Source organism: Nelumbo nucifera, chromosome 6, assembly GCF_055504915.1.
Source record: "Nelumbo nucifera cultivar China Antique chromosome 6, China Antique-T2T, whole genome shotgun sequence".
Classification (NCBI taxonomy): Eukaryota; Viridiplantae; Streptophyta; class Magnoliopsida; order Proteales; family Nelumbonaceae; genus Nelumbo; species Nelumbo nucifera.
Genome location: NC_142654.1, coordinates 52,460,299 through 52,582,674, shown reverse-complemented (window position 1 = coordinate 52,582,674; position 122,376 = coordinate 52,460,299). Strand labels below are relative to the sequence as shown.

Below are 122,376 nucleotides of genomic sequence, written 5' to 3'. Positions count from 1 at the left end.
GGATTGGTATGTTTTTATTTTACAAGTGGTATCAGAGCCATATATTATGTTGGGTTATTAGGATTATCTTTTTTTTTAGAAACGAATTATTTGTGATTGCGTCTCGATTGAGGTAGCACAGTCGTTCGGCTGTGTGTGCTTGCCGAACAGCCATGAAGCAAGGCTGTTTTGACCAAAACAAAAAAAACAAAAAACGCATTATAATGATTCAATGCGGTTTCAGTACAACAAAAAAAAAAGGGGGGGGGAAACGCATCACCGACTCGATGCATCTCTAGAACCAAAAAAAAAAATGCATTAGTGATTCAATCCGTCTACAAAACCGACCAAAAAAAAAATTCTTTTGGGGTCGTGATTTGCATGCACGTAATCAATTTGTATGCGTCAGTTATTTATTTATTTATTTTTTGCATGGGAGTAACCTTGAACTATTTTGACTTTGTCATGCATGCGATGCTAAGTTTTTTTTTTTCTTTTTTCCTTTTTTATTTATACAGTTTTTTGGATGGATACACTTTTTCAAATTAAGTTGATTGAAGCAGCATGTTACCAAAGTAGCCTCTGCAGTGTAAAATTAATTTGATTTGAAATATAAAGATTTTGTGTGTTCATTGTCTATGCGGACATTGGTCGGCCCAAAGGAAGGTTGATGTTTGGCCAGGCAGTGAACACACATGCGATGATAAATATTGATATTGTAAATTTATTATCCATGTGAATAGTAGTCGGTCCAAAGAAAGGCTATTGTTTGACAGGATTTATTATCAATGTTTAATTGTTGCGTTGAGAGTACCATTTACAATTGATATTTCTGTGCAAACACTAAATGTCAAGTTGTGCTGGGTATCTTGCTTTTGTAATTTATATTATTGATTATATGTTGTTTTTATTCTCTATTCAGTTTCAACAACTGCAAATAATGTTTCTACTCAAATCAGTGCCATTCCCATGCTGAATGGTACAAACTTTAAGGTCTGGAAAGAGAATGTGGAAATCATTCTCGGCTGCATGGATTTAGACCTTGCGTTAAGGACGGAGTGACCCATCCCAGCTGAGTCTGATGATTATGAAATGTTCCATACCGGAAGCGTTTCGGGGCTCTATTTCTGAGAGCAATAATGCTAAGGAATCCCTTGTGGCAATACAACAATATTTTGCCAAAAATGAGAAAGCGGAAACTAGCAACCTTTTAGCTACTCTAATTTCTATGAGGTACAAGGGAAAAGGAAATATAAGGGAGTACATACTGGAGATGTCGAATCTTGCTGGTAAACTAAAGGTACTAAAGTTATGGATAAATGATGATTTGCTCATGCATTTAGTTCTCATTTCTCTTCCTGCACAATTCAGTCAATTTAAGGTGAGTTATAATACTCAAAAGGATAAATGGACTCTTAATGAGCTCATTTATCAATGTGTGCAAGAAGAAGAAAGGATCAAGAGAGAAAAGACGGAAAGTGCTCACTTAGCATCAACCTCTCAGAATAATAAAAAGAAGAGGACTAAGGATACTGCAAATGGAACACCCACGCAGAAAAAGACGAAGAAGCAAGGTGATGGATTCCCCTATTTTTTCTGCAAGAAAGGAGGACACATGAAGAAAGAGTGTTCCAAATACGCCGCCTGGCATGTAAAGAAGGGTATGTCTCTCACTTTAGTTTGTTCTGAGGCTAATTTAGCTTCTGTACCTATAGACACTTGGTGGATAGATTCTTGCACTACTATTCACATAAGTGTGTCTATGCAGGGTTGCATCTGGAGCCGACCGCGCCAACTGATGCTGGAAGATTCATCTATATAGATGATGGCAATAAAGTTTCTGTGGAAGCTGTAGGACATTTTAGATTAATTTTAAAAACTGGTTGTTATTTGAATTTAGTTTAGACGTTTGTAGCTCCGTCATTTAAACGAAACTTAATTTCTATTTTTAATTTGGACAAATGTGGTTACTTTTGTGGTTTTGGAAATAATAGAGTTAGTATTTCTCTAAATTCAAATGTTATTGGTACCGGTATTTTAATTGGTCATCTTTATATGTTAGAAACTATTGCTTCCCATAATGAAATTCTGCATGCAAGTACTAAAGGTGCAAAGCGTAAATTAACTGAGAATTCTGCTTCCTTATTGCATAAGTGCTTAGGCCACATCTCTAAACAGAGAATTCAGAGGCTTGTGTCGGACGGAATTATTCCCTTGATTTAATGGACTTCCAAGTCTGTATTGAGTGTATTAAGGGAAAATTAACGAACACAAAGAAAATAGGTGTCAATAGATGTATGGAAGTCTTAGAACTGATACATACGGACATTTGTGGGCCATTCCCTACGCCTGCATGGAATGGCCAGCAGTACTTCATTACGTTCATAGATGACTATTCACGGTATAGGTACCTATATTGATAAGTGAGAAGTCTCAGTCCCTAGACGTTTTCAAGTCTTATAAAGCTGAAGTTGAACTTCAACTTGGTAAGAAAATTAAAGCCATCAAATCTGACCCTGGCGGGGAATACTATGGCAGATATAATGGATCAAGAGAGCAACGTCCAGGACCCTTTGCTAACTTTCTAAAGGAATGCGGTATCGTCCCACAGTACACTATGTCGGGTACACCCAGCATGAATGGTGTTGCTAAAAGACGAAACAGGACACTTAAGGACATGGTAAGAAGCATGATTAGTCATTCTTCTTTACCTGAATCACTTTGGGGAGAAGCATTAAAAACTGCAGTGTATATCCTTAACAGAGTACTCAGCAAATCAGTAACTAAAACCCCATATGAGTTGTGGACTGGGAAAAGGCCTAGCATAAGGCACCTACACATTTGGGGATGTCCAGCTGAAGCGAGGCCTTATAGGCCCAACGAAAGGAAATTGGACTCTAGGACAGTTAGCTGTTACTTTGTTGGATACGCAGAACGTTCTCGAGGATTCAAGACAACAATGAAGTTCCTCCCATAGAGCAAACTCAACAACCTCAAGAAGTGCCATTGAGGAGATTCAACAAACAAAGGAGAAGTGCGATTCCAGATGATTATATCGTGTTCCTCCTGGAGCAAGAAGACTATGTAGGCTTAGTGGAAGATGATCCAATCAACCTTCGCGAAGCTCTTCGAAGCTCTAACTCTCAACACTGGATCAATGCCATGCTAGAAGAAATGAAATCCATGAAAAACAATGACGTTTGGGATCTTGTCGAGTTGCTTGAAGGTTTGAAAGCCATTGGTTGCAAATAGATATTCAAAACCAAAAGGGATTCAAAAGGCAATATCGAAAGATATAAGGCTCATCTAGTCGCCAAAGGTTTCACTCAAAGGGAAGGCATTGATTATGACCTTTTCTCTGGTTTCTTCGAAGGACTCCTTTAGGACAATAATGGCACTTGTAGCTCATTTTGATTTAGAGCTACATCAGATGGATGTAAAGACAACGTTTCTCAATGGAGACATTGATGAAACGATTTATACGGTTCAGCCAAAAAATTTTGAATCCAATGGAGACATTAATGAAACGATTTATATGGTTCAGCCAGAAAATTTTGAATCCAAAGATTCAAAATCTATGGTCTGCAAATTAAAGAAATCCATCTATGATCTCAAACAGGATTCTCGTCGATAGTATCACAAATTTGATCAAGTGATTACCTCATATGGTTTTGAGGTAAATGTGGTTGATGATTGTGTATACCACAAGTTCAGTGGGAGCAGGTTTATCTTCCTGGTACTATATGTCGATGACATACTGCTGGCGAGTAACGATATAGGCTTGCTGCACGAAACCAAGAAATTTCTCATTAAAAATTTTGAGATGAAAGATCTTGGGGACACCTCTTTTGTGCTAGGCATACAAATACTACGAGATCGCTCTCAAGGCATTCTTGGATTATCGCAAAAGGGCTATACCAAAAAGGTGCTAAGCAGATTCGGCATGAAAAGTTGTTCACCAGGTGATACGCCTATAGCTAAAGGAGACAAGTTCAGTCTCAATCAGTGCCCCAAAACAGACCTTGAAATAATGGAGATGCAAAAGGTTTCCTATGCCTCGGCAATAGGAAGTCTGATGTATGCACAAATTTGTACCCGTCCCGATATAGCATTTATAATGGGACTGTTGGGCAGATATTTGAGTAACCCAAGACTGGATCATTGGAAAGCAGCCAAACAGGTCATGCGGTATTTACGAAGAACAAAGGACTTCATGTTAATCTACAGGAAATCAGACAGTTTGGAGATCATTGGGTATTCTGATTCTGATTTTGCGGGATGCCAAGACAGCAAACGATCCACTTCGGGCTATGTTTTCATGTTAGCTGGAAGAGCTATATCTTGGAAAAGTGCCAAACAGACGCTCATAGCCCCTTCAACTATGGCAGTAGAGTTCATAGCATGCTTTGAGGCATCCAATCATGGGATTTGGCTACGTAACTTTGTCACGGGGCTGCGAGTGGTTAATGGCATTGAAAGGCCATTAAAGTTATTGTGTGACAATAAATCTGCAGTTCTGTATTCCAACAACAACAGAAGCTCTGTGAAGTCGAAACATATTGATATCAAGTTTCTATCTGTTAAGGAGAGAGTTCAGAGTGGTTAGATTTGCATAGAGCATATAGGGACAAACTCCATGATAGCAGATCCGTTGACTAAGGGATTGCCACCAAAGGTCTTTCATGAGCACACTGCTCGTATGGGTATAGGCATGTTTTATGATATCTTGATTTAGTGGGAGTTTTCTTTTCTTTTACTTTTGGATGTTCTATGAATTAAAGCATGTTTTGCATGTCTACATTTTACACATAATAAAGTTTATGACTCTTTCCATCATCTACATCTCTGAATATGTTTGTGAATTTTGATCGATCTCTCTAAAGAATAAAGTAGAACCAGTTGGAAATAGGCATGTTTTGAGATCACATTGCATGTAATTTCCATGCCACTCATCCATACTTGATCTATGTCATTGAATGCATTGATATGGTGAGCATGAAAGGTTTAGTCACGCTTGTATGTGACAAAAGCCGTCATGGTCTCATATTAGTACAAGAGATGGACCAGATTGAAACTAAGGAGAAGTCTAAAAAATTAGCATAAAAAGTGTACACATAAGAAATTCTTTCAATATAATTGTTTTAGATCTCATATGTAGCCCAAGTGAGAGATTGTTAGGTTTTAATCTCTGTTAAGTGGGCTTACATATTCAGTGAAACAATTGCATTGATGGGCTATTTTGTAAGTGGGCTAAATCAAGTGATTCATTTATGCAAAGCCTGTAGACTTCAACAAGAAGGTATGGGGCTTAATGAGTGGATACCACATTTTGGCCCATATAGGCTTAATGGGATCCTGTTAGGTCAAAACATAAAAGCTCCTAGGTTATGGTTCCCAATATGTTAAATCATCCAGCCGCCCTCCTTGCTCTACCCCATTAGAGTCAAAGAGCTGAGAAGGAATGATTTAACTGAGGAAAACCACACCTATCGACCAAGCATTCGTTCATCACTCATTCCGCAAGGGTTCAAGTGCTGCGATGGATACAAGTATTTATATTCAAACCTCCTTGATAACTACAGCATGATATATTTGGGGTGCAACGTGGCTTCTTGTTCTTCGTATATTGTTTGGTATTGGTATGTTTCTACAAGAGTATGATTCTACAAGTTTAGGATTGGTATGTTTTTATTTTACAAATACAACGATCTAACCATAAACATACCCTTTTTTGTTCGACTTCCATTCTGGCTTTGAAAACATGCTGGAAATATGTCTATACAATATAGAAAGAGCCAAAAAGTTGGGTTTAACTTTGCATATGTATATTACAACTTGAATATCAATGCTTTGAGTGTTATTGTGGGTAGGGATGGCAATCTATATCTCCTTGGTGGATATCCACCCCTACCCACCCCGATAAAAAGGACTTTTGTTTTTGAAGGACGAATTTGGGAGTTCCGTTGGACGGGTTTCGGGATCTATAATATATAAAGTTATGGGTAGGGTTCAGTATTAGGTTAACATATGAATTTTATGTATTATGTGTTAAATTTAATAATTTTTAATTTGAATTTTATGTAAAGGATAATTGATTGTTTATGCATTTTTTACATGTCTTAATCAAATAATTGAAAATTTTACTATTTGTTCATATTATTTTACTTATTTAATACGTATATATAACAAGAAATAATAAGAAATTAAATGCATGTTCTAAAACCAAACCGTACGCCTAGGGGTTTCAATTGGACTGGATTTGGTCCAATCCAGTCCAGTCCAATGTGAGTCCATTACAAATGGACCTGGTCCAATCCAAATGAATATTTAGGACCGGTCCAGAGACTGTTCAATCTGTTCAAATTCCTGTTAATTTAGATTGGTTTCAACTCAAACCTGGTCCATTGACAATTATATTCTTATCTTCTATCAATGGATCAGATATTGGCTCAATCCAATATAAATTTATTATGGATGGACCAGGTCCAATCCAATATGTCATATTGGTCTGTCCAGTCTGTCCAAATTCAATATGTTTTATTGGTCTGTCCAATCCAATCAAATGGATTTTGATTTGGACGGATTCCAACACAAAACCGGTCCATTAACACCCTTACGTGCGCCCTACCTTTAAATGCAGGAAGGATAGGATTGATGAGGGTTTTACATTTTCATATACAGAGGGGTTTGAATTCTTAAAATCCAACCTCTTACGAATTTTGTGATAGGTATAGGCTGAGAGGTATAGAGAGGCAAGTGGAACTTAGAATTTCCCAAACCCTACTCGAACCCGCCCAATTGTCATCCCTAGTTACGGAATCAACAAATACCCAAATCAACACATGTTTTGCTTGCATGTTATTACAACTTAGAATAAGTACCAACTACTTTAGAGGGACAAAGAGCAAGTTCAAAACATTGTTTGCATAGCTTATATTCTGACCGTACATGTGTGCGTGTAAGTAGTGCTTAAAACCGTTTACCTATGATGTGTTTTTATAAACCAAAGAAAGAAGGAAAGAGGGGAAAAAAGAACCTTGACGTTTCTTTATATCTGAGTTGGTAGGCTATAGTCCTTGGCCAACAAATGGCTTGCCAAGTGGGCCCAGTAGAAAAGGATGGGGCCCGGTGCCGTGAAACGTGTGTCAAATTTAAACCAAATGCCAAAACATTTATATGTGCTAAAATTAGGAGAGCAACTTGGACGGGCCCAGCCTGAGACCGAAATGGCCCAGCCCAAAATGGCCCAACCCAAAAAGTTGGGTTTTTCTATTTTTGGGGCCGTTTCTAGGCCTAGCCCTTAGGTAGTCTGGGCCCAATCCAAGCCCAGTTCAACTATACAAATTTATACATATATATATATATATATATATAAATGTACATATATGTAAATTTTGTAAACATAATACATATATATACTATATATAACAGTGTGAATGCAATGTGAAACTTTTTCGAGCTAAAATTACTCTCTATTTCTTTGTATGAGATGGTATAAAAGTCATTTCATTATACTTGTTATTAGACCTGTTCATGGGCTAGGTAGCCTGACGCTACCTGGCCCGGCCCCTAGATGGGCTTGAACATGATTTTTAGCCTGGCTTGATTATTTTTTGGGTCAGACTCAAAATTTGTCAAAAAAGCCTAGCATGAGCCTGGTCCGAGCCCGACTTTTTATAATTTCTAAACCCTAAATCCCTAACCCGACTAATCCTTTCCCAGTTTCCCTCTTTGCATCAATCTAACTTCTCATTCTAACTCTAGAGTCTCAGATCTCACTCTTAGAGGCGAATTCAGACACCGACAAACTCATGCACCGGTGCCACCAACGAACTAGGTCCTCTCTCTCTCTCTCTCTCTCTCTCTCTCTCTCTCTCTCTCTCTCGCTCTTTGTTAGTTTTGGTCTGTTAGTTTTAGTTCTGTTCTCCAAACAGATTTGAATAAAGTTTTAGTTTTCACTCTCAAAGTCTCAATTCTCACTCTCAAAGGCGAACTCAAGCACCGACGCCACCAATGAACTAGGTCCTCTCTCTCTCCGGTGGTGACCAGGTCCTCTCTCTCTCTCGTTATCTTCCTCTCTCTTTCTCTCATTATCTTCCTCTCTCTCTTAGTTTTTGTTCTATTAGTTTTAGTTTTGTTCTCTCTCTGTTAGTTTTTGTTAGGTCAGACTTTGGGCTCGGGCCTGTTAGTTGGGTTGGGCTTGGGCTCGGACCTAAAAAAATTCAATTAATGCAATGTAAAAGCCCAGCTCGAGCTCGGCCCAGCCCGGCCCATGAACAGGTCTGATTGTTATACCAACTTTAATGGGTACTATAATGGCCATATTTATGTATTTAATCCATCTCGAATTGTAAGGATTGAAAATGTAACTTCAATTATTACTTTCCACATCATTTAATTCACTCTCATTAAGTCTTAAACTTAAAGTATTAAATCCCATTTTCTCTTATTAAATCCTATATTTTTTATTTATTTTCACTATTAAATGCTACTAATTAGACCTATGTCAATATTTTTAATAGTATAAACCCATATATTTTAAAAATGACAAAAAAACCATTCTTTCTCCAAGTGGTGGCTAAGCAATTCAACCATCCGAATATGATCAACCTATGAAGTCATAGTTACGTAATAAAATTTTTTAAAATTAAAACGAATATAGAAATTTACAGAAATGCAATGTAAAACCAACTTTAATGGCTACTATAATGGCCATATTTGTGTATTTAATCCATCTCTATTTGTAAGGGCTGAAAATGTAACTTCAATTATTACTTTCTACCTCATTTATTCCCCTCTCATTAAGTCTTATACTTAAGGTATTAAATTTAATTTTCTCTTATTAAATCCTTTTTTTTAAGTTATTTTCACTAATAAATGCTACTAATTAGATCTGTTCATATTTTTAACAATATAAACCCATATATATTAAAAATGACTTAAAAACCAAAACCATTCTTTATCCAAGTGGTGGCTAATAAAAAAAAATGTAGTTAGGTAATCAATTCATCATCATCTAGCTCAAATCGGGTTCAAATGCAAAAGTGTTGCATCTATTCTCAAAGACCACCGATCAGATTTTTATTCTCTTTATGTTAGTTTTCTGGGCAGCAGTATTTATAATAACGCTAGCTCAGTTGTCTGTATAGCGACGGTTATAATGACCGCGGGCTCTAAACCGTTGGCTTAGAGCATTATTTTTAGTAAAATAAAATAAAACATCAAAAAAAATATATTTATCATATATATCAAATATTAGAAAAAAAGAAAGCAAGCTTCTGTCTTGCCTTTAGATGGAGAACAAGAGAAATTGACAAACCCACGTACCTGTTCCAGATCAGCAGTTGAGACTGGTGGAGTAGTGGATTTATTTGTGGTTGCCTAGTGACATACAACGGAGAAGAATTAAAACGGTAAGAAAATAGAGTTTAGGGCTTCATGCAATGCATTGAATCACTCCAACCAAGTTGGGCAACAATATTGGATGGTCCCCATCCACAATATAAAAAGTGAGTGAAGAAATTAAGTCATAGATTTATAGTCCTGGTCCACGAGATATTGTGGACGGGACCATCTACAACCAACCAAATGACATAATCTCTCATGCACTGATCAAAATGGTCCCATCCAGGAGCTGACCATAAAAACAAACACCAACTAAAACCAAGGGAAAAAAGGTGAGAATTGAGACAGTAGTAGCCTAGTAGGTGTGACCCGTGGTCTCTAACTGTTATTTGTATTTTGCTTGAAACTTCTTAGACTCTGTTTGCAAGAAGTACAAATACAAATATGCAGAGTGCAAATACATACAAAATAATACAAAATATAAAGTTTTGCATTCTATATATTTGTATTTATAATTCTATATATTTTTATTTTCTTATAATCATTTTAAAGAAAAATACCTTCGACTTCTACATCATATTTGCATCAAATATTGTGACATCTGAACCAGATCAGATCTTGGCACTACAAGAAAAATGGTCAAAGAGGACCGTCGTCTTTGACCTAAAGACCGCCGCCTTAGACAGAAAAGACCCCTAAACCTCTGTCGGCCTAGGTCAAGACCACCGGCTTAAACAGAAAAGACCGCCTTTGGGGATCGGTCTGACGCGGTTCAATCATTCCTAAACCGGTGGTATGTCAGAACCGCCGGCTCAGATTTAATAAAGGTGGTGGTCTGGACCACCAGCTTAGATATATTTGGACCACCACCTTAGGTTCGTCGAAATGTTGCTTCTGCTTTTAGGCGGCAGTCTAGACCGCAACTTAGATATCTTTGGACCGCTGCCTTAAGTCCGTTGAAATGTTACTTCCGCTTTTAGGCAGCGGTCTGAACCGCCGGCTTAGATATCTTTGGACCGCCGCTTTAGGTCCGTCAAAATGTTGCTTTCGCTTTTAGGTGGCAATCTGAACCGCCAGCTTAAATCGCTTTTATGTCTAACGCGGCGGTTGCATGACCATTGGCTTTGTTTTTTTTTTTAATTTTATATTATTTACATCAATTTAATTTCAACATTTTGTTTGTACCTGTTTAATATAAATCTCATGGCAGATAATGCATAAAAATCAATTTAAATGAAAAATTACAAATTAAAAATAAAAAATTATTAAAATTTTTAATTATTATAATATCCAAAACAAATTGCTTAAATACAACATCCAATTTACATAAAAAAGTACAAGGCATTTAAAAAAAAAACTTCTTGAATAATGTAACACATCTTCCAATGCAAATCCTCTCCATGACCCCGGTTATGTCTTCAGTACAAGGCATTTGCAGGAAAAAACTTCTGTCTTCAGTGTTCTTGGACAATCTAAATTCTTAGCACTGAGTCCTATGTCACTTTATACTTAATGTTCATCTCCTTCTCAATTTAACTCCAACTGAACCTGAGAAAAGAGAAACTAGATATCACTTATAAATAAGTCATTGAAGCTTATTTTAAGCTTACAAAATGCTGAAAGTTGAATCTTGACGAAGTAATTAAAATTTAAACAAGACGGGTTGTTTCCTTTTGATGTTTCATGACCAAGGGACCATGCAGGTGGGATTAGGAAGATAGGTTTTTGTTACTTCATGAGGAAAATAAATCATCAGCAGAACACTTTCAAGCAAATTGGCTGAAACATATTGTTACAAAATGAGGCAGAAAATACAATTCCAATTCCAGCCCAGCAATCCAAATGCAACATAACAGTTTGTTGATGGAATACATACACCAACACTAGCTAACCAAGCAAAATACACAAGGTCCCGGATATGATCTTACCATTCCTGACCCAATCAGATATGTCTTCTCAATTTGCTTCATATCTACTCGTCCAGTCAAGTAGAGATACTTGTTCAGAAGGTCCCCATGCCTGTTCTCTTCTGCAGTCCAAGCTCTTGTCCACACTGCCCAAGAAGTAAGACTTGCACTTGTTTCATCGCGAACACCATCTAGGGTATTAAGCATTGTTTGGTAAGTAGGAAGGGCTTCTTCTGTAATCATATCTCCAACCAAGACAACAAAGTAGTCATCAGGAATCTCCTTTGATCGCTCCCTCAATTCCTTGACTTGCTCATAGAATCCCTCAGAGGCAGGATCTGGAAGAAAATCCTGTGGTTGCCAAGACTTCTCAACAGGTTAGAGAAATGTCTTTCCATTGAAAATATTAAGAAAAATTAAGACAAAAAACACTTAAGAAAGAATAAGCACCTAAACAAGGTTGTGCACATAAGATCTGAAGAGGTGTCATGATGCATGGCAGACATGTGAGGCGTCCTGCAGATTACATAACCCATAATGTAACAAGTTCTTTTCTGTCATAAAAACAACAAATGTAGCATAGGAGAAAAACAATAAAACCTGAGGGAAACTGAAGGTTCTACATGGATAATGAAACAAAATTGTACTAGCTTCGTGTTCAGAAGAGTGTTCAAAATATAACTATGCATATTCTATCACAGTACTTGTGCTGCCCAAGCAAAGTATCCTCCAGCTAGCTCTTAGCATCCTGTTGACCTCAAGAAGTAAAATTCCATCTTCACATCAAACAGGAAAAACAGGAAGCATGATCAGCACCAAAATGAAAAGATATGCCAATCAAGCATTCAACAGATCACTCTAATTAGTTTTCAGGTTAAGTCAGTGCCATTTGCGGCCATTAGTTATTGTTCCATTCTTGTGAGATCCAAACCCTCCAATTAAATAGCATTTTTTTTTTTGCCAATTGCCATGTGAGAAGGCTATTAGGCTAGCAATGACAGTCACAGATTTAATATAATTAAGCCTTTATTAATTATAATAAAAAGTACTTTTCCAACCTATCTGAACTTGCTAGAATGAGGTTTCTATCAAAATGCTTCTTCAGAATCAGCAATTCAATTTTACATGCATAACATCTGAAACATAAGGTTGTGTTTGGTTGTAGTGCAATTTTAATGCATGAGAGTGCAAATGAAAAGAATGCAAATTCTGGTTTAATTTTATATTGGGTTTTGATGAGGGGTGATTTGGCCCGACCTAATAAGTAAAGGACATGTGGACGTGGCCTGCCAGCCAAACAACAAATCAGCATGTGGTGCCACATCAGTAGATCACGGGACCTCGGGTGCTCGGTCACTTCGGAGTCGGAGCACCTCGGTACCCACGAACTTCTCAAGATCACGCTGCATAACTGTAGGCCTTATCCTTGCCCCACCCGCATCGGAGGGAAACGATAAGCCTCATTAACTGGTATGTTATCCTCCTTTCGAAGCGGAATGGATCCCTACGTCACAGGCCGAGGATTCTAGGAGTGTTTTGCGAGACCCACGGCAACCCAGCTATATAAAGGCATCAACCCCCAAGACTCAGGTACGCGCGATTACTTGCTCACTAGCCTGCTTGCATTCAAACTTTCAGCTCACAACCAGAGTACAATACTAACTAAAGCATCGGAGTGACCTTGCCGGTTAGCCACCCCGGGTTCTCTGATCCTTTGTCTTGCAGCTTGGTCCAGCTCGCTCTGCAACTAGTGTCCAGGTGATCTTCCAGCTAGGAACTTCTAGATCACACACCATCAATTGGCACTATCTGTGGGAAACCGATCGAAAGGTCAACCTTACACCTCATCCATCACCTTACTTTCTCTCAATGGCATCTTCAAGCAATACCGGCAAGGGCATCGACTTGAGCATCACTGGGGGCAGGACCACCCAGCATCACTCCCTCAAGGCCCTTCAGTGACTATCAGGCAGTTCACCATCCCCTCATTGCCTCAGGAGTCCCTACCGTGTCAATGCAGCAAACGAGTCAACAGATAAATGTTCCACTGCCCCAGGTAAACACCACTTTCTCAGAACCCTCAGTGATTCCTCCTAGGGCCGGGCATCACCAGTTCGATGATTTAGTTCAGAGTGTTAGATCCATGAAAATTCAGATGCAGCAGATGCATCAGTTCCAACAGTACTACTTCTATCAGCAGTTTCCACCACTGCAACTGAACCAGCAACCAGGCCAGTACCATAATCAAATCCAGAACCAGCAACCTCATCTGAGTGTTCACCGATCCCCCCATCGGAGTGAAAGAAACTCATAGGTTCCGGTCCCTCCTAGGGGCCAGACCCCACCTCAGGGTAGGACCGATAGCTAGCACACCCCCCCCCCCCCCCGAGTTTCTCAAAGGGGGAACCTCAAAGATAGGCCTGAGTTCAGCCAGCATGAAAGGAGCAGTCAGCAACAACACTCACAGCCAGAGAATCGCGAGTCATGGCTCGAAGATCGCCTACATGGGGCCTGAGGTGCAGGCTCGAGGCAAGACCCCTTGGTGCCCCGCAACAGCCAGCACCGGTCTCGCAACCAGGAAGAAGCAGGAGGAAAGAACCTAGATCCACCTCGCAACAGTGTTTGGGAGTGGGAGCGAACCAGAATCGAAGTACCCAATAAGATAGAAGTCAATAGCACCAATGTAGAGCCAGCAAAGAAGCAACAATGGCGACATCATAAGACTCACCGATCTTCCACTAGGAACAGCCCGCCAGCAAGGAGCAACCGCATGCTAGAATGAAGCAGGAAAAGGGAGGAAGTGAGCATGGTAGCTGCACAACCGGCTCTTGCCTTGTTGAGTCGGCCCTCCCCCTGTCACCCAAGCTACTAGCAACCCCGATGTTGAAGGATTTCAAGGTACCCCCATTGGAAAAGTACGACAGAAGTTTCGACCCCAACAACCATGTAGAGGCGTTTCAATCTCAAATGCATCTCGCTAGAGCAAACAAAGCGTGCATGTGTGTGGCTTTCTCCACCACTTTCAAAGGACTAGCTCGGACTTGGTACAAGAACATCGCTTCAGGCTCGATCAAAAGTTGGGCACAATTCGTGGATATGTTCACGGCCCACTTCATCACTAGTAAGAAGCGCCCGAAGTCACAAGAGAGCCTTATGAACGTGGTGCAGAGGGAAAACGGGTCAATTCAGAGCTACATCAAGCATTTCAATGAAACGTGCTTATAGATACCAGATATTGACCCAGTAGTGCGCCTCACCACAGCGTGGAAGAGAGTTACACAAAAGAAGTTCAAATGGTACATTGGAGTAAGTTGCCTAAAAAACAACACGAAATTCCTAGCATTGGTGGAAAGGTTCATCAGCACAAAAGAGGAGCCCGGCCAAAAACCGAAAAGCCAATAGGGCGAAAAGAGGAAAAGAGAAGAAGAAGAAGGAACAAGCAACGACAAGAACAAAAGAAAGAAGAGCAAATCACCGAGAAGAAACAAGTCACCTCGCTCGAGAAGTAAGTCCCCCTCTCGGAGTTACAGGTCAGGTTGGCGATCCAGGACCCCTCCTGTAGAAAGAACAAACTATACTCCCCTCAACGTGAAGCGAGGTGAAATCCTAATGGAAATAAAGGACTCCTCGTTCGTCAACTGGCCACTAAGGCTACGGAGAGACCCAACGACCAAGAACATGAACGTCTACTGTCATTTTCATCGGGACCATGGTCATAAAACAGAAAACTGTCGGAACCACCGCGACGAGATCAAAGAGCTCATTCGTCACGGGTACCTGAAGAAATACATCTTGCACAAGGAGAAAGAACAAAAGGACCAACAAGGAGACCACAAGAAAGACACTCCAGAGTCGAGCAGACAGAATGAGCAACCACCTTGGTAGCTACCTGAAGAGAGACTGATCCGTGAGGTAATCAACATGGTCACCAACGGATCCATTGTAGTGGGGTGTACCACAGCAGTGGGGAAGACCTCAGCCAGAGAACTGAAGCACAAAGCAGAAAACACACCGAAGTAACCTCGGGTGGAAGAGCCCATTTATTTCACCGAGGATGATGCGCGTGGGATATAGTATCCTCACGACGATGCTCTAGTCGTGAAGCTCGTCATAAATGATTTTGAAGTGAAGCGATCTTGGTGGACTCAGGCAGTTTGGCCGACATCCTATTCAAGGGGACCTTTGGCAAGCTACAACTGAAGCAGAGCGACTTGAAACCAGCAGACACACCCTTGGCTGGGTCACGATACCAGTAGAGGCAAGGACGTGGCCAAACATAATGCGGTTCGAGCATACATTCCTAGTGGTCACAACTTCGTCCCCCTACAACATGATCGTAGGTTGGCATACAGCATGTCTTACATGCAATAGTATCAGCATACTACTTGGCAATGAAGTTTCCGACAGATTACGGAGTAGGGGTTGTATGAGGCGATCAGCTCGAGTATCGCAAGTGCTACGTGGCTGCACTGAAAGGTAAGGCGAAGTTGGTAGATAAAGTTGAGCTAGAGCAACCAACAGACTACATCGAGGAGCGAGCTACCCTAATGGAGGAGACAGTCCATATATCGGTTTCCAAAACCGAGCCAACCAAGACACTCCAGATCGATGCTCTGATAAATGAACCACTCCAAACACAACTAGTAAGTTTTTTACTTAATAATTTAGATGTTTTTGCTTGTTCCATGACAGAAATGCCTTGCATTGACCCTAATGTGATTACTCACAAATTAAATGTAGACCATTTAGTTAGGCCAGTTAGACAAAGAAAATGCAACCTCACCCCAGAGCGGTGGAGAGTAGTCGATGAGGAAGTTGGGAAACTCCTCACCACAGACTTCATCAAGGAGGTCCATTACCCGAGCTGGGTGGCCAAACCTGTGCTAGTGAAGAAGGCCAAAGGAAAGTGGTGCATGTGCGTCGACTACACCGACCAGAATAGAGCCTACCCGAAGGACTGTTTCCCCCGTCCTAGAATAGACCACATGGTAGATGCAACCTCAGGGCACGAGTTACTGAGCTTTATGGACGCCTACTCTAGCTACAACCAGATTAAGATGGACATAACCGACAAGGACAAGACCGCTTTTGTAACTGAACTAGGGCTATACTGTTACAAAGTCATGCCCTTTGGCTTAAAAAACGCTTAAGCAACTTTCTAGCGACTTGTAAACAAAATTTTTGAACCATTGATCGGCAATAAAATTGAATATTATGTTGACGACATGGTCGTGAAGACCCAATACTCAAACTCTTTAGTTGACGATTTAAATTCTGTTTTTCAAATTCTGAGAAAATTCAACATGAAGCTTAACCTGAACAAGTGTGCCTTTAGGGTCACGTCAGGCAAATTCCTCGATTACATAGTGAACCGATGTTGCATCAAAGCCAACCCTAATAAAATTAAGGCCATAGTAGATATGAGACCGCCCCATAAGATAAAGGAGGTCCAAAGACTAATAGGTCCGGTAACTGCCCTAAACCGATTTATGTCTAAATCGACAGGTTGATGCCTACCTTTCTTTAAAGAAATAAAAATGAATGAATACTTTGTATGGACCGAAGACTGCCAGCTCACGTTTGATGAACTAAAAAAATACCTAAGTACCGCAACGGTTCTAACCCGACCTGAGGAAGGTGACGAACTGAAGTTGTACCTCTTCGCGAGTGACGAGGTGTTCAGCTTAATATTAATCAAAGAAGTAGACTGGGTCCAACGGCGTGTCTACTACGTAAGAGAAGTTTTGCAGGACGCGGAGACTAGGTATGCCGACATCGAAAAGTTAGCATACGCACTAGTGGTAGCAACTCAGAAACTACGTCCGTACTTACAAGCCCATACAATTGTCATCCTCACCAACAAACCTCTAAGGCACATCTTGCTTAAGCCTAAGGTGTCAAGTAGGTTGATGAAGTGGTCCATCAAGCTAAGCAAATACGATATCCGGTTCGAGCCACATCCAACAATCAAAGCCCAAGTCTTGGCAGACTTTGTAGCAGAATGTACGTTCAGCACACCGGCCCCTGGGCTGATTCAGCCCACTAATGTGTCAAAGGCATCAACCAGTGCGGCACTAGTGCCAATCAGGGTAAGATCGACTTGGGACGAGGATCCTTGGATCCTCCACATAGACGGCTCATCTAACCAGCAAGGAAGGGGTGCTGACTGATACTGTACAGCCCGAGTGAGGTGAAGTTAGAATATGCTCTCTGGTTCGAATTTGAGGTGTCGAACAATGAAGCGGAATATGAGGCACTGATTTCCCAGCTAAGTCTAGCGAAAGAAATGGGTGTAAAACACCTTGTTGCATGCAGCGACTCTCAGCTAGTAGTAAACCAAGTCAATGGCGACTATGAAGCTCGTGATTCAACCATGGCAGCTTACCTTGCCAAGGTCAGGGAAATCCTACCGTGCTTCCATTCATGATTCATCAGGCAGGTACCGAGTTCCGAGAACGCTGAGGCCGATGCCCTATCACAATTAGCAAGCACTACTGACAACACAATGCGGACTGTATACATAGAAGACCTGCATCGGCCTAGCATCCTCCAAGGGGCAGAAGAGGTCGTTCCCGTGTTGTAAGAAGAATCGAGCTGGATTGACCCGCTCGTTGATTATCTGCTCCATGGTACCCTACCAGAAGAACGCAATGCAGCTCGAAGGGTAGAGCGTCAGTCAGCTCGGTACATCCTTATCGACGGCGGCTATACAGGAGGTCCTTTACACTCCCCTACCTACGTTGCTTGCAACCTTCAAAAGTCAAATTAGTACTTCACAACATCCATGAAGGACTATGCGGAGGACACTTGGGGGCAGAGCTCTTGCCCAAAAAGCACTTAGACAGGGCTACTACTAGCCCACCATGAAGGCAGATGCACTCGAGCTCATCAAGAAATGCGACAAATGTCAGAGGCATGCCAACATCCTCCATCAACCTACTACCGATCTAAAGTACCTGACCAGCCTGTGGCCCTTTGCGCAATGGGGGATTGATATCCTCAGACCATTTTTGCTGGCAACTGGGCAGAGGAAATTCTTGGTCGTAGCGGTGGACTACTTCACAAAGTAGGTGGAGTCTAAGCCGTTGGTGAATATTACTACTTGGAACGTGCAGAACTTCTTCTGGAAGAACATTGTGTGTCATTTCGGACTACCCAAGGTACTAATCTCGGACAATGGAAAGTAGTTTGAAAACATCAAATTCCAAAATTATTATGCCGAAATGGAGATTCAGCAAAACTTCACTTTGGTGGCACACCCATAGGTGCACGGATAGGCCGAAGTGACGAACAGGGCTATCCTCCGCAGACTAAAAGCTCACTTAGCGTGAGATAAAGGGTTGTGGGTGGATGAGCTGCCCAACATCCTTTGGGCCTATAGGACGACCGTCAAGACTACAACCGGTGAAACCCCCTTCAACCTAATGTATGGAACGGAGGCTGTGATTCTAGTAGAAATCGAAGTACCAACGTTGCGGCTCGAAGCATACGATGAAGAAGCAAACAACGATGAGCTTGGAACCAACTTGGGCTTCATCAAAGAAGTACGTGACCTGGCCTATATCTGGACCGTGGCCTACCAATAGTAGGTACCTCGGTACTATAATGCTCGGGTCAGAAGGCGACAGTTTCGAGTTGGTGACCTGGTGCTCCGCAAGGTAATGGTACCTGAGCCCAGCGTGGGTAAGCTCGGACCGAACTGGGAGGGTCCATACCGGATGAAACGAGTGTTCGGAGAGGGCACATATGAGCTCGAGACTATGGAAGGGAAACAAGTACCTCGAGCTTGGAACGTTGACAACTTAAGGAGGTACTATCTATGAGCTCGCGACTCTAATACGACTAAAAAATTTTCTAAGTCCACAAGATCACCGAGTTGGTCAAAAGGACGTCGAGTTGGAGAGAGGACTGTGAGTCACTCCTAGAGACTAAAGGCTATGGTGTCAAGCTGAACTCGGCACAATATAAGTCTCAATCACCTCTTCGGCATGGGAAGATAAGTCCTAGTCATCTCTTCGGCATGGGTAGATAAGTCTTAGTCGCCTCCTCGGCATAGGCATGCTAAGACCTAGTCACCTCTTCGACATGGGCAACCTAAGACCTAGTCACTTCGGCATAGGCAACCTAAGACCTAGTCGCTTCAGCATAAGCAACCAAGAATCTAGTCGCTTCAGCATGGGCAAACAAGCTCGTGCACAGACATGTCGGGCATATACCCAACAATGTTTATTCACTTTAGCGTACATTCAGATCAGGTTATCCCTACTCGGACCTAGCTCATCAACTCGGTACTTCGGGAGTGATCCGTACTTAGAAAAATTGTTCACAACAAAGACTTTTGAAATTACTGCATTGTATTAATGAAAGAGAGTTCGAAGTACACACAAAAAAAAGGAAGAGTTACATCTACTCAACTAAGCTCGGAGGCTCGGGACATCAGATATGTACCAAGAAAAGAGGTAGATAAACATCGGCCAATATGGGGCTCCTCATCCCCAACAGTAACTCCAGAAGGCTGGTCGGTCTCCATACAATCCTCGACAGTAGCGTCTCTATCTCCCTTCTTCTTTGTTTCTTCATCAAGGAGGTCGTCGTCACTCTCCTCCTCAGAGTCTGGGTCCTTGACAGCTTCCCTGGACATCTCCTCGGTGACTCTGGACGTAGTGATAGTGCTGAGGTCGAGCTTGGGAAATTCACGTCGTGTCAGCCACCTACTGAGCTTGAAGCCCTTGCGATAGGCCATTGTGCCGGTCTCGATTAGTAATTTGCACTGCTCCTCCAAGGACTTATACTCCTCGATGGCCTGAACCTTGGCATCCTTGATCGCGTCATCGAAGATATCCAAGCGCTCCTTCATGAGCTCCTCGAGGTTCTCCTTCTCCCTCTGGAGAGCCTCCCTTTCCTCCTTGAGTTTATTCTTCTCCTTCCTCAGCAGCACAATCAACTCCTTCTGAGCTCACGCATCCTTCTATAGCTTATGAATTTCACCACGAGCTAAGTCCAGTTCACGCTGAATGCTCCTAGAGGTTTCTTCAGCCTATAGGGCCCGCTTCAAATGCACCTCAGATTGGCAAGATGGAAAGTGAATGGCAGAGTTCACCTACCAAGGAATAAACAAAATCTAAGTGCCAAGAAAGAGTGATAGAAAGCACCATCCAAGGATCAGATACGTACCACCATACAGTGACTAGCCGCTCTGGCCCCGAGCTGAGCCACTGGTAGATCGAGCCATTTCACAACCTCCTCGGTGAAGACCGCATCCTTACTCTTGAGGAGACCGAGTTTCGGGGTCAAAATGCTCCAATCCACATGGGACGCGTCATCCCCCAAAGGGGTGGCCGCCTAAGTGGACTGGGGCTCGGACACTAGAGCCTCCTCGGGTAGGTAAAGTGGAGAAGTCCTACCTTGGTCTTCCTCGACCAAGTCAATAACGAGAGGATGCTCGGGGACGGCGGTATCGACGTTGGATGTGGTGGCAGCCTTGTGGGGACGGGCCTTCTTGGAGGCCTTCATCTTCTTCTCCCTCTTCATGCTTTCGAAGAGCTTGGTAGTAGGGATATCAGCCATGGCTCCTACAAAAGGTAGCAAATAGATCAATTGCAAGATTAAGACAAGTTGCGGAAAAAAAAAATGAGTGCGTGCACCAAGATAGCAACCTACCAGGAGGACTCAGCCCAGCTTGTATGAGCTTTTCTTTGAACACGAAGTCTTTGAACATCAACCCGAGCTTCGTCCAAGATCAGACTTCCTCCTGTGTCTCTTTGTCCAACCTGATGCTAGGGTCCTAAATGACAGGCCTTCAGTAAGTTGGAAATGGCCACCCGCAATGTTACGAACCATGAAGTAGCGCTTCTTCCAGGCCGGGACTTTGTTGGGGAGGTTATGCAAAATTTTGTAACTAGGACGGAGAGACATGTAGTAGCTTTGCCTATGCTCCAGGAAAACACAGGCGGAGTTCTATTTTATGGAGCAGATCGAAGAAAAGATGTTGAGGGTCAAGGGCCATTTGTAGTCATGAAAAATGGAGATGATACTTACAATGTTGTGGATCGAGTTAGGGTGGAACTAATCTATGGCGATGTCAAAAAATTTGACGACCTCAATGATAAAGGGGTAAAGTGGGAAATGCACCCCAGCTATGAGCTGCTCCTCGAACACCACGATCTCGTCGTGACCGTGGTCCCAAGGAAACCTTCCTAAGGGGATACTATATACAAGGTTATCGGGCAGGTTGCACCGAGCTACCAGAGATAGGAGTCTGTCAGCCGTCATTATGGAGGCTCCCTTGTCGGAAGCCTCGCACTCCTACCGAGGTGAGTCCGCCTCGGACGGGTTGGAGTCTGAAGCCCGCATTGAGGTATTCACCTCAACAGGGTGTGACTCTGTGGCCAACGCCGAGGTGCCCACCTCGACCCCAGCGTACTCTTCACTCCCATCAAAAAGACTACCTAAGCTAACGCTAGACATACCGAACTAGAGGAAAAAGACAAAAGAAACATAAACAAAGAGAGATGAGCTCACCAAGAAGACCGAAGGAAGCGGAAAGAGCTCGAATGCAAAGGCAACTAACACCGACCTGGAAGACTGAAGCGCGACCTCAACAAACTCGAGCACACAATATGTGGCGAGAAAAATGGGCCCCTTTGACCCTTATTTATAGCCACTGCGACCGAGACTTAACGGTCGAAATTTACACGATTCGACAGCTCCCATGAAAACCGGTTGCACGCCACCAGAGTGAAATCGGTTGAGCATGCGATTTGACATCCGCAGAGTTTATAAATGGCATTGCATCCGCGCGTACCCGGTACGCGATCTAGGGTATTCCCTGGTCGAGCCAAACGGGTCATGAAGGTCCGACCGAAGAGCCGCCCTCTGAATCGCCTAGAAGTCGTGCCAAATCCACCTAGGCTCGCCATGAACTCCCCACGCCGGGTTAGGACCCTAGGCATAGGGAGTGGGGGCAATTGATGAGGGGTGATTTGGCCCAACCTAATAAGTAAAGGACACGTGGATGTGGCCTGCCAGCCAGATGACAAATCAGCATGTGCTACCACATCAGCAGATCGCGGGACCTCGGGTGCTCGGTCACTTCGGAGTCGAAGCACCTTGGTACCCACGTATGCCGAGGTGCCACATAGCCGAACATAGAAGCTCGCCAGTTGTCTGCGAACTTCTCGGGATCACACCGCGTAACTGTAGGCCTTATCCTCGCCCCGCCCGAATAGGAGGGAAACGGTAAGCCTCATTAACTAGTACGTTATCCTCCATCCGAAGTGGAACGGATCCCTACGTTACGAGCCGAGGATTTCGGGGGCATTTCACGAGACCCACGGCAGCCTAGATATATAAGGGCATCAACCCCCAAGACTCAGGTACACGCGATTACTGGCTCACTAGCCTACTTGCATTCAAACTTTCAGCTCACAACCAGAGTACAATACTGACTTAAGCATCGGAGCGACCACACCGGGTTAGCCACCCCGGGTCCTCTGATCCTTTGTCTTGCAGCTTGGTCCAGCTTGCTACGCGACTAGTGTCCGGGTGATCTTCCAGCTAGGAGCTTCCAGATCGCACACCATCAGGTTTTACTTTAATCTTCTTCAAGTCTTAATTTTATTTCCTTTGTATTGCAATCATACAAAATATTGAAATTAAAATAAACCATAATTTGCACCAAAAGCATTTGCACTACCATAGTTTTGCATCAATGCAAATAAGTTGGCATTCCAACTAAAGAAATATCGTTGGGACAAAATTACGCCAATAACTTCACACAATTGGTTCACAAAATCACAATTATCAAAATTCCAAGTTTATTCTAAGTGAGCGCATCTGGTGTAGTGGTATCATAGTACCCTCCCACGGTACTGACCAGGGTTCGATTCCCTGGATGCGCATGCTTTGTTTCCATTAAAAACCTTGTGGGCTTTAAACTCTCTCATATGACTCTAGAGGAGTGGATTAATAATTGCTTTTTTACCAAAAGCAAAAATTGTTGCTATATATCCAAACAGTTCCCTAACCATTGTCATCTAAATAATTTAGGAATATTCTTGTTGCAAGGCCATGGGATGTTACAACTTAGTAATATACATTTTCTCTGCGCTTTTGGCAAGTGAAGATTCAGAATGCAACTCTAGTAAAATCAAACTAAACAAATTTGATTGATACAAGAACAGACAATTCCAAGATCAAATGTTGATTCGAATTTGGTGGTTGAATGGTGGTTTAGAATTCATAATGGAATTCAGAATCAGTAGTTAATGAAAAATAATATAGCTACGCTGTTGTGCAATCTTGGAAATAGGGCTGTCAACTGGGTTTGGTCCAATCTTATCTAGTCCACGGACCAAATCTGGTGCAAATCCCATATAAATCAGATCCAATTCAGTTCAATTGAAATGCAAATGGACTGGATTGGACCCAATCCAGTCCAAACTAAATGAAACTTTAAAAGAAACATGAAATCCCAGAAAATATAAAAAATTGTATAAATAGACTAAAATTTCCACAAATTTATAAGATCCATATCTCAAGTTTCAGCCCTTATATATTGATTTATCTATCCATATTGTTTTCTCGTCCTTACTAATCGTCCTATATTGACAAAGCTTATCACTTCTCTCAAGTGATTCAATACATTGTTTGTACCAGCTCACTTCTGACATCTCAACTTGCTGCGGCGGTTCAAGTAGCATTTGGTTATGGAGGTGCATCACCACCGGAGAGAACGCTTGACAGAGAGCGAGAGAACCCTGTTCCAGAGTTTCTTAGAACCGCCGAAGAGAAGAGCCGCCGGAAAGAATCCTTTCCACAGAGAGAAGAGCCACCCTGATAGACGACCGCCAGAGAAGAGATGCTTCGAACGTTCGAATAGGGTTTTCAGAAGCCGAAGAAGAGAGTTGCTTCAAAGTTCAGACGATCGCCAGAGAAGAGAAATCGACCAATTAGTTAGGTTGTTATTGTTGTTAGTTTGTTATTTTTCCATGGCATGAGAATCGGCCAAATAGGTTAGTTTGTTATTATTGTTAATTTGTTATTAGGAGATGGCATAGGGATCGGTCATGTAGTTAGAAGGCTAATCCCTTAATTAGGGGCTATCTCAGTGGTAGACAGTTAGAATTTCTTGTATTTAAACACCACCCAGCCACATGGATGGGCAGTTGGAAGTTAAATAAATCTTATGGTTTTATTCTCACCTTAAGAAGAATAATCTTTCCTTTCTAGCTTTGACTGGGACCTATCAATTGGTATCAGAGCTAGGTTCAATGGCTACTAACAAAGAGAGAATTGAGAGCTTAGAGGCTGGACTTGGAGGACTCTAAAACAGCTTTAGTTGTATGGAGGTGGGTGTAGCTGATAAGTTTCATCAGTTGGAAGATGCCATCAACAAATTATCGGAAGCCCTACTCTCTAACCGAGCTGCATCAACCAATAACAGCTTCGAGCTTAAAACTCTTTTACGGGACGTTCTCGCAACGTGAGAGAAGAATCTCAAGACAACTCCGAAGTCGGACGACAACTGTTCTTTCCAAATTAGCCAAGTTGGAGTTTCCTCGGTTTGCCGGAGATGACCCCACCGAATGGTTCACAAGAGTGGACCAATTTTTTGAATATCAAGGCACCCTTGAATCTCACAAGGTGTCTTTGGCCTCTTTCCATTTGGAAGGAGAGGCTAACCACTGGTGGCAATAGTTACGCAGATCCTATAAAGAAGAAGGCAAGGAGGTGACATGGGAGATGTTTCAGGAAGAACTTTGGGCAAGATATTGTGAGGATTTTGACAAAGCATTGTCAAAAATCCAACAGGTAGGCTCCTTACGTGACTATCAAAAAGAGTTCGAGCGGCTTGGAAACCGGGTACAAGGTTAGACGTAAAAATCCTTAGTCGGGACATTCATGGGAGGCCTCAAACCAGACATAGCTGATGGCATCCGAATGTTCAAACCAAGGTCACTGAAAGAAGCTATCAGCCTTGCACGGATGCGAGATGAGCAACTAAACCGTCAAGAGAAGGCTACATGTCCATTCAATAGGACCACTATCGACAATTCTCCAACGAAACTGAAGTCTGCTTCACCAATGAAACGACTCACTTGGACTGAGATGCAAAGGAGGCGTACTCAAGACCTTTGTTTTAATTGCGATGAGAAATTTGTACCGAGGCACAAATGCAAAGGACCACTGTCGTTGTTGAAGGGATGAGAGATCCATCGTATGGACGCCCAAACTTTGCGGAATAAAGAGGGCGAATTTCAAAAATTTTTCTCTCCCTTCAACTAGGAATCACATTCCCTATTTAGAAAATCATATTTCCAATGATCAATCTTGAACCATAAACTGAACCAGATCTGAACCAAAAGGAGTAGGAGAGAGGTATACCTGATACAGAGAAATATTATCTCTCAATTGAGGTGTTCACGCCCAAGGAAGGATCCAAAGACTGCTTCCACTAAAGATGGCGCCGTGCAGGATGGAGCAGAATCAGCAATGTTCTTCTCCAAGAACCTTGTCCTTCGCAAGAAATAACAGGATGGCACATGAGCACAGATTCCTATCAGTCCTTTCACAAAGAACTGATATCAAGATCAAATCTTGATTTCTCCCACAACTAGAGATCGAACTGGCAAGGTAGGCGGCAAAAAAGAACTTTGCAGGGTTGCTTAATTCTTTCTTCTGTATATTTTTAGCTCTGAAGAGGATGTGAGTATGTATCATCTAAAGGTTGCCGCCCCTTCCTTCTTTTGTAACCCTAAAAGATCAACTCCCAATCCAATTAGGAGTTGCTGATCCAAATCATATTTGGATCAGACATCCCTTTAGGTGATAAGGATAAACCCTTATCTTATCTGCAGATTAGATCAGCCTTCTCCTAATCTCATTAGGACCTTTCCAGATCTGAATCATATTCAGATCTGGACTCTTTGAGTCTGCTAATCCATCTCAGAATTCTCCCCATATTTAACTCATTTAAATTGATCAAATCAGCCCAGTTCGAAATGGGCTTTAGGCCCATTAAGCTTATGTGCTCACTTAGCCTTCCAAACTGCTGCCCAGTTGGGCTTCCTTGTATGGCGTGGGACCCAAAAATTGATCTACACATCAGCCACATGGGTTCGGCCCATCCTTTGCTACAAGGCCTGGCCGAATACACTGGTATGAACAGTGCACCCCCTGAAACCCATCACATGGGCTCTATGGGCCCGACACTTACCCTAAGTGGTCCCTGGGCCAAGCCACCTTGTAACACCCAGGGACTGTGGGCAGATGCAACATTAGCCCATCAGGTATCATCCTCAATGGTCTTACACTTAACCTCTCAGCCCATAATGATCAAACACTGCCTGACAAGAGAGGACCACTCCCTCGGCTGCAAGGAACAGTGTTGCACTCTCTACTTATGTGAATCCCGGGAATTAAAACCTTTTGCAAACATTTTAGAAACCATAATATATATACTTTTATATCTCATATAAAATATATTTTGCAAAACAAATCTCAACGATTGAAATCGGCTACCGACAGTCTTGGTTTCCATCGGTGAGAGTGCATCCCCGATCATTACCTCTGTCCAACAAAGGTGCTGATCCTGTCACTATGATCACCCACTCAGATGAATTCTCAGACTGTCCTAACATACTCAGGTTTTGACCCCCGCTAAGGATCTCACTAATTGGTACATCAAATACAGCCCAATCCGACACCTAGTGCAGTATCATAATCGAGTCTAGGGGTCGGGTGTAATTTTCCAGTTTTGCCCATTAATCTCCAAGGTCCAGGGCAATGCTAGAAATCTGGTCCAATTCAAAGATTCAATTAATCCTACACTGTATGTGCCTCGGGTCTCACCCTGGCAGCTGAGACAGGCCACCCCAACCAACTTGGTGGCACAACAGTGTCAGCCTTATCAGGATAGGTCTCCCCAAACCGACCCACTGGCTGTGAACAGTCTAAACTAACACGAGTCTCATTAAGTGTCCAGTTTAAGGGTATTACACAGAAACATACCAAGGGAATATGAATCAAATATGTACTTTTATTCATTTACAATAAACTCATAATGTACATTATTCTGATTGAAGCTAAGGGCATACAAAACTGTCTAACAGCTCTCACTTGCACTTAGGTCCAATCAGGTACAAGCCAGAGTCCCATGCTTTCCACGTGTTTCTCAAACACTTTCTGCGACAGTGGCTTCGTTAATGGGCCAGCTACATTTTCCGCTGACGCTACCTTTAGAATCAGGACGTCCCCTCTACCAACAATCTCTCGCAGTACGTGGTACTTCCTCTCGATGTGCTTCGACTTCGAGAGGGCTCGTGGCTCCTTAGCCTAAGCAATGGCTCCATTGTTGTCACACAACAATGGGATGGATGATGCGCTGGATGGAACTACTCCCAACTCGTGAACGAACTTCTTCATCCACACGTCTTCTTTGGCAGCCTCACTTGCGGCAATGTACTCGGCCTCGGTCGTGGAGTCTGCAGTGGACCCCTGTTTGCTGCTTTTCCAGCAAACAACACACGATCCTATCGTGAAAACATATCCAGATGTAGACTTTCTATCATCTGGATCCGACTGGAAATCGACATCTATATACCCTTGGATCTGTAGTGAGCTACCGTCGAATACCAGACAAAACTCTTTTGTCCTACGAAGGTACTTAAGTATGTTTTTCACAGCAGTCCAGTGCTCCTGCCCTGGGTTGGCCTGGAATCTGCTTACCACACTCACTGCCTGAGCAATGTCAGGATGAGTGCACAGCATGGCATACATGATGCTCCCTATGACAGATGCATAGGGAACGTCTTTCATGCCCTCAATCTCCTCAGAGGTCTTGGGAGACATCTTCTTGGAGAGAGTGACTCCGTGCCTGAAAGGAACATTTCCTTTCTTGGAGTTCACCGTGCTGTATCTTTTGACTATTTTGTCAATGTAAGCAAATTGGGATAATCCTATTATCCGCTTCGATCTATCTCTATAGAGTCAAAGACCCAGTATATAGGAGGCTTCTCCAAGATCTTTCATGGAGAATTGCTGTGAAAGCCATATTTTCACCGTAGTTAACATTCCTACATCATTCCCAATGAGTAGAATGTCATCTACATACAGAACCAAGAAGGTTACCTTATCTCCACTGTACTTCCTGTAAACACAGGGCTCATCCGGATTCTGCTTGAAGTCAAACGATTTGACAGTAGAGTCAAAACGGTTGTTGCAACTTCTAGAAGCTTACTTAGTCCATAAATGGATCTATTAAGTTTACATACCATGTTTTCCTGACCTGCAGCAATGAAGCCTTGCGGCGGCTGCATATAGATATCTTCAGTAAGATCTCCATTCAAGAATGCAGTTTTGACATCCATCTGCCAAATCTCATAATCATCGTATGCTGCTATAGCTAGCAGGATCCTAATGGATTTAAGCATGGCCATAGGCGAAAAGGTTTCCTCATAATCGATGCTCTCTTTCTGAGTGTACCCTTTCGCCACCAGACGAGCTTTGAAAATTTCAACCCTACCATCGGGGCCCTTCTTCCTCTTGTAAATCCATTTGCAACCGATTGCTTTTACCCCTGAGGGTGGATCTACTAGAGTCCATACTCCATTGGTCTCCATTGAGTCCATCTTTGCTCTCATGGCCTCCACCCACTTCTAGGAATCTATGTCCAACATAGCTTCCGCATAAGTCACGGGATCCTCCTCACTAGTCAAGGTTTCTACCAGGTAACTATCCTGGTCATAACCATAACGGACTGGTGGCCTGGATACCCAAGTGGATTTTCTAGGTTGGTGACTACCTAGAACTTGTGGGACATCTCCCACTGCTCCTGAGCTCTCCTCATCAAGAACTACTTCCTGACGATGGGTGTCCAGGATATAATCGGTTTCCAAGAATTGTGCATTTCTACTGCAAAACACCTTCTGCTCACTTGGGTCATAGAATATGTAACCCACAGAGCCTTTTGGGTAGCCTACAAATAGGCAACGACTGGTCTTGGACTCCAACTTGTCTGCACTTGTTCTTTTAACATGTGCTGGACAACCCCAAATCTTCAAGTGTCTAACACTTGGTTTCTTTCCAGTCCAAAGTTCATATGGAGTGTTCAAAACCAATTTGGTTGGAACCCGATTCAGCACGTAAATCGCAGTCTCTAATGCGTAACCCCAAAAGGATGTCGGTAACTCTGAGTGTATGAGAAGCGACCGGACCACATCCAATAAGGTCCTATTCCTCCTCTCTGAAACACAATTAAGTTGTGGTGTGGCAGGAGGAGCTAATTGTGATACTATCCCATTGTCCTTTAAGTAGTCCCTGATTTCGTCAGAGATATACTCGCCACCTCGATCTGATCGAAGGGCTTTACTTTCTCTCTCTAACTGTTTCTCGACCTCTTGTCTGAACTCTTTGAACTTTTCAAAGGATTCAGACTTGTGTCTCATTAGGTAAACGTAACCATATCGTGAAAAATCATCGGTGAAGGTGATGAAATACACGGGTTGATTCCGTGTCCTAACACTCAGGGGACCACATACATCAGTATGTATAAGGTCAAGTGTGCGTGTACATCTTTCAGGCTTACCGTTAAATGGTTGTTTCATCATCTTGCCTTGCAGGCAAGGCTCACAAGTGGGAAGATCTTCAACAGTTAGAAAATCCAAAGGACCATCCTTTACCAACCTTGTGATTCGGTCAACACCGATGTGGCCAAGTCGGTAATGCCACAAGCACATGGGATTAACTGTATCACAAACTCTTTTCTTGGGGATTTCAGCCGACGTAGTTTCGGTAATGTTAGTTTCTAGAGAAGGATGTAGAACATAGAGACCGTTCTCCAGTTCCCCGTATGAGATGAATCTGTTATTTCTTTTAATAGTAATCGTATTACTAAAGAAGACAGAATAACCATCTGCACACAGTTTTGAGACAGAAATCAAATTTCTTCTTAAATTTTGTACATAAAGACAATCTTTCAGTACAATAGTTCATTCTCTAAAAAGTAATTCCACGGTTTCTATGGCCGCGGATGCAACAATTGCAGTAGTCCCCAAGTAGAGCGTGACTTCTCCTTCACTCAGCCTTCTGCTTATCTTGAACCCCTACAGTGAGTTACACGCATGAGTTGAAGCCCTGGAGTCAATACACCAGGACGTAGAAGCTACCAATAAATTGGTTTCTATAACACAAGTTTCGAAATTACCTTTCTTGGATTCCAGGTAGGCAGGACAGTTCCTTTTCTAGTGGCCGGTTTTCTTGCAGAAGTGACAGGCATCTGATGCGTTGTCCTTCCTCTACTTCTTGGGTTTGACAGCCTTCTTCTGGGGCTTTCTCTTTGCCTTCTTTTTCTTGCCCGATTTGCCAGTTTCAACAAGCATGGCAATGGGCTCATCCTTTTCAATCAATTCTTCGGCCCTCTGCAATATATTGCTGAGTTCCTGCAAGCTGACGTTCAGCTTGTTCATGTTGTAATTCATGATGAATGGATTAAATGATGGAGGCAGAGAGTTGAGAATATCATCGATCTAGGTTACCAGATCCAAGAGCCTCCAGTTCGTTGATATAACCCATCATCCGGAGACAATGGTCGTGAACCTATTGGCCTTTGGACATCTGCGCGGTCATGAACTATTTCAAGACCTTCTGCCGAGTAGAACGATTATGCTCTTCGTACATTGTCTTGAGACTGTCCAATACGTCCATGGGAAGTTCGATCTGATCAAACTGCCTCTGAATTGGGTTGTCCAAGGAGGCAATGATATAGCAGCGGGCAAGGGAGTTTTTCTCCTCCCATTCTTGGTATTCTCTTCTCCGGGCCTCAGAAGCCCTATCTCCCGGACGATCTGGGGTAGGATTCTTGGCTACCTTTTCCAATTTCTCAGAGGTTAAGACCAACATAAGGTTCCTATACTAGTCGGCATAGTTTCGGCCCTTCAACCTGTTGTCATCAAGCAACTTTGCAAATTGTCTGTTTGCCATTTTCTGATAAAAAAGCAAACATCAATCCACAACCTAATTTGATTCATGTTCATTACATAGATATGGATTTTAATCTACGTTCCATTCCCATTTATTCATCTCTGAGATTTCCCTCCTTTCTCAGTGACAGAGACTGCGGATTGTCTCTGGAAATGTGGGAAATCACATAGGGTGCATGGAGCCAACTGTTTCAACTGCATAACCCCACCACCTTTCTATGAAGGATCATATCCACTCATCATATGAGTTTTCCCTTTGGCCTCTGTCCAGTGAGTGCTTACCCATCATGTTCGTGAACGCCAAGGTACCGTGAGAGAGTTCCCATTTTCTGGTGAAGCCCCTCCCACATCGGTCTATGACGCCCCTACCATCTCATGAAACACTCAGACAAGCCCAACAGCAAATGAATAGCCCATTTTCTGGTGCGTTTCCTCATTACTAAAGAACCCATCCTTATGCTAATGATGGAAGGCCTTTAGAGAGTTCATCATATGAATCTCCCTATCACATGCACTCATATTAGCTGGAGGGAACAGTTAATTACACCGTAGTTTGATCTAGGTCAAACCAAAGTGGCTCCCACTAACATTCATAAAGTCAGATTTTGGTGGGCCCAAATCGGCTAGGGTTCCGCACGTAACCTCTTGATGAGGTGTGGGGCCCACCACAGAGGGAGGTCATCCAATGACCAAAAGGGACACCATGGCAATGATGTGGATTCAGCCATGGTGTAAGCAAGAGCCACTATCGATTCAGCATGGGCCATGTACTTATGGCTCATGTATGTAGCACATCACACATCCATACATCACACGCAAGGATAAATTGATCCTATCAATTAATTATTTGTAAAGCCCATTTGAAGCCCATTTTGAATCCATAATATTAACCATTAATATTATCTAGGTATATGGGCCGAATTAGGGTTGATGGGTTCAGCCCATATAGCTTTATCCGTAGAGTGGGCTTTTAGCAGTTTTAACCATTTAAAACTGGGCCATTACAGGTTGGGCCGAATTAATTATTTAATTAATTATCAATCCTCATGCCCATTAGTGGGAAAAATAGGGCTGACTTTCAGCCTTGATCGAACCCAAGATTCGGTCCAAACAATTTGAACCAATCCTGGTTCGAATGGGTCTAGGGTTTGATCTTTAATTAAATCTTTAATTCAAGAAAATAATTTGAAACTAAATACTGATAAAAGAAAAACAATAATCAGTCAAACAGGGTTGTTCGCACAATCCATCCTGCAAAACAGAGGTTAGATCATAGTTTGCAGTTTCATAGACTGCAAATCGCAGATTGCAATTCTCCCATCTGCGAAATCTCCTTCTCTGCACCGCCATCTTCGATCCAAAATAAAATAAATAGAAAACCTAATTTCTATTAATAATTACATCAGATCGAATACCTATACATTCAGTCTAAAAAATAAAAAAAATATTTTACAGACTAAAAGTAATAAAATAATGCATAAACTGCAAAATCGCAAGTTTCTTACGCAAATCAAGATTTTGATCTCCTCTTGTACGAACAACCCATAAATCAAGAAAATCATAAAGAACAATTCTAAATAATAATCAGATTTACGTAAAATTTAATTTCAGATTATTCTCCCATAATTTTGGGAACAAATTTCCCAAAACCCTTATCTGTGCAAATCGGGTAGAACGCCTTCTGCCCATTTGCGTAGGTTCAGATCTGAAACAAATTGGTTCAAGATTTGGACTTGACTCTGATACCACTGAAGGGATGAGAAATCCATCGTATGGACGCCCAAATCTTGCAGAATAAAGAGGGCAAATTTCAAAAATTTTTCTCTTCCTTCAACAGGGAATCGCATTCCCTATTTAGAAAATCATATTTTCAATGATCAATCTTGAACCATAAACTGAACCAGATCTGAACCAAAAGGAGTATGAGAGAGGTATACCTGATACAGAGAAACTCATCACATGGGCTCTATGGGCCCGACACTTACCCTAAGTGGTCCCTGGGCCAAGCCACCTTGTAACACCCAGGGACTATGGGCAGATGCAACATTAGCCCATCAGGTATCATCCTCAATGGTCTTACACTTAACCTCTCAGCCCATAATGATCAAACACTGCCCGACAAGAGAGGACCTCTCCCTCGGCTGCAAGGAACAGTGTTGCACTCTCTACTTATGTGGATCCCGGGAATTAAAACCTTTTGCAAACATTTTAGAAACCATAATATATATACTTTTATATCTCATATAAAATATATTTTGCAAAACAAATCTCAACGATTGAAATCGGCTGCTGACAGTCTTGGTTTCCATCAGTGAGAGTTCATCCCCGATCATTACCTTTGTCCGACAAAGGGGATGATCCTGTCACTATGATCACCCACTCAGATGAATTCTCAAACTGTTCCAACATACCCAGGTTTTGACCCCCGCTAAGGATCTCACTAATTGGTACATCAAAGACAGCCCAATCCGACACCTAGTGCAGTATCATAATCGAGTCTAGGGGTCGGGTGTAACTTTCCAGTTTTGCCCATTAATCTCCAAGGTCCAGGGCAATGCTAGAAATCTGGTCCAGTTCAAAGATTCAATTAATCCTATACTGTATGTGCCTAGGGTCTCACCCTGTCAGCTGAGCCAGACCACCCCAACTAACTTGGTGGCACAATAGTGTCAGCCTTATCAGGATAGGTCTCCCCAGACCGACCCACTAGGTGTGAACATTCTAAACTAACACGAGCCTCATTAAGTGTCCAGTTTAAGGGTATTACATAGAAACATACCAAGGGAACATGAATCAAATATGTACTTTTATTCATTTACATTAAACTCATAATGTACATCATTCTAATTGAAGCTAAGGGCATACATAATTGTCTCAGTGGTAGACAGTTAGAATTTGTTGTATTTAAACACCACCCAACCACATGGATGGGCAGTTGGAAGTTAAATAAATCTTATGGTTTTATTCTCACCTTAAGAAGAATAATCTTTCCTTTCTATCTTTGACTGGGACCTATCAAAGAGATGCTTCGAACGTTCAAACAGGGTTTTCAGAACACCAGAGAAGAGTTGCTTCAGAGCTCAGACGACTGCCGGAGAAGAGATTCTTCGAATGTTCGAATAGGGTTTTCAGAACACCGGAAAAGAGTTGCTTCAGAGCTCAGATGACCGCCGAAGAAGAGATGCTTCGAACATTCGAACAGCGTTTTCGGAGCATTGGTTTTGGTTCAAGTAGGTAGGGTTTGGAGAATGGCGATTGAACTATTGGGTTTTGGTTTAGGGCTAACTCAAACCAATAATAATATGGGCCATTTTATTTTGGGTTGGCCCAACCCAATAACTATAATGGATTGTTCAAAACCGACTTGATAAGATTTGGATTGGTTAGGATCCAACCCAAAACCGTCCAATTGACAGCCCTACTTGGAAAAATGGGAACAAAAAATGTTTCAAAAATGTATTGTTATTCCGTCCTATGATCGAAAGAAATGCCTATCAATAAATGAATTCAAAAAACGTTATGGATTCAATTTAAGTATGTTAATTAGCGGGGATTTGTGTAATGCACGGGATTTGTTAAGTTAAAAATAAATCTTAGTGATAGCAATTGTTTTATATAATATTTAATAATCATTTATATTTTATATACTACTTTTAATATTTTTTTACAATACGAAAATAAGGGTTGTTTATCAATCTTAGTGATAGCAATTTTTTCCATTTCCCCGATCTCCATGGGTATCTGCCTCGAATAGGGCAAGGATGGGGTGATTTCCCCCCCCTATGAGGACGAAGATGGGGAAACTTTCATCCCTATTGGAGGGGACGCTGCAGGGACAGGGAGAATTCCCTACCTTGTGTGGATCCCAACCCCGCTAATATATATGTATATATGCATATACGTTTATATGTATATATGTACACATACATCTATATGTTAATATTTTTAAAAATATGGTTGAATTTTTTGAATCTTTTCTAATAGGATTGTAAATCTTAATTATTTTATTTTTATTTTTAAATAAAATAAAAAAAAAACAAAAACATAATGATTGGCATTATAAAGAATCACGAGGAGTGGGGATCACCATGGAGACGGGGATGAGGAGAGGCTCCTCGTCCCCGTCCCACCCTGTTGCCATTCTGAATTAAATAAATGAAACTAACCAACCCGATTTCTAGTATTTCCAATCGGCTTTGGTTCAACAATTTCCCAATTTGACTAAGTTGGATTAATTTTGTTTTGACAATTTATAATCTGATTAAAATCGAATGGCCTGACCATAGATATATATTTTCGATGGTTACAACAGAACTACTTATTAGAGGCTTTAAAACCTCTAGGATTACATGAAGATGATCCTCTCTCTCATAACCATTCCGTTATTGCTAAATAGGCCCTTATTCAGGGGAATATAGGGTTCTTTGCTGGAGGTACTATTTATTCATTTCCATATAATCTTTGCATAACTTGAGTTCATATCTCTAGCTATGAGAAGACTTAAGGCAGAAAATCAATAAGGAGAAACTATTTTTTAGCCAATCCTCAAAAAGATTCTAATGCAAGAACTAACATTATCCGGTCTCACTGGATCAGTGCCACCTCATCAGTTAAAGGGGATGTTAAAAGTCAGAGTTCTATGGGCTAATGGGAAATTTCTACCGTTTCTAGTAGGCTCATCATATCCTTTCTAACTTTCATGCTCTAAAAGATGTGATAAATTGGATTTATTCAATCGTGAGAACATTTTTATAAAAAGAAAAAGAAGATATCAACAAGCATTAGTTAGTTGGAGATTGGGAATTTGATGTCAAGAGTATAGACACCAAGATGAAATGCAGTGCAGCTAAAAGAAAGTCTTTTTAGGCCACTATTTATGCGTATTAGAAGGAAACTTAAGACCCTGGTTAAGATAAGAGCATCTGAGTGGGGCAAGGTAATTGGGGCAGGCTGAAAGAGACTCGGATATAATTAGCAGGTAAAAGGGATCTGTGTTTGGTATGATAAACGGTTTGGGAATAGCGACAAATTTGTTAGAATCTCTCCTTACACAATCATTTTATGTAGAATAATACTAGAACCCATTTGGAAAATTGGAAATGGATGTGGATTAACAAAATCCCAATCAAAATTTGGAAGTATTACTCTAGCCCCCAAATGTTTCTGTTTGTATACTTATCATTGTGAATCTAAAAATGTTCATTGCATTTTGAGCAAAGGTTTGGCCCCAAGATTGATCAAGTCTGCTTTAACATAATATGTAGTTTTATGGTGCCAAACCAAAATATGCAGGACTGTCACACTCATGGCTCACAAAGCCTCGTCCCAAGATCAATTCATTGACGTTCTCTTATCATGAAAGATCCTAGTGGTCACATTAATGCCTCAGTTATGAATTATGATGGAGGTGTACATGAATATAACTTAGCATATTTGAGTAAACAATAGCTAGGTAGACATTGAATTCTTTAGATATGACAAAGGATTTTAAGGTTTAATTCTTCTGGTAGCTCTGACAGTTAAAAGATACATTGAGCTTTTGCATAAAGATTTGAGCAGTCTGAAGTTAGTTTGGCTACTGTACGTCTTAAAGTGCGTCTTTCCATGCGAGAATAAAGTGAAAAAGATGTGAAAAGCTTTATTTAGAGCTTCCTGAAATCAGTCCAAAATGGGTTTTTCGTGTCTTTTCGGCGCACCAACTTTTGATGGCTAGATCTGTTTACGAGCCAGCTTGTAAACAGCCAAAAGACCACACAGAAAGACGCATCAAATGGGGCCTGAGTTTTTAACAAAGAAAATGAGATAAATCCTTAAAATAAGGAATGCCAAATGCAACCTAAAATTGCCTGCTGAAGTTGTACATTCATCTAATTTTAGCCAAGATTGAATGCAACCTACAAGGAAGGAACAGGATTGGAAACCCTTAAGTAAATGCTGTAGATGTAGCATTACCAGTTAGCCAGAGCTCAGTAGAGGTGGAAATAACTCCCAAACATATGTTTATTGCAACATTTTATCTAGAATGTGACATTACAATAGGAATAGGCGTAGTGGCAGAAGCCCGTGCTTCCCTGGACAGTGTCGAACTACTGCTTTCTTGAACATTTAAGCTCCAGTTATTACTAGAAGTGATTGGTGATTCACTGCTCTTGGTTGAGATGGTCAGTTTCAATGTGAACCTTATCTTGCTCATTTTCATTATTTAAAGAAACTCTATGCCAGTGGTCATAAACCAACGCTCCAAGTCTACAAATTTGTCGCCTTAGGTGTTTATTGGTGGACTGTCATGGAAACTGACGCCGACGGACATTGAACGTCAGCCATCCACCGGTAAATATCTATGTCGACGGTCCTGGAGACTTAGGCCAGTAGTTTATGACTGTCATCACAAAGTTTTTTTGTAGAATGAAAATGAGCAATATAGGGCAATTGTCAGTCTTAAAAGAAATCATTCTTTAAGAAACAAGCATATGGTACATACTTCATAACATATTTTCTCATTCTGCACATTTTTACCCATTCTTGGTCATTTTAGAATTTCATCTTGGGTAAGAATGAGAAAGAATGAGAATTCAAAACTCGTTGTAGTATTGCCATATTGGCAAGGAAGTGATGCAATATGGTATTTGGCCCAACTAAGTAAACAATTATTAAGTTGGTTTCGACAACCCATCTTAGTTCGTTTTTACCAAGTTAACACCACCACAAAATATCTATCTTAGTTCATATTTACCAAGTTAGCATTATAGCAGGATTTCCAAATTTGTATTCAATTAGGAATTTCTTTTTGAAAAGATTTAGTAGGATTATAATGAGTGTTTTATTAGATTAGAAAACTTCCTTGTAAGAGACATAAGGGTGTAAAGAAGTCTATATAAAGAGTAGTTAGGGCAAATCTAGGGGAGTTTTGGTTGATTTTCTTTTAAGTATTCAGTGAAGAGTTATTCTTCCCGCTTATTTCGGCTTTAGTTCTTTTGTTTGAAGCTTCTTTGAACATGATTTGTTTTCGAGCTATGCCATTCGGTATCAGAGCACCAATTTGATTCTTCTTTTGGTGATGGCTCCTAAGAAGAAACAAGTGGCTCATATCATGGAGTAGAAACTCAACAACAAAACACAAGAAGAGGAACAAAGTTGAGAAGACAAGTCGATGCACTTGCTCAAGAGTTGAGATCACTACGTTCTCGTTCCAAAACAAGGGAAAGTGGCTCTGACGCAAGTGCCCCCATTCGTTCCTTTTCATCATCAAGGCAAACAACCAAATCAATTGTAGTTAAGGATTGTGAACAACAATGGTGGAAAACAATGTCTCAAGATTGAGATCTCAAAGTTTCATGGAGGTTCTTTCACTTGTTCTTTATCATCATCAAGACAAACAACCAAGGAGGTTGTAGTTACGGGTGGTGATCAGAAGCAATGGGAAACAAATCTCTAGATTAGCATCCTAAAGTTTCATAGAGCTATAAATCCAAATGAATTCAAATCAGATGTGGCCATTTTCCTCAACAATGTTTGTTAAAGAACAACATGTTGATTAGAATAAACCTTTAGTCTATGAAGAAGAATCCATTGAAATAATGGTAGGATCCATCTAATGGATGCCAAAAAGGTTGTGGAATGGGTGGGCGAATTTCAAAAATTTCCTACCTTCTTCCAACTGGGAATCGTATTCCCTAAATTTAGAATACCATATTCAAAGATCTTACTTGAACCATAATCGAACCAGATCTGAACCAAAAGTTAAAAGGGAGGAATATACCTGATCCGGAGAAGCAGTATCTCCCAAAATTGGTGTTCACGCCCAAAGAATACTCAAAGATCCGTTCCTGCTGAAGATGACACAGCTGTGGATGGAACAGAACCAGCAGGGTGCGTCCTACACACTGGATCCTTCGTAAGAACCCTCTGGAAACACTAAACACTGAGTCTTTTCAGTCTTTCTTGCAAGACTGATGTCAAGAACTGATTTCTTGACTTCCTTTTGCTGCAAAGATCGAATCTTGCAAAAGGGAATGGTGGCGGCTGGAAGAGAACTCCTGGGACAAAAATGGCTGAACTTGCTTCTCTTCTCTCTGGAGTATGAATGAGATCTAATCTCAATTCGCAGGAGGTATCCCTTGTGTACCAAAAAATGGTTCAAAATCTGATATTTCTCCACTACTTTTTCTCCTCCTTTCTTCTTGATTAAGAAAGCTCCTAATTAAAAGTTATCCCAATCCAAATCAGTATTTGGATAGGGGATAATCTTAATCCTATCTGCAAATTAAGTTAGCTTACTCCTGATCTTATCAGGAGGTTACCAGATTCAAATCTAATTTGAATTTGGTCTCCTAGAGTGGATAAGGTAAAAGGCCCTATCCTTTTTGCTAGCATTAATCTCAGATTCTCCCCATAAGGGTGATCATATCAGCCCACCTCGAAATGGGCTTTTGGCCCATTAAGTGTTCAATGTTTAATTACTTTCCAATCTGCTGCCTAGTTGGGCTTCTTTGTATGGCGTGGGACCCAAGCATTGATCTACACACCAGCCACATGGGTTCGGCCCAGCCTTTAATACAAGGCCCAGCCGAATTCACTGAAAAACTCAGTAAACCCCTGAGCCCATCATATGGACCCTATGGGCCCAACACTTACATTAAGTGGTCCCTGGGCCAAGCCATCTTATAAAAACCCAGGGACTGTGGGCAGGTGCAAGATTAACCCATCAGGTACTATCCTAAATGGTCTTACACTTAACCTCTCAGCCCTTAATGATCAAAAACTGCCCGACAAGAGATGACCTCTCCCTCGGCTGCAAGGAACAGTGCCACACTCTCCACTCACATGGATCACGAGAATTAAAACCATTTGCAAACATTTTGAAACCGTACATATATATATATAAATATATTAATTTTGCAAAACAAAATTCCAACGATTGAAATCAACTGCCGGCAGTTTGGTTTCCATCAGAGAGAGTGCCTTTCCCAATCATTACCCTTTGTCTGACAAAGGGGCTGATCCCGTCACTATGATCACCCACTCAGATGAATTCTCAGACTATCCCAACATACCCAGGTTTTGGCCCCCATCTAAGGATCTCACTGATTGGCATATCAAAGACAGTCCGATCCGACACCTAGTGAAATGTCATAACCGAGTCTAGGGGTCAGGTGTAACTTTTCTGTTTTGCCCATCTATCTCCAAGGTCCAGGGCAATACTGGAAATCTGGTCCGGTTCAAGGATTCAAGTAATCCCATACTGCATGTGCCTTGGGTCTTACCCAGGTGGCTGAGACAGGGCATCCCAAAACTTGGTGGCACACCAGTATCAGCCTTGGTTGGATAAATCTCCCCAGACTTATCCAATGGCTGTGAACATTTAAAACTAACACGAGTCTCTATAAGTGTCCAGTTTTAGGGTCTTACACAGAATTAAACAAAACAACATGAATCAAACATGCAATTTATTTATTTCCACTAAATAACAAAAGTACATCAAATCGGATGGAAGCTAAGGGCATACAAAACTGTCTAACAGCTCCCACTTGCACTTAGGTCCAATCTGGTACAAGCCGGAGTCCCATACTTTCCACATGTTTCTCAAAAACCTTCCGTGTCAGTGGCTTAGTCAATGGGTCTGCCACATTATCCGCTGATGCTACCTTCTGAATTAGGATGTCCCCTCTACCAACGATCTCCCGCAGTACATGGTACTTTCTCTCGATGTGCTTTGACTTCGAGTGAGCCCGAGGCTCTTTAGCCTGGGCGATCGCTCCATTGTTGTCGCACAACAACGGGATGGGTGATGTGCTAGATGGAATCGCTCCCAATTCATGTATGAATTTCTTCATCCACACGGCTTCCTTGGCAGCTTCACTTGCAGCAATGTACTCGGCCTCGGTTGTGGAGTCTGCAGTGGGCCCCTGTTTGCTGCTTTTCCAGCAAACAGCACACGATCCTATCGTGAAAACATACCCAGATGTAGACTTTCTATCATCTGGATCCGACTGGAAATCGGCATCGGTATACCCTAGAACTTGCAGGGAACTACTATCGGATACCAAACAAAACTCTTTTGTCCTTCGAAGGTATTTGAATATGTTCTTCACAGCAGTCCAATGCTCCTGCCCTAGGTTTGCCTGGAATCTGCTTACCACACTCACCGCCTGAGCAATGTCCGGGCGAGTGCACAACATGGCATACATGATGCTCCCTACGGCTGAGGCATAGGGAACGTCTCTCAAGCTCTCAATCTCCTTAGAAGTCTTGGGAGACATCTTCTTGGAGAGAGTGACTCCGTGCCTGAAAGGAACGTTTCCTTTCTTGGAGTTCTCTATGCTGTATCTTTTGACAATTTTATCAATATAAGCAGCCTGGGATAATCCAATTATTCGCTTCGATCTATCTCTATAGAGTCGAAGACCAAGTATGTATGAAGCTTCTACAAGATCTTTCATGGAGAACTACTGTGATAGCCATGCCTTGACCGAAGTCAACATTCCTACATCATTCCCAATGAGTAAGATATCGTCCACGTACAACACCAAAAAGGTGATCTTATCCCCACTGGATTTCCTGTAAACACAGGGCTCATCCAGATTTTGCTCAAAGTCAAACGTTTTGACTGTAGAATCAAAACGGATGTTCCAACTCCTAGAAGCATGCTTTAGTCCATATATGGATCTATTGAGTTTACATACCATGTGTTCCTAACCAGCAGCAATGAAGCCTTGCGGCTGCTGCATGTAGATATCTTCACTAAGATCTCCATTCAGGAACGCGGTTTTGACATCCATTTGCCAAATCTCGTAGTCATGGTACGCTGCTACAGCTAGCAGGATCCTAATGGATTTAAGCATGGCCACGGGCGAAAAGGTTTCCTCATAATCGATGCCTTCTTTCTGAGTATACCCTTTCGCCACCAAACGAGCTTCGTAGGTCTCAATCCTGCCATCGGGGCCCTTCTTCCTCTTGTAGATCCATTTGCAACCAATTGCTTTTACCCCGGAGGATGGGTCTACTAGAGTCTAGACTCCATTGGTCTCCATCGAGTCCATCTCAGCTCTCATGGCCTCCACCCACTTCTGAGAGTCTATGTCTAACATAGTTTCCGCGTAAGTCACGGGATCCTCTTCACTAGTCAAGGCTTCCACCAGGTAGCTATCCTGGTCATAACCATATCAGACTGGTGGTCTGGATACCCGGGTGGACCTTCTAGGTTGGTCATTACCTGGAACTTGTGGGACATCTCCCGCTGCTCCTGAGCTCTCCTCATCAAGAACTATTTCCTGACGATGGGTGTCCAGGATGTATTTGGATTCTATGAATTGGGCGTTTCGACTGCAGAACACTTTCTACTCACTTGGGTCATAGAATAGATAACCCACGGAATCCTTTGGGTAGCCTATAAATAGGCAACGGCTGGTTTTAGATTCCAACTTGTCCGCACTTGTTCTTTTAACGTGTGTAGGACAACGCCAAATCTTCAAGTGTCTTACACTTGGCTTCCTTCTGGTCCAAAGTTCATATGGAGTTTTCGAAACTGATTTAGTTGGAACCCGATTCAGCATGTAGATAGCAGTCTCTAATGCGTATCCCCAAAAGGATGTGGGTAATTCTGAGCGTACGAGAAGTGACCGGACCATGTCCAACAAGGTCCTATTCCTCCTCTCTGAAACACCGTTGAGTTGAGGTGTAGCAGGAGGAGCTAATTGTGACACTATCCCATTGACATTTAAGTAGTCCCTGAATTCGTCAGAGAGATGCTCGCCACTTCAATCTGATCGAAGGGCCTTAATTTCTCTCCCTAACTGTTTCTTGACTTCCTGTCTGAACTCTTTGAACTTTTCAAAGGATTCAGACTTATGTCTCATTAAGTACACATAACCATATCGTGAAAAATCATCTGTAAAGGTGATGAAATACACGTGTTGATTCCATGTCCTAACTGAATTTCGTTGCTTGAGGCCCTCTGACTCCTGACAGGGCAGGTAAAACCGCCATTGTCAGTCTGCCACAGCCGTTACAGACAGGGCTGAGGTGGCACGCACAGGGCCATCATGCAGGGTACGTGCTTGTCAGGTGTGGGACGCCTTTCTAAAGGTGGCAGGCGCGGCGAGGGATTTGCAGGTTTGTCGGGTACGGCGGTCAGGTAGGAAGCCCTCCTATGGTATACCGAGCTGTTCTCCTGCGAATTGCCCTGAGCTGGGCTGTCCTCTAAGTGACGGGCTGCCTGCAGCCGGTTATGCCGAGCTAGCCGACCCGAGGTCTTTGTGCCTCAGGGCGTCCGAAGAAGAATCGGTGCGTTCTTGCTTGGGAGTGGCCCGAGGTCCATTGGGAGGAGCTCGGGTCTTAAAAGGGGTCAAGGTGCCCCGAACTCGAGACCCCCGAAGTGCCTTAACCCCGGGGAGGAGGTGCGGGTGAGATGGCTTTTGGCGAGTAGTTTCCCTGCCGAGTTGCCGTGCTGAACTCGGTGAGACTTCACCACCGAGTTGTGCTCACGTCCGTTGTGCTGTCATGCTGAGTCATCGTTTGAGCAAGGTCACACCCATGTGTACCTAAGCTACGAGGTCGGGTCAATTCACCCTCCATCAATTGCCCCCCACTCCCTGCGCTGGCGGCGGTGACCCAACGTGGGGAGGTCATGACGCGCCGGGTGGATTTGGCGTCGGTGTTTGTGTTGCGTTGTCCCGCGTTCCGTCTAGCTGTACTGGTCTGATGCCTGGCTCGACCGAAAAGAGATTCGAGTCGCGTCCAGATTACGCGCGGACTTCACGCGACTTGGACTTCGCGGACATCAAAAACGCGCTAAATCGTTTTCGCCTCGAAGAACCCGCAGTTGTGGCTATAAATAGGGGGTCCCTTGGCCATTTTCTTCGCTACAAAGCTTTCATCGTTAGCATTTGAGCTCGCGCCAGGGGTTTCTTAGCTCGGGTTCTCCAGTTCGTTCTGTTCTTCTAGTCCGGTTGCATTTCTTTGGTGAGTCCTCCCGAGCTTCCTTTTCCCTTCTAGTTCGTTTCTTTCTGTTAGTTCTATATGTCGTCTAGCGTAGACAGTCTCATCAACGAGCCCGAGGTAGGTACCTCGGCTCGGGATGTCCCATCTGCTACCCAGCCGTCCAAAGTATGGGTGGCTTCGGGTCATCTGGCATCTACCTCCCACCGAGATCGGGAACCAGATCAGTTCGGGCCTTCCATAATGACCTTGGAGAGGCTTCAGGACCTCATACAGAGGTTCCGCCTCCCTAGCGAGTACTCATATAGTCTTCCCACCGGCAACTTCCCATGGGAGCACGGTCCCAATGAGATCATGATTTTCAGGGAGCAACTGATAGCCGGGCTCAGACTTCCACTTCACCCTCTAATTACCCCGGACCAACTCCACCCGAACTCCATACGGAACGTGGTGGGGTCCATTTCTCTTTGTTTTGACCATTCCCTTTCCATAGATTTAAATGTTCTTAGTACAATTTTGGCTATAAAGAAGAGCGCTTCGGGCGCTCTCCCTGGGCATAGGCGGTCTTACTACCTGTCTCCCTGCCCGGGTTTTAAACTCATGCACAAGCTCCCGAGCAAAGTCCCAGCTTGGAAGCGGGACTACTTCGTAGTCCGGAGCAGCACGGGGTGGCCCTTCCCCACCGATTGGAGGATAGCCGTTCAAGACCCTGGTGTCATCCTAGACAGGAAGACCAAGAAGGAGCTCCAGTCACTGGCTCAGCTCGGGTTGCATTATAAAGACTTCACTTCTGAGGAGAAGCTCGTCCGAGCAAGCTTGAGTCCAGGTAAGTTTTCCCCACTTTGTCTTTCCGCTCTTACATTTGCTTCGGGTTACTGATATCATGTTTCGCCGCAGGTCCCATGGAGGCAGAAAAAATAGACAACCAGAAGCTCTTCCACCAGATGAAGAGGAAGAAACGCGTGGCAAAGAAGGCGCGTGTTGGGTCCCCGTAGGCTCCAACTGAGCCTCGACTTCTGCAGACCTCTGCCTCGGGGCCCGAGGTGGCAGTCGTGCCCGTCAGACTTGGAAGAGGGGGTTGTGCCTAAGGGGCCCGAGGTGACGGCGGAACCTGCCGTTAAGCCCACCGACCCCTTGCTAAGCCTACCCGACTTGCTAGGGAAAGCGTCACCGAGGCTAACACCGCTATTGTCAGGGCTCATCCTGCTGAAGCTGCCGCCGAGACCTTCGAGAGCTCCACTCACGATGTGGAGATGACGGCTTCCAGCTTGGAGGGTCAGGGGAGCCAATCCGTCCTGAACCCCCAATGCAGCCTGAAGAAGAGTAAGCTAGCTGCATTCTCGGGGGAGATCATTGAGTGGGCCGAACTCACTCCTGGTCAGCTCAGCGCCCAAGCTGCCACTCATACCATGGTGGTAAGTCCCCCTTCTTTCTTCTTCTCTCTCTTTTCATTTTTTTTTTGGTCTCCCTCTTAACTGGTTCTCCTTTTTGCAGGTGAACTCCGCCATTCGCGCCTTGACCCTCCAATCAGATCGACATCTGAGACGGGCTCTGGAGGCCGAGGAATCATCTCGCACAGCCCATACTGAGTTGAGGGCAGCTCATTGTCAGGTTCACCGCTTGGAGAGTGACGCCTCGGCTCAAAAGAGTTTCATCGAGGTGTTAATGTCGGAGAAGGGAGAGCAGGCTCGAGATAAAGATAAGTTGAGAGCCGAAGTGAAGGGTCTCAAGGTCGGTCAGGAGGCCTTAGGGCTCGAGGTGAGCAGCCTCAAGGCGGAGCGGGATGCTCTGAGGCTCGAGGTACAAGGCCTCAAGGAGGCGAAGGGGAAACTGGAGCACGAAGTGGGGTACCTCCAGGAGGACATAAGGGAGAAGATTGCCATCTTCGAAGGTGTTCTTGAGGAGGCCAAGACCCAGGCCGTCATTGACTACATCAACTCTTCGAGATTCGACGATGTGATGACGGAGGCCTACCGTAAGGGCTTCAAGCTCAGTTGGTGGCTGATTAGGCACCTCTACCCCGAGCTGGACACGAGCGCCATCACTACTTCGTGGATTACTGATGACATCGTGCGTCAATCAAAAGACGACCCCGATTCTAAGGATGAAGGTCCCGAAGATGGAGCAGAGGACGCCGGTCCAGACACTGTCCCCGAGGGTGTCCCTGAGAGAGGCGGCGAGCCCCCGAAGTAGTTTGCTCTTTATATTGGTAACTTAATCTTTTCCCTTTCTAAATTGTGAATGTACTATCCTGAGCCTTTGAGCTCGGGTAAGAATTCTTGTACCTGAACTCTCTTTTTAATGAAATACAGTTTCTTTCGAGTATCTCTGAGTGAAAAAACATTTCCAAGTGTGAGTGGACTCCAAGCTGATCGATTTAATGTATAGGATACCCAAGCTGTCAAGCCACCGAGCTGGCGGTAAGGGAAACTGAGTGAAGTTGCATTATTTTGGGTTGCACGGGTTACCCCGGACTATCGGGTTACCGAGCTAAGTAAGAGCAGCAAGGGTATAGACACCGTAGGATTCATACCCAAGTTGTCTTTCCCTTAAGGGTTAGAGATAACCAGGTTTTCGGCAGTTTGTCATGTCGAAGTGGCAGCTGGGGTTTTCTTGTGGCCCTTAGGCTCAAGAAGGGACCCATAGTCTGTTCTTAGGTTTCACCCAGGCCAAAGTGGTGACTGGGGTCTTCTTGTGGCCCTTAGGCTTAGGGAGGGACCCGTAGTCTGCTCCCGGATTTCACCCAGGCCAAAGTGGCAACTGGGGTCTTCTTGTGGCCCTTAGGCTCAAGAAGGGACCTGTAATCCGCTCCTAGATTTCACCCAGGCCGAAGTGGCAACTGGGGTTTTCTGTGCCGAGGTCATGTTAGCTCAGTATTCTGGCCCTTAGGCTTGGGGAGTGGCTCGTAGCCTACTCGATTCTTACAGATAATATTGTCTTAGTTTGACAATATTCCATGCTCGAGGTATTTGTTTCCCTTTGAGGGTCTCGAGCTCGTATGCTCCTTCCCCGAGCACTCGTTTCACTCGGTAAGAACCTTCCCAGTTGGACTCGAGCTTGCTAGCGTCGGGCTCAGGTACCATAACTTTACGAAGGACCAAGTCGCCAATGCGGAGGTTCCGCTTCTTGACCCTGAAGGGAGGAGAGATCCATCCCATGGACGCCCAAAGATTGTGGAATAAGGGGCGAATTTCAAAAATTTTTCTCTCCCATCAACTGGGAATCGCATTCCCTATTTAGAAAATCATATTTTCAATGATCATTCTTGAACCTTAAACTGAACCAAATCTGAACCAAAAGGAGTAGGAGAGAATTATACCTGATACGGAGAAATAATATCTCCCAATGAAGGTGTTCACACCCAAGGAAGGATCCAAAGACTGCTCTCACTGAAGATGGCGTAGTGGAGGATGGAGCAGAATCAGCAGTGTTCTTCTCCAAAAACTCTGTCCTTCGCAAGAATCAGCAGAATGGTACGTGAGCACAGCTTCCTTTCAATCTTTTCTTAAAAAACTGATGTCAAGATCCAATCTTGACTTCTCCCACTTCTGGAGATCGAACTGGCAAACAGGGCGGCAAGAACAGGAAGGCGGCAAGAGAGTATTCGCAGGGTGCAGAATTCTCTCTTCCTGTTTTCAGCACTAAAGGAAATCTGATGTTGTCTCTTAGGCTGCCGCCCCCTTCTTTTGTTAACCTAAAAGATCAGCTCCCAATTCAATTAGGAGCAGCTTATCCAAATCATATTTGGATAAGACTTCTCTTTAGGTGATAGGGATAAACCCTTATCTTATCTGCAGAGTAGATCAGCTTTCTCCTAATCTCATTAGGAGGTTTCTAAATCTGAATCACATTCAGATCTAGACTCTCTGAGTGGATAGGGTCAAGACCCTATCTTATCAGCTAATCCATCTCAGAATTCGCCCCTTTAATTAACTAAATGAATAGCCCAGTTTGAAATGGGCTTTAGGCCCATTAAGCTTATGTGCTCACTTAACCTTCCTAACTGCTGCCCAGTTGGTCTTCCTTGTATGGCGTGGGACCCAAGCATTAATCTACACATCAGCCACATGGGTTCGGCCCAGCCTTTGTTACAAGACCTGGCTGAATACACTGTTAAAGACAGTGCACCCCCTGAAACCCATCGAATGGGCTCTATGGGCCCAACACTTACCCTAAGTGGTCCCTGGGCCAAGCCACCTTGTAACACCCAGGGACTGTGGGCAGATGCAAGATTAGCCCATCAGGTATTATCCTCAATGGTCTTACACTCAACATCTCAGCCAATAATGATCACACACTGCCCGACAAGAGAGGACCTCTCCCTCGGCTGCAAGGAACAGTGTTGCACTCTCCACTTATATGGATCCCGGGAATTAAAACCTTTTTGCAAACATTTGAGAAACCATATATACATATATATATATACTTTTATATCTCATATAAAATAAACTTTGCAAAACAAATCTCAACGGTTGAAATCGGTTGCCAGCAGTCTTGGTTTCCATCAGTGAGAGTGCATCCCCGATCATTACCTTTGTCCGACCAAGGGGCTGATCCTGTCACTATGATCACCCACTCAGATGAATTCTCGGACTGTCCCAACATACCCAGGTTTTGACCCCTGCTAAGGATCTCACTGATTGGTATATCAAAGACAGCCCAATCCGACACTTAGTGCAGTCTCCATTGAGTCCATCTCTGCTCTGATGGCCTCCACCCACTTCTAGGAATTTATGTCCAACATATCTTCCGCGTAAATCACGGGATCCTCCTCACTAGTCAAGGTTTCCACTAGGTAACTATCCTGGTCATAACCATAATGGCCTGGTGGCCTGGATACCCAGGTGGATCTTCTAGGTTGGTCACTACTTGGAACTTGTGGGGCATCTCCCACTGCTCCTGAGCTCTCCTCATCAAGAACAACTTCCTGACGATGGGTGTCCAGGATATAATCGGTTTCCAAGAATTGTGCATTTCGACTGCAGAAAACTTTCTGCTCACTTGGGTCATAGAATAGATAACCTACAGTGCCTTTTGGGTAGCCTACAAATAGGCAACGGCTGGTCTTGGATTCCAACTTGTCTGCACTCGTTCTTTTAACGTGTGCTGGACAACCCCAAATCTTCAAGTGTCTGACACTTGGTTTCTTTCCGGTCCAAAGTTCATATGGAGTACCCGGAACCGATTTGGTTGGCACCCGATTCAGCACATAAATCGCAGTCTCTAATCCGTAACCCCGAAAGGATGTGGGTAACTCTGAGTGTATGAGAAGCGACCGGACCATATTCAATAAGGTCATATTCCTCCTCTCTGAAACACCGTTAAGTTGTGGTGTAGTAGGAGGAGCTAACAGTGATACTATCTCATTGTCCTTTAAGTAGTCCCTGAATTCGTCAGAGAGATATTCACCACCTCGATCTGATCGAAAGGCTTTAATTTCTCTCCCTAACTGTTTCTCGACCTCTTGTCTAAACTCTTTGAACTTTTCAAAGGATTCAGACTTGTGTCTCATTAGGTACACGTAACCATATCGTGAAAAATCATCTGTGAAGGTGATGAAATACACGTGTTGATTTCGTGTCCTAACACTCAGGGGACCACATACATCAGTATGTATTAGGTCAAGTGTGCCTGCACATCTTTCAAGCTTACCGTTAAATGGTCGTTTTGTCATCTTGCCTTGTAGGCAAGACTCACAAGTGGGAAGATCTTCTACGGTTAGAAAATCCAAAGGACCATCCTTTACCAATCTTGTGATTCGGTCAACACCGATGTGGCCAAGTCAGTAATGCCACAGACACGTGAGATTAACTATATCACGGGCTCTCTTCTTGGGGATTTCAGCCAACATAGTTTCGATTATGTTAGTTTCTAGACAATGATGTAGAACATAGAGACCGTTCTCTAGTTCCCCGTATGCGATGAATCTTTTGTTTCTTTTAATAGTAGTCGTATTACTAAAGAAGACAGAATAACCATATGCACACAGTTTTGAAACAGAAATCAAATTTCTCCTTAAATTTTGTTCATAAAGACAATCTTTCAGTACAATTGTTCCTTCTCTAAAAAATAACTCCACGGTTCCTATGGCCGCGGCTGCAACAGTTGCATTAGTCCCCAAGTAGAATGTGACTTCTCCTTCACTCAGCCTTCTGCTTATCTTGAACCCCTGCAGTGAGTTACACGCATGAGTTGAAGCCCCGGAGTCAATACACCAGGACGCAGAAACAACTAATAAATTGGTTTCTATAACACAAGTTTCGAAATTACCTTTCTTGGATTCCAGGTAGGCAGGACAATTCCTTTTCCAGTGGCCGGTCTTCTTGCAGAAGTGACAGGCATCCGATGCTTTGTCTTTCTTCTGCTTCTTGCTCTTAGTGGCTTTCTTCTGAGGCTTCTTTGCCTTCCTCTTTCTCTTGCCTGTCTTGCCAGCTTCAAGAAGCATAGCTACGGGCTCATCCTTTCTAATCAGTTCTTCAGCTCTTTGCAACATATTGCTGGGCTCTTGCAAACTGACATTCAGCTTGTTCATGTTATAGTTCATGATGAACGGATTGAAGGAAGGAGGCAAAGAATTAAGGATAGCATCTATCTGGGTTGCAAGGTCCAGCCTGGATCCAAGAGCCTCTAGTTCATTGGTGTATCCCATCATCCGAAGACAATGGTCATGAAGTTGTTGACCCTTGGACATTTGTGCGGTCATGAACTGTTTCAAGACCTTTTGTCGAGTAGAAAATTTATGTTCATCATACATTGTCCTGAGACTGTCCAATATGTCTTTGGCAAGTTCGAACTGCCTCTGTATCGGATTGTCCAAGGAGGCAATGATGTAACACCGGGCAAGGGAGTTTTTTTCCTCCCATTCTTGATTGTCTCTCCTTTGGGCCTCAGAAGCCCTATCACCCGGACGCTCCGGGGCAGGATTCTTTGCCACTTTGTCCAGCTTTTCAGAAGCTAGGACCAGCATAAGGTTCCTGTACCAGTCAGCATAATTTGGGCCCTTCAACTTGTTGTCATCAAGCAGTTTTGCAAATGATCTGTTTGCCATTTTCTGATAAAAGAGCAAACATCAGTCCACAACCTAATTTGATTCATGTTCATTTCATAGATATGGATTTTAATCTACGTTCCATGTCCATTTATTCGTCTTTGAGATTTCCCTCCTTTCTCAGTGACGGAGACCATGGGTTGTCTCTGGAAATGTGGGAAATCACATAGGGTGCATTGAGCCAACTGTTTCAGCTGCATAACCCCACCACCTTTCTGTGAAGGGTCATATCCACTCATCATATGAGTTTTCCCTTTGGACTCTGTCAGACAAGGTTTAGAGCCATTTTCAGGTAAACCTTTCTGTCCAGTGAGTGCTTACCCATCATATTCGTGAACTTCAAGGTACCGTAAGAGAGTTCCCATTTTCTGGTGAAGCCTCTCCCACATCGGTCTATGACGCCCCTATCATCTTATGAAACACTCAGACAAGCCCAACAGCAAATGGATAGCCCATTTTCTGGTGTGTTTCCTCAATACTGAAGGACCCATCCTCATGCTAATGATGGAAGGCCTTTAGAGAGTTCATCATATGAATCTCCCTATCACATGCACTCATATTAGCCGGAGGGAACAGTTAATTACGCCCTAGTTCTTATTTTAGGTCAAACCAAAGTGGTTCCCACTGACTTTCATAAAGCCAAATTTCGGTGGGCCTAAATCGGCTAGGGTTCCGCAAGTAACCTTTCGAGGAGGTGTGGGGCCCACCACTGAGGGAGGTCATCCAATGACCAAAAGGGACACCATGGCAATGATGTGCATTCAGCCATGGTGTGTGCAAGAGCCACTATCGATTGAGCATGGGCCAAGTACTTATGGCCCATGTACGCAGTGAAGGAATGAGAGATCCATCCTATGGATGCCCAAAGATTGCGGAATAAGAGGCGAATTTCAAAAAATTTATCTCTCCCTTCAACTGGGAATCGTATTCCCTATTCAGAAAATCATATTTTCAATGATCAATCTTGAACCATAAACTGAACCAGATCTGAACCAAAAGGAGTGGGAGAGGATTATACCTGATACGGAGAAATACTATTTCCTAATGGAGGTGTTCACGCTCAAAGAAGGATCCAAAATCTGCTCCCACTGAAGATGGCGCAGTGAAGGATGGAGCAGAATCAACAACGTTCTTCAAAAGAACTTGACCCTTCGCAAGAATCAACTGGACGGCTTGTGAATACAGCTCCAACCAATCTTTTCCCAAAAGATTGAGATCAAGATCAAATCTTGATTGCTCCCAAGAACTGGAGATCGAATTGAAAGAATGGCAATGGCAGGAAGGTGGCAGCAGGAGAGAATTCGCAATATGCAGGAAATCTCTCAATCTCTCTTTCTTTAAGAGAAGTACTGTTGATGATGATAAAAGGCTGCCGCCCCCTTCCCCTTTTATAATCTCAAAGGGATCAGCTCCTAATCAGATTAGGAGTTGCTAATCCAAATCATATTTGGGTTAGAAGTCCCTTAGTGATAAGGGATAATCCTTATCTTATCTGCAGATCAGATCAGCTATCTCCTAATATAATTAGGAGGTTCCACACCTAAATCTCATTTAGATCTTGGACTCTCTGAGTGGATAGGGTCTAAGCCCAATCCTTTTAGCTGACCCACTTCAGAATTCGCCCCCTTTAAATGACCGATCAAATCAGCCCAGTTCGAAATGGGCTTAAGGCCCATTTAAGGTTATGTACTCAAAAAGCCTTCCAAACTGCTACCCAGTTGGGCTTCCTTGTATGGCGTGGGACCCAAGCATTGATCTACATATCAGCCACATGGGTTCAGCCCAGCCTTTGTTACAAGGCATGGCCGAATGCACTGCTGAAGACAGTGTACCCCCTGAAACCCATCAAATGGGCTATATGGGCCCAACACTTACACTAAGTGGTCCCTGGGCCAAGCCACCTCGTAACACCCAGGCACTGTGGGCAGATACAAGATTAGCCCATCAGGTGTTATCCTCAATGGTCTTACACTTAACCTCTCAGCCCATAATGATCATACACTGCCCGACAAGAGAGGACCTCTCCCTCGGCTACAAGGAACAGTGTTGCACTCTCCACTTATATGGATCCCGGGAATTATAACCTTTTGCAAACCTTTTAGAAACCATAATATATATACTTTTATATATCATATAAAATATACTTTGCAAAAAACAAATCTCAACGATTGAAATCGGCTGCCGGCAGTCTTGGTTTCCATCAGTGAGAGTGCATCCCTGATCATTACCTTTATCCGACAAAGGGGCTGATCCTGTCACTATGATCACCCACTCAGATGAATTCTTGGACTGTCCCAACATACCCAGGTTTTGACCCCCGCTAAGGATCTCACTGATTAGTAGATCAAAGATTGCCCAATCCGACACCTAGTGCAGTATCATAATCGAGTCTAGGGGTCGGGTGTAACTTTCCAGTTTTGCCCATCAATCTCCAAGGTCCAAGGCAATACTGGAAATCTGGTCCAGTTCAAAGATTCAATTAATCCTACACTATATGTCCCTAGGGTCTCACCCTGGCAGCTGAGACAGGCCACCCCAACCGACTTGGTGGCACCACAGTGTCAGCCTTGTCAGGATAGGTCTCCCCAGACCGACCCACTGGCTGTGAACATTCTAAACTAACACGAGTCTCATTAAGTGTCCAGTTTAAGGGTATTACACAGAAACATACCAAGGGAACATGAATCAAATATGTATCTTTATTCATTTACAATAAACTCATAAAGTACATCATTCTGATTGAAGATAAGGGCATACAAAACTGTCTAACATGCAGCACATCACACACCCATACATCACATGCAAGGATAAATTGATCCAATCAATTAACCATCTGTAAAGCCCATTTGAAGCCCATTTTAAATCCATAATATTAACCATTAATATTATCTAGGTATATGGGCCGAATGGTTCAGCCCATATAACTTTAAATGTTAAGTGGGCTTTTAGCAGTTTTAACCTTTTAAAACTGGGCCTTTACAGGTTGGGCCGAATTAACCATTTAATTAAACACCAATCCTTAGCCCAATAGTGGGAAAATTAGGGCTGACTTTCAGCCTTGATTAAACACTAGATTCGGTTCAAACTATTTGAACCAATCTTAGTTTGAATGGGTCTAGGGTTTGATCTTTAATTAAATCTTTAATTCAAGAAAATAATCTGAAATTAAATACTGATAAAAGAAAAACAAGAATCAGTCAATCAGGGCTGTTCGCACAATCCATCCTACAAAACAGAGGTTAGATCACAGAATGCAATTTCACAAACAGCAAATCGCAGATAGCAATTCTCCCATCTGCGAAATCTCCTTCTCTACGAAATCTCCTTTTCTGCGCCGCCATCTTCGATCCAAAATAAAATAAATAGAAAACCTATTTCTATTAATAATTACATCAGATCGAATACCTATACATTGAGTCTAGAAAATAAAAAAAAAAATTTATTTACAGACCCAAAAATAATTCAAGAACTGTAGAATCGCAGGTTCCCTGCGCAAACCAAGAATTCGATCTCCTCTTGTACGAACAACCCATAAATCAAGAAAATCATAAAGAACAATTCTAAATAATAATCAGATTTATGTAAAATTAATTTCAGATTATTCGCCCATTAATTTTGGGAACGGAAGGGATGAGAGATCCCTTCTGAAACAAACTGGTTCAAGATTTGAACCTGGTTCTGATACCACTGAAGGGATGAGAGATCCATCCCATGGATGCCCAAAGATTGTGGAATAAGGGGCGAATTTCAAAAATTTTTCTCTCCCTTCAACTGGGAATCGCATTCCCTATTTAGAAAATCATATTTTCAAGGATCATTCTTGAACCTTAAACTGAACCAGATCTGAACCAAAAGGAGTAGGAGAGAATTATACCTGATACGGAGAAGTAATATCTCCCAACGAAGGGGTTCACGCCCAAGGAACGATCCAAAAACTGCTCCCACTGAAGATGGCGCAGTGTAGGATGGAGCAGAATCAGCAGTGTTCTTCTCCAAGAACTCTGTCCTTCGCAAGAATCAGCAGAATGGTACGTGAGCACAGCTTCCTTTCAATCTTTTCTTAAAAAACTGATGTCAAGATCCAATCTTGACTTCTCCCACTTCTGGAGATCGAACTGGCAAACAGGGCGGCAAGGACAGGAAGGCGGCAAGAGAGTATTCGCAGGGTGCAGAATTCTCTCTTCTTGTTTTCAGCACTAAAGGAAATCTGATGTTGTGTCTCTTAGGCTGCCGCCCCCTTCTTTTGTTAACCTAAAAGATCAGCTCCCAATTCAATTAGGAGCAGCTTATCCAAATCATATTTGGATAAGACTTCTCTTTAGGAGATAGGGATAAACCCTTATCTTATCTGCAGATTAGATCAGCTTTCTCCTAATCTCATTAGGAGGTTTCTAAATCTGAATCACATTCAGATCTGGACTCTTTGAGTGGATAGGGTCAAGACCCTATCCTATCAGCTAATCCATCTCAGAATTCGCCCCTTTAATTAACTAAATGAATAGCCCAGTTTGAAATGGGCTTTAGGCCCATTAAGCTTATGTGCTCACTTAACCTTCCTAACTGCTGCCCAGTTGGTCTTCCTTGTATGGCGTGGGACCCAAGCATTGATCTACACATCAGCCACATGGGTTCGGCCCAGCCTTTGTTACAAGACCTGGCTGAATACACTGTTAAAGACAGTGCATCCCCTGAAACCCATCGAATGGGCTCTATGGGCCCAACACTTACCCTAAGTGGTCCCTGGGCCAAGCCACCTTGTAACACCCAGGGACTGTGGGCAGATGCAAGATTAGCCCATCAGGTATTATCTTCAATGGTCTTACACTCAACCTCTCAGCCCATAATGATCACACACTACCCGACAAGAGAGGACCTCTCCCTCGGCTGCAAGGAACAGTGTTGCACTCTCCACTTATATGGATCCCGGGAATTAAAACCTTTTTGCAAACATTTGAGAAACCATATATGTATATACTTTTATATCTCATATAAAATAAACTTTGCAAAACAAATCTCAACGGTTGAAATCGGCTGCCGGCAGTCTTGGTTTCCATCAGTGAGAGTGCATCCCCGATCATTACCTTTGTCCGACAAAGGGGTTGATCCTGTCACTATGATCACCCACTCAGATGAATTCTCAGACTGTCCCAACATACCCAAGTTTTGACCCCCGCTAAGGATCTCATTGATTGGTATATCAAAGACAGCTCAATCCGACACCTAGTGCAGTATCATAAACTAGTCTAGGGGTCGGGTGTAACTTTCCAGTTTTGCCCATCAATCTCCAAGGTCCAGGGCAATACTGGAAATCTGGTCCAGTTCATAGATTCAATTAATCCTACACTGTATGTGCCTAGGGTCTCACCCTGGCAGCTGAGATAGGCCACCCCAACCGACTTGGTGGCACCACAGTGTCAGCCTTGTCCGGATAGGTCTCCCCAGACCGACCCACTGGCTGTGAACATTCTAAACTAACACGAGTCTCATTAAGTGTCCAGTTTAAGGGTATTACACAGAAACATACCAAGGGAACATGAATCAAATATGCACTTTTATTCATTTACAATAAACTCATAAAGTACATCATTCTGATTGAAGCTAAGGGCATACAAAACTGTCTAACAGACCCTGACATTATAGTACCGAGCTACTCTCTGCTGGTAGGTTGCGGTCCTAATGTACGCGAGGTCCCTTACTTCGTCGAGTAGATTGAGGTTGGTACGTAGCTCATCTTCGTTTGTCTGATCACTGTATGCTTCTAGTCGTAGTGTAGGTACTTCGATCTCTGCGGGGATCACTGCTTCGATGCCGTAGCTGAGATTGAAGGGTGTTTCTCCCGTGGCGGTCTTCTCCGTGGTCCGGTAGGCCCACAGGACACTGGGTAGTTCATCTGCCCACAATCCTTTAGCTCGGTCCAGGCGTTCCTTTAGTCCGCGGAGGATGGCTCTGTTCGTGACTTCTGCCTAACCGTTTGCTTGAGGGTGCGTGACTGAAGTCAAATTCTATTGGATTCCCATGTCTCGGCACCAATCTTGAAATTTGATGTCCTCGAACTGCTTGCCGTTGTCGGAGATCAATACCCGAGGTAATCCGAAGCGGCACACGATGTTCTTCCAAAAGAAGTTTTGAACATTTCGGGCTGTGATCGTCACGAGGGGTTCGGCTTCTACCCACTTGGTAAAATAGTCCACTTCTACTACTAAGAACTTCCTACCACCCGTTGCTGGCGTGAATGGCCCGAGTAGATCGATGCCCCACTACGCAAAGGGCCACGGGCTGGTGAGATACTTGAGGTCGGCAGCAGGTTGGTGGTGAATATTGGCATGTCTCTGGCATTTGTCACATTTTCTGCCCATGAGCTCGGGACTGCCAGAAGTTCGGAAGACAGGGGGGATGGAACCAAGAGGAGGGGAGCTTTGGCTTCGGCCGAGCTTACCTCTTCTTTGCCCATGAGCTCGGGCAAATCGCAGGTGACAGATCGGCGAGCTCGGCGGCGGCATCTCTGCTTCTTAATGGGCTCGGCGTTCATACTGCTCACCTCCGCGCTGTCCAGAATGGTTTGCGCAGGGAGTAGCCTGGTCTGCTGGTGATGGCTGCGGATAGAAGGGTCCTGCTTGGAGTCAGTTGCCAGGATCTCGAACCGGTTTTCAAGGGTCGGGGTTCCAAACTTCGACTATTGAGGCGACGTAGACCTGCCGAGCCGGGGTCCTCCTGACCTGTCCGCCCGCGGTGAGATCGGGGTAGCCGGTCTCTCCCGTCTGCCGTGAGGGGAGGCCTGATTTTTTGGGAGATTTTGGGGGCCCTTTCCTCAGTCGGAGGGGTGCTCGCTTTAGCGGCGAGACTTGGTTTGCTGCGAGACTGGGCGCTGAGGCGGGAGTTGAGGCTGCTGAAGCTGAGGTTGGGGTAGCTGGGGGAACTGCTGCTGATACTGATACTGGGAGACCTGGTGCAGTACGTGTTGTTGATAAAGCTGAAGTTGTTGGAACTGTTGCATTTGAGCCTGCATGGCCCTCATGCACTGCATCAGGTCCTCCCGTTGGTTCGGGCTGACCGTTGGGGGCACGACCGAAGGTTCGGTGAACGTCGTTCCGACTGTAGTCGGGAGTGGGGCGGTGATAGGTGCCATTGTGATCGACACGTTCAAGCTGGGGATTCCGTCCACTGAGAGGGGGACGGTGAACTGTCCGATGCAGACAGTAGGAAGCTGGGGTAGTTACTTGGAGTTATCCATTTCCACGCTTCGTCCAACATTGCTAGAGGAAGTCATGAGCATTGGATTGTTTCAAGGAGGAAGAAAAAACTGAAAGAGTTTTGAGAGAAAGGCCTTTTGAAGCGTATCCCACAGACGGTGCCAAATGATGTAGCACAATCCGGTCACTCCTAGTTGGCGCTCGCGTGGCTCCTGAGATATACCTGAAACGAGAGGAAAGAGGAAGAGCTCCCGGGTGTTTCCCGGCAGGAACTTTCCGATGCTTAAGTTAGTATTGTGTGCAAGAAGCTGGAAGAGAACGAAAACTAAGAGTGCAGGTCGCGCTAATCATTTAAAATACCTTGTTCCTTGAGGATAAGCTTCTTATAACTTAATTCCGTTGCTTCAGGCCCTCTGACTCCTGACAAGGCAGGTATAACCGCCACTGTCAGTCTGCCACAGCCGTTACAGGCAGGGCTGAGGTGACACGCGCGGGGTCGTCGTGCAGGGTACGTGCCTGTCAGGTGTGGGACGCCTTTCTAAAGGTGGCAGGCACAGCGAGGGGACAAACCTACAACGGTACGACGGTCGGGTAGGAAGCCCTCCTATGGTATACCGAGCTGTTCTCCTGCGAATTGCCCTGAGCTGGGCTATCCTCTGAGTGACAGGCTGCCTGCAGCCGGTTATGCCGAGCTAGCCGACCCGAGGTCTTTGCGCCTCGGGGCGTCCGAAGAAGAATCGGTGCGTTCTTGCTTGGGAGTGGCCCGAGGTCCATTGGGAGGAGCTCGGGTCTTAAAAGGGGTCAGGGTGCCCCGAACTCGGGACCCCCCGAAGTGCCTTAACCCCGGGGAGGGGGTGCGGGTGAGACGGCTTTCGGCGAGTAGTTTCCCTGCCGAGTTGCCACGCTGAACTCGGTGGGACTTCCCCACCGAGTTGTGTTCACGTCCGTTGTGCTGTCATGCTGAGTCACCGTTTGAGTAAGGTCACGCCCACGTGTACCTGAGCTACGAGGTCGGGCCAAATCACCCTCCATCAAAAATAGTTAAGTATATGTGATTTCCTTATTGGTTTAATGAGTAATTACGTGGAATTAAAAAAAATAAAAAATTCAAAATATAAAAAATTAGGAAGAGGGATTTAAAGCAAGGTGAGGGCTGCGGATCAATTTTAATATATATATACAGAGAATGCAAAATCTTGTATTTTGTACGTACGTAGATGTCACCGGATTTCCTACTAACCCCATTCTGCTGCCTTTCCTATTAACCCAATCACTTGGTGACAGTTGTCCCATTTTCAAGTGACATCAATCCTTCGTGCAACAATTTACACGTGAGATATCTTCCCCTCCCACCCCCTTCTAGCTCTTGTTCAACTCCGGCTGATAGGAAATCCCCCTCCTCCCCCACTGGTTCAACAGTGTTCCAATCGCAAAAGTTGATAGGTCACCTCCGTATTAGCCCAGATTGGATAGAGTCCGTCATGAACAAAATCAGCGTAACCTAGTCTTGGTCCAGGGTTCAGGACCGTCGGGCATACCATAAGCTCGTTTGGATTCAAACGCCTTTATATCCTCTACATGCAGCGTCACCGGAAAATACGCACAGCAATGGTAACAGATGTACCTGAAAATTCATGCAAAGTACACCATAAAATTAAGAAAAAAGTTATTTGGTAAACTATAATTGAAGAAAATTAGGGAAAAAATATTTTACCATGCCAATGTTCGACCAAATTTACTTTCATCGTTAATAGGAAGCACAGTAAAAAACAAGAGCAGAACAAATATCCTGAAAAAAAAAAGTGTCAGAATTCAGAAAGACGAAAGCAGAGAGAGAGGGAAAAGGCTAAGCAGAGCTAACGGAGAAAAGGAGAACAACTTTACTACGCACGAGAAAGCTAAGTAATTTGGAAGGAAGAACGCCATGAGAATCAATGCCGCGACCAAATGCAAGGGACCGAAGGGCGAGAGCCGTTACCATCTGCAACAGCGAAGATTCTTTTCTCTGGATTACTGTAGGCTCATCGGCGGCGTTAACGGAGTTTTCACGGTCAGCGATAGTCTCTGGCATGGATACAAGCATATAGCTATCAGAGAGAGAATTAGGAGGAGGTTCCTGTGAAAGCTGGTTAAAACGAACCTGGGCTTGCTTCGGGAAAGTATGTCTTAATGAAGATTGAAAGACTGTTGAACCAGAGGGGGAGGAGGGGGATTTCCTACCAGCAGGAGTTGAATCTGCGTTAGATGGGTGGGAGCGGAAGATATCTCACGTGTAAATTGTTGCACGTAGAATTGAGATCACATAAAAATGGGACAACTGTCACAAGTGATTGGGTTAGTAGGAAAGGCAGCGGAGTGGGGTTAGTAGGAAATTAAATCAGGATTGTATTTAGATTGTACGTATTTGTATTTGTACGCTTTCCGTACTAAACCCAAACTCTTTCTCGCTTTTGTCGGAGGTGTTGTTGACAAATCCCATTTTCCACTAACAAACATGATTTAAATTACTACCCCTTGTATTCTTGTAAAAACAAACAAAACAAACAAACAAAACAGTACCCTCATATGTACCCATTTATCAAAATAAGATGTGCGCAAATTGGTAGCAATTTTTTCTTGATCCTTTTCAATAGAAATTCTAAGGTTAAAGATGGTAAATCATGATCCACAAATGGTCTAAACAAAAACTACGAGGTGTTTTATCGAAGAATGCAAAATTTTTCACAAACGGGGTTATGCAACTACAACATCGCCTTTTTGTTAGGGTGACAACGAGCCGAGCTTTTCAGGAGTTGCTCGAGCTCGGTTCTTGAAAAGCTCGGTTTCATCCGAGTTCGAGCCTAGTAGAGTTTGGCTCGTGAGGCTCACGAGCTGACTTAAAGATATACATATATATATATAATAAAATTATAAAAAATAATATATATAATAAAAATATTATAATTATTAATTATTATAATTCTTAATTTTTTTAAATATAAAATAATTTTTTATATATAATTTTTATTTTTATAAAATATTTTTATAATAAAATATTTATAAAATATATAATAAAATATTTTTATAAAATATAAAATGAGCTGAGCCGAGCCAAGCTCGAGCTTATGAACTTTTAACTCGAGCCGAGCTCGAGCTCAAGGTTCTGGCTCGAACCGAGCTCGAGCCTTGTAGGATAGTCTCGAGCCGAGCTCGAGCCTGATACTATTCAGCTCGGCTCGACTAGAATCCACCCCTACTTTTTGTTAGAATTCTATAGTTTAGTATCACTTGTTTTTCAAAAGAAAAGAATAAATAAAATATAAGTTAACATCACTTGTTTTTCAAGAAAAATAAATAAAATAAAAGTCTAACATCACTAAAACTTGCCTTTTTATTAGACTCCGTACGTGTATTAGTCTAGTGTTTCCTATGTAAAACTTGGATAGGCAAGCAAGTTTCCCAAGTTTTTATTTGCTATTGTGTATTGTAGCCAATTGGCCAACTTATCCCCCGTTAAATACTGGCAAAAGAATGAGGCCTTAGAATAAATCACTAAAACCTTGCTTATGTTTTCTAAAAATTGCCTAAACTTCCCCTATATTCGGCACATGGCAAAAAGCTCCCCCAAGATTAGGCCTGTAAATGGATCAAATTTGAATTAAATCAAGCTAGATTCAAATTCAAAACCAATTATGATTCATGATATTTGAATTTGATTCAATATCTAAGCGGATATCAAAAATTCAAGTTTAGATTTGATTTTGATTAGGGTAAATTACAAAGACGACATGTACTATGGGGTCTGTGACAAAGACCCCCCGTACTTTGTTTCACGACAAAGACCCCCCTGTACTATGACCATGAGACAAAGACCCCATTCTGTTATTTATATATACTTTTGGTAAAAATGGGATCTGGGTATCTTGTTGCAGTTGGGTGGGGATGTTTTTAGATGAGTTTTGGCAAGAAAGCAAACCCCGAGCTAGGGAGATGCAGGAGAACAGATGGAAAGGAAAGCGGGAAGAAGAAAGGGGAGGAAAGAAAGGGGAAGGGGAAGAAGAGAAAACGGGGGAGAAAGAAAGAGAGATAAATGAGAAGGAATATGAGGTAGAAGGGATTACCGTTGCTAATGTTCTATTTGTGTATCGTGAGGTCGGGGAAGATGAACAGTGTTTTTTCCAATTGTTCGAATAGTTATTACAAGGGTAATATGCAGATTAAAAAATATTGCAATGACGGATTTTAACGGAAAACTAATGGAATGAGACTTTTGTCTCACGGTCAAAGTATAAGAGGGTCTTTGTCACAAAACAAAGTATAGGGGGGTCTTTGTCATAGACCCCATTGTACGGGGAGGTCTTTATAATTTACCCTTTTAATTATTAAGTCAAATATTCAATTCGATTCGAATTCAACAAATTAATTTAACTTTTTGAATATGAATTTGGTTCGATTCAAATTTAATTTGGTTAACCATTTTTACTATGTGATTCCTATCCTATCTAATAGAAAAACAGCAAGTGGTTCATTTTTCATGTTCAGTTGATAAAAATTTCAAGTTTGAAAAGATGTTATAATTCATTCGATTCAATTCTAATTCATTTTCTAGTTTTTTTTAACCCCAAAATTTTCTCCTAATGGAGGGGTGGCCACCGTTGAATTTTATTAATTATGTAAAGAAGATAGAAACCTAAGAGTGGGGGCTGGGGGGAGGGGGGGGGGACGTAGAAGCCTTACCCCTCGAGATAATCTAAATACATCAAGATCCAACCTAACTATATTGTAATTACAATTGTGAAATAGTTCATTTTCTAGTTCATTTGATAACAATACCAGGTCTCAAATGTACATTCATTAGAACCAATGTTCTGAAACCTGGACCAATGTTGACCTGCTAAGGCATGTGGATCATAATTTGACTGCCCAACCCAACCACCCAACTATATGAATAGGAAAGACAAAAGATGGAAAATCCCTAGAATTAAAAAATAAATAAAAATATTATAAACTAAGAAAAAAACACTATTTTTTAGTTTACTGAAAATGCTAAGAGGACATAGTTTAGGGGTTTTCTTAGTTAGATTGATCAAGCTTTAGACTTTATGGGATTTTGTGCTCAATGGATCTCTTGCAAGGAGCCTACTTTTTCTACTCTTTTTCTAGTAAAGAGGGGAGGAAAAATGAAGTGAAACAATATGTATTTTTTTCTATCATATAGAACTATTCATCTTAGTTAATGAGCCATGAAGTGAAACAATATTTATTTTGTTCCACATGTTTCCTCCCCTCTTTCAATAAATAATACTTTATTAAAAAACAAAAAAGAGGCAGTTCACTTCCTTTTAGTTTCGTGTTTTTCTTAATTCTATACTAAGATGTTTTATCCATGGTTTTTAAAAACGAACCGGTCAGGGGTTCAGCTATCGATTCAAACGGTTTGACCGTTTGACCCAAATGATTGGCCTGTTCTAACAAAAAAATTTTAATATTTGAAAAATGGTCAAAACCGTTCAAACGGTTCAAACGATTAATCGGTCGGTTCAACGATTTGCTGATCAAAATCAACAATTTTGGGGAAAAAGCGGTTTTGGAGGAAAACGAAACTGGTCATCCCGGTTTTTCTGGCCCGACCATCCAATCCGGTCCGGTTTTGAAAACCATGGTTCTATCTTTTTTTTTGCTACCAAAAAAATATTTTTTAAGTAAATAGTCTCAAATGCTGATTAACTTACCAAAAGAGGCTTCTACTAACGTCTATGGCTAATATGGTTTCAATAAAATTGAATCTAGGGCAATCTCAAATGTTGGGTGCTGGCTGATTTAATATTCATTTGATCTAGATATGAGAATATAATTAATAAGAGGAAGATTTACAGGGAAAAAACCATTCATGGAATTTTAAATGAGTTTTAATAAAGCAGTCCAACATGACAAAAACAAACATAAAAAATGTCTATGGCAGGTAAGAAAATATAGAGCATGGAAACTAAATAAACTAACCTTGTAATTCCCAGCTCATCATATTCATCCACCAAAGTCACTCTGAACTCTTTAGAAGTAAAAGGCAGCAACCCAGCAATGTAAAGGCTTTTTCGTCCATCATATGCAGGTGACCGCATGCCTAAATCAGTCTCTTTGTATAGCTTCACCAATTCATGATAACTCTGTTTAAGTGATAAGAAACCACTTGGTCCACTTCAGGGGTTATTGTAACCTAGAAAAAGAAACATTTAAGTTATTGGTGCTGGTGATTCTACTAGGTCCTGAAGATATGGGCTGCTCAACATGGATTAAAGCTGATTAATCATTGCACTACAAGGACATTTTGGTTACATGTGATGAGAGGTAATTTGGTTTTACTAATGACATTACAACATGTGGTATCCCTGAACAGCTGGATTATATTTCAGCACTGAATAAGTAAATCACCTTGGCAGAGCGGCTAGCAGCACCTTGTCCAGGGCCGACTTATAATACCTCGGCCCTGTCGACCAAAAGGACCTCAATGTGAGGAGTGACCTCCTTCAAGGACCTGTTGAGCTAACCAAGGTACAAGTAGCGACCTACGAGATGTGCTCGCCGGCTTATTCCTTAAACTCGTTGTCGATACCAAATTCTCTGCGGTAACAGCGCTAGATCGTTAAGACTGCTTTCCCGCATCATCTGCATGAGCGTTGATCGAATGGACCTTAGCCCTCCGCATGGATCACATAACTAACAGAGGTATTTTCTCCTAACTTAGCGGGAGCGGCTCCCCGGGAATCTCAGACCCATTACAAGGGGTTTTCAGGCCCTTACACCTATATAAAGGCATCACTTTCCAGGTAAAGCAAACCAAGCATTCTAATACTGTTTCCCTGCAGGTTTCTTGGGAAAACTACAATGTTCGTTGTTAATCTAGCTCGGTATCCAAGCTACCTTCCAGCTCAGCCTTACTCAGCTTGGCAAATGAGTCACCTTCCATCAAGTAATTCTCCAGCTCGGCTTCTAATTCATCAACTAGTAAGGAGCTGCCAGATCACACATCATCAACAAGTAACCATAATGCTAGTTAAAAATAGCACTTCTAATATCTTAAAACATGCATATCCAAAAAGAACAGCATTTCCAATATTTGCTAACACCCCAACAAATATCTTAAAACATCCATTTCCAAAAAAATACACTCAATCTTATGTGTATTGAAACTTAAAGTATTGCACTAAAGCATAAAAAAGTAACGACCTTACAATTATGTGAAGCTTAAGTGTGCTTGGTTTGTTAGTCATTTCTTCTTTCCTAACAACAATTAAAACCTTTTCCCCTCAAGTTCAAACCAAAAGCCTACAAAATCTAAAACCTTATTAGTAAAACTCCTTTGAAACTATACTCTGAAAAAAAATAAACAAAATGATGTCAAAATTATTACCTATTCATTGTTTCCCTTATTAATCAAAACATGAACTACTCAATACTTCAAAAAGCATAAGCAACAAAGGAAATAGGAGAAACATAAGATACTTGATTACTTCGTATTGGCATACTTCATAAACAAATCACGTTTAGAGAAACTTCAAAGAAAATAACAAAAACAAATAAAAAAAGGAAAAACAACTCTGCACTAATTAATTAAGAGAAAATCAACAAAACCATTCTAGCTTAATTTGGCCAAGCTTCTTTTTATATAGACTTCATTACACAATTATGGCTCCTACAAAAAGTTTTTCTAATCTAATTGAATACTCCTTATTAGAATCCTACTAAATCTCTTCAAAAAAAAGTCATAATTCAAGACAAATTTGGAAATCCTACTATGATGCTAACTTCGTAAATGTGAATCAAGACAAAAATTCTGTGGTGATACTAATTTCGTAAATATGAATCAAGATATAGGTTGTCAAAGCCAATTTAGTATTTATTGTTTACTCAGTTGGGTTAGTGATGTCATTCCAACATCTTATGTGTCTTGGAGTGGTCCTAACTTTCATAGAACTTATTGGCCTCCTATACTACATTATAGTCCAAGCCATATTCATCAAAGTAGCAAAAATAAAGACGCATAGCCACACTAAATTTTCAATCAAACAAAAAAAAAAAAAACTAACTAGCATATATCAAATTTTGTCTCAGATAGTTTAAAATAACCAATTTAGCCATATAATCACCATTAAAAAAAAGTTTAGAAGATAGTTCAAGGCTTCAAGCCTCCAAGGCAAGCTAGGTAGCTTACAACTCATTAACCAATTGTTCAAGGCTCCAAGCTATTCTTCATGAAAATGATCAAAGTTTAAACCTACAAAAAAAAGAAAGAACAAGAAAAGAACATATTAGTTCAGATCTTGGAAAACATCAGTCCTAATTCAGAAATATTTAAAAGAATGTAAGCTATTTTCAATCTTACTAATTGGTTGTACCACATGCAAGAGCATCACCATTTCCATCAAAATTTGCACTTGCATTTACACTTTCACTTGGGTTTGTGGAGGGAGTCAATGGACTTTCAATAGATTTACCAATTGGAGACAGAAGAAGCAAGTACTTCATCTAAAGAAATTAAAACATGCAAAGATAAACAAAAAATAAAATTAATACACTCATTTTAAAAAGAGGATAAGTTTAATCTATACAAACTTATAAAAGTGTGAATGTTTTTATGGATTTTTTTTGGACACAAATTACACTTGAATCACTGAATTTCTTGGGGACAAATGTGTACTTTGACAAAACACCATATTTAAGACATTTTAATATTGTAATTTTCTGGAATTTTCAGTGGACATAAGTTACCCCTTAATCACTGAATTTCTTGGGGATAAATGTGTACTTTGACAAAACACCATAATTAAGACATTTAATGTTGTAATTTTTTGGAATTTTCATTGGACATAAATTACCCCTTAACCACTGAATTTGTTGGGGACAAATGTGCACTTTGACAAAACACCATAATTAAGACATTTAATATTGTAATGTTCATAGTTGAACCACAAAATCCATTGGATAGATGTTAGACAATTTTGTATTTCCTTAGCTCCAATCAGATTTGATGTACTTTTGACATTTAGTGTAAATAAATAAAGTACATGTTTGATTCCTGTTGTGTGGTATGTTTCTGTGTAAGACCCTAAAACTGGACACTTAATAAGACTTGTGTTAGTTTTAAATGTTCACAGTCGTTGGATAAGTCTGGGGAGATTTATCCTGCCAAGGCTGACACTGGTGTGCTGCCAAATGTTGGGGTGGCTTGTCTCAGCTACCAGGGTGAGACCCAAGGCACATGTAGTGTAGGATTACTTGAATCTTTGAACCGGACCAGATCTCCAATATTGCCCTGAACCTTAGAGATTGATTGGCAAAACTGGAAAGTTACACCTGACCCCTAGACTCGATTATGATACTACACTAGGTGTCGGATTGGGCTATCTTTGATATGCCAATCAGTGAAATCCTTAGCGGGGGTCAAAACCTGGGTATGTTGGGACAGTCTAAGAATTCATCTGAGTGGGAGATCATAGTGACAGGATCAGCCCTTTTATCGGACAAAGGTAATGATCGGGGATGCACTACCTCTAATGGAAACCAAACTGCCGGCAGTTGATTTCAATCGTTGGAATTTTGTTTTTGCAAAATTTATATATAAGATATATATATATATATATATATATACGATTTCAAATTGTTTGCAAATGGTTTTAATTCCCGGGATCCATGTGAGTAGAGAGTGTAGCACTGTTCCTTGCAGCCGAGGGAGAGGTCCTCTCTTGTCGGGCAGTGTTTGATCATTATGGGCTGGGAGGTTAAGTTTAAGGCCATTTAGGGTTACACCTGATGGGTTAATCTTGCATCTGCCCACAGTCCCTGGGTTTTTATAACATGGCTTGGCCCAGAGACCACTTAGTGTAAGTGTTGGGCCCATAGAGTCCATGTGATGGGCTCAAGGGGTTCATTGGGCTTTCCAGTGAATTCAGCTAGGCCTTGTAACAAAGGCTGGGCCGAACCCATGTGGCTGATGTGTAGATCAATGCTTGGGTCCCACGCCATACAAAGAAGCCCAACTGGGCAGTAGTTTGAAAACTTATTGAGCATTGATTACTTATTGGGCCTAAAGCCCATTTCGAACTGGGATGATATGATCACCCACTTAAGGGGGCAGAACTGAGATTAGGCTTAGCTAAAAGGATTAGGGTTTTAACCCTATCCACTCTTGGAAACCAAATTCAAATATGATTTGAATCTGGTAACCACCTAATTAGATCAAGAGTAGGCTAACCCAATCTGTAGATAAGATTGAGATTATCCCTTATCCAAATACAGATTTGGATTGGGATAACTCCTAATTAGATTAGGAGGTTTCTTAATCACTAAGAAAGGAGAAAAAACCCTAATAAAGAATTACAAGAATTCGAACCAGGGTTGAAGCAGTAACTACTTCTGCAATCTGAGATAGGATCTCACCTTCCCTATAGTGAAATTAGCATTCACGCCACTTTCAGCTCTAGGTTTCTCCTCCAGCCGTCGCCACCTTACTGCATAGTTCAAATCTCTCTGAAGGGACGATCAAGAAATCAGTTCTTGATATCAATCTTTATTGAAAGACTGATTTGGTTCGGTGCTCTAAGCCTCCAATGGATTCTTGTGAAGAGTTTGGTTCGTAGGACGAACACTGTTGGTTCTGCTCCATCGTCGCTGTGTCATCTTCAGCGGGAGCGGATCTTGGATATTTCTTTGGGCGTGAACACCAAAGTTGAGAGATCTTGATTCTCCGTATCAGGTATAACCCTTCCCTTTGTTCTTGGTTCAAATCTGATTTGGTTTGGTTCGAGTAGATCCTTGAATATTGTATTCTAAATTTTGGGAATATGATTCCAAGTTGGAAGAAAGGTAGGAAATTTTTGAAATTTGCCCACCCCTTTCGCAACCTTTTTGGCATCCATACGATGGATCCTACCATTCTTTCAGTGGTATCAGAGCCATAGGTTCGAATCTTGAACCAAGAAATCAGATTTGAACCTACGCAAATCGGTAGAAACTGTTCTATCCGGGTTTTGCGCATATTGCTATTTTATTTCAAGAAATTGTTTCTTGTTGTGGGCGATTGATCTGAAATTATTTTTGAATTGTTCTTAATTTATTTCTGATTTAATGGATTGTTCGTACAGGGAGATCGAAGTGCAGAACTAGCACAAATTGTCTGCGCATTCTCTTTTTTTTTTGCAATTTCTATTCATTCTGGTCTGTAAAATATTTTTTTTTCTAGATTGAATGTATAGGATTCAATCAAGATTGTAATTAATTAATAGAAATAGGATTTCTGTTTTTTTTTCTTGATTGAAGAAGGTGGCGGCGCTGGAGATTTGCAGATCTTGATATCACATTCTGCGTTTTGCAACTTATGAAACTGCAACCCTGATTACTAACCTCTGTTTTGCAAGTTGTACGAACAGTCCAGATCTGTTTTTTGATTGTCTAAATTCAGAAATTTAATTTCAGATCTTTCTTGAATTAAAAATTGGTTCTTGGACCGTTTCGGACCAGATTGGACCAAAGCTGTTTGGACCGAATCTAGGGTTCGAAGGGGGCTATTTTCAGTCCTGTTATTTCCCACTTTTAGGTCTGAAACCAATCTTTAATTGGAAGAAACAATTCGGCCCAACCAGTAGAGCCCAGTTTTACGGGGTTCAAATTGTTAAAAGCCCAGTTTTCCATATAAGCTATATGGGATGAACTGCTAACTGCGATTCAACCCATATACCTAGATAATGTTAATTGTTAATGTTATGAATTTTAAACGGGCTAATTAATGGGCTTTACAGTATGTGATTGATTGGATCAATTCTTCCATTACATGCAATGTGTGGATGTATGATGTGTTGCGACCATGGGCCATAAGCACTTGGCCCATGATGATTCGTTAGTGGCTCTTACGCACACCATGGCTGAACGCACATCATTGCCATGGTGTCCCATACGGTCATTGGATGACCCCTTCCTTTCATGGTGGGCCCCATAACCCTGAAAAGGGACGCGTGCGGAAACCCTAGCCGAATTGGACCACCATAAATCTGACTTTATGAAAGTCAGTGGAAGCCACTCTGATTTGACCTAAATTAACTTGGGCGTAATTTTGTTCCCTCCAGCAAATATGAGTGCATGCGATAGGGAGATTCATGTGATGAACTCTCTAAAGGGCTTCCGTCACTAACACGATGATGGGTCCTTCAGTAATGAGGAAACGCGCCATAAAATTGGTCTATCCATTTGCTGTTGGGTCTGTCGGAGTGTTTCATAAGATGATAGGGGCGTCATAAACCGATGTGGGAGGGACTTCACCAGAAAATGGAAACTCTCTCACGGTACCTTGGCGTAACCTGAACATGATGGGTGAGCACTCACGGGATAGAAAGGTTTACCTGAAAATGGCTCTGAACCTTATCTGACAGAGGCCAAAGGGAAACTTATACGATGACTGGATGTGATCCTTCACAGAAAGGTGGTGGGGTTATGCAGCTGAAACAGTTGGCTCCATGCACCCTATGTGATTTCCCACATTTCCAGAGACATTCCACCGTCTGCATCACTGAGATCAGAGGAAAATCTTAGAAATGAACAAATGGAAATGGAACATAGATTAAAAGCCATATCTATGTAGGTAACATGAATCAAACTAAGGTTGTGGACTAATGTTTTGTTGTTTTATCAGAAAATGGCAAACGAACAATTTGCTAAGTTACTTGACGATAGCAAGCTTAAGGGCCCAAACTATGCCGACTAGTACAGAAAACTTATGTTGGTCTTAACTTCCGAGAAGTTGGATAAGGTAGTTAAAAATCCTGCCCCGGAGCGTCCGGGTGACAAGGCTTCTGAGGCCCGAAGGAGAGAATTCCAGGAGTGGGAGGATAAAAACTCCCTAGCCTGTTGTTATGTCATTGCCTCCCTGGACAATCCAATACAGAGGTAGTTCGATCAGATCGAACTAGCCAATGACACATTGGATAGTTTAAAGACAATGTATGAAGAGCATAATCGTTCTACTCGGCAGAAGGTCTTGAAACAGTTCATATGACCGCGCAAATTTCCAAGGGGCAAAAGGTTCATGACCATTGTCTTCAGATGATGGGATACATCAATGAGCTTGAAGCCCTTGGATCTGGGCTAGATCTTGGCATGCAAGTGGATGCCATCCTTAATTCTCTACCTCCTTCATTTAATCCGTTCATAATGAACTACAATATGAACAAGCTGAATGTCAGTGTCCAGGAACTCAACAATATGTTGCAGAAGGCCGAGGATTTGATTAAGAAGGATGAGCCTGTGGCTATGCTTGCTGAAGCTAGCAAATCGGGCTAGAAAAAGAGGAAGGCAAAGAAGCCCCAGAAGAAAGCTGCCAAACCCAAGAAGTAGAAGAAAAACAAGGCATCTGATGCCTATCACTTCTACATGCAGGCTGGCCACTAGAAAAGGAACTGTCCCGCCTACCTGGAATCTAAGAAAGGTAATTTCGAAACTTGTGTCATAGGGACTAATTTGTTAGTCACTTCTGTGTCCTGGTGTGTTGACTCAGGGGCTTCAACTCATGCATGTAATTCACTGCAGGGGTTCAAAGTTAGCAGAAGGCTAAGTGAAGGGGAAGTGACACTTTTCTTGGGAACGACTGCAAGTGTTTTAGCTACGGCAATAGGAACCGTAGAATTAGTTTTCAGTGAAGGAATTCTTGTACTTAAAGATTGTCTTTATGTACAGAACTTAAGAAGAAATTTGATTTCTGTTTCTAAACTATGTGCTGATGGATATATTGTTTATTTTAGTAATATGATTACTGTTAAACGGAACAATAAATTCATCGCATGCGGGGAACTGGAGAATGGTCTCTATGTTCTACGTCCTTCTCTAGAAACTAACTTAACCGAAACTACGTCGATCGAAAACCCCAAGAAAAGAACTCGTGATACATTTAGTCCCATGTGCCTATGGCATTATCGACTTGGCCATATCGGTATTGATCGAATCACAAGGCTGGTAAAGGATGGTCCTTTGGATTTTCTAACTGTAGAAGATCTTCCCACTTGTGAGCCTTGCCTCCGAGGCAAGATGAAAAAATGGCCATTTAACGGTAAGCTTGAAAGATGTACAGGCACACTTGATCTTATACATACTGATGTATGTGGTCCCTTGAGTGTTAGGGCTCGTAACCAATACGTGTACTTCATTACATTTACCGATGATTATTCTTGGTAAGGTTACGTGTACCTAATGAGACATAAGTCTGAATCCTTTGAAAGGTTCAAAGAGTTCAGACAAGTCGAGAAACAGTTAGGGAGAGAAATTAAGGCCCTTTGATCAGATCAAGGTGGCGAATATCTCTCTGACGAATTCAAGGACAACCTGAAAGTCAACGGGATAGTGTCACAATTGGCTCCTCCTGCTACACTACAACTTAACGGTGTTTCATAGAGGAGGAATAGGACCTTGTTAGACATGGTCCGGTCACTTCTCATACGCTCGGAATTACCCACATCCTTTGGGGGATATGCATTAGAGACTGCTATCAATGTGCTGAATCAGGTTCCAACCAAATCGGTTCCGAAAACTCCATATGAACTTTGGATCGGAAAGAAACCAAGTGTCGGACACTTGAAGATTTGGGGTTGTCTTGCGCACGTTAAAAGAACAAGTGCGGACAAGTTGGAATCCAATACCAGTTGGTGCCTATTTGTAGGCTACCCAAAGGATTCGATGGGTTATCTTTTCAATGACCCAAGTGAGCAGAAAGTGTTATGCAACTGAAATACCCAGTTCTTAGAGATCGATTACATCCTGGACACCCATCGTCAAGAAATAGTTCTTGATGAAGAGAGCTCAGGAGTAGTGGGAGATGTCCTACAAGTTCCAGGTAGTGACCAACCTAGAAGATCCACCCGGGTATCCAGGCCACCAGTCCGTTATAGTTATGACCAGGATAGTTACCCGGTGGAAGCCTTGACTAATAAGGAGGATCCCGTGACTTTTGCGGAAGCTATGTTGGACATAGATTCCCAGAAGTGGGTGGAGGCCATGAGAGCTGAGATGGACTCGATAGAGGCCAATGGAGTCTAGATTCTAGTTGATCCGCCCTCCGGGGTAAAAACAATTGGTTGCAAATGGATCTATAAGAGCAATAAGGGCCTCGATGGCAAGATTGAGACCAATAAAGCTCATTTGGTGGCGAAAGGGTATACACAGAAAGAAGGTATCGACTATGAGGAAACCTTTTCGCCCATGGCCATGCTTAAATCCATTAAGATCCTGCTAGCTGTAGCAGCATACCATGACTATGAGTTTTGGCAAATGGATGTCAAAACCGCGTTCCTGAATGGAGATCTTAGTGAAGATATCTACATGCAGCAGCCACAAGGCTTCATTGCTGCTAGTCAGGAACACATGGTATGTAAACTTAATAGATCCATATATGGACTTAAGTAGGCTTCTAGAAGTTGGAACATCCGTTTTGACTCTGCCGTCAAATCATTTGACTTTGAACAGAATCCGGATGAGCCCTATGTTTACAGGAAGTCCAGTGAGGATAAGGTCACCTTTTTGGTATTGTATGTGGATGATATCCAACTCATTAGGAATGATGTAGGAATGTTGAATTCGGTCAAAGTGTGGCTTTCGTAGTAATTCTCCATGAAAGATCTTGGAGAAGCCACCTATATACTCGGTCTTCGACTCTATAGAGATAGATCGAAGCGGATAATTGGATTATCCCAAGCTGCTTACATTGACAAAATTATCAAAAGGTACAGCATGGAGAACTCTAAGAAAGTAAACGTTCCTTTCAGGCACGGAGTCACTCTCTCCAAGAAGATGTCTCTCAAGACTTCTGAGGAGAATGAAGGCATGAAAGACATTCCCTAGGCCTCAGCCGTAAGGAGCATCGTGTATGCCATGTTGTACATTCGCCCTGAAATTGCTCAAGCGGTGAGTGTCGTAAGCAGGTTCCAGGCCAACCCAGGGCAGGAGCATTGGACTGCTGTGAAGAACATAGTCAAATACCTTCGAATGACAAAAGAGTTTTATCTGGTATTCGGTGGTAGTTCACTACAAATTCTGGGGTATACTGATGTCGATTTCCAGTTGGATCCAGATGATAGAAAGTCTACATCTGGGTAAGTTTTCACGATAGGATCGTGTGCTATTTGCTGGAAAAGTAGCAAACAGGGGTCTACGGCAGATTCCACGACCGAGGCCGAGTACATTACCGTAAGTAAAGCTGCCATGGAAGCCGTGTGGATGAAGAAGTTCATTCACGAATTAGGAGTGGTTCCGTCCAGCACATCACCCATCCCGTTGTTGTGTGACAACAATGGAGCGATCACCCAGGCTAAGGAGCCTCGGGCCTACTCGAAGTCAAAGCACATCGAGAGGAAGTACCATTTACTACGGGAGATTGTTGGTAGAGGGGACATCCTGATTCAGAAGGTAGCATCAGCGGATAATGTGGTAGACCCATTAACTAAGCCACACACACAGAAGGTGTTTGAGAAACACGTAGAAAGTATGGGACTCCGGCTTGTACCAGATTGGACCTAAGTGCAAGTGGGAGCTGTTAGACAGTTTTGTATGCCCTTAGCTCCAATCAGATTAGATGTACTTTTGACATTTAGTGTAAATAAATAAAGTACATGTTTGATTCCTGTTGTATGGTATGTTTCTGTGTAAGACCCTAAAACTAGATATGTAATGAGACTTGTGTTAGTTTTAAATGTTCACAGTCGTTGGATAAGTCTGGGGAGATTTATCCTACCAAGGCTGACACTGGTGTACTGCCAAATGTTGGGGTGGCTTGTCTCAGCCGCCAGGGTGAGACCCAAGGCACATGTAGTGTAGGATTACTTGAATCTTTAAACCATACCTGATTTCCAGTATTGCCTTGGACCTTAGAGATTGATAGGCAAAACTGGAAAATTACACCTGAACCCTAGACTCGATTATGATACTGCACTAGGTGTCGGATTGGGCTGTCTTTGATATGCCAATCAATGAGATCCTTAGCAGGGGTCAAAACCTGAGTATGTTGGGACAGTCTGAGAATTCATCTGAGTGGGTGATCATAGTGACAGGATCAGCCCCTTTGTCGGACAAAGGTAATGATCGAGGATGCACTCTCTCTGATGGAAACCAAACTGCCGACAATTGATTTCAATCGTTGGAATTTTGTTTTTGCAAAATTTATATATATATATATATACGTTTTCAAATTGTTTGCAAATGGTTTTAATTCCCAGGATCCATGTGAGTAGAGAGTGCAGCACTGTTCCTTGCAGCCGAGGGAGAGGTCCTCTCTTGTTGGGCAGTGTTTGATCATTATGGGCTGAGAGGTTAAGTGTAAGGCCATTTAGGGTTACACCTGATGGGCTAATCTTGCATCTGCTCACAGTCCCTAGGTTTTTATAAGATGGCTAGGCCCAAGGACCACTTAGTGTAAGTGTTGGGCCCATAGAGTCCATGTGATGGGCTCAAGGAGCTCATTGGGCTTTCTAGTGAATTCAGTTGGGCTGAACCCATGTGGCTGATGTGTAGATCAATGCTTGGGTCCCACGCCATACAAAGAAGCCCAACTGGGCAGCAGTTTCAAAACTTATTGAGCATTGATTACTTATTGGGCCTAAAGCCCATTTCGAATTGGGATGATATGATCACCCACTTAAGGGGGCGGATCTGAGATTAGGCTTAGCTAAAAGGATTAGTGTTTTAACCCTATCCACTCTTGGAAACCAAATTCAAATATGCTTTGAATATGGTAACCTCCTGATGAAATCAAGAGTAGGCTAACCTAATCTGCAGATAAGATTTAGATTATCCCCTATCCAAATACAGATTTGGATTGGGATAACTCCTAATAGGATTAGGAGGTTTCTTAATCACTAAGAAAGGAGAAAAAACCCTAATAAAGAATTACAAGAATTCGAACCAGGGTTGAAGCAGTAACTACTTCTGCAATCTGAGATAGGATCTCACCTTCCCTAGAGTGAAATTAGCATTCACGCCACTTTCAGCTCTAGGGTTCTCCTCCAGCCGCCGCCACCTTACTACATAGTTTGAATCTCTCTGAAGGGACGATCAAGAAATCAGTTCTTGATATCAGTCTATATTGAAAGGCTGATTTGGTTCGGTGCTCTAAGCCTCCAATGGATTCTTGTGAAGAGTTTGATTCGTAGAACGAACACTGTTGGTTCTGCTCCACCGTCGCTGTGTCATCATCAGTGGGAGTGGATCTTGGATATTTCTTTGGGCGTGAACACCGATGTTGGGAGATCTTGATTCTCCATATTAGGTATAGGTATAACCCTTCACTTTGTTCTTGGTTCAAATCTGATTTGATTTGGTTCGAGTAGCTCCTTGATTATTGTATTCTAAATTTTGGGAATATGATTCCTAGTTGGAAGAAAGATAGGAAATTTTTGAAATTCGCCCACCCTTCTGCAACCTTTTTGGCGTCCATACGATGGATCCTACCATCCTTTCAATAGATGCCACTTCATCCTCCTATTAAAATTCACCCTATCATAAAGAAAACTACCTCACCTTCACATGCACCAGTGTAAATGTAAATTTTCCTCTCGTTCAAAGGTAACAAAATTTACAAATAGAAATTTTAATTATAGATATATAACAGGAAATAATAATTAAAGGAACAAAATCTAAATCTGATAAGTTATGTAGAACCATGAAAAAAAATATAGAAAATATAAAGTACTATCATCATCATCAAAAATTGCCATGTGCAAAGCATGTGCACACTTACTAGTACCAAAAAAAATGAATATAGCTACTTACATGGAGTTTTTGGTTTAGGAGGTGCTTCAATCGAATCTTGTGCACAAATCGAAGCCTCCACTATTTTTTAAAGAAATGAACACACCAAGAAGAATCCAACACTCTACCACCTATACTGAATGTCAACTCTGATACTACAATGGTTGCTTGAATTTCTATGACATCATGAGTCATTCTTGAAAGAATTTTAAACATAGAAGAATTATTTAACCACCAATTAAGTATATTAAAATTTGGCATTTTTGGAATCAATTACTCCTCCATGTATTGCTCCAATTCTTATTTTTGTAATAGAACACCAATGTTTTCATTTCATCATTTGTGCACTATTTTTGAAATCCTTTGAGACATTTTGTCTAATTGTCTTGCATTGTGCCCAAAACTGAACTTGTTAAGGATGATTCAAGGGGACTACTATCTTTATTAGGAGTAGATGAGGTGTCATGATTTACATAATGAGAGTAAAAGTTATAAAGGCCTTCATGCACTTTTGCAACTTCATCTTCTCCCGTATACCCAAAAATCCTATGCAAATTATACTTCACAAATGCCAATTGTATCTTGGGTTAATAACCACTGCTAATGCCAAACATAAATAAACCTAATCCCAATATTTCTTGAACTTTTCCAACATTTTCATAGCCATTCCTTGAATATAATTGTGCTTTCTCAATAGCCACTCATCAATCTACACACGAATCTCACAAATATCAGGAAAAAGTAAGTTGGATGTTGGATATATAGTCCCTAAAAATGCATTAGTTGCCTCATAAAAATATTACAAACTTTCACAAACAATATGACCAATTTGCCACTGCTTGGAAGATGGATTAAGCTTATATTTTTTATCAATTTGTTCCAATTGAGAAAATGCATCCCTATACTCAAGTGCAATTTTAAACATATCGTAGGCTATATTCCATTTGTAGGGTTGTGAACGTCGATAAAATACCGGCAGTTCACTTCATGGCCAGTCAAAAGGAGTCGCCACCCATTAGAACATCTAATTGGGAGTGATGGGCCTCTCGAAATTGGATTTTGTGAAATATTTCAGAAATTAATAGTGACTCCATACCATGGCTAGGTCGAGGCCATTCTGGGTAAGTTGAGAAAGAGAGAGGAAGGATTAAGCATTCCTCTCTCTTGTTAGTGTGAATGCTGAAATTCCCTCTTTGTTTTGGATTCAAATCGGAGCTGAGAATCTATGCTCTCCAGCAAGTAGAAAGATATGAATAATGCTCCCCTTCACTTACAGACCAACCCCTTTTGGATGCAAGGGCTTGAACAAAAGGGTAGGAAACCCCACCCCTTTTCTATCAGGATCCCCACCCTCGGACTCGGTTAGCTGGTCAAATGTGTTAAGAGAGCATATCTACTCCCTTAGACGCCGAAAAACACAACTATTCTCGAATTTGAACTCTGGGGCACGATAAAAGACTAAACAAAGCAAAATAAACAAGAAAAAACAAAAGAAAGAATTGTGCCTAAATTGCTAAATCCATTTCGAAAGAGGCAGAGTATGAGGTAATTGGTTTTACCTCTTGTAGCCTTAGAACGGGTTGATGATGCTGCAAGATGACCTAGGGATTCAATTTTCATAGATAATTTCTTTCAAACAGTGGTGTGGTGTTACAGCTCGGCTTTGAACAAGAGATCATAGTGATAGAACCATTGATGTCCAGATATATTGCAAAGAAAAAATGGAGAAGAGAAGGATTCCTTCTCTTGTTGAACCTTTCAATCAAACGAGATCTTTTTTTGGAATTTGACGAGAAAGCAGAGACAGAACCATCAACCAGGGTTTTCTTCTTCCTCGAGCCAACATCAATTCTTTTCTCTCCCCCAATTTCTCTCAAACTCTCTCTCTCTAAAACCAGTCTAGCTCGACAATCCCTTTCTAGACTTCTTTTCTTCGCTTACTCTCCCTCTCAAATCTTCTCTCATCTTACCACCTCTTCAAACTCCACCCATCCGACCTCTTTTGACCCCTTCTCATCTTAACTCTCCCTCCCTCTCTCTGAATTCTCAGGTCGACAGCCCTTCAAAAGGAAAACAACAAGAGAGCTCCCCCTCCCCTCATCTACCGAACCTCTTCTTATAATGGGAAGAAAGGGAGGCTATTAAACTTTTAGCAAAAAGAGGAGGGCTAATTTGGTAAATTAGGTTTTAGGGGGGGTAATACAAGCTAAAGGGGGTGTTTAGCTAATTTGGATTCAAAAAGGGTATTTTGGTAATTTAAGGTCTGGAGGGTATTTTGGGAATTTGGGATGGAGAATACTTCTTAAAAATTTTTGGGTGAAAGGCAATTTGGTAAATTGGGGTTTAAAAGGGGAATTTGGTAAGTTAGGTATCAAGAGGGTGATTGGGTAATCGAGGGTTTGAACGAGAAGGTTTAAATGGGTATTTCGGTAATTTGAAGAATGAAGGGTATTTTGATAATTTGGAATGGAAAGTATTTTGGGAGTTTGGTTTTAGGGGTATTTTGGTAATTTAAGGGAGGGGGATTTTGGTTATTTGGTCAAGGGATTTTTTAGAAATTTAAAGGAAGGGGTATTTTGATAATTTGGTCAAGGAGTATTTTAGGAATTTGTACGAAAGGGGTATTTTGGAAAATTTGGTCATGGGTATTTTGGGAAATTAGGGGATGAGGGTATTTTTGGAATTTGGAGGTAGGGTATTTTGGGGGTTTGGAATGGAGGGCATTTTGGTCATTTGGCATGAGAGGTAGTTTTGGTAAATTGAAAAGAGGGTAGTTTTTAGGTATTCGACATGAGGGTATTTTGGTAACTTGGCATGAGGGGGCACTTTGGGAATTTGGTACAAGGGGTGATTTGGTAATTTAGGTGAGGGGTCTTTTGGTAATTTGGTCAAGGGTCTTTTGGTAATTTGGAAGAAGGGGTATTTAGGTAATTTGGCTAATGGGCTATTCTAGGGATTAGAGCAAGGGGTATTTTGATAATTTGATTAAGGGTATTTTGGAAATTTAGAGAAAAGGGGTGTTTTTAGGCTTTAAGGGTATTAGGTGAGTTTAATGATGGATTTTAGGGATTTGGGGGTTGAGATTTGGGTTTTTGGGGTTTTGGGCATTTCGAAGGGATTGGAAGGGCTTGATCGAGTGTTTGGGGGAAACTAGAGGTTCAGGTAGCAGGCCGATCAAAAATTGGGTGCTGACAGCTGCCCCTCTTTGTTGTGAGGTGGGAAACTATGAAACAACAAAGACAAAAGAAGCACAGTGATTTTTGCGAAGGGTAAGCTTAGAAGAGGGGCGAGAAAAATGAAAGATAAGGAAGGCAGATTGATGTGAAGGAAAAAGGTTCCCGTGCAGCATCGTTCCATCATGTACAGGTCATTTTATTCTTGGCAAAGTGATCGTTCTTTTGTATTAAGAACCTTCAGAATCATGGTACATTTGTCGTAAAGAAAAACAACAAAAACAACTCATAGTGTGAAAACAATTTACACTTTGCAAAGTGACCTCTCCTAAATATTAGAAATTTTATGGAATCAGGGTACATTTGTCACAAAGAAAACCATACAAAGCAAGCAAAACACAACCTTGCACAGGTACTCCTGCGCAAAAATGCATGCCACCATGCCTTGCTCAATGTGCACAAGTACCCATATGTGCACCCCTACCCCCTACCCACTCTACCAACCCGGTGCACTATGCACTTGCCCTGACTTGCTACCTAGTGCCTACCTACCCTAGCACCCTGCTAGGGGTGATCATTTCAGCCTGAACCACACAAGCCCAACTGGAAAATTCTAGGCTTGGGCCTAGTTTTTTGTTTAGGCTCAGCCCTGGCCTAGTCTATGACTAATACATTAAGCCCAACCCTATCGTTCTACATATATTTAACTGTGTATTTTATATATAACATATACATATGTGTATATGTTATTTTATGATAATATATATATATATTATAACATTTTATATAATGAGTTATATATTATATATCATTTAATATAAAATATAACATATGTAATATTTTATATACAAAAGATATAGGCCCAGAAAGGTCAGGTTGGGCCTGGGCTATAGCCTTTATCATAAGTGCAAAGCCCAATTTGGCCTATAATCACCTATACACTCTGCTCAATGCATCTATCCTACCCAATAACCCAACCCACCCAGAAGGGGTGTCAACGGTATTCGAAAATCCGATTTCAAATTCAATATTCAACATAATCGAATCGAATTTAGATAATTCAAATATCTAATCGGTCGAATGCGGATATATTATTCTTACCAAATAGTTAATCGGATTTGAATTCGGATATGACCTTATTCGATTCGATAAATATCCGAATTCGACCAATTATTTAATTCTCATATATAATATATAAAATATTTTATATAATATATATAATAATTAAGTTATATAAATAATTTATATATTTATATACTTTATATCAATAAAATATTTATTTTATATATTTATTAATTATCTAAAATAATTAATTAATTGAAGTCGAATCGAATCGAATATTTGAATATTTAATCGGATTCAAATTTGGATATTGCCTGATCCAATTCGAATTCAATCCGTTTACACCCCTTCCACCCAGTTGTCCAGCCCACTGGCCTTGCCACTAGGGATAGCCACGTCAAGCTCGGCTCATGAAAAGCTCAGCTTGGCTTGGTTTCATTTGAGTTTTGAGCCGAGCTCGAGCCCAATTTACAAGCTCGTTTAATAATCAAGTCGAGCTCAAATAGCATATAATAGTAATAATAATAATAATAATAATAATAAAATTATAGAAAATAATATATATAATAAAAATATTATATATATAATATTTTTATTTTTATATATAATAATAACTTCTTACTATAATTCTTAATTTTTTAAATATCAAATAAAAATATTTTTATATATAACTTTTTTTTATTTTTATAAAATATTTTTTCTCAAGTTGAGCTCGAACCAAGCCAAGCTCGAGCCCAATTTACAGGCTTGTTTAATAATCAAGTCGAGCTCTAATAGCTACATATATACATACATATATATATACACATACATACATACATACATCATACATACATAAAAATATTATATATATATATAATAATAATAATAACTTCTTACTATATTTCTTAATTTTTTAAATATCAAATAAAAATATTTTTATATAACTTTTTTTATTTTTATAAAATATTTTTTCTCAAGTTGAGCTCGAACCAAGCCAAGCTCGAGCTTATGAGTTTTTTACTCGAGCCGCGCTCGAGCTCAAGGTTCTAGCTCGAACTGAGCTCGAGTCTTGTACTATATTGGTAAGCCGAGCTAAAGCCTTGGACTATTCGGCTCGGCTCAAATCCACCCCTACTTGTCACACCCCCCCCCCCCCCCCCCTTCGTAATTAACAAGGAAAAATTAGAGAAATCCATTTAAAAAAAAAGGAAAATATATTAAACATCAAAAGAAAAATTAAACAAAAATGTTAGCATCTTGTTAACATTTTTGGTGTTCAAGTTGTGTTTCATTGTAGTGAAATTTTATTTGCACTAGTACAAATGCATGAGAGTGCAAATGAAAAAAATGCAAATTCTCATTTAATTTTGTTTTGGATTTTATTTTATTCTGCTTCATGTCTTAATTTACTCATTTATAATGCAATCAAGCAAAATAAACTAAAATTTAAAACAAAAATAGGTCAGAATTTAAAGTCGAGCCATTTGCATTTTCATAGTTTTACATCAGTGCAAATTTATTTGCATTGCAACCAAACACATTCTTAGAGTCATATATTAGATTGTATTTTAATTACGATCAAATAATTATATTAGCTTTGACTCCTCTAAGAAAAAAATAAATCCTGGCTCCACTCTAATCACCGGTTTATCCATTTGGTCAGATCGGAGTCTAACATTATTGGGTAAAACATCCAAACAAGGACTACAAATTCCCATTGGACTGGTTCGAGGACGGAGTCAAAGCTCCACCTAACGTCATTTGATTCAAAACTTAAATTGGTAAATGGTGGAAATAGAAAAACAAGCTGAAGAAAAAATAATATTGGGATTTAATTTGGGACCAAAAAATTAAAATTATGCCAAATCAAAATAATATTAACGAAGAAAGAAGCATTTTGTTTTTACAAAGGATGCCCTAATTAAAGAATCTAATCATACAATGATACAAAATTGGGGGGAGGGATATGGTTCAATTTTGTCAGTCTAGCTCTTCTGATGAGGAGAAATGAACCATTTCATTAATATATGAACCTCTCTACTCATGAGTCATGACTCATTCCTCACTTAAGTGAGAAGTGAGATCAATGAAATCGTCTTCGCTGCAGGGAATTATGAGGCCGCCCATCCGATGATCAAACCCAAACTCTTCCTCAGCAAGGCTCAACAAGCCCTGAAATAATGGATGCTTCAGGTAAGAAATTGGAACCACAAACCTCTTCTGCCTCTCTCCAACGTAAACAGCGAAGTGGCCTCTCGGAACATCTTTTGCAGCCGTCTCTCGAGATAGTACCGGTTGGCGTCTTCTCAGATGAAAAGAACATTGCCGAATGATTTCTTTGGCATTAGGAAGCAAGCGAATTTCCATCTCCTTCTACACTGATCTACACCCCAGAATAATCTTTTGGCTAAGTGCGAGCATATGTTAGAGACTCAGAGTACTACTACATATATAATGAGCGATTGAGAGAGAGAGAAAGAGACATGCATCGTGTATCATTGCTCTCTCAAACTATATATCAACTTCTGTCGATCTGTGTACCAGACAAGCTAATAACGAGTCCTTGGTATTTATTTGTTGTTGTATAGATAGGCAGCTAGAGGCCAAGCGCCCATTGTTTTCAAACAACGCATGCAGAGAGCTTAAGTAGGCTGAAAACTCGTTGGATCGATATCGATCGCTTATTTCAGCTCTCTGCATGTGAACTACACTGTGTTAAGCTAGCCATGCAAAGACCCACTCGACCATGCATACTACAGAGCAGGAGTTTTGTGGGCCTTGTATACTTTGATCATGTTAGGCGGATGGGCTGACACATTTGTCCTTATGATGGCCAATATTGGATAGCTCCATTGCGTCTCTACATAGGCCAAAGCATGAACTATCTTGATATTACTGCTTTAAATTCTTAGAAACAACCATTAGTGGCAAGCTGGGTAATAGGGGTGCAAGTCGGGTGGGTTGGGCCAGGTTTATGATCAATTCGGGCACGATTCTAAACTTTGGACTTAAGGCCCAAGCCCGAGATCAAACCCGAGTTTCCAACCCAAGCCCGACCCACACTGTAATATGATGCATTCAGATTGGACTTGGGCTTGGGCTGGACTTGGGTTATATAAATGAAACATATTTATTATTTTTGAGTTTTGAGGGCTTTTAATATAAATAAAACACTTTTTCATTGAATAAAAAAGAAAAAAAAAATCTGTTTTCAAATTTTTGGCTGAGCTCGGGCTCAGGCTTGGGCCTGAATGTATTCTGTTGATACATGAACAAAGCCCGGCCCGGCCCATGAACAGATCTACTGGTGAATACTCTGGACCATTTTGGACCAATCCAATTCAATGTTTGGATTGCCTAATTTGTTCAAATTAATTTTAATTTAGATTGGTTCCAACCCAAACCTAACTCATTGACACCATTATTATATATTCTTATCTTCTATCAATATCCAATCCGATCCATCTAAATTGATTTTGATATTTGATGGGTCCAACCCAAAACCGATTCTTTATACCCCTACTTGAAATGGCAAAGAAAAACGGCCCCTATATTTCTAAGCACCAATCTAGCAAGTTCAAACCATCAAATTCAGGGGGCGCCATCTACCAATGGGGCCTTCTCTAAGCTAGAGATGTTTTGAAGTGCCCATGATAAGAGCTTGGCTTATAAAACAAATAATATATAACTAATGTGTCGGTTCCAAAAATCTTGATAAGGAATATGGAGGCAAACCACGTGAAGTTCTCTCAACGCATGTCTCTCAACATGGCCCATGCAACTGTCCCTTTTGTTTACCATTCTTTCAACATATATGATGAAGTTACCCTTGTACAGGATTAGGAGTGTCAATTGGACTGGATTTGGTTCAATCCGATCCTGCTCAATGTGAGTCCATTATAAATGGACCAGGTCCAATCCAAATCCAATGAATGTTTTGAACTAATTTGGACTGGTCCAAGTCAATGTCTAGACCGTCTAATCTGTTCAAATTCATTTTGATTTAGATTGGTTTCAACTCAAACTCAGTCCATTGACACTTGTATTCATATATCAATGGACTAGATATTGTCTTAATCCAACGCAATCCAATATAAATTTGTTTCGGATGGACCAGGTCCAATTCAATCTGATAAATATTTTGGACCGGATTGGTCTAATCCAATATATCTTATTGGTCCGCCCAAATTGATTTTGGACTGGATGGGGTCCAATCCAAAACCATTCCATTGACACCCTTATACATCAGTTAAGCTGAGATGCTAGTATGGTACTTCCCATTGAAAACACAACTCACAATCTCTGTTTTTAAAAGAGTATATATTTCTCTAGATCAAGTTAGTTATGAGTAGCATTCGATTTATTCAGTTAAAAATCACATCGAATAAATCTAAATAAAAAATAAAAACCGAACCAAAACTGAATTATCAGAAAACTGAAATAATTAAAACCAAAATTTTTTGTTCAATTTTTTGTTATTTCGGTTAAATTAAAACTGAATTTCATTAATATATAATATATTATATATTATAGCATAATATACATACATATATATATAACCAAAATTTTTTATTCAATTTTTCGGTTTTAGCCAAATAATGGTCACCCCTACCAGCCATGGGTAGTATAAGAGGATTCTCCAATGGTCTCTACCAACAAACCAAATGACTCCAGCTGGCGTGGATATCCCGAAAAGCCATTTGGCAATTTATGTTGGAGTTGGACAGGCCTAGAAGAAGCGATTCATGGTTCTAATTTCTTATATGAACCATATCCTTCGTTCCAATGGGCGGTCTAACAATTCCATGTCAAAAAGATACGCCTTAATTGATCCCACATCTCGTTTGAATGACTTATAAGATAATTAAGGTGAGGTGAACAGAAAAGGCAACTCAAAGAGTCTGGCCAAGAAGAAAGCCAGCATTGCAATTTTGTAATCAGCAAATGGCCAATTCCTTGTACATGGTTTTATTTTTCAACAGTTGAGGAAAAAACTATATCCTTCTCTTTCCTCACGATGCATTCTAAATTCATGATCTATTCCCATACTCTGTTTGGTTCGGAGATAGGAACCAGAATGAGAATTGAAATCAGTTGACATGGGATTTCACTAGTTCCTCCTATAAGGGAGAGGGTGAGAGAATGTCACTACACCAGGAATGGAATTCCATTTCCACCCAATTAAACAATTGGGATCGGAATGGTTTATTCTGAATTCTATTCCATACCCAAACGGGCTTTAAATCTCTTCTTTCCTCTTGATTTGATTCAGCCTCTCAATTTTGTTGGATGTATTTGAGGAATACGATTAGAATTAATTGTGAGACTGGATTAAACTAATGTGCTGGTCAGCAATGGAAATTAACTAGTAAATCGACAAATTAAAGACGTTTATATATTTATGTATATGAAAATTATGTTACAAAATTTTTAACCTGCTATAGCCTCAAACGTCAAACCTGCAGGATCCATTATACAAATTAAAGAGAAATGCTAAGGAAACGAATTCTTTTTCTTGTGCTGCTTAGAAATGAATCAATTTTGACAACTGGCAAATTAGTTTTGATTGGTCAAAACTCTTTCCAATACCAATTCTTTCCCACATCATAGATTTTCCCATACTATTATTAAAAGTGTAAATGAGAGTATGGATTTTTTATTTAATTAAAATACCTCAGTTTTTGAATTTAGTTCATCTTTAATAATAAGGACAGAACTGTAATTTGAACCACTTTTCTCTTTGTTCAAATCCCTCTCATTCAGTCTTATATTTAAGGTATAACTGTCATTAACATTCATATTCTTGACTAAAATACCCTTATTTTTTAATTGTTCATTTTCTAATTATGAGGGCACAAAATGTAATTTGAACTACTACATTTCTTTTTTTTCAATTCCCTCACATTAAGTCTTATATTTAGGGTATTAACCTTCATTCTTTCATTGAATCATATATTTAATGATATAGGATACTCAAATACTTTTAATGATATAAAATACACTTTTTAAATTGACCCAAATACAGAACCATTCTTCCATCCTAGTGGCAAGTAAGCAATTCAATCATCAGAGTCAAATGGGTCATTCCATGATGCACATCTCTAATGCTTTATATTAATCATATTAAAGAAAAATAAGTATGATAAATAGTAAACTATATTTACTGATATTCGAATAAAATATAAATTTCAAACCAGCTATCCAAAAATAAAAATTATTCGTGGTGGCAGGTCAATAATTCAACCTTTTGATTCAAATGTGTCAATCCTTGGTATCATAATTAAATAAAAATGAAAAAAAAATAAAAAATACAAAACATTATGTAATAATACAGAAATTTTGTAAAAAAACATTTATGCACTTATCTAATATTTTGTATTAATCATATTAAAGAAAAATAAGTGTGATAAATAATAGTTGTTTTATTGAAATTGAAAATAAAATATAAAATTTAAAATAAACCCAAAAATGAATTTTTTTTCCTAATGGTGGGTTAATAACTCAACCTTTCAAGTCATATGTATCAACCATCGGTCTCCTAATTAAATAATAAAAATTAAAATAGTTAAAAATGAAAAATAAAAAATAAAATACAACTAGAGACTTTGTCAAAAACAATTCAACCTTTTGGGTCAAATGTGTCAACCCTTGCTGTCATAATTAAATAATAATAAAAATTAAAAAATGTGTGAAAACACATAAAATATAAAAAATTATAAAAATAATTTGTAAAAAATATTTGAGCACATCTCTAATATCGTATATTCGTTATATTAAACAAAAATAAGTATGACAAATAAGAATAATTTTTATAGACATAAAAGTATAACAAGTTTTAAAAATTTTGGAAACATATTATTTACTAATATCATCATCAAAAAATACCATATGCAAAGAACATAAACACTTACTAGTTGTAATACTATAGATGAAAGTAGTGATAAAGTGGATGAACCATGCAAATAATCTTGAGTCCAAGTTGTAGCCCTCAAGAAATTAATCAGGTAATTCACCATCTTTTCTTACCATGGATCAAAATACATCTAATGATCTTCATTAATTTATTCTATGTGATTTCATAATAGAAACAAAATAGCTAAGTGCTTTAATCAAAGTGATCAAATGAAAAGAGATTTAATTTCCCTCAATTAGAGGTAGTAGCTTGTAAAACATGGGATATTGATATATAACTATATAAGATCCTCTCCCAATATTTGTTTTAATTAGAACAAGTCCATAATTTTTATCTTCATTATTTTTTGTTTGTCACCAAATACCACCATTATGAATATATGAGTTTTTCTATTTGAAGTCTGGCAGCTGATATTAGGACCCAAGACCATATATGTAGCTAACAATAGGCCAAGAGAATATGATAGACAATGCTTTTGTGTAGCGGTGGCAATTGGGCAGGTTGGGTTGGATTTGGTTTGGGTTGAACTTCAACCCAACCCATTAATGACCCAGTTATATAAAATTAAATGGGTTGGGTTCAACCCAAACCCGCTTCAACCCAATCCAATCCGCCCAAACTAATAAATCTTATATTTATGTACTTAAAACAAAAAACTAACTCCCTCTTAAAAAATAAGTTGGTCATAACTTGGTGGTAATAGTAGTTGTTATTTACACAAGTGGTGAATGGTTCAAATCACATTACATAAATGTTAATTTTACACAAGTGGCGAAGCCATTTGACTATATTCGGGTTTCAGGCTTGACCGAACCACTTAGGTTCAAACCGATCAGACCAACTTAAACTATCTAATTGGATTGTCTTCAAGCTAATCACATCAAGGGTGGTTGAACCGTTTAGATCTAGATCAGTCCAGTTGGACTAGATCAAACCAGTTCAGTCAATGGTGGATTGACTTGGACCGGTCCATATAGGTTTGTGTACGGGTTTGAAACCGAACCGACTGGCCCAAAGCGGGTCAAGAGAAGTAAATTGCGCCCATTCGAATTCGGGTCAGATTGTGCAGATACGAGACAAACCATCCCATTAGAACCATTTTCATATTCGAGTCGACCCAGATCGACCTGTCATGGGTCGAGTCGGGTTTAGATTGGTCTGATCAACCCAAACAAACCAAACCAAGGTGATCGGGCCTATTCATATTTAGACTAAGTTGAGCTGGTCCGAACTTGGGTCAAGTTGATTTGGATTTATGTCAATTTGAGTGAAGTGTGTTGATTCGAGACAAAACTAATTTTAATCAATAATTAATAGAAAACTAATGTATTAATTATAAATTATTTCATTCAAATGAAGAAAATTAAAAAAAGGCTAAGGAATTAATACTTATATCTTTAGTGGTTAACCCAATGGTTATCCACAACCCAACCCATTTAAATTGACCCAATGGGTGATCGACCCATTTCCAACCCACCAAGTAAATGGGTGGGTTCAGCGGGTTGGGTGAAAAATTGCCACCCTTACTTTTGTGGAGAAAAAGTATGCTTATCTAGAGTTTCATTGGACCTCTTTCCACGTTTCTTATCTATATCTACCAATTCACTACTTCTCAAGGGCACAACACCGCAAACGTTACCACTCCACAAGTAGGGGTGGAAACGAATTGAGCTTTTCATGAGCTATTCGAGCTGGGCTCATGAAAAGCTTGATTCGGCTCGGTTTAAGCCGAACTCGAGCCTAATACATAGGCTTGTTTGCTAATCAAGCCAAGCTCGATTCTAGTGAAATAAAAACAATTTTTATATGTATATTTATTTTATTTTTTATATGTATAATAATAAACATTATATAATATTTTGTGTATGTATGATAATAAATAACTTTTATAATTCTTAACTTTTTGTATATAAAATAAAAAATATATTTTTATATATATAATCTTTATTTTTTATAGGAAGCTTAGCTCATAATCGAACTCGAACTTGTGAACTTTTGAGCCAAGTCGAATTGAGTTCAAGCCTGACATTGTTTTGACAAAACTAGTTCGAATAACCAGGTATTCGGCTCGATTTGGCTCGAATCCACCCCTATCCACAAGTGTCGACAATGAGTTGAGATCTCTTAGCAACTACATGCGATCAAAGGACATCGTAAGGGATCCATTTCCAAGCAACAACAACCATGACATCAGTAGACCAGATTTCCAGCCCACTATTCTCTACCGCCATGAATTGCAGCCACATATCGCCATTTTGAATTGTGAGATGTCTAGATGCAATTCATGATGGATATTGAGTAGGGTGTGGGTAGAAAAAGTAAGTAGAAAATCTAGGTTCTAACAAAACCGGATTTCCTGCCCATTACTCTTTACCCACACTCTACCCATCGGGAATTGTAACCACACATTGCGATCTTGAATTATAAGATGTGTGGCTGCTATTCATGGCGGGTAGAGTGTGGAAAAAAAAAAAGAGTAGAAAATCTAGATTCTGACACAAACCAGATTTACCCACTATTCTCTACCACACTTTACCCGCGGTGAATTGCAGCCACACATTGCCATCTCGATTTGTGAGATATGTGGCTGCAATTTACAAAGGGTAAAGTGTACAAGTGAGTAGGAAATCTGGGTTCTGACATCAGACCAAAACATCAATCTCTGAAGAAGATTCTTGACCAGTCCTCATAATCCAACAAACAGTGCTTGCTCATCTAATTCATAAATTAAGCACGATCAGACCCAGAGATCGTGCTTAATTCACATTGGATAAAGCATGAAACATTTTGCTTTTTTAACTTCCCTTGTTGCTTGGTTGCAAGTGTATTGACAAGGGAGCCGAGGGGGGTTATAACTTACAAGGTACACAGTGATCCATATAAAGGCGCTCCCCAAACAACAAAATTTATGATACCGGACTCATTACTTGTCTCCCTCACCCACAATTACATCATGTTCTTCAGGTTGTGTTTGGCTGCAATGCAAACAAATTTGCATTGATGCAAAATTATAGCAGTGCAAATGATTTGAGTATAAATTCTGACCTATTTTTCTTTTAAATATAAGTTTATTTTGTACAAATGATGTAAATTAAAACATGAAACAGAATAAAGTAAAACCCAAAACAAAGTTAAACCAAAATTTGCATTTTTTTCATTTACACTCCCATGCATTTGTACTAGTCAAATAAAATTACACTGCAACCAAACGCAGCCTAAAGTAAGAACATGGAAGTAAATAAAAGAACAAACATTCAAAACCCATTGCAGACTAAGTTTTGCCATGGTAATTCCGGTGGGAGGAGGTGATTTGCTTTGAAATGCTTACAAAAGTCTACTATTTGCTTTTCATAGATTTTATGGTACTAGTAATTAAGCACGTGCAAAGCACGTATGACAATTTTTTTCATATTAATTACTTGAATTCTAGATATATCATAGTTAAGATATAAATTGAAAATTAATAAAAGAAACAATATGACTAAAAATAAACTTAAATACTTGCACTAAATGTGCATGTGTAGAAATTTTAAATTACAATTATTATTATTATTTTGTGTTCCATTTGTCTTAAATAAAAATAATTTTTATTTAATATAATGATTCTACAACATTAGAAATGCTTCGAAATGTCTTTGACATAATTCTGTACTTTTATTTTTTGTGTTCTATATTTTTTTAAATATTTATTATTCAATTATGACATCATGAATTTCTTTGAAAAGTTGGATCATTGACCCATCATTTAGATAAGAAAATAGCTTTGCTTTCGAATCAGTTTTAAATTATATATTCCGTCTACATTATATAAATAAGATTTATTTATCACACTTAATTTTTGATTGACATAATTAATATATAACTTTTTTAAATATTCTTTTGATTACTCGTACTATTTTATTACTTTTTAAATATTTATTATTTAACTATCATATCATCGATTAATCCATTTGACTTTAACCACTAATCCGTAACCCAAAAGAAAAGTTTGATTTCTAGGTTGACATTAAATTATGTATTACATTTCCATTGTTAATAAAATTATAGCTTATGTATAATATTTATTTTTGTTCAATATAATGAATGTATAATATTATAGATGTACCCAATATTTTATTTTTTTATAAAGATATAACATTATATCTTATGTATAACATTTATTTTTGTGATTCTTTGTATTTTCTATTTTTTTAAATTTTATCATTTAACTATAACATTTCATTTCTACGTTGATTTTAATTTTGGCATTCCATTTTCATCATTTATAAAAATACTTCTTACATTTCATACTTACTTTTTTCAGTCTAATGAATATACAATATTAGTGACATGTCCAATTCTTTTTATTTTTTTGTGTTATATATTGTATATATTTTACTTTTTATTATTTCATTATGACATTGTTTATTAAAACATTTGACCCCAAATGGTTGAATTATTTACCCACCACCAAAAGGGAAGAAAGTGGTTTTGTTTTCAAATTATTTTCCAAAATATTTATTTTTATATTATTAAAAATAATATTATGGATTTATTTACTAAAATTTAATAATGAGAAAAATATATCTTAAATATAGGATTTAATAAGAGAATATAACTTAGAAATGAGATTTAACGAGAAATAATAGGAAAATAGTTTTACTTCCAATTGGTTTTAAATTTTACATTCCATTTCCATCATTAATAAAAATCATTTCTTATTTATCATTAATGTTTTCAACCTATTGTTGACTTGGCCAGTTGAACCGTTGGAACCGTCACTCGGCCTTGATCCTGGGTTTGGTTTTGTTAAAACTCCCCCTTTTAGTTAAAAACCATCTAACCCGAGTGGTTCAACCATTGCCCCATTCGACCCAATAACTAAGTTATAGGTTGCATACTTAATTATGTGCAAACTTTTAGAAACCATAACTTTGCACTCCGATGTTTGATTGGGGTTACTTTTTTTATTTTGATAACTTTTCAAGATCTATATGTCCCAAGGGCCTTAGGTGTTTTACCTTGCTCTTTTTACGAAAAAAACCCTTTTTTGGCCCCAAATTGAAATTTTAATATTTTCATAAATAAAAAATTAAAATCTGAATTAAAAAACATAAATAAATGTAACATAATACATATATTATATGTCGTAAAACATATTTATACAATATATGTAAAACATAATTATACTATTTATTGATAAAATATGTATTTTTACATACACATAGTGTTGACGTAGAGCGATTTGACTCGTTTGACCTTGATTATCAAATCAATGACCCGAAGGCAAAAGCGGGTCAGCCTTTGAGTCAATTTTCAAAACATTGTCTATCATATTGATTATTGTTTAATATGCCAAATATATGATGTTAAAAACATTTCCATTTTTTTAGTTTTTATATTTTGCATTTTATATATTTTTAAATTTTATTATTTAATTGTAACAACATGGATTGACCCATTTGACCAAAATAGTTTAATTTCTTACCACCACCTAGATGAAAACACTATTTTTTTTTCCAGGTAGATATTAAAAGTATAAGTTTTTATGTTATTGAAATTATTAATTTATTATGTATGGATTTAACTATAGAATTTAATGATGAGAAAAAAACAAAAAAAGCCTTAAATATATGACTCAATGAAGGTGAATACAAATTAATACCTTAAATGTTGGATTTAATAAGAGATAATTGAATGCATTGAATATCTTAAAATTACCTCTTTTCAACTCATTTAATATCAATAACCAATTATCCTATTTGCCCTCATTTTTTGTCAATAAATTTATTGCCTAAAGGTATTGATGACAAGAGTAGGGGTGCAAGTCAGGCGGGTGGGACGGGTTTATGGTCAACCTGGGCCCGACCCTAAAATTTGGGCTTAAGGCCCAAGACCAACCCAATGACCGAAAATTCAAGCCCGGCCCGTGTAAAATTTCGAGCTGGGTCAGTTCGGACTAAGATTGGCGCCCAAGTTGCACCCCTAGATAGGAGTTCCCAATTAGCCTATGAAAGAAATTATCAAATTCCTAAGAGATCTGACCTTATTTGAAGATAATTTCGGTTTACATGTCTTAAAAGTGTTTGGTTTTCTGTCTGTAATCCGTCTTTTTTTTTCTGGCTTATGTAATGTTTTGCTTTTTCTTGGGTGGGTTTGAGATGCTGAGAGAGAGCTTTGTATGCTCGGGCTTTGGAGCAAGGCAGGCAATATCCAACCCTGTATCATTCAATTTTAATGAACTTTAATAGTGACGGCCCTCTATCTAGAGTATAGTTTGGGGTTATAAAAAATGCTTATTTTTATATAAGATGCAAATAAACTATGTTAGGACATATAAAGTAAATGTAATCTACATTAATTCTTTAAATTTCAAACCTTTTTTACTTATATAGCATGTGATATGCATGTGTGCAATCAAGTTTTAACCATATATAATATATGGTATCTGGATTTAACTTTTATGACCTGCACAAAACCCACAGCTAGTTCAACAATTGGTTTCTTAGCAAACAAAAAGATACAAAAGGACTACTACCACTAGTGGCCATGCTTCTTTGGTTTCTCTCTCTCTCTCTCAGACACACAAACACACACACTAGCAGTTTCTTCAGGTCTTGAGCTCATTAGGGGGGATATTTCCCAATATGTATGATTTCATTTTTCAAACATATGACCTGAATGATCACTTTAGGTTGTGTTTGGTTTGAAGGAAAAACTAGGGAAAGGAAGGAAAATGTATGGAAACCTTTACAAACCTTGTATAGGTTTCCCTATCTTTTGCAATATGCATTAACACATAAATAAATCATACAAATGGCAAAATACTAAATCCCACGTCAAAATTCAATACTCAAGAGACAAAGCAAAGAAGCATATTAGTACACTTATTTTTGCTCAATTTGAATAGATCAGATGATAATAATGAAATATATTGATGCTCTATTATAGACCCTAGAGTAATTTCATACTCGTTCCCTCTGCTCCCCCTCAACCCGATTCCAGAAACTCTGGTTTCAAATGTATATCTAAGAAGACAATAGAGCTGGTTGTTGGCCAGTCTCTTCAACTTGCAAACTCTCATAATATTTCACTAGGACTTGCCATCCCCCGGGGCACATAAACCCATCAGGTGGGTTCTCTCCATTTCTTGCATAAGTCCGCATCTACAACAGAAAAGTAAACCCACTAGCTAAGATTCAAAAAGTTTTACAGAATAAGAGTAAGACGATTTCATAACCTTGATTGAAACAAATGGCTACTATAAAATTCTTTAAGAAATTTTCTTGTGTAAAAAGTACTGTTTTCTGTCTTAGCCTTTAGGGGCCAAAAAGATACCCAATTAAATTTAGGATCCTCATACCATTCCAGACCAAGAATAGAAACAACATGGTCGATTTGTAAAAGGTACTTTCAGTTATTTCCCAATATAAAATGGAAAAATTTAAGTTTCCTAAATTTCCATCCTGGTAAAGTAAAATGAGAGAAACAAAAGCAACCCTGTAGAGCAGACAGGTCCAATCTAAATGCACAGTATGTGCTACAGTTGAAACATTCTAAAGAGGAAAATTAAGCTCCTTGACAGAATAGTCATAAATAATCTCCCTAACAGCAGGGGAGGCTGCACACAGTGCCTATAATCTCCCTAACAGCATAATCATTCATGAGAGTTCATGCAGGGGAAGCAATTCACAGTTCCCACCTAGGTCTCCTAAACTACTACTACACAGTACACTAAGAATTCACCCAAAAAGATGACCTTAACCATTTTTTTTTTTCCTATGAACTTTGCCTTCTCTTTGTGATACTGTTTTCTTGACTTAAGCATTAAAACGCTAAGAAAATTGCTAGGACATTTTGAATTGGTTAGCTCATGCACAAGATTCCAAGTGGAATGATAAAATTGTTCTACACCCAATCCCGTCTCCCACCCTAGGAGAGGGAAAATAAAAACAAGTGCTTGCATAACATAGTGACACCTCTAATAAAGGTAGACTCTAAGGGAAGGGACACAGATTTCATATTTTAGACAAATAAATAGGGTTTTGGCAGTGTGTAGAAGAAATCTAAACATTCTCAAAATCAAAGACTTAACTTGTTTTTCATATTTTTCCTGAAATAAGCTATTTCTATCAAAGAGAACAAAAACACATGTGCATACCTTAGTCCCAGATATGAAGAGAAAATCTTTAGCCCGTGAAGGGTCAAAGAATGCCATCTTCTTTTCCAATGTGTCATATGCTGCCACCTGGAAAATAATAGGACATTAAAAAATTAAAAGGTATAATTGTTAGCTGGAAAACTAAAGAAAATTTTCCAGCACAAGTCTCTTGTTCAAAAGCCATAAACATGACATTCATCTAATCTAAAACAATAGTTTTATAAAACAGTAATAAGATCAACATGTTGCATAGAACCAAGTGTTATTAGACAGTGAAGAAATAGCATGACCAAAAATAAAGTATAGCAAAAATGTGAATATTGAGATGAATGAGAAAGAACGCCAGAAAGGATAGGATCAGAAATTAACTTATTCAAAGGAACATAGGAGCAGCTCCAATAGGCGATAAATGAGGGGAAATGGACTAAGATGGTTCGGTCACATGCAAAGGAGACCATCTAAGTTAAAAGAAGTGATATGTCACAAGTTGAAAGGTCTAGAAGAGTTGGAGATAGACCAAAAAGGGCATGAGTTGAAGTAGTGAGAAATTATTTGAGGGCCCATAACTTTATGATGGATATGTCACTGAACAGAGTTAAATGGTGGGAAAGGTTTGATGTAACCGATCTCATATAGTGATACATGATTTAAGGTCCCATCCATTACTAGGACAAAAAAACTCCACCAATGTGAGCTTGTCTTATGCTACTAGTCCCAAGACCAAATAAATGAGGGTTAAAACTTTTGCCTAATCCAACATGGATCTTGAATTGTCATCAAGAATGTTTTCCTAAAAGTATTTATTTGCTTGATCTAGCATGGCTTGGTATCAAGAGAACTATGAGGATCTTTGTATTCCCCCCAAAAGATGCATGTGAACTGAAAGCTTTATTACAATCATGGCAAGTTAGTCCATTCTAGATATTCTATGAACACTGACCAACCGGTAACTTGTATAGAGTAGATTTGATATTACATAACAATTGAAATGGGGAAAAAAAAAAGTCTAGCTGATAAAAAAACAATAGCATATAGAAGAAGAAAAGATACTCTTGTATAAGGGTTGACTATGATGCCAAAAAGACATGATACCAGAAAAACTTATAACCAATCAACTGGTATTCATCAAAATTCATCTACCGAGAGAGGGAGTTGATTGGTCAAAGTTATTCTGGAATCATACCTTTCCGAAATTATAGATATTCCCTTGTATATAAGCAGCAGTAACTACAGGAACCTTACTATGCAAGCATTCTGTTAATGTGGTTTTGGAAGCCTAATAAACATTACAATGGTCATACTCAAGGTATTAGTTCATTCATAAAGCTCTATCTTGAATTGTTCAAATATGAGGAAGATTATTGAAAATCTAAGGACAAACAAAATAAACTTCCCAAAAAGTAATTTCACAAGTTTCAGTAGTCACATGCATATACAAAGCACTGTTTAAACTGTCAAAAAATAGGATATCTCCAGCAATTTTAAAGATCATTATCAAGGAAGCATTGCAAGTTCTTTACACTAACCATCCACAAAAGTTGTATTTAATAAAAATATGTAAAAAAAACAGAGCTTCAATGGTTGCAAAAACAACGTGTTATTGAAGGCATACCCTGAATGGCAAAATATTTAGCTTTTCCAAGCCAGGAGCCATGCTCAACACCTTTTTCCCATGATCAGGATCATACAAATCCCTCTTTTCCGTTGGATGACCCATACCGGCAGGATCCCGACCAACAATATAGAAATTAGCACCTGCATTTATACGCGCCTTGGCATGCCATTGGACTTCAGTTGGACCAGCATAATGCATGGGTGATGGGAAAATAGAAACAATAGTAGTCTCAGGATCAAGAACACCATCTTCTAGAACCTGAAAAGGATCAAAAACTTTTAAGGCAATGTCACAAATTGTATGGCAGCATATAAATTTGCAAGCTCCTAACTGATAAGGAAAGCCATTGATTTCCTTGTGATAACTATGGTTCTTTTGACCATATAAAAAGTGGATGAAGCACCAACAAGAAACCTTATGTGCCTGTTGAAAGAAATGAGATGGCAAATGATTTTAAGATTCTATCCTCTTTTACCAGAGAAGTAGTGTTCCTTTTCAATTGTTTGCAAACCTTTTGTAACAATGTATATGAGCATCCATGGATGACTGTATTTTCCTACCAAGACACTCTCTCTTTTATTGGACGAACACCTAGACAATTGTAGATATTATAGGTTCTAAACCTTTCTTACTCTCCAAAGAAAACAGCGTCAAACTATTTATGATAGAAAACAAAAAATTGGTTAACAACCTTGCTATGTTGTTCCATCCGAACATCTAAGGGAACATCATCTGCCTTCGTAAAGCCACCTAAAGGATGAAGCAACAAAATTGGATTCTTATAACCCATTTCCAAAAGTCGTCGGCGTGTATCATTCATCAATAATGCATGTCCATTATGCACAGGATTCCTTAGCTGAAAAGCAAATACAGCATCAGCCTGACGCCTATCAAACTCTTTCCGGAGTTCACGGGGTGAGAGCCTGTAGTGATCAAGACAATCGTTATATTTAATAGGTTCCAATACTTCCAGATCCCCTCCAATGAGCCAATTTCCAGCTGGACTAATCACCTCTTCAACATAAGGTAATCCCGGTGCAGTTGTACCCCATGTTCTAGCAATCCGTTCTTCTTTATTGTGCTTGTAAATTTGAATACTATACAAAAATGAATTCAATGTTAAAAAAAGAATAAAGAAAATCAAGGGAAGAGAAGGAAAGGGATGTCACAAAAAACACATTAGAAATTATGTATAAGTCTTGAATTCGGATAATAGATAAAATTTTGTTCTAGCATAACCTTTCTCCAGGATGCAGATTATAAAGTGTACCAAACTGATGGTTTTGGGACTGTTAGAAGTATGGCAGCATATTTTATCTTTTCTTATATTTAAGTAAGGGTAGCATTGTAATTTCATCTTTTATTATAATGTTAATATAAGAGGGTGGCACTTAGGAGATCTCTCCCTATTTCCCTACTTTCTTTAGGTTTCTAAAATCATAATTCCACACCTAATCATTGGGAAGGTGTTATAAGGGTGCTGTGTTACCTAAATGGTGCCCTTAAGCCATGGTTTTTTATATAAGAAAGGTGGACAATTATTACTGGAAGGATACTCAGATGCAGATCGGGCAGGATCCTCAATTGATAGGAAGTCCACCACCAACTAATGCACATGTCTAGGTGGGAATCTACTTATTACCTAAAAGGGCAAGTAGTAGGGTGTAATTGCTAAAAGTAATGCTAGAACATAGTATAGGGCAATGGCACATACCACTTGTGATTTAATCTGGCTGAAGCATCTTCATTAACTTGGAGTAACCATCTCCAAACCCATAAAGTTGTTTTGTGACAACCAAGCTGTTGTTCACATTGCATCCAATCCAATGTTCCATGAAAGAACCAAACATATAGAAGTAGATTTTCACTTTGTCAGAGTGAAGGCTACAAGTGGTGACATAGTCACTCCTTTTTGTAAGGTCAGATGATCGGTTAGCTCATCTCTTCACTAAAGGGCTGAGTCGTACAAGAATGGATTATGTTTGTAACAAGCTGGAGCTCTATGAAATTTATGCTCCAGCTTGAGGGGGAGTGTTAGTGATGTGGACGCCGGCAGCAGCAGCAGTAATTTAGTGTTCTCAGCAGCAGCAATTTAGTGTTCTCAGCCTATCTTATCTATTCAGTATTCTTACCTTACTGCTTTCAGTAGCAGGGATTAGTAGGAGTCTTATCTATTCAGTGCCGCGAATAGAATCTCGTCACGGGTTGGTCCACGGGGAAAACCTCCTGTTTTCCCTTGTTCCTCCCTTTTCTTGAAGAACCTATCTCGCCACCCCAAAGGTGATTTGTTCAAGAGATCACCAACTCTCCTTTGCTCTCTTTCTTGACTGAAATTTTCGATGATTTTATTCAATATTCTCAGCTCCTTAAATAGGAGATTACAAGAGATAAGAGTCCTACTTTTAGGAAGACTCCCTATTAATCTATCCTACTGAACTGATAAGATAAGACTCCCTTAATCTATCCTATTGATAAGATAAGATAAGACTCCGTACTAATCCATGCTACTGAACTGATAAGATAAGAACACTGAATAGATAAGACTCCTACTAATCCCTACTACTGAAAGCAGATAAGGTAAGAATACTGAATAGATAAGATAGGATGAGAACACTAATTTGCTGCTGCTGAGAACACTAAATTACTGCTGCTGCTGCACTAAATTACTGCTGTTGTTGCCGGCGTCCACATCAGTTAGAAGTATGGTAGAAGATTTATCTTTTCTTATATTTAAGTAAGGGTAGCATTTTTATTTCATCTGTCATTATAATCTTAATATAAGAGGGTGGCAGTTAGGAGATCTCTCATTGTGCCAAACGGACCAAACCCTTTTTTCTTAGTGTCAAACCCTATTTTCCCTATTTTCTTTTTCTATGATCAGCTTAAGGTTGATTACAGATTACAGGGACCAAAAAAAAACTTCAAAAATGTATTACATGATTGTTACTAGGAACTGCATATTTATAGATTTATTGGATGCTATCAACTTATCAAGCTATATGGAACTCATTATATCCACTCACAAATTTTCAAGTAAAGCATATCTTCTGGTATTGGAGAAAGCAATTGAAATGGTAAATTAAGAAGAAAGGTCTCTAAGGCAGAAGAGGAGAGGAGGTGGACTTCATTTGCCGGCTAGAAACAAAATCATGGACCAAAATAAGTTCTATGTGGACAAAGCCATTTTCTACATTACAAAGAATGAGGTAGAAATCTTTTCCAAAACAAGATGGGTATTCAAAAACTGGAAAAGGTTAGCAACTTCACTATCTATAGTCTAGTACTAGTAGTCCCGCTAACAAGAGAATCAAATTCCAATTCAATTCCTCTCAATTAAATGAAATGTATGTCATAACATCAAGACAATGAAATGGAAATTTCTCAGGCAATTCAAACCACTTTAGGAATCAAAAACTCAGCAGAAATCTTATAATAACAAAAATTGACTCCATCCCCAATGCCGTCCATGAGCTTGAAGTATACAACGATCCTCAAGTTTCTCTTTTTAGGCTTTTCTATGGTCTTCGAAAGTCATAGAAGCCATATTCCAATTTCCCATCTCTGTTCTAAACGCCAATATAGAAAAGAGTATCAAATTTACAAATTCTCAAGAGGGGAACAGAAATAAAAACTAACCTTCTAAGGATGCCAATCAAATCCCCGTTCGGTCCAATCAAACCCACATTAGGAGAAGACCCGATTTCTTCCTTATCCTTGTCATAAATTGCCAAGACTATAGGAAGCGACATGTTGACGATGGTTCCATCCTTCAACCGCAGAAAGTTAAAATGCAAGCTCTCCAAGTACTCATCTTCCCTCATGAAGCCTCTTAGCGGACTAGCCCACCCCTCGCTAATAACATGAACCCATTCAAGATCAATCTTGGTAAGTTTCACCTTGGGCATCAACTCGGCTTCGGCCCTTTTCGACGCCCTTTCGCTTTCCGGCACAACAAGATCAACGAGGGCTCCACCATCTGGGTCGATCAGAGAGCTCTTAATAACAGAAGAACCATTCACAGAGGAAGAAGAAACAGTAGGCATTGAAGGAAAAGAAACAAAATGTACTAGCGGATTGGAATGGTAGATGGGTCTGGGTTGAATTCTTACGCTTTGGCTTCTTCTTCTGTATACGATGGTTCTTGTTGTAGGTTGGAAGTTAAAGTTGAGGTGTGTCGTAGTGAGGTGGGCTCTAATGGTTAATGCCATTTCTGGCAAAGTAAATAGCGCTCCTCAGAAGCAAAAAGAGTAAAGATCCGATAAAATTGGGTCATTGTATGCACTCCTACCCTGCAAGATTGGTGGAGAGGAAGGCTTTTTTGGCAGACTGTGCCATGAACCGGAAAGACGTCCACACGTTTATGCCAATATTAGAGGATATCTAATACGTAATTACTAGCGGAGGGGCCTGCGTTGCGAAGTCGTCGGCTTCAGTCAGGGCACCGTTCGCGCAAAAGGTCCACTTCGTGTGAACATTTGTAGCGTGCGGGATAACTTAACGCCGTTACAAACGAGTTTTCACTTCCCGCCATCGTTTTAACTTCTAAAAAATGACCGAAAACGGAACCGTTATGACCACCGGTTTTCGGGCCGACGGTTTGACCATTCAGTTTGAACGGATCGCCCATTATAACAACAAAAATTAAAAAATAATTAAAAATAAAAAATGGCAAAAAACTATTGAACAGGTCGACGGTTTGATCGTCTGGGTCAGCAAGTGGTTGATCAATTCAACGGTTTTTGGTCAAGGACCTCATTTGGGGTAAAACGGAACCAGTTGCCTTGAGGGTTCCCGAGCCAAACAATCCGACCATTCGGGTCAACGGCGGTTTGAAATCCATGCTTCCCACTCCTCTCCTCTCCTCTCGCTCGCTCGCAAGTTCTATTCTCTCTATCTCCCCCCTTCCAACCGGCGGCGACAAACAATCATTACTGACGGTGAACAATAGCCATCACCGGCGGTAGGGTCAACCTTAGATATTGACTTGTTTCCAAGTCTTCTCTTTTGCATCATGGTTTTAAAAAGCGACACAGAAACGGAACCATTTTGGCCATAGGTTTCTAGGTTGATGGTTCGACCATCCAGTTCGAATGGACAACTTGTTCTGATAACAATTTTTTACCAGGGACCGAGTTTGGGGTAAAGCAGAAACCGGTTGCCTAGATGGTTCTCGGGCTGAACGGTCAGATCGTTTGGGTCAACGGAGGTTCAAAAGCCATGCTTCCCACTCTTCTCCTCTCCTCTCGCTCACTCGCAGGTTCTCTTCTTTCTCTCTCCCCCCTTCCAACTGGTGGTGACAAACAAGCATTACCGGTGGTGAACAATAACCATCAAGAGTGATTGGGGTCAACCTTAGGTATTGACTTTTTTTGAAGTCTTCTCCTTTGCATCATGGTTTTAAAAAACGACACAGAAAAGGAACCGTTCTGGCCACCGATTTCCGAGTCGACGGCTCGACCACCTAGTTCGAACAAACGGCCCGTTTTGACAACAAAAATTAAAAAAAAAAATAAAAAAAATGACCAAAAACTGTTGAACGGATCGACGGTTCGATCGCCCAAGTCAACGAGTCGCTGACCAATTCAATGGTTTTTGGCCAAGGACTGAGTTTGGGGTAAAACGGAACCAATTGCCTGGATAGTTCTTGGGCCGAACGGTCTGACCGTATGCATCAACGGTGGTTCAAAAACCATGCTTTGCATCTCTTCCATGAAAAACCTAACCCTATCCAATTTGGATAGTAGCCATCATCACCGGATACAGGCAACCAACAACCATTACCAGTGATGATGGTTGCCATCCAAATCGGTTAGGGTTAGTTTTTTCATGGAAGAGATGTAAAGGAGAAGACTTGAAAAAAAGTCAATACCTGAGGTTAACCCCGGTCGCCGGTGATGGTTATTGTTCACCGTCGGTAATGATTGATTGTCACCGTCGATTGGAAGCAAGGGGGGAGAGAGAGAGAGAGAGAGAGAGAAGAGAACCTACGTGCGAGAGGAGAGGAGAGGAGCAAGAAGTGAAAACTTGTTTTGTTTGTAACGGCATTAAACTCTCTTGCAAGCTTCAAATGTTCACACGAAGTGGAGGACGCGTGGCGCGTTCTCCTTTTGCGCAAAAAATTTGCGAAAGTAAAATTTTTTAATTAAAAAAAATAGTTAAACAAATGTATTTTTGTTTTATATAGTTGAATAATAATCACGGCTATCAAGCAATAGAGTGGAAGAGAGAGAAATGACTTTTGTAATTGTATTTTTGTTTTATATAGTTGAATAATTGTAAATAGTTAAATAACAATTAATTTAATTTAATAAATAAATAAATTTAGTAAGATAAATGAGATAAACAGACAATCAAGTGAGAGAGTAAATATATATAAATATATACATGATTTTATGTCTTCCTTTGCTAGCAATAATAATTTGTTAGATTATTAAATCATTAACTAATTAAATAATTTAGTAAAATAAGTAAATAAATAAATAAAACTTTATGTATTATCAACACAAGATTGGTAAAGGCTATCTAAAAATATTTAATTAATTAATTTAGCATTGTTAATGGGTTGGGCTGAACTATTGGGCTACCGAGCCCATGAACAAGCTTAGCCCGATTTGTGGCCCAGCCTGGCCTGAGACTTGGCCCACAAACCAGCCCGACCCGAGGCATGGCATGGGCCCGTGTAGGCTTCAGCTAAAATAAAATTTTAAGATCTTTTTTTAATTCATGTTAATTTTTTCATTATTTTTTTCAAAACTTTTAAAAAACATGGCCTAGCCCGATTCGTGGCCCAGCCTGGCCTAAGACTTGGCCTGCGGCATGGAACGGGCCCACACAGGCTAAGGCCGTATATTATAAACAATAATTATCTAATATATAATTGTATTTTCAATTTTATTATATTATTTCATTTTATTATTGCATATATAAATAATTATATACATCAAAATTCATATAAAACAAAATTTTAAGAACTTTTTTAATTTTTTTATCTATTTTTTTAATTTATGTTAACTTTTTCATTTTATTTTTTCAAAATTTTTCAAAAACATGGATTAGCCTGGGTCATGGTCCGGCCTGGCCTAAGACTTGGCCCATAGACCAGCTCGACCCACAGTACAAAACAGGCGTACGCGAGCTTGGGCCGAGAGGTGTGCCAAGCCAACCTCCTAAAATATCACAGGGGAGGGAAGCACAACCTACACAGAATGGCCCAATTGTAAATTAAATGAGAGATAAAGATAATTTTTAGCAAATATGAAAAAGGTAGAAATTTAGTGGCATCATTGTAAATAGTTAGTAGTGGCACCATTGTAAATAATTACATGTTTAGTATCAAATATGAAAGAGGAAAATGAGAAAGAACAAGTTATGATTTCTTTTGTTTTATTCAATGGCAGCATTGTAATTAATTAATTTGTAATGGTAATGGTTAAAGTCATGAAAAGGAAATATTTTATTATAAGATTTCGTTTAGGTTGTATAAATAAAGATTCTATTTGAGAAATGCTGGCCATACAACAATTTGCTTTTAAGTTATATATATAGATGACACTACTTCAATATTTATGGTTTATACTTTTTTTTTATAAAGAGGAAAGTGCTACACAAGCATTATAAGTCACATAAGCAGATAAACTCTAGGTATGTGTTTGGTATAGCATCCATTTATTAAATAAATGTTTGTATTTGATTTGTCTTCAAAACCGAGAAAATTACTTGATAAACCATTTATTGACAATTAGACGCCACATCAATGGTTGAGAGAATAAACGATCAACTGTTGGGAAAGCGTTAAAAAATGAAGCTTCCCCCAACGGTTGGTGCACACATAAATCAAAACCCACTTTTGTGAATATCAATACGTATAAATGAACATTATGAGAAAAATACTGATTTATCAATGACATAATAGCATTTTGATAAATGCCTATCACAAAACGTTCACAAAACAAAACACATGCTAAGTCCCAAAAAAGAGACTTACAGCCAAGGAAAATTGAATTAGAATTCAACGGAATAGCCAAATTAGCAACCCAATCAGCGGCCAGATTGGCTTCCCTATAAACATGCTTATACCTTAATCCTCTACTAAACTTATCCTTGCACATCAGACAATCTGGTACAGATTATAATCTCAGGATCTCTGAAGTTGCACGCCAAATTGTGAGCCTCCCACGCTGCCCAAGCCTCAACTGCATTAATGGTTGAGTTGCCTAATATGTAACCCTTGTAGTCAATGATCTTACCAGAGCAGCCCCTTGCAATAGCAACTACTGAACAGGTCCCATCACTTGAATGAGAAGCATCGAAATTGATTTTTACAGATCCCTGGACCCTGGTTAGGCGGAGTCCAGGCAGCATAATTCCACAATCTGACTCTATTAGAGCAAGAAGGGGAAACAGTGAAATCATTAAATTCCATAAGATCTTTATTAGCTCTCTCTACAATTAACAGGGGAGAGGAATCCTCATTATTCAAAATTTTCTTGTTCCTACACTTCCAAATGTGCCAAAGAATAAAGACACTTTCCACCATTCCATAAGTCCAACATTCGAATCAGTTAAAATGAATAAGTTTGGGTCAGTAATCCTCCAAACTTGGACAGAGAAAATACATCCTCTAAAAATGTGGTTGATGTCCTCCACTTCTCCACACCTACAGCATGCCCCATCGATGTTCATTCCTCTTCTCCTAAGCAGATACTTCAAAGGAAGCCTGTAATTTAAGAGGAGAAACAGAAATACTTTTAGTTTCAAGGGACACAATAAACTCCAAACTAAACCCTTCTAATTAACTAAGTTTTCTCTATTACAAGACTCAGTACATTTCAATTTATAAGTTGATTTCAAGGGAAAGGCACCACTCGGATTTAGGCTCAAAATCATTTTATCCTCCATTTGATCTGACGGGATAAAGATGGATTTAATTTTATTCCTAAGTGTTTAAGGGAACCAAGCTCTGAATTTTGTCCTCTCTCCAAACACCTCTCTCTTTATCAATGAATTCACTCACCAAGATAGGATCATCCTCGTTGCAGCCAAGATCGATACTAACAAAAAGAGGAGTATGGTCGACCCAACAATCCATCCAAAATTTTATAGAATTGTCGTTGCCTACTTCCACCGATTGGAAGCAACCAAAAGACAAAACACCCCTTTTTTTTCTTTTTAGTTCACTACCTTGAGTTTTGAAGAATCAAATAGCTTCTCCCAAATTCAAATACTAAACGCCAAAGCAATCAAACGATACCCTTGTTCATGTTTCTCTTGCACCATAGCGAACTGTCCTAGAGCCATTGATCGAGGGGTTTGCCAATCAAATAACTGATAAAAACCCATCTCCCCGAGCCTGTCCACGTTGGCTATGCTCTGCCCATCTAACATAAATGCCTATTTCTGTATGCTATTATATATCCTCTAACAAACAAGTGTCTTGAATTCATCCCGCTCTGTCAGAATGCATACGCCATGGGTATCCTTTGTTGCCTCGTATGCGTCTCAAACAACACTCACTTGCTTCACAGAGGTGGGGCTCGTGGGCTGGAGATGAAGTGGGTCATAGATGCTCAAGTGTGCCTTGTCTCCCAATAAACCCTTGCAAACATCAATAGCAGGGGTTTCTCTTGTGTCACCAGTGCCCTTTAATGCAAGTCCGAGAATAGCTATCTTCTTACCAGAAACAATGTTGAACATGGAGGAGACAACTCGGTTAACAGAACGGTTCTTCTGGTAGTCATTTATCTCAATCACCTGTTTCTAGTAATTTGCTACTTCAGTGAGGCCACTGCACTAACGGATGTAAACCAGGTTAAGGATATCCTTATGGAAGCAGGATCCACCAAAACCCACATTGGCATTGAGGAACTTGGGTCCAATCCTTGTGTCTTTACCGACAGCATGAGACACCTGGGGAACATCTGCACCAGTTGCCTCACGGAGTGCTGACATGGCATTGACAGATGAGACCCTCTGGGCCAAGAAGGCATTCATGACGGACTTGGAAAGTTCTGCAGACCACAAGTTGGTTGTTATGATTCAATGCTCAGGCACCCATTGGGCACGGACATCCTTCAACATCTGTGTGTAAGACCCCAAAACTGGACACTTGATGGGACTTGTGTTGGTTTTAAATGTTCACAGCCGTTGGATAAGTCGGGAGATTTATCCTGCCAAGGCTGACACTGGTGTGCTGCCAACTGTTGGGGTGGCTTGTCTCAGCCACCAGGGTGAGACCCAAGGCACATGCAGTGTAGGATTACTTAAACCCTTGAACCGGACCAGATTTCCAGTATTGCCCTGGACCTTGGAGATTGAGGGGCAAAACTTGAAAATTACACCTGACCCTTAGATCCGATTATGATACTGCACTAGGTGTCGAATTGGATTGTCTTTGATATGCCAATCAGTGAGATCCTTAGCCGGGTGAAAACCTGGGTATGTTGGGATAGTCTGAGAATACATCTGAGTGGGTGATCATAGTGACAGGATCAACCCCTTTGTCGGACAAAGGTAATGATCGGGGATGCACTCTCTCTGATGGAAACCAAACTGCCGGCAGTTGATTTCAATCGTTGGAATTTTGTTTTGCAAAATTTATATATATTATATATATTTAAGTATGGTTTTCAAAATATTTGCAAATGGTTTTAATTCCCAGGATCCATGTAAGTAGAGAGTGCAGCACTGTTCCTTGCAGCCGAGGGAGAGGTCCTCTCTTGTCGGGCAGTACTTGATCATTATGGGCTGAGAGGTTAAGTGTAAGGCCATTTGGGATAACACCTGATGGGCTAATCTTGCACCCTGCCCATAGTCCCTGGGTTTTTATAAGATGGCTTGGGCCAGGGACTACTTAGTGTAAATGTTGGGCCCATAGGGTCCATATGATGGACTTAGGGGGTTCACTGGGCTCTCTAGTGAATTCGGCCAAACCTTGTAACAGAGGTTGGGCCGAACCCATGTGGCTGGTGTGTAGATCAATGCTTGAGTCCCACGCCATACAAAGAAGTCCAACTGGGCAGCAGTTTGGAAGACTTTTGAGCACTTGATTGTTATTGGACCTAAAGCCCATTTCGAACTGGGCTGATTTGATCAGTCATTAACAAGGGGCGGATCTGAGATTAGGATGAGCCCAAAAGCTTATCTAATCTGCATATAGGATTAAGAAGAGTCCTAATCCAAATATAGATTTGGATAAGGGAAACTCCTGATATGATCAGGAGATCTTTTCTTAATCATTAAGCAACTAGAGGAAACCCTATATTCGAATGACAAGAATTCGAACCCTGGGGGATTTACATAGAACACACCCTGCAGTTTTGTGAGATAGGATCTCAGAAACCCTAGAGAAGAAAAGCAGTTTGCCATCTTCTTCTCTAGCTCCCTCCTGTTGCAGCCGCCACTATCTATTGCAGTTTGTTTTCTCTGTCAGAGAGAGATCAAGAAAAGTTCTTGATATCAGTCTTTGTTGAGAGGCAGATTCTGTTTGGTGCTCATTGTCATCCAAAGAATTCTTGTGAAGGATTCAGTGTGTAGGACGCACTCTGTTGGTTCTATTCCACAGTTGTTGTGTCATGTTCAGCAGGAGCAGATCTTGGTGCCTTCCTTGGGCGTGAACACCAATTTTGGGAGATATTATTTCTCTGGATCAGGTATAATTACTCCCTTCTCCTTTGGTTCAGATTTGGTTCGATTATGGTTCAAGTAGGATCCTTGAATCTTGATTCTAAAATTAGGGAATGCGATTCCCAGTTGAAAGGTAGGAAGAAAATTTTGGAAATTCGCCTACCCATTATGCAACTATTTTGGCGTCCATACGATGGATTCTACCATCCCTTTCACTGCAGACCACAGGTTGGTTGTTATGATTCAATGCTCAAGCACCCATTAGGCATGGACATCCTTCAACACCTGGATTGCTTTCCGCCCTTCTGCGGTTTCCCTACCTCCGATGAGCACTCGGTTGGGCTTGAGAAGATCTTGGATTGCAGTACCCTCAGCAAGGAACTCTGGGTTTGAAAGAACCTGGAAGTTGATGCCCTTGCTGTTATGGGTCAGAATCTTTTCAATTGCCTCAGCCGTTTTGACTGGGACTGTTGACTTTTCAACCACAATCTTGTTGGATTTCACAACATCAGCTATCACGCGTGCTACACTCTCCCAGTAGGTCAGGTCTGCAGCTTTGCCTGCACCAAGGCCTCGAGTTTTGGTTGTGGTGTTGACAAAGAAAAAAATTATATATGCCTCAGACACATGTTGCTCTATATCAATGCTGAAGAAAAGCTTCCTTCCTCTGCACTGCTTCACCATATCTTCAAGGTCGAGCTCATAGATGGGGAGCTGATCACGGTTCCAGGCTGTGATCCGAAGAACAGAAATGTCCACAACAACCACTTCAACAAAAGTACACTACAGTTCGATCACAGCCATGGTAGGTCCCTCGATATGCCCAGCCCCAATACAATAGATCTTCACCATTCTTCCTGGTTATCTTCAAATTGCTTGTATTAATGTTCCTCTAAAAGAAGGCAAGAAAGAAAACAGAACAAGACTGTAAGAGACGAAAATCAGATTCCCATCCACTGAAAATTGCTTGTATCTATGTAAGTTTGACATTAGCAACACATTTCCCATCCACTGAATATGGTTCAACCCGTCAAGAAAATCATATTCCCCCCATAACTCGTGTCAATATATTGCAAAGAATTAGAATGACATAGGGATCTCCCTGATGGTCGCTCAAAAGTTGTACATCATCTGAAGATTCTAGAATACCTTAAAACTTTGTATCTCGTCTCAGACAGGTTAGGCAGGTAAGGTGCATCGTGAAGGAATGGAAAGATCCATCGTATGGACGCCCGGATAAAGCGGAATAGAATGGGCGAATTTCAAAAATTTCTTTCCTTCCTACAACTAGGAATCGCATTCCCTATTTCAGAAAACTAATTTTCAAGGATCAATCTTGAATCAAGAACCGAACCAGATCTGAACAAAATAGTAGGAGAGGGAAATACTTGATACGGAGAATTAGTATCCCCCAACGAAGGTGTTCACACCAGAAAAGTCACTAAAGACTGTTCCCATTGAAGATGGCGCAGTGTAAGACGGAGTAGAATCAGCAACGTTCTTCACAAGAACTGGATCCTTCGCAAGAACTCACTGGACGACAGATGAGCACAGCTTCTTTTCAATTCTTTAACAAAGAACTGAAATCAAGAATGCTTCTTGATTACTCCCACGTGAGTGGAGATGAACTGCTAATGACGGCGGCGGCAAGAAGAAGGTGGTAGGGAGAAATTGGCACAGTCTCACTATATGTTGATTTCTCTCTTCTGTGTTGTATCTGTATCTGAGATGAGTGTGTTTTGAGGTTGCTGCCCCCTCCTCCTTATATAATCCTAAAGGGATCAGCTCCTAATCCTATTAGGAGATGTTGATCCCCTTAAGTGATAAGGTAGAGTCCTTATCTAATCTACAGATCATGATCAGCCCTCCTAATTTGATTAGGAGTTTCCAATTTTGAATCATATTCAAATCTGGACTCTTACTGAGTGGATAGGGACTTTCCCCTATCCTTTAAGTCTGGTGCATATCTCATATTCGCCCCATTCAAGCCAATCTAATTAGCCCAATTCATATTGGGCTTTTGGCCCATTAAGTGTATGTGGTCACTTAAGCCTTCCAAATTGCTGCCTATTTGGGCTTTCTCCATATGGCATGAGACCCAAATGTTGATCTACACATCAGCCACAAGGGTTCGGCCTAGCCTCTGTCACAAGGCCTAGCTGAATTCATTGGAGAGCCCAGTGAACCCCTTGAGCCCATCATATGGACTCTATGGGCCCAACACTTAACCTCTCAGCCCCTAATGATCAAACACTGCCTGACAAGGGAGGATCTCTCCCCCGACTGCAACGTACAGTGCTGCACTCTCCTCTTACATGGACCCCGGGGATTAAAACCTTTTGCAAACAATTATGAAAACCTATAATATATATATACATATATATATTATATCACATACATATATCTTGCAAAACAAAATTTCAACGATTGAAATCAACTGCCGGTAGTTTTGGTTTCCATCAGAGAGAGTTCATTTCCCCGATCATTACCTTTGTCTGACAAAGGGGCTGATCCTGTCACTATGATCACCCACTCAGATGGGTTCATGAACCATCTCAACATACCCAGGTTTTGACCCCCTCTAAGGGTCTCACTGATTGGCATATCAAAGATGGCCTAATCCGCCACCCAGTGCGGTACCATAATCGAGTCTAAGGGTCAAGTGTAACATTCCAATTTTGCCAACTAATTGCCAAGGTCCACGACAATACTGGAATTCTGGTCCGGTTCAAGGTCTCAAACTGATCCCACACTGCATGTACCTTGGGTCTCACCCTGGTGGCAGAGACAGGCCACCCCAACCGACTTAGCGGCACATCAGTGTCAGCCTTATCAGGATAGGTCTCCCCAGACCAACCCACTAGCTGTGAACGTTCTAAACCAACACAAGTCTCATAAGTGTCCGGTTTTAAGGGTATTACACAGAAACACACCATATAACATGAATCAAATATGCACTTTATTCATTTACAAATAAATGTCATAAATACATCAAACTGATTGGAGATAAGGGCACACAAAACTATCTAACACATCGTTCCGGCTTGAGGTCCAGGATGCAAAGAATAACCCTCTTCGGACTACTTGGGGTCAGAAAAATTCATATAACAAAGGATTGCCATGACTATTAAAATGAAAGACGAACAATAGCTAGAGTGTCAATAAAGCAACACACCTGTAGGCATAAGCAACTTTAAAACCCAAAATCTCTCAGCTCAACAAATCACCACTAAATTGTCCATTTGACAATGACACATCTCTATTTGCAACAGCATGTAAAGGGAAAGGGTTAAGACTTCTAGATGGGTCCCAGAAATGAGGCAAGAAGTTGGAACCATCAACAACTTCATAAATTAACCCCTTTCTCCAGGCATACCCCTTGAAGGTGTTTTCAATACTAGAAAAATGGCAATGAACTCATTCTCATATAGCAACAGTGTCATCAAGGAAATGTCATTGCTTGCTTCATGTAAGGGTTTCTGTTGAAGGTATAGTTGGCAACACATAGTACACCAGCAAGGATTGAAGTCCTGATTACAACAAAGTCTTATTCTAGAGCTTTTCGTTTAATGCTCAATCATTCTGCTTCAGTTAGAAATTCATCATAATGAAAATCTTAAAGCAAATGGGCCTGAATAAACTAATTCTAAGCCCTCACAGGTAGGATTGATGAAGAGTGAGGCTGATCCATAACATCAACTGCAGAAGAATGAGGTTCGAGTTGATGAACAGGAGAAGGCCGCAATACATCTTCATCACCATTCTCCCCTGGGGCCGATTAATCCTAATCTCCCAAGTGCAATGATTCCAAGTTCTTCATATTTTCTAAATTCTGTTGGGGGAAAATCCCAAAAGGAAGTTCTATGAATGATCACATCTCAGTCAAATCTCTTAGCCACAAATTATTGAAGGTATGCAAGCTTTAAGACTCATTCAAGCGACGAACAATGAAACAAAATAAGAAATCAGATCCAAAAGTTCGTACCCGTTTGGATTTCGCTCTGTGTTCTGGCCATTTTATTGAATGCTTGTGTTGTGCTTCTTTTATCAGCTCTTTGAGTTCATTGGTCTCTCTGGATCTTGAGGCCAACGGTGATGGGTCCAGAATCACTATGTGGTTTTTATAACCCTTATCCAAAGGTGACCAGGACTCTAACAATTCTTATCACTAATTGAGATTAGTTCCCCATCAAACCAATCTCAATCCAGTCCTACCACACTTAGAATCCCACTCCAAATAGGAGTCTATCTTCAACTTACAAAACACTCTCATAGACCCATACGTATCAAGTGTCAACCCAATATATATATATATATATATATATATATATATATATATATATATATATATTGTTTTTTGAAATTGACAAATACTAACAATCTCCCACTGTTTGTTACAGTTTAAAAAAAAAGGTTTTGAAACAAAACATTCATTGGGTTGAAACAACTTTTTTTGAAATCGAATGGCCACTCATAAAGAAAAAAACAACATATGTGTTATGAGAGTGCAAGATCAAATCAGTCCCATTTTCAATATCCTTACAAATGCCTAATTAGGAGAGACCTACGCTATTATGCAGTAGTGACTCATTTCCATGGTCAAAGCGTCTATAAGCATACCTTCCATAGGCCAAAACAAAAGTGGTAATGGTGGTTTGGGAAGCCATCAAAGACCTCTCCAAATATGGTCACTAAACTTCATGTGCCAATTAGTTGATCAAACACATGTCACTTATATGTCAAACCATGTGGTCAAGAATGCTACTTTCAGTAAGCATTTCATCTGGTGAGGGCTTAATAAGTGATGTCCAATCACCATGAATGCCCAAGCCATCAAATCTACATGGATAGTTAAACTCCCATGTGGAAAATCAAATGTGCACATCTATATTTCTGAACAAATTATAAAATATCAAATGATGCGTCATCATTAATGAACATTAAATGATATCAATGTCAAAACAAAACAAGATAAACATGATACTCCCACTAATCAAAATAATTCACTAGCATCTATTACACCCATATTGGATACATGACATTGGAAGGGTTTGATAGGTAAACCCTTAGTCAAGGGGTCAGCTAGCATGTCTTCAGTGAGCATGTAAAAGATTCTTAATTCCTTTTCAACAACATTTTCTCTAACATAATGATATTGGACCTTTATTTGCTTCGATCTTGCATGATGACGTGCCTCTTTAGTTAAATGTATGGCAGCAGTGTTATCACAATCTGAAGAGGTCTATGAATGGAATCCACCACAATCAAATCAATGATGAAAGTCTTAAGCCAAGAAGCATGCCTTACAGCTTCACAACATGAGACATATTCAGCTTCCATTGTAGAGAGAGATGTAGATTCTTGCTTATGATGCTTATGACTTCTCCAAGTAATAGCATAACTGACAAGAGTGAAAATGTATCTTGAAATGGACACTTGAGTATCAAGATCACCATTAACATCTGAGTTAGCATATCCCATAATCTCCAATTGGTTTACTTGGCTAAAAACTAACATGAAATGTTTAGTTCTTTTTAAGTATCTTAAAACCTTTTTAGCAGCCTTCCAATGATCCATTCCAGAATTATGTTGAAATCTGCCAAGAAAACCAGTAGCAAAGCAAATATTTGGACGGGGGCAATTCATGATATACATGATACTACCAACAACAGAGGCATATAGAATGTTTGTCATTTCTTTGTGTTCTAAATCATTCCGCAGACATTGCCCCTTATGCAGTTTGCCTCATTTTACACCAAGAGATTCATTAGATTTACAATTTTCCATCCCGAACCTTTCTGCACTTTCGTTATATACCCTTCTTGTGATAATCCCAACATTCTCATACATCTATTACGCCGAATTTATATACCCAAAACATATGAGGCTTCTCCAAGATCCTTCATGTCAAAAGACCTAGACAAGAAGGTCTTAGTATCAAGTAACAATGCTAGATCATTAGAAGCTAAGAGGATATCATCTACATATAGTATTAAAAATATAATGTTACTCCCACTAGTCTTCGTGTAAAGGCAATTATTGGCAGAGTTCTCCTTAAATCCGAACTCAGTGATAATGCCATGAAATTTACAATACCACAATCTAAAAGTTTGCTTGAGTCCATACAATGATGTGTTCAACTTGCATACCTGACTTTCATGTCTTTTGGCTACAAACCCCTCAAGTTGGTCCATATAAATAATTTCATCTAAATCACCATTTAAAAAGGTTGTTTTTACATCCATTTGATGTAATTCATAATCAAAATGTGCCACAAGAGCTAATAATATTCTAAGAGAGTCATTTCTTGAGATAGGAGAACAAGACATATCATTATCAATACCCTCCTTTTGAGTATAGCCCTTGGCTACGAGTCTCGCTTTATGTTTCTCAATTTGACCACTTGAGCCTCGCTTAGTCTTAAAACCCCACTTGCAACCAATGGACTTTGCACCTACAGGGAGGTCAACCAATTCCCATACAGAATTTTGTTCCATGGATCTCATTTCTTCTTGCATTGCCAACATTCAATCATTTGAGTTTTTATAAGTTAGGCTTCAGAAAAAACTATTTGGATCTATGACATCATCAATAGATGAGCCAGATAATTACACAAGAAAATCATTTGATATGGCAGACCATCTCACTCTTTGGGAGCATTGAGGTTCTTCTCTACCAATTGCAGAAGGATTAATAGATTCAACAGATGAAGGTCTGAACTCTGAGAGTTCTTCAAATTCTACTTGTCCTCTCCCTTGTGATGTAGAAGTCTCTTCTAAAAATTCCACATCTGTAGACTTAAAAATTGCACTGCTTAGGTTAGATGATTCAATCAATCGATAACCCTTAGATCTTTCAAGGTACCCTACGAACACACACTTAATTGCCCTACTAGCAATTTTAGGTATACCAGGTTTGTTAATCTTAGCCACCGCTTCACAGCCCCAAACATGAAGATGATTTAAGCTAGGTTTCTTGCCAGTCCAAAGTTTGAATGGAGTTTTCAATGCTGCTTTGGTGGGTACTCGATTCAATATGTAGGCAGCCATTTTGAGTGTTTCTTCCCAAAAGGATTTAGGTAGGGGTGATCCAATAATCATACTATGCACCATGTCCATTAATGTCCTATTTCTCCTTTCTACAACTCCATTTTGTTGCGGAGCCCCAAATATTGTGGTTTGATGGACAATCCCATGATCTTGAAAAATGCATCAAAACTATCATATTCTCCTCCCGTATCAGATCTTATTACTTTGATTTGCTTTCCTAGTTGCTTTTCAACTTCAACTTTATAAATTTTGAACATTTTTAATGCATCAGACTTATGTTTCATCAAGTATATGTATCCAAATCTTGAGTAATCATCAATAAAATTTACAAAATATTTTTGTCTGCCTCGTGCAACATGCCTAAAAGGGCCACATATATCAGAGTAAATAAGTTCTAAAAGAAAGTTTGACCTAGTACCCTTAGGAAAAGGTTTTCTTGTCATTTTTCCTTTCAAACAGTCTATGCAAACATTAAGGTCACTGAAATCTAGTGCAAGCAAAATATTATCTTTGACAAGTCATTCCAATCTCTCCTTAGAAATGTGCCCTAACCTTCTATGCCATAATAGGGAAGAATTATCACATTGCATTTTTCTTTTACCATTTTCATTTATCAACATAACATCATTTCTAGCAGGGAAACATGCATTGGACCTATTCAAATTTAACAGATATAATCCATTATGAAAAACACCTGAACCAATAATGTTTGCATCATGTAAGATTGACAAAGTACCAGAAGCAAAATGAAAGGAATATCCAATTGTATCCAATCTAGAAAAGGAAAGAAGATTGTGCTTCATAGCGGGTACAAATAAAGTATCCAATAAATTTAGACATTATCCAGTATCCAAGACTAATCTAGAGGTTCCTATGCTAGTTGCCTTCACTTTATGTGCATCTCCTATATATATTAGTATCTCCTCTCCATCATCAATTCTTCTTAGATTCTAGAACCCATGTACAGAATTAGCAACATGAACCGTACAACTAAAGTCAACAACCCAAACATCAGATGTTGTGTCTAAAAAAATTACTTCAAAGATTACATGAGAAATACCTTCTTTCTTTTTCTTTTGTTTCAACTTTTGACAATTGCTTATGAAATGTCTAGGCATTTTGCAATAGTAACATGTCACCTTACTAGTGGCTGGCTCAATGGCAGTCGGATTCAGTTCAGGTTTTTTGGTGGGTGACACCTTTTTACCCTTCTTATATTTCTTCTTTCCCTCATTGTCCTTCTTTGAACCTTTCTTGATGGATTTCCTTTTAGGACCCAAGGAGGTGAATGATTCTATTTTCTATCTTTTCTGCCTTTCTTCTTCTAGAACACATTGATTTATCATCTCATTGACGATCCATTTTGTTGCACTTGTATTAAAGTTCACCACAAAGGTTTCAAAGGATTTTGGTAACTTTGACATGACAACATACACCAAAAATTCATCATTTAATTTCATCTTCAAATTTCTAAGTTGGTACAATTCTTGACATCTTAGAAAGGAACTCTCTAACATTCACTCCAGGCTCAAAACCAATAGTGAAGAATTGTGTGAAAAATCTCATTGTGAGGGCTTTGGTTGATCCAACAAACTATGCCTCTATGTTGTTAAATGTATCTTTGGCAGTGTTCAAAATGATAATCCTGGGTCTAAGAGGTTCAGAGATAGTGTTTTGAACTACCAAGAGTACTAGTTTATTTGCTTTGTGCCAAGTGGTGTATCTTGTTCTAAGTGCCTCATAAGCATTGGGAGCAGGCTCAGATGGCTCAGGTTGGATGAGACAAAAGTCTATTTCTCAGATTCCTATGTAGGATTCCAATTGGCCTCTCCATCTCTTATAGTTGTTATTGGTGGAAAGCTCAATAGGGTAAGGCTGATTAGGTCCAGCAAAGGTGTTCACATAAACTGCTATTTTAAACCATTAAACTAATCATTTTTTCAATTTTATACAAAATTCTAAGCAATCATGATGTCAATGGAGTATATTTATATCTAAAGTCCATACATCATGCATCACATCTAGATGTCTATGGCTTATCTACCCCCTCCTTTGGGCTGAGATAAATAGCCACGTCATCATTTTCAATGAATAAATATTGCTCAAACAAGGCAAGTTCCATATATGAATGTATATGATCTCCTCTTACTCCTTTGGGCTTAAGAAAGTTCATTTACACACCATATAATTTCCTCCCTTGTCTCATTCCATCTTTATCACAATATTAGGTGTTGCCTTTGGGCTAACCATAACAAGAATAAAGAAAGAACGGTAATCACAACCTATCTCAAGGTTCTTAAAATAACAAATGCAAGAATAAAGAAAGAACGGTAATCACATCTATGTGTCCCCAAGTTTTAATCAATGATGCAGCCTAAATGTATACCTTCCTTCTAAGCATATAAAACAGAAATACAATATCAACAAATGCATCAAATAATTCATCTTGAACTTAAGGAGGCAATAAAATTCAAAACCATCAAAATAAATAAAATATAGAACATATAGTATTTCAAAATTTGGGTTTAAATACTCATGGAAATCTATAAAAGAACAAAACATCATCAAATTCAAAAAAGACAAACATTCAACAAATAATTGTCAGACCTAAACCAATCTGGGTTCACATAGGAATTCAGATAATCAAGGTAGGAAAAAAAGGTAGTCAGGTCTACTTGAACAAGCTTGACAAAATCAAATTCAAGGCCAAATACAACACTGAGATTGAAGGGTACAAATTCAAAACCATTGGAATATTAAGAATGGAATGCTTACAATACCAAAGGTATCATCGGCAACCAAGGTTTGGTCCCATGGTTAAACCCTGTATTTTTGGCTAGAGAAACCCTTTTATAACAGTATCAAAAAAAAATAAATAAATAAAATGGTTAAAAAAACAAAAATTGATGGCCATTAATCATTATATTTATAGGATTGTAAATCACAAGGAAGAGTAACCGGTTGAAATCTAATCTCTTCCAACCAAATGAAAAGAAAAAACAAGCAACCCATTAGTTAAGGGGTTTGCACGTCAAGCCAAGCAACGCATGACTTAGAGATTAAAAAAACATGATGGACGCAACGGAGACAAAGCGGTGTTAAATTAACAACAGCCTTATCATACTAATTGCTTTCAACAATTCTTGATTCAGATGTATCAAATAGATACGGAACGAAATTTTACAAAAATTAAGATGCAATGGAACTCTGATCAAACCGCTCATCAACTAATGAGTATGGTTCTGATACCAATTTCAAACTTTAAGACTCATTCAATCGGCGAATAGTGAAACAGAATAAGAAGTCAGATCCAAAAGTTCGTACCCATTTGGATTCCGCTCTGTGTTCCTGCCATTTTGTTGAATGTTTGTAATGTGCTTCTTTATCAACTCTTTGAGTTCACTAGTCTCTCTAGATCTTGAGACCAACAGTGATGGGTCTAGAACCATTATGTGGTTTTTTATAACCCCCATACAGAGGTGACCAGGACTCTAGCAATTCTTATCATTGATTGAGATTAGTTCCCCATCAAACCAATTTCAATCCAGTCCTACCACACTTAGAATCCCACTCCAAATAGGAGTCTATGTTCAACTTACAAAACACTCTTATAGATCCATACATATGAAGTGTCAACCCAATAAATTGACAAATACTAACAAGGTAAACTCCCAGAAAAGTTGTAGTCATCAAACACAAATCCTCTGAGCATTTTCAAGTCAGAAGTAGTAGATGGTATAACTCCAAGCAAGTTGTTACTATTCAAATCCAGAGATCATCCAAACTCCATGAATTTCCAAGAATGAAACCATCGAAAACAATCAAATCTTGTAACCTATGGAATCCTTCACTTTCAAGACTGAGGGGAGAACATCTCATAACTCAACTAGGCCTAGGCAGAACATGAGCTACCAATAGGAACCAACCTCGTTCATCTTCAGGGACCCAGAATTTGATGAAATTTGCAAAGATTTAGCTTATTCCCATGCATTAAAATCAAGCCTTCTTTCTCTCTTTTCCTCAAAATTCTTCTCTTTTTTTCTTCTTTTTTATGTTCATTTTAACTATTTTATTTTCATTTTCTATTTATCTAATTTATTCTATTATCATCGTTTCATTGCTTTCTTATTTGTCATCATTTCCTTCCTTTTCTTTAATTTCTTTTTTTTATTTTTTCCTTTTTTAGTTTTTTTATTATATTTTTTACCTTCTTTACTTTTTAATTTTTCATGATTTTGACTATTTTTATATTTTTTATTTTATTTTTTTTCTTTTTTTTCTCCAAAAAAACAAGTCTTTATAATTTTTACGTTTTCTCCTTTTCTTATTTTTTTTGACTTTTTTATCATTTTTTTGGAATTTTGATTATTTAATATATTTTTTGCCTTGTTTTTTTTTAAACTACCCTTTATGTTTATTTTTTTTTCTCTCATTTTTTATGATTTATGATCAGATGTTGTTTTTGACTTTTATTTGATTTTTAGTAATTTTCTTTTGGGATTTTGATTATTTTCATTTTTATTTTCTTTGATATTCTTCTAGGTGTATTTGTACCTAAACTTCCTATGCCCCTTTTTTTAATTTTTTATTTTCTTTTCTTCTTTTATGTTTTTTAAATTTTAAAATTTATCATTTTTTAATTTTTTATCTATATATTATCCTATTGTTTTATTTCTAGTTTAGCTTTATTGGATTATTGACATTATTTATTTATTTTTGTTTTGTTTTATATTTTTATATTTTTTTATTTAATATGGGCCCCACAAAGGGTATACAAGCAAAACAAGCTAGGTGGCTAACACCCTAACTGACTAGGCTGACACATGTGTGCTATGGGGAATGTGATGCATGAGGGGAAGGTTTGACACCTAGACTCAAGGCTCTAACAAGGTTGTCGGTCTTCAAACCTTCACCCGTTGGACAAATGGGCTTCTTTGGTTGGTGACTAGTTAGAGCATTCAGTGCGACTATTGGGACCAAGGCCCCAATGACTTGCCACCTAGGACCTTTCCTAATAGGACATGGGATGCTAAAACTAATGCAAAATGGTGTGTGTGAAGTGTAAGTGAACAAATAAGCAATAACAGATATAAAGCAGTCAACAAATATTTGATTATCAAAAAATGAACAGTTATTACTAAAACAAAAGAACACTTAAGCATGATATAGACAAAAAATAACAGTCAAGCCCAAACAGGCCCCATATGGGCCCCACCTACGATCCAAGTAAATTCTCCAATGGAATCGCCAGTTTGTGAGTGACGAAAAAATGGGCTCACATGCCACTTGGGCTGGGAATGGAATCGCCACCCATCAAATAGGAAAAAGGAGGTGATGGAACCTCCGAGAACGGTATCAAAATCATTTCGATTTAATAGAAACTCCAAAGCCTAAGCCATTGGCTAAACCAGTCCGGGTAAGACTCGAATGGGAGAGGGAAGGGATTAGGCACCCCTCTCCCAAGTCCAAAGGTGGGGCCCACAAAGGAACTCAAGAGCGTAAACACAAAATGCAAATAATAAAGCAACAACAAATTACAAGAACAAGCTAAGAAAAACCTTCCTATTTTTAATCTTATTCTAATGATAGAATTAATTTCAATAATTAGGACTATACTATATCTCACCACCCAAAATAGGAACAACTTACATTCAGCTTTCACATTACCATAAGCCAGATTTTG

General features: G+C 40.1%; 2 protein-coding genes, 1 non-coding gene and 2 pseudogenes across 10 annotated transcripts; 1 reads left to right on the top strand and 4 right to left on the bottom strand.

Annotated features, from left to right (window-relative positions):
* Window positions 1-23,060: 23,060 nt before the first annotated feature.
* TRNAG-CCC (transfer RNA glycine (anticodon CCC)) lies at window positions 23,061-23,131 on the top strand. Its single transcript has one exon. It is a non-coding gene; the product is annotated as a tRNA-Gly (tRNA).
* Window positions 23,132-59,543: 36,412 nt separating this feature from the next.
* Window positions 59,544-79,214, bottom strand: LOC148791053 (uncharacterized). 6 transcript variants are annotated; one of them, XM_088889392.1, is made up of 8 exons: window positions 78,697-79,214; window positions 66,744-66,886; window positions 66,508-66,635; window positions 64,793-65,373; window positions 64,364-64,577; window positions 60,276-60,600; window positions 60,099-60,173; window positions 59,544-60,008 (listed from the first exon to the last, which is right to left on the bottom strand). In XM_088889392.1, exons 5-7 carry the CDS (start codon window positions 64,480-64,482, stop codon window positions 60,132-60,134), a joined length of 486 nt encoding a protein of 161 aa, XP_088745518.1. In that variant the 5' UTR covers window positions 64,483-64,577; window positions 64,793-65,373; window positions 66,508-66,635; window positions 66,744-66,886; window positions 78,697-79,214; the 3' UTR covers window positions 59,544-60,008; window positions 60,099-60,131. The 6 variants fall into 6 exon arrangements, 4 of the variants coding, with proteins under 4 accessions (XP_088745518.1, XP_088745517.1, XP_088745519.1 ...); XM_088889391.1 differs by having other exon boundaries at window positions 66,573-66,635; XM_088889393.1 differs by having other exon boundaries at window positions 66,573-66,635; window positions 66,757-66,886.
* An 11,803-nt stretch (window positions 79,215-91,017) lies between these two features.
* APS2 (Pseudouridine synthase/archaeosine transglycosylase-like family protein) lies at window positions 91,018-102,384 on the bottom strand. Of its 3 annotated transcripts, XM_088890799.1 has the most exons (6): window positions 102,132-102,274; window positions 101,659-101,998; window positions 98,714-99,119; window positions 98,020-98,280; window positions 96,408-96,494; window positions 94,977-95,412 (listed from the first exon to the last, which is right to left on the bottom strand). In XM_088890799.1, exons 2-6 carry the CDS (start codon window positions 101,925-101,927, stop codon window positions 95,275-95,277), a joined length of 1,161 nt encoding a protein of 386 aa, XP_088746925.1. In that variant the 5' UTR covers window positions 101,928-101,998; window positions 102,132-102,274; the 3' UTR covers window positions 94,977-95,274. The 3 variants fall into 3 exon arrangements, with proteins under 3 accessions (XP_088746924.1, XP_088746925.1, XP_010244083.1); XM_088890798.1 differs by lacking the exon at window positions 94,977-95,412 and adding an exon at window positions 91,018-91,242 and having other exon boundaries at window positions 101,659-102,374; XM_010245781.3 differs by having other exon boundaries at window positions 101,659-102,384.
* A 4,925-nt stretch (window positions 102,385-107,309) lies between these two features.
* On the bottom strand, window positions 107,310-110,496 carry LOC104587997 (UDP-glucose 6-dehydrogenase 3-like; annotated as a pseudogene).
* Window positions 110,497-114,846: 4,350 nt separating this feature from the next.
* Window positions 114,847-115,338, bottom strand: LOC148791052 (secreted RxLR effector protein 161 pseudogene; annotated as a pseudogene).
* Window positions 115,339-122,376: the final 7,038 nt, after the last annotated feature.

Bases quoted from the DNA above. Each gene is read 5' to 3' on its own strand.
- LOC148791053 (XM_088889392.1), bottom strand. From the start codon at position 64,482: ATGCGGTCACCTGCATATGATGGACGAAAAAGCCTTTACATTGCTGGG. The intron at 60,601-64,363 runs GTTAGTTTATTT...TCCTGCTGGTAG, and splicing joins GATGAGCTGGGAATTACAAG to GAAATCCCCCTCCTCCCCCT. The intron at 60,174-60,275 runs GTGCGTAGTAAA...TTTTTTTTTCAG, and splicing joins CCAAATTACTTAGCTTTCTC to GATATTTGTTCTGCTCTTGT.
- APS2 (XM_010245781.3), bottom strand. From the start codon at position 102,230: ATGGCATTAACCATTAGAGCCCACCTCACTACGACACACCTCAACTTT. The intron at 96,495-98,019 runs GTATGCCTTCAA...ATTATTTTCCAG, and splicing joins TAAATATTTTGCCATTCAGG to GTGGCAGCATATGACACATT. The intron at 95,413-96,407 runs GTATGCACATGT...TTTCTGTTGTAG, and splicing joins TCTTCATATCTGGGACTAAG to ATGCGGACTTATGCAAGAAA.